Below are 111,687 nucleotides of genomic sequence, written 5' to 3' on the forward strand. Positions count from 1 at the left end.
CCCCCCTTCATTATTGCTCTCTCCTGTGCACACTTTACTTTCTCTTTTTTTTTGGGCCATACAGAACATGAAAACATATACAGAATGACATAATACAGACATTAAAAGACAAGACAGCTCAAGGAAAGAACTACATCACTTTCATTGTTTTAAAGGCACATGTAGCCTACATATCAATGCATACACACAAACTTCTAGGTCAAATAGTGGAGAGTGTTGTGCCGTGAGGTGTTGCTTTATCTGTTTTTTGAAACAGGTTTGCCTGTTATTTGAGCAATATAAGATGGAACGAAGTTCCATGCAATAATGGCTCATATAATAGTATGCTTTCTTGAATTTGTTCTGGATTGGGGACTGTGAAAAGACCCTTGTGACATGGTGGGGTAAGTGTGTGTGTCAAATCAAATCAAGTGTCAGAGCTATGTGTCAGTTGACTATGCAAAACAATTTGGGATTTTCAACACATTAATGTTTCTTATAAAAAAATAAGTGATGCAGTTAGTCTCTCCTAGCTCATGCCGAGCTGCCGCACACAAGCCTAAGATCACCATGCCAATGCCAAGGCTCGGCTGGGGGGTGTAAAGCTCGCCGACATTGGAATCTTGAGCAGTGGAAACACGTTCTCTGGAGTGATGAATCACCTTCACCAACTGGCAGTCCGACGGACAAATCTGGGTTGTCGGATGCCAGGAGAAAGCTACCTGCCCGAATGCATAGAGCCAACTGTAAAGTTTGGTGGATGAGGGATAATGTCTGGGGCTTTTTTCATGGTTAAGTTAGGCCCCTTAGTTCCAGTGAAGGGAATCTAACGCGACAGCATACAATGACCTTCTAGACGATTCGGTGCTTCCAACTTTGTGGCAACAGTTTGGGGAAGGCCGTTTCCTGTGTCAGCAAGACAATGCCCCATGCACAAGTCCGGTCCAAATAGAAATGGTTTGTCGAGATCAGTTGGAAGAACTTCACCAGCCTGCACAGAGCCCTGACCTCACCCCATCGAACACCTTTGGGATGAATTGGGATGTAGACTATGAGCTAGGCCTAATCGCCCAACATCAGTGCCCGACCTCACTAATGCTCTTGTGGCTGAATGGATGCAATCCCTGCAGCAATGTTCACAATCTAGTAGAAAGCCTTCCCGAAGAGTGGAGGCTGTTATAGCAGCAAAGGGGGACCAACTTATATTAATGCCCATGATATGATTTGGAATAAAATGTTGGACGAGCAGGTGTCCACATAGTTTTGGTCATGTAGTGAATGGATCATCAATATACAGTAAACTGGACCTGTGTAGTGATTATTTGTTCAGAATAATAATAGATTTTCATATAGCATAAACTACATGAATCTGACCAAAGGCCAAGGTGTGTCAGGCTTCTTCCCAGAGAATATTATAGCTTTAATAAATAATAATACCTTCTGTTTCTGTCATAGTGGGGTTTAAACCAGGCTACAGTACTGGAGCATGAATACCTTGTGTTCTGTCATAGTGTGGTTAACCAGGCTACCGTACTGGAGATGACTACCTTCTGTTTCTGTCATAGTGTGGTTTAACCAGGCTACAGTACTGGAGCATGAATACCTTGTGTTTCTGTCATAGTGGGTTTAACCAGGCTACAGTACTGGAGAATGAATACCTTGTGTTTCTGTCAAGTGGGGTTCAACCAGGCTACAGTACTGGAGCATGAATACCTTCTGTTCTGTCATAGTGGGGTTTAACCAGGCTACAGTACTGGAGCATGATACCTTCTGTTTCTGTCATAGTGGGGTTTAACCAGCTACAGTACTGGAGAATGAATACCTTGTGTTTCTGTCATAGTGTGGTTTAACCAGGCTACAGTACTGGAGAATGAATACCTTCTGTTTCTGTCATAGTGGGGTTTAACCAGGCTACAGTACTGAGAATGAATACCTTCTGTTTCTGTCATAGTGGGGTTTAACCAGGCTACAGTACTGGAGCATGAATACCTCATGTTTCTGTCATAGTGTGGTTTAACCAGGCTACAGTACTGGAGAATGAATACCTTGTGTTTCTGTCATAGTGGCGTTTAACAGGCTACAGTAATGGAGCATAAATACCTTCTGTTTCTGTCATAGTGTGGTTTAACCAGGCTACAGTAATGGAGCATAAAACCTCATGTTTCTGTCATAGTGTGGTTTAACCAGCTACAGTACTGGAGCATGAATACCTGTGTGTTCTGTCATAGGGGTTTAACCAGGCTACAGTACTGGAGGCATAAATACCTTCTGTTCTGTCATAGTGGGGTTTAACCAGGCTACAGTAATGGAGCATAAATACCTTCTGTTTCTGTCATAGTGGGGTTTAACCAGGCTACAGCACTGGAGCATGAATACTTGTTTTCTGTCATAGTGGGGTTAACCAGGCTACAGTACTGGAGCAGAATACCTTGTGTTTCTGTCATAGTGGGGTTTAACCAGGCTACAGTACTGGAGCAAGAATATCTTGTGTTTCTGTCATAGTGGGGTTTAACCAGGCTACAGTACTGGAGCATGAATACCTTGTGTTTCTGTCTAGTGGGGTTTAACCAGGCTACAGTACTGGAGCATAAATACCTTTGTTTCTGTCATAGTGGGGTTTAACCAGGCTACAGTACTGGAGAATGATACCTTCTGTTTCTGTCATAGTGTGGTTTAACCAGGCTACAGTACTGGAGCATGAATACCTTATGTTTCTGTCATGTGGGGTTCAACCAGGCTACAGTACTGGAGATGAATACCTTCTGTTTCTGTCATAGTGTGGTTTAACCAGGCTACAGTACTGGAGAATGAATACCTTGTTTCTGTATAGTGTGGTTTAACCAGGCTACAGTACTGGAGATGAATACCTTGTGTTTCTGTCATAGTGTGGTTTAACCAGGCTACAGTAACTGGAGAATGAATACCTTGTGTTTCTGTCATAGTGTGGTTTAACCAGGCTACAGTACTGGAGAATGAATACCTTGTGTTTCTGTCATAGTGTGGTTTAACCAGGCTACAGTACTGGAGAATGAATACCTTGTGTTTCTGTCATAGTGGGGTTTAACCAGGCATAAGTACTGGAGAATAATACCTTGTGTTTCTGTCATAGTGGGGTTTAACAGGCTAACAGACTGGAGAATGAATACCTTCTGTTTCTGTCATAGTGTGGTTTAACCAGGTACAGTATGGAGCATGAATACCTTGTGTTTCTGTCATAGTGTGGTTTAACCAGGCTACAGTACTGGAGAATGAATACCTTGTGTTTCTGTCATAGTGTGGTTTAACCAGGCTACAGTACTGGAGCATGAATACCTTGTTTCTGTCATAGTGGGGTTTAACCAGGCTACAGTACTGGAGCATGAATACCTTGTGTTTCTGTCATAGGGGTTTAACCAGGCTACAGTATGAGCATGAATACCTTGTGTTTCTGTCATAGTGGCGTTTAACCAGGCTACAGTACTGGAGCATGAATACCTTGTGTTTCTGTCATAGTGGTTTAACCAGGCTACAGTACTGGAGAATGAATACCTTGTGTTTCTGTCATAGTGGGGTTTAACCAGGCTACAGTACTGGAGAATGAATACCTTGTGTTTCTGTCATATGGGGTTTAACCAGGCTACAAGTAATGGAGCATGAATACCTTGTTTCTGTCATAGTGGGGTTTAACCAGGCTACAGTACTGGAGCATGAATACTTGTGTTTCTGTCATAGTGGGGTTAACCAGGCTACAGTACTGAGAATGAATACCTTCTGTTTCTGTCATAGTGTGGTTTAACCAGGCTACGGTACTGGAGCAGAATACCTCATGTTTCTGTCATGTGTGGTTTAACCAGGCTACGGTACTGGAGCATGAAATACTCATGTTTCTGTCATAGTTGGTTTAAACCAGGCTACAGTACGGAGCAATACCTCATGTTTCTGTCATAGTGTGGTTTAACCAGGCTACAGTACTGGAGCATGAATACCTTGTTTTCTGTCATAGTTGGGTTTAACCAGGCTACAGTACTGGAGCATGAATACCTCATGTTTTCTGTCATGTGGGGTTAACCAGGCACAGTACTGGAGCATAATACTTCTGTTTCTGTATAGTGGGTAACCAGGCTACAGTACTGGAGCATAAATACCTTGTGTTTCTGTCATAGTGTGGTTTAACCAGGCTACAGTACTGGAGCATAATAATACCTTGTTTCTGTCATAGTGTGGTTTAACCAGGCTACAGTATGGAGCATGAATACCTTGTGTTTCTGTCATAGTGGGGGTTAACCAGGTACAGTACTGGAGCATGAATACCTGTGTTTTCTGTCATAGTGGCGTTTAACCAGGCTACAGTACTGGAGAATGAATACCTTGTGTTTCTGTCATAGTGGGGTTAACCAGGCTACAGTACTGGAGCATGCATACCTTCTGTTTCTGTCATAGTGGGGTTAACCAGGCTACAGTAATGGAGAATGAATACCTTGTATTTCTGTCATAGTGGGGTTAACCAGGCTACGGTACTGGAGCATGAATACTCTCTGTTTCTGTCATAGTGTGGTTTACCAGGCTACAGTACTGGAGATGATACCTTGTGTTTCTGTCATAGTGGGGTTAACCAGGCTACAGTACTGGAGCATGAATACCTTGTGTTTCTGTCATAGTGTGGTTTAACCAGGCACGTACTGGAGAATGAATACCTTGTGTTTTGTCAAGTGGGGTTCAACCAGGCTACAGTACTGGAGCATGAATACCTTCTGTTTCTGTCATAGTGGGGTTTAACCAGGCTACAGTACGGAGCATGAATACCTTCTGTTTCGTCATAGTGGGGTTTAACCAGGCTACAGTACTGGAGAATGAATACCTTGTGTTTCTGTCATGGTGGTTTAACACAGGCTACAGTACTGGAGAATGAATACCTTCTGTTTCTGTCAAGTGGGGTTTAACCAGGCTACAGTACTGGAGAATGAATACCTTTGTTTCTGTCTAGTGGGGTTTAACCAGGCTACAGTACTGGAGCATGAATACCTCATGTTTCTTCATAGTGTGGTTTAACAGGCTACAGTACTGGAGAATGAATACTGTGTTTCTGTCATAGTGGCGTTTAACCAGGCTACAGTAATGGAGATAAATACCTTCTGTTTCTGTCATAGGTGGTTAACCAGGCTACGTAATGGAGCATAAATACCTCATGTCTGTCATAGTGGTGGTTTAACCAGGTAAGTACGGAGCATGAATACCTTGTGTTTCTGTCATGTGGGGTTTAACCAGGCTACCAGTACTGGAGCATAAATACCTTCTGTTTCTGTCATAGTGGGGTTAACCAGGCTACAGTAATGGAGCATAAAACCTTTGTTTCTGTCATAGTGGGGTTTAACCAGGCTACAGCACTGGAGCATGAATACCTTGTGTTTCTGTCATAGTGGGGTTTACCAGGCTACAGTACTGGAGCATGAATACCTTGTTGTTCTGTATAGTGGGGTTTAACCAGGCTACAGTACTGGAGCATGATATCTTTTGTCTGTCATAGTGGGGTTAACCAGGCTACAGTACTGGAGCATGAAATACCTTGTGTTTCGTCATAGTGGGGTTTAACCAGGCTACAGTACTGGAGCAAAATACCTTCTGTTTCTGTCATAGTGGGGTTTAACCAGGCTACAGTACTGGAGAATGAATACCTTCTGTTTCTGTCATAGTGTGGTTTAACCAGGCTACAGTACTGGAGCATGAATACCTTCTGTTTCTGTCATAGTGGGGTTCAACCAGGCTACAGTACTGGAGAATGAATACCTTCTGTTTCTGTCTAGTGTGGTTTAACCAGGCTACAGTACTGGAGAATGAATACCTTGTGTTTCTGTCATAGTGTGGTTTAACCAGGCTACAGTACTGGAGAATGAATACCTTGTGTTTCTGTCATAGTTGTGGTTTAACCAGGCACAGTACTGGAGAATGAATACCTTGTGTTCTGTCATAGTGTGGTTTAACCAGGCTACAGTACTGGAGAATGAATACCTTGTGTTTCTTGTCATAGTGTGGTTTAACCAGGCTACAGTACTGGAGAATGAATACCTGTGTGTTCTGTCATAGTGGGTTTAACCAGGCTACATACTGGAGAATGAATACCTTGTGTTTCTGTCATAGTGGGGTTTAACCAGGCTACAGTACTGGAGAATGAATACCTTCGTTTTCTGTCATAGTGTGGTTTAACCAGGCTACAGTACTGGAGCATGAATACCTTGTGTTTCTGTCATGTGTGGTTTAACCAGGTACAGTACTGGAGAATGAATACCTTGTGTTTCTGTCATAGTGTGGTTTAACCAGGCTACAGTACTGGAGCATGAATACCTTGTGTTTCTGTCATAGTGGGTTTAACCAGGCTACAGTACTGGAGCATGAATACCTTGTGTTTCTGTCATAGTGGGGTTTAACCAGGCTACAGTACTGGAGCATGAATAATTGTGTTTCTGTCATAGTGGCGTTAACCAGGCTACAGTACTGGAGCATGAATACCTGTGTTTCTGTCATAGTGGGTTTAACCAGGCTACAGTACTGGAGAATGAATAACTTGTGTTTCTGTCATAGTGGGGTTTAACCAGGCTACAGTACTGGAGAATGAATACCTTGTGTTTTGTCATAGTGGGGTTTAACCAGGCTACAGTAATGGGATGAATACCTTGTGTTCTGTCATAGTGGGGTTTAACCAGGCTACAGTACTGGAGCATGAATACCTTGTGTTTCTGTCATAGTGGGGTTTAACCAGGCTACAGTACTGGAGAATGAATACCTTCTGTTTCTGTCATAGTGTGGGTAACCAGGCTACGGTACGGAGCATGAATACCTCATGTTTCTGTATAGTGTGGTTTAATCCACAGTATCGGAGCATGAATACCTCATGTTTCGTGTCATAGTGTGGTTAACCAGGCTCAGTACTGGAGCATGAATACCCTCGTTTCTGTCATAGTGTGGTTTAACCGGCTACAGTACTGGAGATGAATACCTTGTGTTTCTGTCCTAGTGGGGTTTAACCAGGCTACAGTACTGGAGCATGAATACTCATGTTTCTGTCATAGTGGGGTTTAAACCAGGCTACAGTACTGGAGCATAAATACCTTCTGTTTCTGTCATAGTGTGGTTTAACCAGGCTACAGTACTGGAGCATGCATACTTGTGTTTCTGTCATAGTGGGGTTTAACCAGGCTACAGTACTGGAGCATGAATACCTTGTGTTTCTGTCATAGTGGCGTTTAACCAGGCTACAGTACTGGAGAATGAATACCTTGTGTTTCTGTCATAGTGGGGTTTAACCAGGCTACAGTACTGGAGCATGCATACCTTCTGTTCGTCATAGTGGGGTTTAACCAGGCTACAGTAATGGAGAATGAATACCTTGTGTTTCTGTCATAGTGGGGTTCAACAGGCTACGGTACTGAGCATGAATACCTTCTGTTTTCTGCATAGTGTGGTTTAACCAGGCTACAGTACTGGAGATGAATACCTTGTGTTTCTGTCATAGTGGGGTTTAACCAGGCTACAGTACTGGAGCATGAATACCTTGTGTTTCTGTCATAGTGTGGTTTAACCAGGCTACAGTACTGGAGAATGAATACCTTGTGTTTCTGTCATAGTGTGGTTAACAGGCTACAGTACTGGAGCATGAATACCTTGTGTTTCTGTCATAGTGGGTTTAACCAGCTACAGTAATGGAGCATTAAATACCTTCTGTTTCTGTCATAGTGTGGTTAACCAGGCTACAGAAATGGAGCATAAATACCTCAGTTTCTGTATAGTGTGGTTAACCAGGCTACAGTACTGGAGCATGAATACCTTGTGTTTCTGTCATAGTGGGGTTTAAACCAGGCTACAGTACTGGAGCATAATACCTTCTGTTTCTGTCATAGTGGGTTTAACAGGCTACAGTAATGGAGATAAATACCTTCTGTTTCTGTCATAGTGGGGTTTAACCAGGCTACAGACTGGAGCATGATACCTTGTGTTTCTGTCATAGTGGGGTTTAACCGGCTACAGTACTGGAGCATGAATACCTTGTGTTCTCATATGGGGTTTAACCAGGCTACAGTACTGGAGCATGAATATCTTGTGTTTCTGTCATAGTGGGGTTTAACCAGGCTACAGTACTGAGCATGAATACCTTGTGTTCTGTCATAGTGGGGTTTAACCAGCTACAGTACTGAGCATGTAAATACCTTCTTGTTCTGTCATAGTGGGGTTTAACCAGGCTACAGTACTGGAGAATGAATACCTTCTGTTTCTGTCATAGTGTGGTTTAACCCGGCTACAGTACTGGAGCATGAATACCTTTGTTTCTGTCATAGTGGGGTCAACCAGGCTACATACTGGAGAATGAATACCTTCTGTTTCTGTCATAGTGTGGTTTAAACCATGCTTCAGTACTGGAGATGAATACCTTGTGTTTCTGTCATAGTGTGGTTTAACCAGCTACAGTACTGGAGAATGAATACCTTGTGTTTCTGTCATAGTGTGGTTTAACCAGGCTACAGTACTGGAGAATGAATACTTGTGTTTCTGTCATAGTGTGGTTTAACCAGGCTACAGTACTGGAGAATGAATACCTTGTGTTTCTGTCAAGTGTGGTTTAACCAGGCTACAGTACTGGAGAATGAACCTTGTGTTTTCTGTCATAGTGGGTTTAACCAGGCTACAGTACTGGAGAATGAATCCTTGTGTTCTGTCATAGGGGGGTTTAACCAGGCTACAGTAATGAGAAGAATACCTTCTGTTTCTGTCATAGTGTGGTTTAACCAGGCTACAGTACTGGAGCATGAATACCTTGTGTTTCTGTCATAGTGTGGTTTAACCAGGCTACAGTACTGGAGAATGAATACCGTGTTTCTGTCATAGTGTGGTTTAACCAGGTACAGTACTGGAGCATGAATACCTTGTGTTTCTGTCATAGTGGGGTTTAACCAGGCTACAGTATGGAGCATGAATACCTTGTGTTTCTGTCATAGTGGGGTTTAACCAGGCTACAGTACTGGAGCATGAATACTTGTGTTTCTGTATAGTGGCGTTTAACCAGGCTACAGTACTGGAGCATGAATACCTTGTGTTTCTGTCATAGTGGCGTTTAACCAGGCTACAGTACTGGAGAATGAATACCTTCTGTTTCTGTCATAGTGGGGTTTAACCAGGTACAGTACTGGAGCATAAATACCTTTGTTTCTGTCATAGTGGGGTTTAACCAGGCTACAGTAATGGAGCATAAATACCTTCTGTTTCTGTCATAGTGGGTTTTAACCAGGCTACAGCACTGAGCATGAATACCTTGTGTTTCTGTCATAGTGGGGTTTAACCAGGCTACAGTACTGGAGCATGGTACCTTGTTTCGTCATAGTGGGGTTTAACCAGGCTACGTACTGGAGCATGAATATCTTGTGTTTCTGTCATAGTGGGGTTTAACCAGGCTACAGTACTGGAGCTGAATACCTTGTGTTTTCTGTCATAGTGGGGTTAACCAGGCTACAGTACTGGAGCATAAATACCTTCTGTTTCTGTCATAGTGGGGTTTAACCAGGCTACAGTACTGGAGAATGAATACCTTTGTTTCTGTCATAGTGTGGTTTAACCAGGCTACAGTACTGGAGATGAATACCTCTGTTTCTGTCATAGTGGGTTAACCAGGCTACAGTACTGGAGAATGAATACCTTCGTTTCTGTCATAGTGTGGTTTACAACGGCTACAGTACTGGAGAATGAATACCTTGTGTTTCTGTCATAGTGGTGTGTAACCAGGCTCAGTATGGAGAATGAATACCTTGTGTTTCTGTCATAGTGTGGTTTAACCAGGCTACAGTACTGGAGGATGAATACCTTGTGTTTTCTGTCATAGTGTGGTTTAACCAGGCTACAGTACTGGAGAATGAATACCTTGTGTTCTGTCATAGTGTGGTTAACCAGGCTACAGTACTGGAGAATGAATACCTGTGTTTCTGTCATAGTGGGGTTTAAACAGGCTACAGTACTGGAGAATGAATACCTTGTGTTTCTGTCATAGGTGGTTTAACCAGGCTACAGTACTGGAGAATGAATACCTTGTTTTCTGTCATAGTGGGTTTAACCAGGCTACAGTACTGGAGCATGAATACCTTGTGTTTCTGTCATAGTGTGGTTTAACCAGGCTACAGTACTGGAGAATGAATACCTTGTGTTTCTGTCATAGTGTGGTTTAACCAGGCTACAGTACTGGAGCAGAATACCTTGTGTTTCTGTCATAGTGGGTTTAACCAGGCTCAGTACTGGAGCATGAATACCTTGTGTTTCTGTCATAGTGGGGTTTAACCAGGCTACAGTACTGGAGCATGAATACCTTGTGTTCTGTCATAGTGGCGTTTAACCAGGCACAGTACTGAGCATGAATACCTTGTGTTTCTGTCATAGTGGGTTAACCAGGCTACAGTACTGGAGAATGAATACCTGTGTTCTGTCATAGTGGGGTTTAACCAGGCTACAGTACTGGAGACATGAATACCTTGTGTTTTCTGTCATAGTGGGGTTTAACCAGGCTACAGTAATGGAGCATGAATACCTGTGTTTCTGTCATATGTGGGTTTAACCAGGCTACGTACTGGAGCATGAATACCTTGTGTTTCTGTCATAGTGGGTTTTAACCAGGCTACAGTACTGGAGAATGAATACCTTCGTTTTGTCATAGTGGTTTAACCAGGCTACGTACGGAGATGAATACCTCATGTTTCTGTCATAGTGTGGTTTTACCAGGCTACGTACTGGAGCATGAATACCTCATGTTTCTGTCATAGTGTGGTTTAACCAGGCTACAGTACTGGAGATGAATACCTCATGTTTCTGTCATAGTGGGGTTAACCAGGCACAGTACTGGAGCATGAATACCTTTGTTTCTGTCATAGTGGGTTTAACCAGGCTACAGTACTGGAGCATGAATACCTCAGTTTCTGTCATAGTGGGGTTTAACCAGGCTACAGTACTGGAGCTAAATACCTTCTGTTTCTGTCATAGTGTGGTTTAACCAGGCTACAGTACTGGAGCATGATACCTTGTGTTTCTGTCATATGGGGTTTAACCAGGCTACAGTACTGGAGCTGAATACCTTGTGTTTCTGTCATAGTGGCGTTAACCAGGCTACAGTACTGGAGAATGAATACCTTGTGTTTCTGTCATAGTGGGGTTTAACCAGGCTACAGTACGGGAGCATGCATACCTTCTGTTTCTGTCATAGTGGGTTTAACCAGGCTACAGTAATGGAGAATGAATACCTTGTGTTTCTGTCATAGTGGGTTCAACCAGGCTACGGTACTGGAGCATGAATACCTTCGTTTCTGTCATAGTGTGGTTTAAAACAGCTACAGTTATGGAGCATGAATACCTTGTGTTTCTGTCATAGTGGGGTTTACCAGGTACAGTAACTGGAGCATGAATACCTTGTGTTTCTGTCATAGTGTGGTTTAACCAGCTACAGTACTGGAGAATGAATCCTGTGTGTTTCTGTCATAGTGTGGTTTAACCAGGCTACAGTACTGGGAGCATGAATACCTTGGTGTTCTGTCATAGTGGCGTTTAACCAGGCTACAGTAATGGAGCATAAATACCTTCTGTTTCTGTCAAGTGTGGTTTAACCAGGCTACAGTAATGGAGCATAAATACCATGTTTCTGTCATAGTGTGGTTTAACCAGGCTACAGTACTGGAGCATGAATACCTTGTGTTTCTGTCATAGTGGGGTTTAACCAGGCTACAGTACTGGAGCATAAATACTTCTGTTTCTGTCATAGTGGGGTTTAACCAGGCTACAGTAATGGAGCATAAATACCTTCTGTTTCTGTCATAGTGGGGTTTAACCAGGCTACAGCACTGAGAGAATACTTTGTTTCTGTCATAGTGGGTTTAACCAGCTACAGTACTGGAGCATGAATACCTTGTGTTTCTGTCAAGTTGGGTTTACAGGCTACAGTACTGGAGCATGAATATCTTGTGTTTCTGTCATAGTGGGTTTAACCAGGCTACAGTACTGGAGCATGAATACCTTGTGTTTCTGTCATAGTGGGGTTTAACCAGGCTACAGTACTGGAGCATAAATACCTTCTGTTTCTGTCATAGTGGGGTTTAACCAGGCTACAGTACTGGAGAATGAATACCTTCGTTTCTGTCATAGTGTGGTTTAACCACGGTACAGTACTGGAGCATGAATACTTCTGTTTCTGTCATAGTGGGGTTCAACCAGGCTACAGTACTGAGAATGAATACCTTCTGTTTCTGTCATAGTGTGGTTTAACAGGCTACAGTACTGGAGATGAATACCTTGTGTTTCTGTCATAGTGTGGTTTAACCAGGCTACAGTACTGGAGAATGAAACCTTGTGTTTCTGTCATAGTGTGGTTTAACAGGCTACAGTACTGGAGAATGAATACCTGTGTGTCTGTCATAGTGTGGTTTAACAGGCTACAGTACTGGAGAATGAATACCTTGTGTTTCTGTCATAGTGTGGTTTAACCAGGCTACAGTACTGGAGAATGAATACCTTGTGTTTCTGTCATAGGGTTTAACCAGGCTACAGTACTGGAGAATGAATACCTTGTGTTTCTGTCATAGTGGGGTTTAACCAGGCTACAGTAATGGAGAATGATACCTTCTGTTTCTGTCATAGTGTGGTTTAACCAGGCTACAGTACTGGAGCATGAATACCTTGTGTTTCTGTCATAGTGTGGTTTAACCAGGCTACAGTAGGAGAATGAATACCTTGTGTTTCTGTCATAGTGGGGTTAACCAGGCTACAGTACTGGAGCATGAATACCTTGTGTTTCTGTCATAGTGGGGTTTAACCAGGCTACAGTACTGGAGCATGAATACCTTGTGTTTCTGTCATAGTGGGGGTTTAACCAGGCTACAGTACTGGAGCATGAATACTTGTGTTTCTGTCATAGTGGCGTTTAACCAGGCTCAGTACTGGAGCCATGAATACCTTGTGTTTCTGTCATAGTGGCGTTTAACCAGGTACAGTACTGGATAATGAATACCTTGTGTTTTGCATATGTGGGTTTAACCAGGCTACAGTACTGGAGAATGAATACCTTGTGTTTCGTCATAGTGGGGTTTAACCAGGCTACAGTAATGGAGCATGAATACCTTGTGTTCTGTCATAGTGGGTTTAACAGGCTACAGTACTGGAGCATGAATACCTTGTGTTTCTGTCATAGTGGGGTTTAACCAGGCTACAGTACTGGAGAATGAATACCTTCTGTTTCTGTATAGTGTGGTTAACCAGGCTACGTACTGGAGCATGAATACCTCATGTTTCTGTCATAGTGTGGTTAACCAGGCTACGGTATGGAGCATGAATACCTCATGTTTCTGTCATAGTGTGGTTTAACCAGGCTACAGTACTGGAGCATGAATACCTCATGTTTCTGTCATAGTGGTGGTTTAACAGGTACAGTACTGGAGCATGAATACCTTGTGTTTCTGTCATAGTGGGGTTTAACCAGGCTACAGTACTGGAGCATGAATACCTATGTTTCTGTCATAGTGGGGTTTAACCAGGCTACAGTACTGGAGCATAAATACCTTCTGTTTCTGTCATAGTGTGGTTTAACCAGGCTACAGTACTGGAGCAAAATACCTTGTGTTTCTGTCATAGTGTGGTTTAACCAGGCTACAGTACTGGAGCATAAATACCTTCTGTTTCTGTCATAGTGGTTTAACCAGGCTACAGTAATGGAGCATGAATACCTTGTGTTTCTGTCATAGTGGGGTTAACCAGGCTACAGTACTGGAGCTGAATACCTTGTGTTTCTGTCATAGTGGCGTTTACCAGGCTACGTACTGGAGAATGAATACCTTGTGTTTCTGTCTAGTGGGGTTTACCAGGTACAGTACTGGAGCATGAATACCTTCTGTTTCTGTCATAGTGGGGTTTAACCAGGCTACAGTATGGAGAATGAATACCTTGTGTTTCTGTCATAGTGGGGTCAACCAGGCACGGTACTGGAGCATGAATACCTCTGTTTCTGTCATAGTGGGTTTAACCAGGCTACAGTACTGGAGCATGAATACCTTGTTTTCTGTCATAGTGGGTTTTAACCAGGTACAGTACTGGAGCATGAATACCTTGTGTTTCTGTCATAGGTGGTTTAACCAGGCTACAGTACTGGAGAATGAATACCTTGTGTTTCTGTCATAGTGTGGTTTAACCAGGCTACAGTAACTGGAGCATGAATACCTTGTGTTTCTGTCATAGTGGCGTTTAACCAGGCTACAGTAATGGAGCATAAATACCTTCTGTTTCTGTCATAGTGGGGTTTAACCAGGCTACAGTAATGGAGCATAAATACCTTCTGTTTATGTCATAGTGGGGTTTAACCAGGCTACAGTACTGGAGCATGAATACCTTGTGTTTCTGTCATAGTGGGGTTTAACAGGCTACAGTAACTGAGGCATGAATACCTTGTGTTTCTGTCATAGTGGGGTTTAACCAGGCTACAGTACGGAGCATGAATCTTGTGTTTCTGTCATAGTGGGGTTTAACCAGGCTACAGTACTGGAGCATGAATACCTTGTGTTTCTGGTCATAGTTGGGTTTAACCAGGCTACAGTACTGGAGCATAGAATACCTTCTGTTTCTGTCATAGTGGGGTTTAACCAGGCTACAGTACGTAGCATGTTAAACCCCACGTGGTGATGATTTCATGCATAGGTATTTCAGCTACAGTAATGTAGCCTGGTTAAACCCCACTATGACAGAAACACAAGATATTCATGCTCAGTACTGTAGCTGGTTAAACCCACTAGGACAGAAAACACAGAGGTATTAATGCTCCCAGTACGTAGCCTGGTAAACCCAATATGAAAGAAACACAAGGTTATCATGCTCCCGTACTGTAGCCTGGGTTAAACCCACTATGACATAAACAGAAGGTATTTATGCTCCATTACTGTAGACCTGGTTAAACCCCACTATGACAGGCAACCGAAGGTATTTATGCCCATTACTGTAGCCTGGTTTAAACGCCACTATGACAGAAACAAGGTATCCATGCTCCAGTATTAGCTGGATTAACACACTATGAAAGAAACACAAGGTATCATTTCCAGTATGATAGCCTGGGTTAAAACCACACTTATGAGAAACACAAGTATTCATGCTCCAGTACTGTAGCCTGGTTAAACCCCACTATGACAGAAACAAAAGGTATTCATGATACAGTACTGTAGCCTGGTTTAAACCACACTATGACAGAAAACAGAAGGTATTATGCTCCAAGTACCGTATAGCTGGTGACCCCACTATTGAAGAAACACAAGGGTATTAATTCTCCCATTTACTGTAGCCTGGTAAACCCCACTAGGACAGAAAAAGAAGGTATTCAGCTCAGTACTGTAGCCTGGTTAAACCCCACTATGACCGAAAACACAAGGTATTCATTATCAGTACTGTAGCCTTGGCTTTAAACGCCACTATGACAGAAACACAAGGTATTCATGCTCAGTACGTTAGCACTGGTTAAACCCCACTATGACAGAAAACACAGGTATTCGTGTCCAGTACTGTAGCCTGGTTAAACACACTATGACAGAAAAGAAGGTATTTATGCTCCAGTACTGTAGACTGGTTAAAAAACACTATGACAGAAACACAAGGTATTTCATGCTACAGACGGTAGCCTGGTTAAACCACACTAGACAGAAACAGAAGGTATTTATGCCCAGTACTGTAGCCGGTTAAACCCCACTAGACAGACACGAGGTATTCATGCTCCAGTACTTAGCATGGTTAAACCCCACTATGACAGGAAACACAAGGTATTCATGCTCCAGTATGTTAAGCCTGGTTAAACAACTATGACAGAAACCGAGGTATTCATGCTCCAGTACTGTAGACTGGTAAGCCACACTATGACAGAAACATGAGGTATTTCATGCTCCAGTACCTGCATGGTAAACCACACTATGACAGAAACAGAGGATTCAAGCTCCAGTACAGTAGCCTGGTAAACCACACTATGACAGAAAAGAATGGTATTCATTCTCCAGTACTGTAGCTGGTTAAACCCCACTATGACGATAAACACAAGGTATTCAGCTCCAGTACTGTAGCCTGGTTAAAACCCATCTCCCACTGACCCTTATTCACCCTCTGTCAAGTATAGCATCTCCATCGCTGACCCTTATTCACCCTCTGTCAGTATCATCTCCCATCGCTGACCCTTATTCACCTCTGTCATCAGTATAGCATCTCCATCGCTGACCCTTTTCACCCTCTGTCAGTATAGCATCTCCCAACGCTGACCCTTATTCACCCTCTGTCAGTATAGCATCTCCCACGCTGACCCTTATTCACTCCTCTGTCAGTATAGCATCTCCCAACGCTGACCCTTATCACCCTCTGTCATTATAGCATCTCCAACGCTGACCCTTATTCACCCTCTGTCAGTATAGCATCTCCCAACGCTGACCCTTATTCACCCTCTGTCAGTATAGCATCTCCCACGCTGACCCTTATTCACCCTCTGTCAGTATAGCATCTCCCAACACTGACCCTTATTCCCCCTCTGTCAGTATAGCATCTCCCACGCTGACCCTTATTCACCCTCTGTCAGTATAGCATCTCCCAACGCTGACCCTTATTCACCCTCTGTCAGTATAGCATCTCCATCGCTGACCCTTATTCACCCTCGTGTCAGTATAGCATCTCCCACCTGACCTTATTCACCCTCTGTCAGTATAGCATCTCCCAACGCTGACCCTTATTCACCCTCTGTCCAGTATAGCATCTCCAACGCTGACCCTTATTCACCTCTGTCAGTCTGTCAGTATAGCATCTCCCAACGCTGACCCTTATTCACCCTCTGTCAGTATAGCATCTCCCACGCTGACCCTTATTCACCCTCTGTCAGTATAGCATCTCCCCAACGCTGCCCTTATTCACCCTCTGTCAGTATAGCATCGCTCACCTGACCGCTTATTCACCTCTGTCAGTATAAGCATCTCCCAACGCTGACCCTTATTCACCTCTGTCAGTATAGCATCTCCCAACGCTGACCCTTATTCACCCTCTGTCAGTTATAGCATCTCCCAACGCTGACCCTTATTCACCCTCTGTCAGTATATCATCTCCCAACAGCTGACCCTTATTCACCTCTGTCAGTATAGCATCTCCCATCGCTGACCCTTATTCACCCTCTGTCAGTATAGCATCTCCCACGCTGACCCTTATTCACCCTCTGTCAGTATAGCATCTCCCATCGCTGACCCTTATTCACCCTCTGTCAGTATAGCATCTCCCAACGCTGACCCTTATTCACCCTCTGTCAGTATAGCATCTCCCATCGCTGACCCTTATTCAACCCTCTGTCAGTATAGCATCTCCCACGCTGACCCTTATTCACCTCTGTCAGTATAGCATCTCCCAACGCTGACCCTTATTCACCCTCTGTCAGTATAGCATCTCCCAATCGCTGACCCTTATTCACCCTCTGTCAGTATAGGCATCTCCCATCGCTGACCCTTATTCACCCTCTGTCAGTATAGCATCTCCCAACACTGACCCTTATTCACCCTCTGTCAGTATAGCATCTCCATCGCTGACCCTTATTCACCCTCTGTCAGTATAGCATCTCCCAATCGCTGACCCTTATTCACCCTCTGTCAGTATAGCATCTCCCAACGCTGACCCTTATTCACCCTCTGTCAGTATAGCATCTCCCAACAGCTGACCCTTATTCACCCTCGGTCAGTCTGTCAGTATAGCATCTCCCAACGCTGACCCTTATTACCCTCTGTCAGTATAGCATCTCCCATCGCTGACCCTTATTCACCCTCTGTCAGTATAGCATCTCCCAACGCTGACCCTTATTCACCCTCTGTCAGTATAGCATCTTCCCAACGCTGACCCTTATTCACCCTCTGTCAGTATAGCATCTCCCAACGACTGACCCTTATTCACCCTCTGTCAGTATAGCATCTCCCAACGCTGACCCTTATTCACCCTCTGTCAGTATAGCATCTCCCATCGCTGACCCTTATTCACCCTCTGTCAGTATAGCATCTCCCAACACTGACCCTTATTCACCCTCTGTCAGTATAGCATCTCCCAACGCTGACCCTTATTCACCCTCTGTCAGTATAGCATCTCCCATCGCTGACCCTTATTCACCCTCTGTCAGTATAGCATCTCCCATCGCTGACCTTATTCACCCTCTGTCAGTATAGCATCTCCCACGCTGACCCTTATTCACCCTCTGTCAGTATAGCATCTCCCAACGCTGACCCTTATTCACCCTCTGTCAGTTCAGTATAGCATCTCCCAATCACTGACCGCTTATTCACCCTCTGTCAGTATAGCATCTCCCAGCGCTGACCCTTATTCACCCTCTGTCAGTATAGCATCTCCCATCGCTGACCCTTATTCACCCTCTGTCAGTATAGCATCTCCCAACGCTGACCCTTATTCACCCTCTGTCAGTATAGCATCTCCCATCGCTGACCCTTATTCACCCTCTGTCAGTATAGCATCTCCAACAGCTGACCCTTATTCACCCTCTGTCAGTATAGCATCTCCCAATCAGCTGACCCTTATTCACCCTCTGTTCAGTATAGCATCTCCCAACAGCTGACCCTTATTCACCCTCTGTCAGTATAGCATCTCCCATCGCTGACCCTTATTCACCCTCTGTCAGTATAGCATCTCCCAACGCTGACCCTTATTCACCCTCTGTCAGTATAGCATCTCCCATCGCTGACCCTTATTCACCCTCTGTCAGTCTGTCAGTATAGCATCTCCCAATCGCTGACCCTTATTCACCCTCTGTCAGTATAGCATCTCCAACGCTGACCCTTATTCACCCTCTGTCAGTATGACCCTTATTCACCCTCTGTCAGTATAGCATCTCCCATCGCTGACCCTTATTCACCCTCTGTCAGTATAGCATCATCCCATCGCTGACCCTTATTCACCCTCTGTCAGTATAGCATCTCCCAACGCTGACCCTTATTCACCCTCTGTCAGTATAGCATCTCCCATCGCTGACCCTTATTCACCCTCTGTCAGTATAGCATCTCCCATCGCTGACCCTTATTCACCCTCTGTCAGTATAGCATCTCCCAACACTGACCCTTATTCACCCTCTGTCAGTATAGCATCTCCCAACACTGACCCTTATTCACCCTCTGTCAGTATAGCATCTCCCATCGCTGACCCTTATTCACCCTCTGTCAGTATAGCATCTCCCAACGCTGACCCTTATTCACCCTCTGTCAGTATAGCATCTCCCATCGCTGACCCTTATTCACCCTCTGTCAGTATAGCATCTCCCATCGCTGACCCTTATTCACCCTCTGTCAGTATAGCATCTCCCAACGCTGACCCTTATTCACCCTCTGTCAGTATAGCATCTCCCAACGCTGACCCTTATTCACCCTCTGTCAGTATAGCATCTCCCAACAGCTGACCCTTATTCACCCTCTGTCAGTATAGCATCTCCCAATCGCTGACCCTTATTCACCCTCTGTCAGTATAGCATCTCCCACGCTGACCCTTATTCACCCTCTGTCAGTATAGCATCTCCCATCGCTGACCCTTATTCACCCTCTGTCAGTATAGCATCTCCCAACGCTGACCCTTATTCACCCTCTGTCAGTATAGCATCTCCCAATCGCTGACCCTTATTCACCCTCTGTCAGTATAGCATCTCCCAACGCTGACCCTTATTCACCCTCTGTCAGTATAGCATCTCCCATCGCTGACCCTTATTCACCCTCTGTCAGTATAGCATCTCCACGCTGACCCTTATTCACCCTCTGTCAGTATAGCATCTCCCATCGCTGACCCTTATTCACCCTCTGTCAGTATAGCATCTCCCAACGCTGACCCTTATTCACCCTCTGTCAGTATAGCATCTCCCAATCGCTGACCCTTATTCACCCTCTGTCAGTATAGCATCTCCCATCGCTGACCCTTATTCACCCTCTGTCAGTATAGCATCTCCCATCGCTGACCCTTATTCACCCTCTGTCAGTATAGCATCTCCCATCGCTGACCCTTATTCACCCTCTGTCAGTATAGCATCTCCCATCGCTGACCCTTATTCACCCTCTGTCAGTATAGCATCTCCCATCGCTGACCCTTATTCACCCTCTGTCGTATAGCATCTCCCATCGCTGACCCTTATTCACCCTCTGTCAGTATAGCATCTCCCATCGCTGACCCTTATTCACCCTCTGTCAGTATAGCATCTCCCATCAGCTGACCCTTATTCACCCTCTGTCAGTCTGTCAGTATAGCATCTCCCATCGCTGACCCTTATTCACCCTCTGTCAGTATAGCATCTCCCATCAGCTGACCCTTATTCACCCTCTGTCAGTCTGTCAGTATAGCATCTCCCATCGCTGACCCTTATTCACCCTCTGTCAGTATAGCATCTCCCAACGCTGACCCTTATTCACCCTCTGTCAGTATAGCATCTCCCAACGCTGACCCTTATTCACCCTCTGTCAGTATAGCATCTCCCACGCTGACCCTTATTCACCCTCTGTCAGTATAGCATCTCCCAACGCTGACCCTTATTCACCCTCTGTCAGTATAGCATCTCCCAACGCTGACCCTTATTCACCCTCTGTCAGTATAGCATCTCCCAACGCTGACCCTTATTCACCCTCTGTCAGTATAGCATCTCCCAACGCTGACCCTTATTCACCCTCTGTCAGTATAGCATCTCCCATCGCTGACCCTTATTCACCCTCTGTCAGTATAGCATCTCCCAACGCTGACCCTTATTCACCCTCTGTCAGTATAGCATCTCCCAACGCTGACCCTTATTCACCCTCTGTCAGTATAGCATCTCCCAACGCTGACCCTTATTCACCCTCTGTCAGTCTGTCAGTATAGCATCTCCCAACACTGACCCTTATTCACCCTCTGTCAGTATAGCATCTCCCATCGCTGACCCTTATTCACCCTCTGTCAGTATAACATCTCCCAACGCTGACCCTTATTCACCCTCTGTCAGTATAGCATCTCCCATCGCTGACCCTTATTCACCCTCTGTCAGTATAGCATCTCCCAACACTGACCCTTATTCACCCTCTGTCAGTATAGCATCTCCCAACGCTGACCCTTATTCACCCTCTGTCAGTCTGTCAGTATAGCATCTCCCATCGCTGACCCTTATTCACCCTCTGTCAGTATAGCATCTCCCAACACTGACCCTTATTCACCCTTCTGTCAGTATAGCATCTCCCAACGCTGACCCTTATTCACCCTCTGTCAGTCTGTCATCTCCCATCGCTGACCCTTATTCACCCTCTGTCAGTATAGCATCTCCCAATCGCTGACCCTTATTCACCCTCTGTCAGTCTGTCAGTATAGCATCTCCCATCGCTGACCCCTTATTCACCCTCTGTCAGTCTGTCATCTCCCATCGCTGACCCTTATTCACCCTCTGTCAGTATAGCATCTCCCATCGCTGACCCTTATTCACCCTCTGTCAGTATAGCATCTCCCATCGCTGACCCTTATTCACCCTCTGTCAGTCTGTCATCTCCCATCGCTGACCCTTATTCACCCTCTGTCAGTATAGCATCTCCCATCGCTGACCCTTATTCACCCTCTGTCAGTATAGCATCTCCCAACACTGACCCTTATTCACCCTCTGTCAGTCTGTCAGTATAGCATCTCCCAACGCTGACCCTTATTCACCCTCTGTCAGTCTGTCAGTATAGCATCTCCCAACGCTGACCCTTATTCACCCTCTGTCAGTATAGCATCTCCCAACGCTGACCCTTATTCACCCTCTGTCAGTCTGTCAGTATAGCATCTCCCAACGCTGACCCTTATTCACCCTCTGTCAGTATAGCATCTCCCAACGCTGACCCTTATTCACCCTCTGTCAGTATAGCATCTCCCATCGCTGACCCTTATTCACCCTCTGTCAGTATAGCATCTCCCAACACTGACCCTTATTCACCCTCTGTCAGTATAGCATCTCCCATCGCTGACCCTTATTCACCCTCTGTCAGTATAGCATCTCCCATCGCTGACCCTTATTCACCCTCTGTCAGTCTGTCAGTATAGCATCTCCCAACGCTGACCCTTATTCACCCTCTGTCAGTATAGCATCTCCCAACGCTGACCCTTATTCACCCTCTGTCAGTATAGCATCTCCCAACGCTGACCCTTATTCACCCTCTGTCAGTATAGCATCTCCCATCGCTGACCCTTATTCACCCTCTGACAGTATAGCATCTCCCAACGCTGACCCTTATTCACCCTCTGTCAGTATAGCATCTCTCAACGCTGACCCTTATTCACCCTCTGTCAGTATAACATCTCCCATCGCTGACCCTTATTCACCCTCTGTCAGTATAGCATCTCCCATCGCTGACCCTTATTCACCCTCTGTCAGTATAGCATCTCCCATCGCTGACCCTTATTCACCCTCTGTCATTATAGCATCTCCCATCGCTGACCCTTATTCACCCTCTGTCAGTATAGCATCTCCCAACGCTGACCCTTATTCACCCTCTGTCAGTATAGCATCTCCCATCGCTGACCCTTATTCACCCTCTGTCATTATAGCATCTCCCATCGCTGACCCTTATTCACCCTCTGTCAGTATAGCATCTCCCAACGCTGACCCTTATTCACCCTCTGTCAGTATAGCATCTCCCAACACTGACCCTTATTCACCCTCTGTCAGTATAGCATCTCCCATCGCTGACCCTTATTCACCCTCTGTCAGTATAGCATCTCCCAACGCTGACCCTTATTCACCCTCTGTCAGTATAGCATCTCCCAACGCTGACCCTTATTCACCCTCTGTCAGTATAGCATCTCCCATCGCTGACCCTTATTCACCCTCTGTCAGTATAGCATCTCCCATCGCTGACCCTTATTCACCCTCTGTCAGTCTGTCATCTCCCATCGCTGACCCTTATTCACCCTCTGTCAGTATAGCATCTCCCATCGCTGACCCTTATTCACCCTCTGTCAGTATAGCATCTCCCATCGCTGACCCTTATTCACCCTCTGTCAGTATAGCATCTCCCATCGCTGACCCTTATTCACCCTCTGTCAGTATAGCATCTCCCATCGCTGACCCTTATTCACCCTCTGTCAGTATAGCATCTCCCATCGCTGACCCTTATTCACCCTCTGTCAGTATAGCATCTCCCATCGCTGACCCTTATTCACCCTCTGTCAGTATAGCATCTCCCATCGCTGACCCTTATTCACCCTCTGTCAGTATAGCATCTCCCAACGCTGACCCTTATTCACCCTCTGTCAGTATAGCATCTCTCAACGCTGACCCTTATTCACCCTCTGTCAGTATAGCATCTCCCAACGCTGACCCTTATTCACCCTCTGTCAGTATAGCATCTCCCAACACTGACCCTTATTCACCCTCTGTCAGTATAGCATCTCCCAACGCTGACCCTTATTCACCCTCTGTCAGTATAGCATCTCCCAACGCTGACCCTTATTCACCCTCTGTCAGTATAGCATCTCCCAACGCTGACCCTTATTCACCCTCTGTCAGTATAGCATCTCCCATCGCTGACCCTTATTCACCCTCTGTCAGTCTGTCAGTATAGCATCTCCCATCGCTGACCCTTATTCACCCTCTGTCAGTATAGCATCTCCCAACGCTGACCCTTATTCACCCTCTGTCAGTATAGCATCTCTCAACGCTGACCCCTTATAGCATCCACGCCCTCTGTCAGTATAGCATCTCCCAACACTGACCCTTATTCACCCTCTGTCAGTATAGCATCTCCCAACACTGACCCTTATTCACCCTCTGTCAGTATAGCATCTCCCAACGCTGACCCTTATTCACCCTCTGTCAGTATAGCATCTCCCAACGCTGACCCTTATTCACCCTCTGTCAGTATAGCATCTCCCAACGCTGAACCTTATTCACCCTCTGTCAGTATAGCATCTCCCAACACTGACCCTTATTCACCCTCTGTCAGTCTGTCAGTATAGCATCTCCCAACGCTGACCCTTATTCACCCTCTGTCAGTATAGCATCTACTAACGCTGAACCTTATTCACCCTCTGTCAGTCTGTCAGTATAGCATCTCCCAACGCTGACCCTTATTCACCCTCTGTCAGTATAGCATCTCCCAACGCTGACCCTTATTCACCCTCTGTCAGTATAGCATCTCCCAACGCTGACCCTTATTCACCCTCTGTCAGTCTGTCAGTATAGCATCTCCCAACGCTGAACCTTATTCACCCTCTGTCAGTCTGTCAGTATAGCATCTCCCAACGCTGAACCTTATTCACCCTCTGTCAGTCTGTCAGTATAGCATCTCCCAACGCTGAACCTGGTGTAGTTATGCATTATCCTCTATGTTGATATAAAAACATGTTTTTCTTACAAAAGATTGATTCCCTTTTCAAGTAAATTTCCTTTAGGACTTAAGCCCCTAGATGAGTGATGCAAAGACTAATGGATCCCTTATGAAGCTTTATGACCTCTGTCTCCTCTATGCTCCCAGGTGCCCCCATTCTGTAGCAGAGGAGCGAGCAGCACGATGAGACGCCAGTAACCGCCCGCCGTAGCATGGCCGCGTCACGTTCCTCGCGCGTCACAAGGTCATCGGTCGGGCTCAATGGATTGGACGAGAACTTATGTGGCCGAACCCTCAGGAATCGTAGTATCGCCCAGCCGGAGGAGGGTCAGGGGTCACCCCTCCCCGGCAGCAGGGCCCCACGCTCTCCCAAGAAGAGACAGGATAACCAGGCCGGGGCCTCAGAGAAGCCTGGGGTTCACCAGGGAAAGGTAGCCCACCACAAGGCCGCCTCAGTGGACGGGGAGACATGTGCAAGCCCCAGGAAGAGGGTCCTGTCCTGCTCAGAGAGAGAGGGGGTTGGGGGTTCGGAGAAGGCTGAGAACTGTGAAGGGAGGGGGAAGGAGACGTCGGGTGCTGTGGGGAGGGATGCTTCGCCGCTCCTCAAACGGGCCAAACGGTGCTTCCGCTCTGGGGAGTCGCATGGATCCAAGGATGACCTCCCGTCTGCGCCCGTCATCCCCGCCTCCCCCTGCGCCCCCTTAACGACTGTCAAGGAGAACAGTGAAGGGGGTGACGTGCTCAGAAGAAACTCCACCGCAGCCTCCCCTTCCTCTTCTTCACCTGACCTCAACAAGGAGGAAGGAGAGGAGGATGACGTCGGCGGCCATATTGAGAGCGACGGCCATGCTCAGCAGCCCCTGAACTCCAACTCCCATAAGTCCAGTACCGGGCTGGGGCAGACCAGCAGTGGCCCTGATGCTCAGACAAACTCCCTGTGTCTCAGCGCTGCCTCCAACACCACCTGTCCAGGTCCCAGTCCAGCACTGCTGAACGGCAGCCAGAGGGGGGCGCCCTGCCCCTCGCCCCCAGACCCCATAGTGCCTTGTAGAAACTCTGATCCTGGGCAGGAGGAGGGGGGTAAAGACTCGGATCATGGGCAGGAGGAGGAAGGTAAAGACTCTGATCCTGGGCAGGAGGTAGAGTGTAAAGACTCGGATCATGGGCAGGAGGAGGAAGGTAAAGACTCTGACCCTGGGCAGGAGGAAGGTAAAGACTCTGATCCTGGGCAGGAGGAAGGTAAAGACTCTGATCCTGGGCAGGAGGAAGGTAAAGACTCTGATCCTGGGCAGGAGGAGGAGGGTAAAGACTCTGATCCTGGGCAGGAGGAAGGTAAAGACTCTGATCCTGGGCAGGAGGTAGAGTGTAAAGACTCTGATCCTGGGCAGGAGGAGGAGGGTAAAGACTCTGATCCTGGGCAGGAGGAGGAGGGTAAAGACTCTGATCCTGGGCAGGAGGAGGAGGGTAAAGACTCTGATCCTGGTCAGGAGGAAGGTAAAGACTCTGATCCTGGTCAGGAGGAAGGTAAAGACTCTGATCCTGGGCAGGAGGAAGGTAAAGACTCTGATCCTGGGCAGGAGGTAGAGTGTAAAGACTCTGATCCTGGGCAGGAGGAGGAGGGTAAAGACTCTGATCCTGGGCAGGAGGAGGAGGGTAAAGACTCTGATCCTGGGCAGGAGGAGGAGGGTAAAGACTCTGATCCTGGGCAGGAGGAAGGGTGTAAAGACTCTGATCCTGGGCAGGAGGAAGGTAAAGACTCTGATCCTGGGCAGGAGGAAGGTAAAGACTCTGATCCTGGGCAGGAGGTAGAGTGTAAAGGCTCTGATCCTGGGCAGGAGGAGGGTAAAGACTCTGATCCTGGGCAGGAGGAAGGGGGTAAAGACTCTGATCCTGGGCAGGAGGAGGAAGGTAAAGACTCTGATCCTGGGCAGGAGGAAGGTAAAGACTCTGATCCTGGGCAGGAGGAAGGGTGTAAAGACTCTGATCCTGGGCAGGAGGAAGGTAAAGACTCTGATCCTGGGCAGGAGGAAGGGTGTAAAGACTCTGATCCTGGGCAGGAGGAAGGGTGTAAAGACTCTGATCCTGGGCAGGAGGAAGGTAAAGACTCTGATCCTGGGCAGGAGGAGGAAGGCAAAGACTCTGATCCTGGGCAGGAGGAAGGTAAAGACTCTGATCCTGGGCAGGAGGAAGGGTGTAAAGACTCTGATCCTGGGCAGGAGGAAGGTAAAGACTCTGATCCTGGGCAGGAGGAGGAAGGTAAAGACTCTGATCCTGGGCAGGAGGTAGAGTGTAAAGACTCTGATCCTGGGCAGGAGGAAGGGTGTAAAGACTCTGATCCTGGGCAGGAGGTAGAGTGTAAAGGCTCTGATCCTGGGCAGGAGGAGGGGTGTAAAGACTCTGATCCTGGGCAGGAGGAGGGGTGTAAAGACTCTGATCCTGGGCAGGAGGAGGGGTGTAAAGATTCTGATCCTGGGCAGGAGGAAGGTAAAGACTCTGATCCTGGGCAGGAGGAAGGTAAAGACTCTGATCCTGGGCAGGAGGAGGAAGGTAAAGACTCTGATCCTGGGCAGGAGGAAGGTAAATACTCTGATCCTGGGCAGGAGGTAGAGTGTAAAGACTCTGATCCTGGGCAGGAGGAGGAAGGTAAAGACTCTGATCCTGGGCAGGAGGAAGAGTGTAAAAACTCTGATCCTGGGCAGGAGGAGGAAGGTAAAGAATCTGATCCTGGGCAGGAGGAGGAGGGTAAAGACTCTGATCCTGAGCAGGAGGAGGAAGGTAAAGACTCTGATACTGGGCAGGAGGAGGAAGGTAAAGACTCTGACCCTGGGCAGGAGGAGGAGGGTAAATACTTTGATCCTGGGCAGGAGGAGGAAGGTAAAGACTCTGATCCTGGGCAGGAGGAGGGTAAAGACTCAGGGGAGGGTCCTGCTCCTCTTTTGGCCTCCTTTGAGGAGGACTCCTCTACTCCCCACCTGTCTGTCAGAGAGGAGGAGGTGGATGTAGTGGGGGACTCAGTGTGTCGGGAGGAGGTGGTGACAGCAACCGAGGAGGAGGAGGAGGAGAGTTGCGGCGGGGGAATTAACGGATGGTCGTTCACGCCGCTGGTGGTGCAGAACACTGTTGCCACCAGCATCATCATCAACAACAACATCAGAAACGTAAACAACATCAACAACGTAAACAACAACAATAACTCCACCATGCCACTGCTAGTTCCCCCAACACCCTCAGACCCACCCTGCACCCCCTCTATCTCCGGCACCTCGCCCCCCTCCTTCACAGAGCCCCACGAACACAGGTACACCCTGAGGACTTTGCCCCGTAGGGCGGCCTGCGGCGGAGGCAAGGCTGTGGCCCCCTGCTCCTCTCCCAGGAACCCGCTGAAGGAGGGGGTGGAGGCGGAGAGAGAGCTGGTCGCTACTCCTACCCTCTCCTCAGGCTCCAGTATCCAGTCCAGGGAGTGGTCTCTCCTGTCTCCCCCGTCTGTCCCCATGGAGCAGGGGAACAGTGGGGCCAGAAGGGACAGGGTAGGGTGGGACAATAGGGGCCATGGGGAGCTCTGTGAGACCAGGGGAGGTCTAGACAGTAAGGAGGTGCCAGGAGGAGGAAGTCAACAGGAGGATGAGGAGGAGGACCCAGACGTGTATTACTTTGAGTCAGACCACCTGACCCTCAAACATAACAAAGAGTACGTAGTGGGAGTTTATGGGATTATATATATATACAGTCATGGCCAAACGTTTTGAGAATGACACAAATATTAATTTCCACAAAGTTTGCTGCTTCAGTGTCTTTAGATATTTTTGTCAGATGTTACTATGGAATACTGAAGTATAATTACAAGCATTTCATACGTGTCAAAGGCTTTTATTGACAATTACATGAAGTTGATGCAAAGAGTCAATATTTGCAGTGTTGACCCTTCTTTTTCAAGACCTCTGCAATCCGCCCTGGCATGCTGTCAATTAACTTCTGGGCCACATCCTGACTGATGGCAGCCCATTCTTGCATAATCAATGCTTGGACTTTGTCAGAATTTGTGGGGTTTTGTTTGTCCACCCGCCTCTTGAGGATTGACCACAAGTTCTCAATGGGATTAAGGTCTGGGGTTTCCTGGCCATGGACCCGATGTCGATGTTTTGTTCCCCGAGCCACTTAGTTATCACTTTTGCCTTATGGCAAGATGCTCCATCATGCTGGAAAAGGCATTGTTCGTCACCAAACTGTTCCTGGATGGTTGGGAGAAGTTGCTCTCGGAGGATGTGTTGGTACCATTCTTTATCCCTTGGCTGAGAAGCAACCCCACACATGAATGGTCTCAGGATGCTTTACTGTTGGCATGACACAGGACTGATGGTAGCGCTCACCTTGTCTTCTCCGGACAAGCTTTTTTCCAGATGCCCCAAACAATCGGAAAGGGGATTCATCAGAGAAAAGGACTTTACCCCAGTCCTCAGCAGTCCAATCCCTGTACCTTTTGCAGAATATCAGTCTGTCCCTGATGTTTTTCCTGGAGAGGAGTGGCTTCTTCGCTACCCTTCTTGACACCAGGCCATCCTTCTTCGCCTCACTGCCATCCTTCTTCGCCTCACTGTGCATACAGATGCACTCACACCTGTCTGCTGCCATTCCTGAGCAAGCTCTGTACTGGTGGTGCCCCGATCCCGCAGCTGAATCAACTTTAGGAGACGGTCCTGGCGCTTGCTGGACTTTCTTGGGCGCCCTGAAGCCTTCTTCACAACAATTGAACCGCTCTCCTTGAAGTTCTTGATGATCCGATAAATGGTTGATTTAGGTGCAATCTTACTGGCAGCAATATCCTTGCCTGTGAAGCCCTTTTTGTGCAAAGCAATGATGACGGCACGTGTTTTCTTGCAGGTAACCCTGGTTGACAGAGGAAGAACAATGATTCCAAGCACCACCCTCCTTTTGAAGCTTCCAGTCTGTTATTCGAACTCAATCAGCATGACAGAGTGATCTCCAGCCTTGTCCTCGTCAACACTCACACCTGTGTTAACGAGAGAATCACTGACATGATGTCAGCTGGTCCTTTTGTGGCAGGGCTGAAATGCAGTGGAAATGTTTTTTGGGGATTCAGTTCATTTGCATGGCAAAGAGGGACTGCAATAAATTGCAATTCATCTGATCACTCTTCATAACATTCTGGAGTATATGCAAATTGACATTATACAAACTGAGGCAGCAGACTTTGTGGCCACAACTGTGTATATATATATATATACATTACATACACACACAAACTGAGTGTACAAAACATTAGGTCCCCACCCCCTTCCCACCCCCTTTTGCCCTCAGAGTGGGAGAGAGGAGGAGGAGGGAGTGGGAGAGGAGGAGGAGGGAGTGGGAGAGAGGAGGAGGAGGGAGTGGGAGAGAGGAGGAGGAGGGAGTGGGAGAGAGGAGGAGGAGGGAGAGAGGAGGAGGAGGAGGTGTGGGAGAGAGGAGGAGGAGGGAGTGGGAGAGAGGAGGAGGAGGGAGTGGGAGAGGAGGAGGAGGAGGAGGGAGTGGGAGAGAGGAGGAGGAGGGAGAGAGGAGGAGGAGGGAGAGAGGAGGAGGAGGAGGGAGTGGGAGAGAGGAGGAGGAGGGAGAGAGAGGAGGAGGAGGGAGAGAGGAGGAGGAGGGAGTGGGAGAGGAGGAGGAGGAGGGAGAGAGGAGGAGAGAATGGGAGGAAGAGAGTGGGAGGGAGTGGAGGCGGGAGTGGGAGTGAGAGAGGCGGGAGGGAGTGTTTCCTGTTTTAGGGGACAGACACAGCCTACCTCTGATCTGTTTCCTGTTTACATACATGCTGCTGTCTGTTTCTCCCATAGTGTGGATCCCTCCTAAATGGCACCCTATTCCCTATGATATAGGTGCTGGAAGTTCCCTGATGCATGTTGTCCTCTCTCCCCCCTTCCACCAGTTACCAGAGGTTACTCCATACTGTAGGTGTGTTGGAGGCCCAGAGAACTCAGAGTATACTGGACCTGGAGCGTCTGGCCAGACAGCAGAGAGAAGCTCTCCGAGACCCCGTCAGCTTTGTGGAGCAGCTGCAGAAACAGGTACTGTACTTTACACCATATGTTACAGCCTGTTATAACAGGTATATGTAGCATTATAACTCTAACCCTGCAGAATCAGGTAGTATACTGTATGAGCGCTGTAGTAATAATACTAGTAACCCTCACCTGCAGAAACAGGTACTGTATAATAACAATTATAACAGGTATATAATACATATAACAGGTATATAATATGGTTATAACGGGTATATAATACATATAACAGGTATATAATATGGTTATAACAGGTATATAATACATATAACAGGTATATAATATGGTTATAACGGGTATATAATACATAACAGGTATATAATATGGTTATAACGGGTATATAATACATATAACAGGTATATAATATGGTTATAACGGGTATATAATACATATAACAGGTATATAATATGGTTATAACGGGTATTTAATACATATAACAGGTATATAATATGGTTATAACGGGTATATAATACATATAACATGTATATACTATGGTTATAACGGGTATATAATACATATAACAGGTATATAATATGGTTTATAACGGGTATATAATACATATAACAGGTATATAATATGGTTATAACGGGTATATAATACATATAACAGGTATATAATATGGTTATAACGGGTATTTAATACATATAACAGGTATATAATATGGTTATAACGGGTATATAATACATATAACATGTATATACTATGGTTATAACGGGTATATAATACATATAACAGGTATATAATATGGTTATAACGGGTATATAATACATATAACAGGTATATAATATGGTTATAACGGGTATATAATACATATAACAGGTATATAATATGGTTATAACGGGTATATAATACATATAACAGGTATATAATATGGTTATAACGGGTATATAATACATATAACAGGTATGTAATATGGTTATAACGGGTATATAATACATATAACAGGTATATAATATGGTTATAACGGGTATATAATACATATAACAGGTATATAATATGGTTATAATGGGTATATAATACATATAACAGGTATATATTATGGTTATAACGGGTATATAATACATATAACAGGTATATAATGCGGTTATGACAATGCGGTTATTACGGGTATATAATGAGGTTATGACAATGCGGTTATTACGGGTATATAATGCGGTTATGACAATGCGGTTATTACGGGTATATAATGCGGTTACGACGGGTATATAATGCGGTTATGACGGGTATATAATGCGGTTATGACAATGCGGTTATTACGGGTATATAATGAGGTTATGACAATGCGGTTATTACGGGTATATAATGCGGTTACGACGGGTATATAATGCGGTTATGACGAGTATATTATGAGGTTATGACAATGCGGTTATTACGGGTATATAATGCGGTTATGACGGGTATATAATGCGGTTATGACAGGTATGACGGGTATATAATGCGGTTATTACGGGTATATAATGCGGTTATGACGGGTATATGATGCGGTTATGACGGGTATATAATGCGGTTACGACGGGTATATGATGCGGTTATGACAGGTATATAATGCGGCTTTGACGGGTATATGATGTGGTTATGACGGGTATATGATGCGGTTATGACGGGTATATAATGCGGTTATGACGGGTATATAATGCGGTTATGACAGGTATGACGGGTATATAATGAGGTTGTGATGGGTATATAATGCGGTTATGACGGGTATATAATGCGGGTATGACGGGTATATAATGCGGTTATGACGGGTATATGATGCGGTTATGACAGGTATATGATGCGGTTATGATGGGTATATAATGCGGTTATGACGGGTATATAATGCGGTTATGACTGGTATATGATGCGGTTATGACGGGTATATGATGCGGTTATGACGGGTATATAATGCGGTTATGACGGGTATATAATGCGGTTATGACTAGTATATGATGCGGTTATGACGGGTATATAATGCGGTTATGACTGGTATATGATGCGGTTGTGACGGGTATATAATGCGGTTATGACGGGTATATAATGCGGGTATGCCGGGTATATAATGCGGGTATGACGGGTATATAATGCGGTTATGACGGGTATGACGGGTATATAATGCGGTTGTGACGGGTATATAATGCGGTTATGACGGGTATATAATGCGGGTATGCCGGGTATATAATGCGGGTATGACGGGTATATAATGCGGTTGTGACGGGTATATAATGCGGTTATGACGGGTATATAATGCGGTTATGACAGGTATGACGGGTATATAATGCGGTTATTACGGGTATATAATGCGGTTATGACGGGTATATGATGCGGTTATGACGGGTATATAATGCGGTTACGACGGGTATATGATGCGGTTATGACAGGTATATAATGCGGCTTTGACGGGTATATGATGTGGTTATGACGGGTATATGATGCGGTTATGACGGGTATATAATGCGGTTATGACGGGTATATAATGCGGTTATGACAGGTATGACGGGTATATAATGAGGTTGTGATGGGTATATAATGCGGTTATGACGGGTATATAATGCGGGTATGACGGGTATATAATGCGGTTATGACGGGTATATGATGCGGTTATGACAGGTATATGATGCGGTTATGATGGGTATATAATGCGGTTATGACGGGTATATAATGCGGTTATGACGGGTATATAATGCGGTTATGACTGGTATATGATGCGGTTATGACGGGTATATAATGCGGTTATGACGGGTATATAATGCGGTTATGACTAGTATATGATGCGGTTATGACGGGTATATAATGCGGTTATGACTGGTATATGATGCGGTTGTGACGGGTATATAATGCGGTTATGACGGGTATATAATGCGGGTATGCCGGGTATATAATGCGGGTATGACGGGTATATAATGCGGTTATGACGGGTATGACGGGTATATAATGCGGTTGTGACGGGTATATAATGCGGTTATGACGGGTATATAATGCGGGTATGCCGGGTATATAATGCGGGTATGACGGGTATATAATGCGGTTGTGACGGGTATATAATGCGGTTATGACGGGTATATAATGCGGTTATGACGGGTATATAATGCGGTTATGACGGGTATATAATGCGGGTATGACGGGTATATAATGCGGGTATGACGGGTATATAATGCGGTTATGACGGGTATATAATGCGGTTGTGACGGGTATATAATGCGGTTATGACGGGTATATAATGCGGTTATGACGGGTATATAATGCGGTTATGATGGGTATATAATGCGGGTATGCCGGGTATATAATGCGGGTATGACGGGTATATAATGCGGTTGTGACGGGTATATAATGCGGTTATGACGGGTATGACGGGTATATAATGCGGTTATGATGGGTATGGCGGGTATATAATGCGGTTATGACAGGTATGACGGGTATATAATGCGGGTATGACGGGTATATAATGCGGCTGTGACGGGTATATGATGCGGTTATGACGGGTATATAATGCGGTTATGACGGGTATATAATGCGTTTATGACGGGTATATAATGCGGCTGTGACGGGTATATGATGCGGTTATGACGGGTATATGATGCGGTTATGACGGGTATATAATGCGGGTATGACGGGTATATAATGCGGCTGTGACGGGTATATGATGCGGTTATGACGGGTATATGATGCGGTTATGACGGGTATATGATGCGGTTATGACGGGTATATAATGCGTTTATGACGGGTATGACGGGTATATAATGCGGTTTTGACGGGTATATAATGCGGTTATGACGGGTATATAATGCGGTTATGACGGGTATATCATGCGGTTATGACGGGTATATGATGCGGTTATGACGGGTATATAATGCGGTTATGACGGGTATATAATGCAGTTATGACGGGTATATAATGCGGTTGTGACGGGTATATAATACGGTTACGACGGGTATATAATGCGTTTACGACGGGTATATAATGCGGGTATGACGGGTATATAATGCGGTTATGATGGGTATGGCGGGTATATAATGCGGTTATGACAGGTATGACGGGTATATAATGCGGGTATGACGGGTATATAATGCGGCTGTGACGGGTATATGATGCGGTTATGACGGGTATATAATGCGTTTATGACGGGTATATAATGCGGCTGTGACGGGTATATGATGCGGTTATGACGGGTATATGATGCGGTTATGACGGGTATATAATGCGGGTATGACGGGTATATAATGCGGCTGTGACGGGTATATGATGCGGTTATGACGGGTATATGATGCGGTTGACGGGTATATGATGCGGTTATGACGGGTATATAATGCGTTTATGACGGGTATGACGGGTATATAATGCGGTTTTGACGGGTATATAATGCGGTTATGACGCGTATATAATGCGGTTATGACGGGTATATCATGCGGTTATGACGGGTATATGATGCGGTTATGACGGGTATATAATGCGGTTATGACGGGTATATAATGCAGTTATGACGGGTATATAATGCGGTTGTGACGGGTATATAATACGGTTACGACGGGTATATAATGCGTTTACGACGGGTATATAATGCGGGTATGACGGGTATATAATGCGGCTGTGACGGGTATATGATGCGGTTATGACGGGTATATGATGCGGTTATGACGGGTATATGATGCGGTTATGACCGGTATATAATGCGTTTATGACGGGTATATAATGCGGGTATGACGGGTATATAATGCGGCTGTGACGGGTATATGATGCGGTTATGACGGGTATATGATGAGGTTATGACGGGTATATGATGCGGTTATGACGGGTATATAATGCGGTTATGACGGGTATATAATGCAGTTATGACGGGTATATCATGCGGTTATGACGGGTATATGATGCGGTTATGACGGGTATATAATGCGGTTATGACGGGTATATAATGCAGTTATGACGGGTATATAATGCGGTTGTGACGGGTATATAATACGGTTACGACGGGTATATAATGCGTTTACGACGGGTATATAATGCGGGTATGACGGGTATATAATGCGGCTGTGACGGGTATATGATGCGGTTATGACGGGTATATGATGCGGTTATGACGGGTATATGATGCGGTTATGACGGGTATATAATGCGGTTATGACGGGTATATAATGCAGTTATGACGGGTATATAATGCGGTTGTGACGGGTATATAATACGGTTACGACGGGTATATAATGCGTTTACGACGGGTATATAATGCGGGTATGACGGGTATATAATGCGGTTATGATGGGTATGGCGGGTATATAATGCGGTTATGACAGGTATGACGGGTATATAATGCGGGTATGACGGGTATATAATGCGGCTGTGACGGGTATATGATGCGGTTATGACGGGTATATAATGCGGTTATGACGGGTATATAATGCGTTTATGACGGGTATATAATGCGACTGTGACGGGTATATGATGCGGTTATGACGGGTATATGATGCGGTTATGACGGGTATATAATGCGGGTATGACGGGTATATAATGCGGCTGTGACGGGTATATGATGCGGTTATGACGGGTATATGATGCGGTTATGACGGTATATGATGCGGTTATGACGGGTATATAATGCGTTTATGACGGGTATGACGGGTATATAATGCGGTTTTGACGGGTATATAATGCGGTTATGACGCGTATATAATGCGGTTATGACGGGTATATCATGCGGTTATGACGGGTATATGATGCGGTTATGACGGGTATATAATGCGGTTATGACGGGTATATAATGCAGTTATGACGGGTATATAATGCGGTTGTGACGGGTATATAATACGGTTACGACGGGTATATAATGCGTTTACGACGGGTATATAATGCGGGTATGACGGGTATATAATGCGGCTGTGACGGGTATATGATGCGGTTATGACGGGTATATGATGCGGTTATGACGGGTATATGATGCGGTTATGACCGGTATATAATGCGGTTATGACGGGTATATAATGCGGGTATGACGGGTATATAATGCGGCTGTGACGGGTATATGATGCGGTTATGACGGGTATATGATGCGGTTATGACGGGTATATGATGCGGTTATGACGGGTATATAATGCGGTTATGACGGGTATATAATGCGGTTATGACGGGTATATCATGCGGTTATGACGGGTATATGATGCGGTTATGACGGGTATATAATGCGGTTATGACGGGTATATAATGCAGTTATGACGGGTATATAATGCGGTTGTGACGGGTATATAATACGGTTACGACGGGTATATAATGCGTTTACGACGGGTATATAATGCGGGTATGACGGGTATATAATGCGGCTGTGACGGGTATATGATGCGGTTATGACGGGTATATGATGCGGTTATGACGGGTATATGATGCGGTTATGACCGGTATATAATGCGTTTATGACGGGTATATAATGCGGGTATGACGGGTATATAATGCGGCTGTGACGGGTATATGATGCGGTTATGACGGGTATATGATGAGGTTATGACGGGTATATGATGCGGTTATGACGGGTATATAATGCGGTTATGACGGGTATATAATGCAGTTATGACGGGTATATAATGCGGTTACGACGGGTGTATAATGCGGTTACGACGGGTATATAATGCGGTTACGACGGGTATATAATGCGGTTATGACGGGTATATAATGCAGTTATGACGGGTATATAATGCGGTTACGACGGGTGTATAATGCGGTTACGACGGGTGTATAATGCGGTTACGACGGGTATATAATGCGGTTACGACGGGTATATAATGCGGTTACGACGGGTATATAATGCGGTTATGACGGGTATATAATGCGGTTATGACGGGTATATAATGCAGTTATGACGGGTATATAATGCGGTTACGACGGGTGTATAATGCGGTTACGACGGGTATATAATGCGGTTACGACGGGTGTATAATGCGGTTACGACGGGTATATAATGCGGTTATGACGGGTATTTAATGTCATAACCTCATTGTTTCCTGGGGCTAAACAGGAAACAAAACTACAAATAAAAATACACACTAATATACCGCTACGTTTAGATTACAATTTAGCCAGTGAGCAGAGCAACCCACAGCTAGTGCATTCGTCTTAAGATAGCCAGGCGAGATGATCACATATCATAGTCGCAGCCCAACCGCGTATCACATGCATAATACAATACAATAGACTACCACTTTAAACTATGCCACTTTATGTTTATATACCCCACAATACTCATCTCATATGTATATACTGTACTCGATACCATCTACTGCATCTTGCCTATGCCGTTCTGTACCATCACTCATTCATATATCTTTATGTACATATTCTTTATCCCTTTACACTTGTGTGTATAAGGTAGTAGTTGTGGAATTGTTAGGTTAGATTACTCGTTGGTTATTACTGCATTGTCGGAACTAGAAGCACAAGCATTTCGCTACACTCGCATTAACATCTGCTAACCATGTGTATGTGACAAATAAAATGTGATTTGATTTGAACAAAATACATAAACATTTCTGTGTCTCTCTTCAATACAATGCTTTATTGGCATGAATGGTGGTTGTCATTGACTTCCTGACTGATGTCGTGAGATGTTGCTTCAATATATCCACATAATTTTCCATCCTCATGATGCCATCTATTATGTGAAGTGCACCAGTCCCTCCTGCAGCAAAGCACCCTCACAACATGATGCTGCCACCCCTTTGCTTCACGGTTGGGATGGTGTTCTTCGGCTTGCAAGCCTCCCCCTTTTTCCTCCAAACATAACAATGGTCATTATGGCAAAACAGTTCTATTTTTCTTTCATCAGACTAGAGGACATTTCTCCAAAAAGTACGATCTTTGTCCCCATGTGCAGTTGCAAACCGTAGTCTGGCTTTTTTATGGCGGTTTTAGAGCAGAGGCTTCTTCCTTGCTGAGCGGCCTTTCAGGTTATGTCAATATAGGACTCGTTTTACTGTGGATTTAGATACTTTTGTACCTGTTTCCTCCAGCATCTTCACAAGGTCCTTTGCTGTTGTTCTGGGATTGATTTGCACTTTTCGCACCAAAGTACGTTCACCTCTAGGAGACAGAACGTGTTTCCTTCCTGAGTGGTATGACGGCTGCGTGGTCCCATGGTGTTTATACTTGCGTATTATTGTTTGTACAGATGAGTGGCGTTTGGAAATTGCTCTGATGTTGAGGTCCTTGCTACAGATGGTGGTGGGGGGGGCAGAAGGGGCATAGGCCTGATGTTGAGGTCCTTGCTACAGATGGTGGTGGGGGGCAGGGGCATAGGCCTGATGTTGAGGTCCTTGCTACAGATGGTGGTGGGGGGGCAGAGAGGGGCATAGGACTGATCTGGGGGGCCTATACAGGGTGTGGCCGGGGTTTGTTTGAGGGGGTCCTCTTGGTGTGGATCCTCCTAGTGCAGGTCCTCCAGGAAGTTGTCTCGCTGGTCTGGGAGGGGCGTCTCGCTGGTCTGGGAGGGGCGTCACGCTGGTCTGGGAGGGGCGTCTCGCTGGTCTGGGAGGGGCGTCTCGCTGGTCTGGGAGGGGCGTCTCTCTGGTCTGGGCTGGGCGTCTCGCTGGTCTGGGCTGGGTGTCTCGCTGGTCTGGGCCGAGTGTCTCGCTGGTCTGGGCTGGGCATCTCGCTGGTCTGGGCTGGGCATCTCGCTGGTCTGGGAGGGGCGTCTCGCTGGTCTGGGCTGGGCGTCTCGCTGGTCTGGGCTGGGCGTCTCGCTGGTCTGGGAGGGGCGTCTCGCTGGTCTGGGAGTGGCGTCTCGCTGGTCTGGGAGGGGCGTCTCGCTGGTCTGGGAGGGGCGTCTCGCTGGTCTGGGAGGGGCGTCTCGCTGGTCTGGGCTGGGCGTCTCGCTGGTCTGGGAGGGGCGTCTCGCTGGTCTGGGAGGGGTGTCTCGCTGGCCTGGGAGGGGTGTCTCGCTGGTCTGGGAGGGGTGTCTCGCTGGTCTGGGAGGGGCGTCTCGGCTGTCTCGCTGGTCTGGGAGGGGCGTCTCGCTGGTCTGGGAGGGGCGTCTCGCTGGTCTGGGCTGGGTGTCTCGCTGGTCTGGGAGGGGCGTCTCGCTGGTCTGGGAGGGGCGTCTCGCTGGTCTGGGAGGGGCGTCTCGCTGGTCTGGGAGGGGCGTCTCGCTGGTCTGGGAGGGGCGTCTCGCTGGTCTGGGCTGGGTGTCTCGCTGGTCTGGGAGGGGTGTCTCGCTGGTCTGGGAGGGGCGTCTCGCTGGTCTGGGAGGGGCGTCTCGCTGGTCTGGGAGGGGCGTCTCGCTGGTCTGGGCCGAGTGTCTCTCTGGTCTGGGAGGGGCATCTCTCTGGTCTGGGAGGGGCGTCTCGCTGGTCTGGGAGGGGCGTCTCGTTGGTCTGGTGAGGGGCGTCTCGCTGGTCTGGGCTGGGCGTCTCGCTGGTCTGGGAGGGGCGTCTCGCTGGTCTGGGAGGGGCGTCTCGCTGGTCTGGGCTGGGCGTCTCGCTGGTCTGGGAGGGGCGTCTCGCTGGTCTGGGAGGGGCGTCTCGCTGGTCTGGGAGGGGTGTCTTTCTGGTCTGGGAGGGGTGTGCAAATAGTTAAAGTACAAAAGGGAAAATAAATAAACATAAATATCTCTCTCCAATAAAAAAATAAAAGTCTCTATCCAAAAATCTTACATTGGTCTAAACGACATCTAATCACAAGGTTTTCCCCCACTTCCTATTTTCCGCATCAAGAGGCTGTTGCTCCAGGTGGTTCAACATGGCAGCTCTCAGCTGCTCGTCTTGGCTGTAAACCTTGACGTGATCTGACAAAGTAGAACGTTAGGCCAAAGGCTACATTCGAGGAACCTAGTTCACATGTTTCCTGCCCGTACATGGATCCTGGTGATCTTTGTCTAATTCTACAAGGCCCACTTCCTGTTGACCTCTGATCTCTAACCTCAGGTGGAGTTGGACCTGCCGCGGCCCCAGAGAGTGGTTCAGCTGCCAGACATCTCGTGGGACCAGTACACCTCAGGACTGGGTGACTTCGAGAGGGAGTTCTGTGACAAGAAACGCACAACCAGCAGGCTCAAACTCATATTCGATAAGGGTGAGTTGACCAGGAGGCTCAAACTCATATTCGATAAGGGTGAGTTGACCAGGAGGCTCAAACTCATATTCGATAAGGGTGAGTTGACCAGGAGGCTCAAACTCATATTCGATAAGGGTGAGTTGACCTGGAGGCTCAAACTCATATTCGATAAGGGTGAGTTGACCAGGAGGCTCAAACTCGTATTCGATAAGGGTGAGTTGACCAGGAGGCTCAAACTCATATTCGATAAGGGTGAGTTGACCAGGAGGCTCAAACTCATATTCGATAAGGGTGAGTTGACCAGGAGGCTCAAACTCATATTCGATAAGGGTGAGTTGACCTGGAGGCTCAAACTCATATTCGATAAGGGTGAGTTGACCAGGAGGCTCAAACTCGTATTCGATAAGGGTGAGTTGACCAGGAGGCTCAAACTCATATTCGATAAGGGTGAGTTGACCAGGAGGCTCAAACTCATATTCGATAAGGGTGAGTTGACCAGGAGGCTCAAACTCGTATTCGATAAGGGTGAGTTGACCAGGAGGCTCAAACTCGTATTCGATAAGGGTGAGTTGACCAGGAGGCTCAAACTCGTATTCGATAAGGGTGAGTTGACCAGGAGGCTCAAACTCATATTCGATAAGGGTGAGTTGACCAGGAGGCTCAAACTCATATTCGATAAGGGTGAGTTGACCAGGAGGCTCAAACTCATATTCGATAAGGGTGAGTTGACCAGGAGGCTCAAACTCGTATTCGATAAGGGTGAGTTGACCAGGAGGCTCAAACTCATATTCGATAAGGGTGAGTTGACCAGGAGGCTCAAACTCGTATTCGATAAGGGTGAGTTGACCAGGAGGCTCAAACTCGTATTCGATAAGGGTGAGTTGACCAGGAGGCTCAAACTCATATTCGATAAGGGTGAGTTGACCAGGAGGCTCAAACTCGTATTCGATAAGGGTGAGTTGACCAGGAGGCTCAAACTCATATTCGATAAGGGTGAGTTGACCAGGAGGCTCAAACTCATATTCGATAAGGGTGAGTTGACCAGGAGGCTCAAACTCATATTCGATAAGGGTGAGTTGACCAGGAGGCTCAAACTCATATTAGATAAGGGTGAGTTGACCAGGAGGCTCAAACTCATATTCGATAAGGGTGAGTCGACCAGGAGGCTCAAACTCATATTCGATAAGGGTGAGTTGACCAGGAGGCTCAAACTCATATTCGATAAGGGTGAGTTGACCATGAGGCTCAAACTCATATTCGATAAGGGTGAGTCGACCAGGAGGCTCAAACTCATATTCGATAAGGGTGAGTCGACCAGGAGGCTCAAACTCGTATTCGATAAGGGTGAGTCGACCATGAGGCTCAAACTCGTATTCGATAAGGGTGAGTTGACCAGGAGGCTCAAACTCGTATTCGATAAGGGTGAGTCGACCAGGAGGCTCAAACTCGTATTCGATAAGGGTGAGTCGACCAGGAGGCTCAAACTCGTATTCGATAAGGGTGAGTTGACCAGGAGGCTCAAACTCGTATTCGATAAGGGTGAGTTGACCAGGAGGCTCAAACTCGTATTCGATAAGGGTGAGTTGACCAGGAGGCTCAAACTCGTATTCGATAAGGGTGAGTTGACCAGGAGGCTCAAACTCATATTCGATAAGGGTGAGTCGACCAGGAGGCTCAAACTCGTATTCGATAAGGGTGAGTCGACCAGGAGGCTCAAACTCGTATTCGATAAGGGTGAGTTGACCAGGAGGCTCAAACTCGTATTCGATAAGGGTGAGTTGACCAGGAGGCTCAAACTCGTATTCGATAAGGGTGAGTTGACCAGGAGGCTCAAACTCGTATTCGATAAGGGTGAGTTGACCAGGAGGCTCAAACTCGTATTCGATAAGGGTGAGTTGACCAGGAGGCTCAAACTCATATTCGATAAGGGTGAGTTGACCAGGAGGCTCAAACTCATATTCGATAAGGGTGAGTTGACCAGGAGGCTCAAACTCATATTCGATAAGGGTGAGTTGACCAGGAGGCTCAAACTCATATTCGATAAGGGTGAGTTGACCAGGAGGCTCAAACTCATATTCGATAAGGGTGAGTTGACCAGGAGGCTCAAACTCATATTCCATAAGGGTGAGTTGACCAGGAGGCTCAAACTCATATTCGATAAGGGTGAGTTGACCAGGAGGCTCAAACTCATATTCGATAAGGGTGAGTTGACCAGGAGGCTCAAACTCATATTCGATAAGGGTGAGTTGACCAGGAGGCTCAAACTCGTATTCGATAAGGGTGAGTTGACCAGGAGGCTCAAACTCGTTTTCGATAAGGGTGAGTTGACCAGGAGGCTCAAACTCGTATTCGATAAGGGTGAGTTGACCAGGAGGCTCAAACTCTCTCACTTATATTATATATATTATCCTATAGTTAGGTTACCAGTCGGACCAAAAAGCCCTCTGGATCCCAAGAAGGAGGAGGAGGGTGAACCGTCAACCCTGTACTCTGCTCTGCCCTCTAGTGACGCTCCTGAGAACAGCAGCAACTCACAGGTACATCCCACTGTTAACCCACAGGCTATACCCAAAGCCATGTAATTTAGGGCACAGCTGCAGCTTGATGTGTTTGTTATGTAGCCAGCTAGGCCACAACTGCCTCCTTTCTCTACTAATTGCTTTCAAAGATCTCACAAATGACCATGTTATTGTCCATTTAACAGCCCCTTGTCACACCTCACCATCCCATTCCTCTACCCATACTAGAGGATATGAGATGGTATCTATGGAAACAACCCACCTCTCTTCTCCTGGTGCTCTACTGGTGTGTGTGTGTGTGTGTGTGTGTGTGTGTGTGTGTGTGTGTGTGTGTGTGTGTGTGTGTGTGTGTGTGTGTGTGTGTGTGTGTGTGTGTGGAAAGCAGTCAGTTTAATTGATTGTGTAGATTCTCCTGAACAAATATCATGTCTGCGTCCCAGATGGCAGTCTATTCCCCTACTATCTACATAGTCTATTCCCCTACTATCTACATAGCCTATTCCCCTACTACCTACATAGTCTATTCCCCTACTACCTACATAGTCTATTCCCCTACTATCTACATAGTCTATTCCCCTACTACCTACATAGTCTATTCCCCTACTATCTACATAGTCTATTCCCCTACTATCTACATAGTCTATTCCCCTACTATCTACATAGTCTATTCCCCTACTATCTACATAGTCTATTCCCCTACTACCTACATAGTCTATTCCCCTACTACCTACATAGTCTATTCCCCTACTATCTACACAGTCTATTCCCCTACTATCTACATAGTCTATTCCCCTACTACCTACATAGCCTATCCCCCTACTACCTACATAGTCTATTCCCCTACTACCTACATAGTCTATTCCCCTACTACCTACATAGTCTATTCCCCTACTATCTACATAGTCTATTCCCCTACTATCTACATAGTCTATTCCCCTACTATCTACATAGTCTATTCCCCTACTATCTACATAGTCAATTCCCCTACTACCTACATAGTCTATTCCCCTACTATCTACATAGTCTATTCCCCTACTACCTACATAGTCTATTCCCCTACTACCTACATAGTCTATTCCCCTACTATCTACACAGTCTATTCCCCTACTATCTACATAGTCTATTCCCCTACTACCTACATAGTCTATTCCCCTACTATCTACACAGTCTATTCCCCTACTATCTACATAGTCTATTCCCCTACTACCTACATAGCCTATCCCCCTACTACCTACATAGTCTATTCCCCTACTACCTACATAGTCTATTCCCCTACTATCTACATAGTCTATTCCCCTACTACCTACATAGTCTATTCCCCTACTATCTACATAGTCTATTCCCCTACTATCTACATAGTCTATTCCCCTACTATCTACATAGTCTATTCCCCTACTATCTACATAGTCTATTCCCCTACTATCTACATAGTCTATTCCCCTACTATCTACATAGTCTATTCCCCTACTATCTACATAGTCTATTCCCCATAGAGGCCTTAGTCGAAAGGAGTCCACTATATGGAATAGGGTTCCATTTGTCCCTGGTCAAAAGGAGTCCACTATATGGAATAGGGTTCCATTTGTCCCTGGTCGAAAGGAGTCCACTATATGGAATAGGGATCCATTTGTCCCTGGTCGAAAGGAGTCCACTATATGGAATAGGGTTCCATTTGTCCCTGGTCAAAAGGAGTCCACTATATGGAATAGGGATCCATTTGTCCCTGGTCAAAAGGAGTCCACTATATGGAATAGGGATCCATTTGTCCCTGGTCAAAATGAGTCCACTATATGGAATAGGGATCCATTTGTCCCTGGTCAAAAGGAGTCCACTATATGGAATAGGGATCCATTTGTCCCTGGTCAAAAGGAGTCCACTATATGGAATAGGGTTCCATTTGTTCCTGGTCGAAAGGAGTCCAATATATGGAATAGGGTTCCATTTGTCCCTGGTCAAAAGGAGTCCACTATATGGAATAGGGTTCCATTTGTCCCTGGTCAAAAGGAGTCCACTATATGGAATAGGGTTCCATTTGTCCCTGGTCAAAAGGAGTCCACTATATGGAATAGGGATCCATTTGTCCCTGGTCGAAAGGAGTCCACTATATGGAATAGGGTTCCATTTGTCCCTGGTCAAAAGGAGTCCACTATATGGAATAGGGATCCATTTGTCCCTGGTCGAAAGGAGTCCACTATATGGAATAGGGATCCATTTGTCCCTGGTCGAAAAGAGTCCACTATATGGAATAGGGATCCATTTGTCCCTGGTCGAAAAGAGTCCACTATATGGAATAGGGATCCATTTGTCCCTGGTCAAAAGGAGTCCACTATATGGAATAGGGATCCATTTGTCCCTGGTCAAAAGGAGTCCACTATATGGAATAGGGATCCATTTGTCCCTGGTGAAAAGGAGTCCACTATATGGAATAGGGTTCCATTTGTCCCTGGTCAAAAGGAGTCCACTATATGGAATAGGGATCCATTTGTCCCTGGTCAAAAGGAGTCCACTATATGGAATAGGGATCCATTTGTCCCTGGTCAAAAGGAGTCCACTATATGGAATAGGGTTCCATTTGTCCCTGGTCAAAAGGAGTCCACTATATGGAATAGGGTTCCATTTGTCCCTGGTCAAAAGGAGTCCACTATATGGAATAGGGTTCCATTTGTCCCTGGTCAAAAGGAGTCCACTATATGGAATAGGGTTCCATTTGTCCCTGGTCAAAAGGAGTCCACTATATATGGAATAGGGATCCATTTGTCCCTGGTCAAAAGGAGTCCACTATATGGAATAGGGTTCCATTTGTCCCTGGTCAAAAGGAGTCCACTATATGGAATAGGGATCCATTTGTCCCTGGTCAAAAGGAGTCCACTATATGGAATAGGGATCCATTTGTCCCTGGTCAAAAGGAGTCCACTATATGGAATAGGGTTCCATTTGTCCCTGGTCAAAAGGAGTCCACTATATATGGAATAGGGTTCCATTTGTCCCTGGTCAAAAGGAGTCCACTATATGGAATAGGGATCCATTTGTCCCTGGTCAAAAGGAGTCCACTATATGGAATAGGGATCCATTTGTCCCTGGTCAAAAGGAGTCCACTATATGGAATAGGGTTCCATTTGTCCCTGGTCGAAAGGAGTCCACTATATGGAATAGGGTTCCATTTGTCCCTGGTCAAAAGGAGTCCACTATATGGAATAGGGTTCCATTTGTCCCTGGTCAAAAGGAGTCCACTATATGGAATAGGGTTCCATTTGTCCCTGGTCAAAAGGAGTCCACTATATGGAATAGGGTTCCATTTGTCCCTGGTCAAAAGGAGTCCACTATATGGAATAGGGATCCATTTGTCCCTGGTCAAAAGGAGTCCACTATATGGAATAGGGATCCATTTGTCCCTGGTCAAAAGGAGTCCACTATATGGAATAGGGTTCCATTTGTCCCTGGTCAAAAGGAGTCCACTATATATGGAATAGGGATCCATTTGTCCCTGGTCAAAAGGAGTCCACTATATGGAATAGGGTTCCATTTGTCCCTGGTCGAAAGGAGTCCACTATATGGAATAGGGATCCATTTGTCCCTGGTCAAAAGGAGTCCACTATATGGAATAGGGTTCCATTTGTCCCTGGTCAAAAGGAGTCCACTATATATGGAATAGGGATCCATTTGTCCCTGGTCAAAAGGAGTCCACTATATGGAATAGGGATCCATTTGTCCCTGGTCAAAAGGAGTCCACTATATGGAATAGGGTTCCATTTGTCCCTGGTCAAAAGGAGTCCACTATATGGAATAGGGTTCCATTTGTCCCTGGTCAAAAGGAGTCCACTATATGGAATAGGGATCCATTTGTCCCTGGTCAAAAGGAGTCCACTATATGGAATAGGGTTCCATTTGTCCCTGGTCAAAAGGAGTCCACTATATATGGAATAGGGATCCATTTGTCCCTGGTCAAAAGGAGTCCACTATATATGGAATAGGGATCCATTTGTCCCTGGTCAAAAGGAGTCCACTATATGGAATAGGGTTCCATTTGTCCCTGGTCAAAAGGAGTCCACTATATGGAATAGGGTTCCATTTGTCCCTGGTCGAAAGGAGTCCACTATATGGAATAGGGATCCATTTGTCCCTGGTCAAAAGGAGTCCACTATATGGAATAGGGATCCATTTGTCCATGGTCAAAAGGAGTCCACTATATGGAATAGGGATCCATTTGTCCCTGGTCGAAAGGAGTCCACTATATGGAATAGGGTTCCATTTGTCCCTGGTCAAAAGGAGTCCACTATATGGAATAGGGTTCCATTTGTCCCTGGTCGAAAGGAGTCCACTATATGGAATAGGGTTCCATTTGTCCCTGGTCAAAAGGAGTCCACTATATGGAATAGGGTTCCATTTGTCCCTGGTCAAAAGGAGTCCACTATATGGAATAGGGTTCCATTTGTCCCTGGTCAAAAGGAGTCCACTATATGGAATAGGGTTCCATTTGTCCCTGGTCAAAAGGAGTCCACTATATGGAATAGGGTTCCATTTGTCCCTGGTCAAAAGGAGTCCACTATATGGAATAGGGTTCCATTTGTCCCTGGTCAAAAGGAGTCCACTATATATGGAATAGGGTTCCATTTGTCCCTGGTCAAAAGGAGTCCACTATATGGAATAGGGATCCATTTGTCCCTGGTCAAAAGGAGTCCACTATATGGAATAGGGTTCCATTTGTCCCTGGTCAAAAGGAGTCCACTATATGGAATAGGGATCCATTTGTCCCTGGTCAAAAGGAGTCCACTATATGGAATAGGGATCCATTTGTCCCTGGTCGAAAGGAGTCCACTATATGGAATAGGGTTCCATTTGTCCCTGGTCGAAAGGAGTCCACTATATGGAATAGGGTTCCATTTGTCCCTGGTCAAAAGGAGTCCACTATATGGAATAGGGTTCCATTTGTCCCTGGTCAAAAGGAGTCCACTATATGGAATAGGGTTCCATTTGTCCCTGGTCGAAAGGAGTCCACTATATGGAATAGGGATCCATTTGTCCCTGGTCGAAAGGAGTCCACTATATGGAATAGGGATCAATTTGTCCCTGGTCAAAAGGAGTCCACTATATGGAATAGGGATCCATTTGTCCCTGGTCAAAAGGAGTCCACTATATGGAATAGGGTTCCATTTGTCCCTGGTCAAAAGGAGTCCACTATATGGAATAGGGTTCCATTTGTCCCTGGTCAAAAGGAGTCCACTATATGGAATAGGGTTCCATTTGTCCCTGGTCAAAAGGAGTCCACTATATATGGAATAGGGATCCATTTGTCCCTGGTCAAAAGGAGTCCACTATATGGAATAGGGTTCCATTTGTCCCTGGTCAAAAGGAGTCCACTATATATGGAATAGGGTTCCATTTGTCCCTGGTCAAAAGGAGTCCACTATATGGAATAGGGTTCCATTTGTCCCTGGTCAAAAGGAGTCCACTATATGGAATAGGGATCCATTTGTCCCTGGTCAAAAGGAGTCCACTATATGGAATAGGGATCAATTTGTCCCTGGTCAAAAGGAGTCCACTATATGGAATAGGGTTCCATTTGTCCCTGGTCAAAAGGAGTCCACTATATGGAATAGGGTTCCATTTGTCCCTGGTCAAAATGAGTCCACTATATATGGAATAGGGTTCCATTTGTCCCTGGTCAAAAGGAGTCCACTATATGGAATAGGGATCCATTTGTCCCTGGTCAAAAGGAGTCCACTATATGGAATAGGGATCAATTTGTCCCTGGTCAAAAGGAGTCCACTATATGGAATAGGGATCCATTTGTCCCTGGTCAAAAGGAGTCCACTATATGGAATAGGGTTCCATTTGTCCCTGGTCAAAAGGAGTCCACTATATATGGAATAGGGTTCCATTTGTCCCTGGTCAAAAGGAGTCCACTATATGGAATAGGGTTCCATTTGTCCCTGGTCAAAAGGAGTCCACTATATGGAATAGGGATCCATTTGTCCCTGGTCAAAAGGAGTCCACTATATGGAATAGGGATCAATTTGTCCCTGGTCAAAAGGAGTCCACTATATGGAATAGGGTTCCATTTGTCCCTGGTCAAAAGGAGTCCACTATATGGAATAGGGTTCCATTTGTCCCTGGTCAAAATGAGTCCACTATATATGGAATAGGGTTCCATTTGTCCCTGGTCAAAAGGAGTCCACTATATGGAATAGGGATCCATTTGTCCCTGGTCAAAAGGAGTCCACTATATGGAATAGGGATCAATTTGTCCCTGGTCAAAAGGAGTCCACTATATGGAATAGGGATCCATTTGTCCCTGGTCAAAAGGAGTCCACTATATGGAATAGGGTTCCATTTGTCCCTGGTCAAAAGGAGTCCACTATATGGAATAGGGTTCCATTTGTCCCTGGTCGAAAAGAGTCCACTATATGGAATAGGGATCCATTTGTCCCTGGTCAAAAGGAGTCCACTATATGGAATAGGGTTCCATTTGTCCCTGGTCAAAAGGAGTCCACTATATGCAATAGGGTTCCATTTGTCCCTGGTCGAAAAGAGTCCACTATATGGAATAGGGATCCATTTGTCCCTGGTCAAAAGGAGTCCACTATATGGAATAGGGTTCCATTTGTCCCTGGTCAAAAGGAGTCCACTATATGGAATAGGGTTCCATTTGTCCCTGGTCGAAAAGAGTCCACTATATGGAATAGGGATCCATTTGTCCCTGGTCAAAAGGAGTCCACTATATGGAATAGGGTTCCATTTGTCCCTGGTCAAAAGGAGTCCACTATATGCAATAGGGTTCCATTTGTCCCTGGTCAAAAGGAGTCCACTATATGGAATAGGGTTCCATTTGTCCCTGGTCAAAAGGAGTCCACTATATGCAATAGGGTTCCATTTGTCCCTGGTCAAAAGGAGTCCACTATATGGAATAGGGTTCCATTTGGGGTGCAGGCCCATTACGTCTTTAATTTATTCATCGTTTTGTGTTCTTCTCTCCTTTTTTCTTTTGTAAACATATCTACACTCCCATCTTCATTACTCTCTCTCTCTCGTATCACTTTTCTTTTGGCAACAGGTCACACATCTTGCTGCTGTGATGTCACACTGTGGTATTTCACCCAGTAGATATGGGAGTTTATCAAAATTGGGTTTGTTTTTGAATTCGTTGTGGATCTGTGTAATCTGAGGGAAATAGTGTCTCTAATATGGTCATACATTGGGCAGGAGGTTAGGAAGTGCAGCTCAGTTTCCACCTCATTTTGTGGGCAGTGTGCTCATAGCCTGTCTTCTCTTGAGAGCCAGGTCTGCCTACGGTGGCCTTTCTCAATAGCAAGGCTATGCTCACTGAGTCTGTACATAGTCAAAGCTTTCCTTAAGTTTGGGTCAGTCACAGTGGTCAGGTATTCTGCCACTGTGTACTCTCTGTTTAGGGCCAAATAGCATTCTAGTTTGCTCAGTTTTGTTGTTAATTCTTTCCAATGTGTTAAGTAATTATCTTTTTGTTTTCTCATGATTTGGTTGGGTCTAATTGTGCTGTTGTCCTGGGGCTCTGTGGGGTGTGTTTGTGTTTGTGAACAGAGCCCTAGGACCAGCTTGCTTAGGGGACTCTCCTCCAGGTTCATCTCTCTGTAGGTGATGGCTTTGTTATGGAAGCTTTGGGAATCGCTTCCTTTTAGGTGGTTGTAGAATTTAACGGCTATATTCTGTATTTTGATAATTAGTGGGTATCGGCCTAATTCTGCTCTGCATGCATTATTTGGTGTTTTACGTTGTACACAGAGGATATTTTTGCAGAATCCTGCATGCAGAGTCTCAAATTGGTGTTTGTTCCATTTTGTGAATTCTTGGTTGGTGAGCGGACCCCAGACCTCACAACCATAAAGGGCAATGGGTTCTGTAACTGATTCAAGTGTTTTTAGACAGATCGTAATTGGCATGTCAAATTTTATGTTCCTTTTGATGGCATAGAAGGCCCTTCTTGCCTTGTCTCTCAGATCGTTCACAGCTTTGTGGAAGTTACCTGTGGCGCTGATGTTTAGGCCAAGGTATGTATAGTTTTTTTGTGTGCTCTAGGGCAACGGTGTCTAGATGGAATTTTGTATTTGTTGTCCTGGCAACTGGACCTTTTTTGGAACACCATTATTTTTGTCTTACTGAGATTTACTGTCAGTAAGGTCTCACAGTTAACAGTGCATGTCAAAGCAAAAACCAAGCCATGAGGTCGAAGGACTTGTCTGTTGAGCTCCGAGACAGGATTGTGTTGAGGCACAGATCTGGGGAAGGGTACCAAAAAATGTCTGCAGCATTGAAGGTCCCCAAGAACACAGTGGCCTCCATCATTCTTAAATGGAAGAAGTTTGGAACCACCAAGACTTCCTAGAGCTGGCCGCCCGGACAAACTGAGCAATCGGGGGAGAAGGGCCTTTGACAGGGGGTTGACAAAGAAGCCGATGGTCACCCTGAAGGAGCTCCAGAGTTCCTCTGTGGAGATAGGGGAACCTTCCAGAAGGACAACCATCTCTGCAGCAGTCCACCAATCAGGCCTTTATGGTAGAGTGGCCAGATGGAAGCCACTCTTCTGTAAAAGGCACATGACAGCCCGCTTGGAGTTTGCCGAAAGGCACCTAAAGGACTCTCAGACCATGAGAAAAATATTCTCTGGTCTAATGAAACCAAGATTGAACTCTTTGGCCTGAATGCCAAACGTCACGTCTGGAGGAAACCTGGCACCATCCCTACGGTGAAGCATGGTGGTGGCAGCATCATGCTGTGGGGATGTTTTTCAGTGGCAGGGACTGGGAGATTAGTCAGGATCGAGGGAAAGATGAACGGAGCAAAGTACATAAAGATCCTTGATGAAAACCTGCTCCAGAGCGCTCAGGACCTCAGACTTGGGTGAAGGTTCACCTTCCAACAGGACAACGACCCTAAGCACACAGCCAAGACAATGCAGGAGTGGCTTCGGGACAAGTCTCTGAATGTCCTTGAGTGGCCTAGCCAGAGCCCGGACTTGAACCTGATCAAACATCTCTGAAGAGACCTGAAAATAGCTGTGCAGCAATGCTCCCCATCCAACCTGACAGAGCTTGAGAGGATCTGCAGAGAAGAATGGGAGAAACTCCCCAAATACTGTTTTTGCTTTGTCATTATGGGGTATTGTGTGTAGATTGATGAAGGCAAAGAGACATTTTAGAATAAGGCCATAACGTAACAAAATGTGGAAAAAGTCAAAGGGGTCTGAATACTTTCCGAACGCACCTGTAGTCAGTAAAACATTCCTCATTTAAAGTAGCAGAGTCAGAGCTAGTAAGAAAATACACTCGCTAGATGTGACTAAATAGACAGAAAGCATTAGGTGCGGACTATTTGATTTGAGGGTTTATCACTAATCTTGGAAAAACCACGGCACTCTTGAAATCTACGTTTATATGTGTCATATGCACATAATAAAGAAAAGTGTCACACGGTGAAATGTTAAACTTGCAATCTCTCATAACTTTTGATAATAAAAGTATAAAAGTATTCAGTAAAAAAATATATATATTCGTAGTATACACTGAGTATATCAAACATTAGGACTCCCCTCTTTTGCCCTCAGAACAGCCCCAATTTGTCAGGGCATGGACTCTACAAGGTGTTGAAAGCGTTCCACAGGGATGCTGGCCCATGTTGACTCCAATGCTTCCTACAGTTGTGTCGAGTTGACTGGATGTCCTTTGGGTGGTGGATCATTCTTGATACACACAGGAAACTGTTGAGCGTGAAAAACCCAGCAGCGTTGCAGTTCTTGACACACTCAAACCGGTGCGCCTGGCACAATCCATATCTCAATTGTCTGAAGGGTAATAATCCTTCTTTAACCCGTCTCCTCCCGTTCATCTACACCGATTTGAAGTGGATTTAACAAGAGACATCAATAAGGGATCATAGATTTCACCTGGATTCACCTGGTCAGTCTGTGTCATGGAAAGAGCAGGTGTTCCTAATGTTTTGTCCACTCAGTGTATAGACATGTTCAACTGCTGCACAATATTAGGTGTCCTTCCGCGGTCTTAAACATGTCTCTCTGTGTGCAGATGATCCGAGGGCGGCTGTGTCACCAGAGTAAACCTGACACCTTCAACCAGCTGTGGACCGTGGAGGAACAGGTACTGACGGGACATTTTGTATTTTACAAATAATTAATAAATACATTTCGACTCATTTAAAACTCCTAGTTGTCTCAGCCAAGAGTGTAGAACAATACCATACAGATCTGAGATCTCCTCTCTTTAAAGTGCCTTCTTTTGTTGTTATTAGTGAACATCCTAAATGGGCCGTTTTTTAAATGAGTCGTTCCTGAATGAGTCGTTCCTAAATGAGTCGTTCCTAAATGAGTCGTTCCTAAATGAGTCGTTCCTAAATGAGTCGTTCCTAAATGAGTCGTTCCTAAATGAGTCTCGTTCCTAAATGAGTCGTTCCTGAATGAGTCGTTCCTAAATTAGTCTCGTTCCTAAATGAGTCGTTCCTAAATGAGTCGTTCCTGAATGAGTCGTTCCTAAATGAGTCGTTCCTAAATGAGTCGTTCCTAAATGAGTCGTTCCTAAATGAGTCGTGTTCCTAAATGAGTCGTGTTCCTAAATGAGTCGTGTTCCTAAATGAGTCGTGTTCCTAAATGAGTCGTTCCTAAATGAGTCGTTCCTAAATGAGTCGTTCCTAAATGAGTCGTTCCTAAATGAGTCGTTCCTGAATCGGTCGTTCCTAAATGGGCCGTTCCTAAATGAGTTGTTCCTAAATGAGTCTCGTTCCTAAATGAGTCGTTCCTGAATGAGTTGTTTCTGTGTAGAATATTATTAGTGAACATCCTAAATGAGTCGTTCCTAAATGAGTCGTTCCTAAATGAGTCGTTCCTGAATGAGTTGTTTCTGTGTAGAATATTATTAGTGAACATCCTAAATGAGTCGTTCCTAAATGAGTCGTTCCTAAATGAGTCGTTCCTGAATGAGTTGTTTCTGTGTAGAATATTATTAGTGAACATCCTAAATGAGTCGTTCCTAAATGAGTCGTTCCTAAATGAGTCGTTCCTAAATGAGTCGTTCCTAAATGAGTCGTTCCTGAATGAGTCGTTCCTGAATGAGTCGTTCCTAAATGAGTCGTTCCTAAATGAGTCGTTCCTAAATGAGTCGTTCCTGAATGAGTCGTTCCTAAATGAGTCGTTCCTGAATGAGTTGTTTCTGTGTAGAATATTAATAGTGAACATCCTAAATGAGTCGTTCCTAAATGAGTCGTTCCTAAATGAGTCGTTCCTAAATGAGTTGTTTCTGTGTAGAATATTATTAGTGAACATCCTAAATGAGTCGTTCCTAAATGAGTCGTTCCTGAATGAGTCGTTCCTAAATGAGTCGTTCCTAAATGAGTCGTTCCTGAATGAGTTGTTTCTGTGTAGAATATTATTAGTGAACATCCTAAATGAGTCGTTCCTAAATGAGTCGTTCCTGAATGAGTTGTTTCTGTGTAGAATATTATTAGTGAACATCCTAAATGAGTCGTTCCTAAATGAGTTGTTCCTAAATGAGTCGTTCCTAAATGAGTCGTTCCTAAATGAGTTGTTCCTAAATGAGTCGTTCCTAAATGAGTCGTTCCTAAATGAGTTGTTTCTGTGTAGAATATTATTAGTGAACATCCTAAATGAGTCGTTCCTAAATGAGTCGTTCCTAAATGAGTCGTTACTAAATGAGTCGTTCCTGAATGAGTCGTTCCTAAATGAGTCGTTCCTAAATGAGTCGTTCCTAAATGAGTCGTTCCTAAATGAGTTGTTTCTGTGTAGAATATTATTAGTGAACATCCTAAATGAGTCGTTCCTAAATGAGTCGTTCCTAAATGAGTCGTTACTAAATGAGTCGTTCCTGAATGAGTCGTTCCTAAATGAGTCGTTCCTAAATGAATTGTTTCTGTGTAGAAAAAGTTGGAGCATCTGCTGCTGAAGTTCTCTCCTGAGGAGGTGGAGTCTAAACGCTGGCAGAAGATAGCTGACGCCCTGGGCAACAGGACCGCTAAACAGGTCACACACGCGTGCACACACACACACACACACACCTACACCTACACCCACACACACACACAACAATGTATTATCTTTATAGCTAAACGTTTGTTCTCTGTGTGTGCAGGTGGCCAGCCGCGTTCAGAAGTACTTCATCAAACTGACTAAAGCAGGAATCTCTGTTCCTGGGAGGACCCCCAACATGTGCATCTACAGCAAGAAGGTATCTACATATCCTCTCCTCTCCCCAGACGATGCATCATGTTGTTGTAGGGGGGGGAGCAGAGTAGAGGACCCTGGGTAGCCAAGGGAGGTGATAGGTGGGAACGAGGAGAGTAGAGGACCCTGGGTAGCCAAGGGAGGTGATAGGTGGGAACGAGGAGAGTAGAGGACCCTGGGTAGCCAAGGGAGGTGATAGGTGGGAACGGGGAGAGTAGAATAGAGGACCCTGGGTAGCCAAGGGAGGTGATAGGTGGGAACGAGGAGAGTAGAGGACCCTGGGTAGCCAAGGGAGGTGATAGGTGGGAACGAGGAGAGTAGAGGACCCTGGGTAGCCAAGGGAGGGGATAGGTGGAAACGAGGAGAGTAGAATAGAGGACCCTGGGTAGCTAAGGGAGGGGATAGGTGGAAACGAGGAGAGTAGAATAGAGGACCCTGGGTAGCTAAGGGAGGGGGATAGGTGGGAACGGGGAGAGTAGAATAGAGGACCCTGGGTAGCCAAGGGAGGGGATAGGTGGGAACGGGGAGAGTAGAATAGAGGACCCTGGGTAGCTAAGGGAGGGGGATAGGTGGGAACGGGGAGAGTAGAATAGAGGACCCTGGGTAGCCAAGGGAGGGGGATAGGTGGGAACGAGGAGAGTAGAATAGAGGACCCTGGGTAGCTAAGGGAGGGGGATAGGTGGGAACGGGGAGAGTAGAATAGAGGACCCTGGGTAGCCAAGGGAGGTGATAGGTGGGAACGAGGAGAGTAGAATAGAGGACTCTGGGTAGCCATGGGAGGGGGATAGGTGGGAACGAGGAGAGTAGAATAGAGGACCCTGGGTAGCCAAGGGAGGGGGATAGGTGGGAACGAGGAGAGTAGAATAGAGGACCCTGGGTAGCCAAGGGAGGGGGATAGGTGGGAACGAGGAGAGTAGAATAGAGGACCCTGGGTAGCCAAGGGAGGGGATAGGTGGGAACGGGGAGAGTAGAATAGAGGACCCTGGGTAGCCAAGGGAGGTGATAGGTGGGAACAAGGAGAGAAGAATAGAGGACCCTGGGTAGCCAAGGGAGGTGATAGGTGGGAACGAGGAGAGTAGAATAGAGGACCCTGGGTAGCCAAGGGAGGGGGATAGGTGGGAACGGGGAGAGTAGAGGACCCTGGGTAGCCAAGGGAGGTGATAGGTGGGAACGAGGAGAGTAGAATAGAGGACCCTGGGTAGCCAAGGGAGGTGATAGGTGGGAACGAGGAGAGTAGAATAGAGGACCCTGGGTAGCCAAGGAAGGTGATAGGTGGGAACGAGGAGAGTAGAATAGAGGACCCTGGGTAGCCAAGGGAGGTGATAGGTGGGAACGAGGAGAGTAGAATAGAGGACCCTGGGTAGCCAAGGAAGGTGATAGGTGGGAACGAGAAGAGTAGAATAGAGGACCCTGGGTAGCGAAGGGAGGGGATAGGTGGGAACGAGGAGAGTAGAATAGAGGACCCTGGGTAGCCAAGGGAGGGGATAGGTGGGAACGAGGAGAGTAGAATAGAGGACCCTGGGTAGCCAAGGGAGGTGATAGGTGGGAACGAGGAGAGTAGAGGACCCTGGGTAGCCAAGGGAGGGGATAGGTGGAAACGGGGAGAGTAGAATAGAGGACCCTGGGTAGCTAAGGGAGGGGGATAGGTGGGAACGGGGAGAGTAGAATAGAGGACCCTGGGTAGCTAAGGGAGGGGGATAGGTGGGAACGGGGAGAGTAGAATAGAGGACCCTGGGTAGCCAAGGGAGGTGATAGGTGGGAACGAGGAGAGTAGAATAGAGGACCCTGGGTAGCCAAGGGAGGGGGATAGGTGGGAACGAGGAGAGTAGAATAGAGGACCCTGGGTAGCCAAGGGAGGTGATAGGTGGGAACGAGGAGAGTAGAATAGAGGACTCTGGGTAGCCATGGGAGGGGGATAGGTGGGAACGAGGAGAGTAGAATAGAGGACCCTGGGTAGCCAAGGGAGGGGGATAGGTGGGAACGAGGAGAGTAGAATAGAGGACCCTGGGTAGCCAAGGGAGGGGATAGGTGGGAACGGGGAGAGTAGAATAGAGGACCCTGGGTAGCCAAGGGAGGTGATAGGTGGGAACAAGGAGAGAAGAATAGAGGACCCTGGGTAGCCAAGGGAGGTGATAGGTGGGAACGAGGAGAGTAGAGGACTCTGGGTAGCCAAGGAAGGTGATAGGTGGGAACGAGGAGAGTAGAATAGAGGACCCTGGGTAGCCAAGGGAGGGGGATAGGTGGGAACGAGGAGAGTAGAATAGAGGACCCTGGGTAGCCAAGGAAGGTGATAGGTGGGAACGAGGAGAGTAGAATAGAGGACCCTGGGTAGCCAAGGGAGGGGATAGGTGGGAACGAGGAGAGTAGAATAGAGGACCCTGGGTAGCCAAGGGAGGTGATAGGTGGGAACGAGGAGAGTAGAGGACCCTGGGTAGCCAAGGGAGGTGATAGGTGGGAACGAGGAGAGTAGAGGACCCTGGGTAGCCAAGGGAGGGGATAGGTGGAAACGAGGAGAGTAGAATAGAGGACCCTGGGTAGCTAAGGGAGGGGGATAGGTGGGAACGGGGAGAGTAGAATAGAGGACCCTGGGTAGCTAAGGGAGGGGGATAGGTGGGAACGGGGAGAGTAGAATAGAGGACCCTGGGTAGCCAAGGGAGGGGGATAGGTGGGAACGAGGAGAGTAGAATAGAGGACCCTGGGTAGCTAAGGGAGGGGGATAGGTGGGAACGGGGAGAGTAGAATAGAGGACCCTGGGTAGCCAAGGGAGGTGATAGGTGGGAACGAGGAGAGTAGAATAGAGGACTCTGGGTAGCCATGGGAGGGGGATAGGTGGGAACGAGGAGAGTAGAATAGAGGACCCTGGGTAGCCAAGGGAGGGGGATAGGTGGGAACGAGGAGAGTAGAATAGAGGACCCTGGGTAGCCAAGGGAGGGGATAGGTGGGAACGGGGAGAGTAGAATAGAGGACCCTGGGTAGCCAAGGGAGGTGATAGGTGGGAACAAGGAGAGAAGAATAGAGGACCCTGGGTAGCCAAGGGAGGTGATAGGTGGGAACGAGGAGAGTAGAATAGAGGACCCTGGGTAGCCAAGGGAGGGGGATAGGTGGGAACGGGGAGAGTAGAGGACCCTGGGTAGCCAAGGGAGGTGATAGGTGGGAACGAGGAGAGTAGAATAGAGGACCCTGGGTAGCCAAGGGAGGTGATAGGTGGGAACGAGGAGAGTAGAATAGAGGACCCTGGGTAGCCAAGGAAGGTGATAGGTGGGAACGAGGAGAGTAGAATAGAGGACCCTGGGTAGCCAAGGGAGGTGATAGGTGGGAACGAGGAGAGTAGAATAGAGGACCCTGGGTAGCCAAGGAAGGTGATAGGTGGGAACGAGAAGAGTAGAATAGAGGACCCTGGGTAGCGAAGGGAGGGGATAGGTGGGAACGAGGAGAGTAGAATAGAGGACCCTGGGTAGCCAAGGGAGGGGATAGGTGGGAACGAGGAGAGTAGAATAGAGGACCCTGGGTAGCCAAGGGAGGTGATAGGTGGGAACGAGGAGAGTAGAGGACCCTGGGTAGCCAAGGGAGGGGATAGGTGGAAACGGGGAGAGTAGAATAGAGGACCCTGGGTAGCTAAGGGAGGGGGATAGGTGGGAACGGGGAGAGTAGAATAGAGGACCCTGGGTAGCTAAGGGAGGGGGATAGGTGGGAACGGGGAGAGTAGAATAGAGGACCCTGGGTAGCCAAGGGAGGTGATAGGTGGGAACGAGGAGAGTAGAATAGAGGACCCTGGGTAGCCAAGGGAGGGGGATAGGTGGGAACGAGGAGAGTAGAATAGAGGACCCTGGGTAGCCAAGGGAGGTGATAGGTGGGAACGAGGAGAGTAGAATAGAGGACTCTGGGTAGCCATGGGAGGGGGATAGGTGGGAACGAGGAGAGTAGAATAGAGGACCCTGGGTAGCCAAGGGAGGGGGATAGGTGGGAACGAGGAGAGTAGAATAGAGGACCCTGGGTAGCCAAGGGAGGGGATAGGTGGGAACGGGGAGAGTAGAATAGAGGACCCTGGGTAGCCAAGGGAGGTGATAGGTGGGAACAAGGAGAGAAGAATAGAGGACCCTGGGTAGCCAAGGGAGGTGATAGGTGGGAACGAGGAGAGTAGAGGACTCTGGGTAGCCAAGGAAGGTGATAGGTGGGAACGAGGAGAGTAGAATAGAGGACCCTGGGTAGCCAAGGGAGGGGGATAGGTGGGAACGAGGAGAGTAGAATAGAGGACCCTGGGTAGCCAAGGAAGGTGATAGGTGGGAACGAGGAGAGTAGAATAGAGGACCCTGGGTAGCCAAGGGAGGGGATAGGTGGGAACGAGGAGAGTAGAATAGAGGACCCTGGGTAGCCAAGGGAGGGGATAGGTGGGAACGAGGAGAGTAGAATAGAGGACCCTGGGTAGCCAAGGGAGGGGATAGGTGGGAACGAGGAGAGTAGAATAGAGGACCCTGGGTAGCCAAGGGAGGGGATAGGTGGGAACGAGGAGAGTAGAGGACTCTGGGTAGCCAAGGAAGGTGATAGGTGGGAACGAGGAGAGTAGAATAGAGGACCCTGGGTAGCCAAGGGAGGGGGATAGGTGGGAACGGGGAGAGTAGAGGACCCTGGGTAGCCAAGGGAGGTGATAGGTGGGAACGAGGAGAGTAGAATAGAGGACCCTGGGTAGCCAAGGGAGGTGATAGGTGGGAACGAGGAGAGTAGAATAGAGGACCCTGGGTAGCCAAGGAAGGTGATAGGTGGGAACGAGGAGAGTAGAATAGAGGACCCTGGGTAGCTAAGGGAGGTGATAGGTGGGAACGAGGAGAGTAGAATAGAGGACCCTGGGTAGCTAAGGGAGGGGGATAGGTGGGAACGAGGAGAGTAGAATAGAGGACCCTGGGTAGCCAAGGAAGGTGATAGGTGGGAACGAGGAGAGTAGAATAGAGGACCCTGGGTAGCCAAGGGAGGTGATAGGTGGGAACGAGGAGAGTAGAATAGAGGACCCTGGGTAGCCAAGGAAGGTGATAGGTGGGAACGAGGAGAGTAGAATAGAGGACCCTGGGTAGCGAAGGGAGGGGATAGGTGGGAACGAGGAGAGTAGAATAGAGGACCCTGGGTAGCCAAGGGAGGGGATAGGTGGGAACGAGGAGAGTAGAATAGAGGACCCTTGGTAGCCAAGGGAGGTGATAGGTGGGAACGAGGAGAGTAGAATAGAGGACCCTGGGTAGCCAAGGGAGGGGGATAGGTGGGAACGAGGAGAGTAGAGGACCCTGGGTAGCCAAGGGAGGTGATAGGTGGGAACGAGGAGAGTAGAGGACCCTGGGTAGCCAAGGGAGGGGATAGGTGGGAACGAGGAGAGTAGAATAGAGGACCCTGGGTAGCCAAGGGAGGGGGATAGGTGGGAACGGGGAGAGTAGAGGACCCTGGGTAGCCAAGGGAGGTGATAGGTGGGAACGAGGAGAGTAGAATAGAGGACCCTGGGTAGCCAAGGGAGGTGATAGGTGGGAACGAGGAGAGTAGAATAGAGGACCCTGGGTAGCCAAGGAAGGTGATAGGTGGGAATGAGGAGAGTAGAATAGAGGACCCTGGGTAGCCAAGGAAGGTGATAGGTGGGAACGAGGAGAGTAGAATAGAGGACCCTGGGTAGCGAAGGGAGGGGATAGGTGGGAACGAGGAGAGTAGAATAGAGGACCCTGGGTAGCCAAGGGAGGGGATAGGTGGGAACGGGGAGAGAAGAATAGAGGACCCTGGGTAGCCAAGGGAGGTGATAGGTGGGAACGAGGAGAGTAGAATAGAGGACCCTGGGTAGCCAAGGAAGGTGATAGGTGGGAACGAGGAGAGTAGAGGACCCTGGGTAGCCAAGGGAGGTGATAGGTGGGAACGAGGAGAGTAGAATAGAGGACCCTGGGTAGCCAAGGGAGGTGATAGGTGGGAACGGGGAGAGTAGAATAGAGGACCCTGGGTAGCCAAGGGAGGGGGATAGGTGGGAACGGGGAGAGTAGAATAGAGGACCCTGGGTAGCCAAGGGAGGTGATAGGTGGGAACGAGGAGAGTAGAATAGAGGACCCTGGGTAGCCAAGGGAGGTGATAGGTGGGAACGAGGAGAGTAGAATAGAGGACCCTGGGTAGCGAAGGGAGGGGATAGGTGGGAACGAGGAGAGTAGAATAGAGGACCCTGGGTAGCCAAGGGAGGGGATAGGTGGGAACGAGGAGAGTAGAATAGAGGACCCTGGGTAGCCAAGGGAGGGGGATAGGTGGGAACGGGGAGAGTAGAATAGAGGACCCTGGGTAGCCAAGGGAGGGGGATAGGTGGGAACGAGGAGAGTAGAATAGAGGACCCTGGGTAGCCAAGGGAGGTGATAGGTGGGAACGAGGAGAGAAGAATAGAGGACCCTGGGTAGCCAAGGGAGGGGGATAGGTGGGAACGGGGAGAGTAGAATAGAGGACCCTGGGTAGCCAAGGGAGGTGATAGGTGGGAACGAGGAGAGAAGAATAGAGGACCCTGGGTAGCCAAGGGAGGTGATAGGTGGGAACGAGGAGAGTAGAATAGAGGACCCTGGGTAGCCAAGGAAGGTGATAGGTGGGAACGAGGAGAGTAGAGGACCCTGGGTAGCCAAGGGAGGTGATAGGTGGGAACGAGGAGAGTAAAGGACCCTGGGTAGCGAAGGGAGGGGTCGATACAGACACAATACATTGCAGGATTTCAAGATACAGTTGTCCACAGCAGCAACATTCAGGATATGAAAACTCACAAATAATTACAGATGACGGCGAGTCTATAGCTCAGCCTCTCAGTAGGGTTTCTACTGCAGCTAAAACTAAAACAGCATGACTAGGGATCACCCCTTTTCCAGCTGTGTACACAGCCTAACGTTCCCCTTTACTGGGACTGAAGAGAGTCTACCAGGACAGGTTAAATCAGCTGCCCGTACGTACAGAACACCCCGAACTGCAATGGAGGACAATGTCAAATGGTGCTCAACCCTGAGCTGAGAGAAAAGGACCTTCGCTTCCTCAAACGCGCCCGCACTTATTAACCACTTTGTTAATTAGACAACGATTTCAGTTAATTGCATTCATTAGTTTTAAAATGACCATATTTAGTCATGTCCACTTTACTTTAAAAGACAGAGTTTACATGGATTACAACTACTACTCGGGGAGAGGGAAAACATGGTCGAACTACACGTTAATGATCTAACTCACCGCACCTGGTTTTAACCGGAGCAACCAACTCGCTAGCAAACTATTAAAGTCAGGGACATCTAAACTGGTACATGGACTAGTCCACTTTTATCCCAATATATAAATACACTGCTCAAAAAAATAAAGGAAACACTAAAATAACACATCCTAGATCTGAATGAATGAAATATTCTTATTAAATACTTTTTTCTTTACATAGTTGAATGTGCTGACAACAAAATCACACAAAAAGTATCAATGGAAATCAAATTTATCAACCCATGGAGGTCTGGATTTGGAGTCACACTCAAAATTAAAGTGGAAAACCACACTACATGCTGATCCAACTTTGATGTAATGTCCTTAAAACAAGTCAAAATGAGGCTCAGTAGTGTGTGTGGCCTCCTAGTGCCTGTATGACCTCCCTACAACGCCTGGGCATGCTCCTGATGAGGTGGCGGCTGGTCTCCTGAGGGATCTCCTCCCAGACCTGGACTAAAGCATCCGCCAACTCCTGGACAGTCTGTGGTGCAACGTGGCGTTGGTGGATGGAGAGAGACATGATGTCCCAGATGTGCTCAATTGGATTCAGGTCTGGGGAACGGGCGGGCCAGTCCATAGCATCAATGCCTTCCTCTTGCAGGAACTGCTGACACACTCCAGCCACATCAGGTCTAGCATTGTCTTGCATTAGGAGGAACCCAGGGCCAACCGCACCAGCATATGGTCTCACAAGGGGTCTGAGGATCTCATCTCGGTACCTAAGGGCAGTCAGGCTACCTCTGGCGAGCACATGGAGGGCAGTGCGGCCCCCCGAAGAAATGCCACCCCACACCATGACTGACCCACCGCCAAACCGGTCATGCTGGAGGATGTTGCAGGCAGCAGAACGTTCTCCACGGCGTCTCCAGACTCTGTCACGTCTGTCACATGTGCTCATGTGCTCAGTGTGAACCTGCTTTCATCTGTGAAGAGCACAGGGCTACAGTGGCGAATTTGCCAATCTTGGTGTTCTCTGGCAAATGCCAAACGTCCTGCACGGTGTTGGGCTGTAAGCACAACCCCCACCTGTGGACGTCGGGCCCTCATACCACCCTCATGGAGTCTGTTTCTGACTGTTTGAGCAGACACATGCACATTTGTGGCCTGCTGGAGGTCATTTTGCAGGGCTCTGGCAGTGCTCCTCCTGCTCCTCCTTGCACAAAGGCGGAGGTAGCGGTCCTGCTGCTGGGTTGTTGCCCTCCTACGGCCTCCTCCACGTCTCCTGATGTACTGGCCTGTCTCCTGGTAGCGCCTCCATGCTCTGGACACTACGCTGACAGACACAGCAAACCTTCTTGCCACAGCTCGCATTGATGTGCCATGCTGGATGAGCTGCACTACCTGAGCCACTTGTGTGGGTTGTAGACTCCGTCTCATGCTACCACTAGAGTGAGAGCACCGCCAGCATTCAAAAGTGACCAAAACATCAGCCAGGAAGCATAGGAACTGAGAAGTGGTCTGTGGTCACCACCTGATTGACTTGGAGTTACATTGTGTTGTTTAAGTGTTCCCTTTATTTTTTTGAGCAGTGTATATACCTTGAAGCATTGTCGATAATAAGTTCATGAAATACATTTTAAACATGGCGGTGAGGCCAGCCTCATCACAGAGAGGTTTGAAGACCCCTGTGACATCAGTCCCCCCCCCCCCTCTCTGGTTGGTGTCTGGGGTGGGATTCACAGCAAGTATGTTTAGTTCAATAACTAAGTAAAACAGGAACAAGAAGCAATATGATGATGATGATGGTGGTGATGATGATGATGGTGGTGATGATGGTGATGGTGATGATGATGGTGGTGATGATGATGATGATGGTGGTGATGGTGATGGTGATGATGATGATGGTGGTGATGCTGATGATGATGATGATGATGGTGGTGATGATGGTGATGATGATGATGGTGGTGATGATGATGATGATGGTGATGATGGTGATGATGATGGTGGTGATGGTGATGATGGTGGTGATGATGATGATGATGGTGGTGGTGGTGATGGTGTTGATGATGATGGTGATGGTGATGATGATGGTGGTGGTGGTGATGATGGTGATGGTGATGATGATGGTGGTGATGATGGTGGTGGTGATGATGATGATGATGATGATGATGGTGATGCTGATGATGATGATGATGGTGGTGGTGGTGATGATGGTGATGATGATGATGATGGTGGTGATGATGATGATGATGATGATGATGGTGATGATGTTGATGGTGGTGATGATGATGATGATGATGATGATGATGATGGTGATGATGATGATGGTGATGATGATGGTGGTGGTGGTGATGATGGTGATGATGATGGTGGTGATGATGATGATGATGGTGGTGATGGTGATGGTGATGATGATGATGGTGGTGATGCTGATGATGATGATGATGATGGTGGTGATGATGGTGATGATGATGATGGTGGTGATGATGATGATGATGGTGATGATGGTGGTGATGATGATGATGATGATGATGATGATGGTGGTGGTGGTGATGGTGTTGATGATGATGGTGATGATGATGATGTTGATGTTTTATGATGATGATGCTTTTGTTGATGATGATGGTGATGAGGATGGTGTTGTTGATGGTGATGATGATGATGGTGTTGATGATGATGATGTTGATGATGTTGATGATGATGATGATGGTGATGATGTTGATGATGATGATGAGGATGTTGTTGATGATGATGATGATGGTGTTGATGATTATTTATTTTTATATTTATTTCACCTTTATTAACCAGGTAGGCCAGTTCAGAACAAGTTCTCATTTACAACTGCGACCTGGCCAAGAATAAAGCAAAGCAGTGTAACACAAACAACAACACAGAGTTACACATGGAATAAACAAAACATAGTCAATAATACAGTAGAAAAAGTCTATATACAATGAGTGCAAATGAGGTGAGATAAGGGAGGTAAGGCAATAAATAGGCCATGGTGGTGAAGTAATTACAATATACCAATTAAACACTGGAGTGATAGATGTGCAGAAGATGAATGTGCAAGTAGAGATACTGGGGTGCAAAGGAGCAAGATAAATAAATACAGTATGGGGAGGTAGTTGTTTGGGCTAAATTATAGATGGGCTATTTACAGGTGCAGTGATCTGTGAGCTGCTCTGATAGCTGGTGCTTAAAGCTAGTGAGGGAGATATGAGTCTCCAGCTTCAGTGATTTTTGCAGTTCGTTCCAGTCATTGGCAGCAGAGAACTGGAAGGAAAGGCGGCCAAAGGAAGAATTGGCTTTGGGGATGACCAGTGAAATATACCTGCTGGAGTGTGTGCTACGGGTGGGTGTTGCTATGGTGACCAGTGAGCTGAGATAAGGTGGGGCTTTACCTTGCAGAGACTTATAGATGACCTGGAGCCAGTGGGTTTGGCGACGGATATGTAGCGAGGGCCAGCCAACGAGAGCATACAGGTCGCAGTGGTGGGTAGTATATTGGGCTTTGGTGACAAAACGGATGGCACTGTGATAGACTGCATCCAAGTTGCTGAGTAGAGTGTTGGAGGCTATTTTGCAAATGACATCGCCGAAGTCAAGGATCGGTAGGATAGTCAGTTTTACGAGGGTATGTTTGGCAGCATGAGTGAAGGATGCTTTGTTGTGAAATAGGAAGCCGATTCTAGATTTAATTTTGGATTGGAGATGCTTAATATGAGTCTGGAAGGAGAGTTTACAGTCTAACCAGACACCTAGGTATTTGTAGTTGTCCACATATTCTAAATCAGAACCGTCCAGAGTAGTGATGTTAGTCGGGTGGGCGGGTGCGGGCAGCGATCGTTTGAAGAGCATGCATTTAGTTTTACTTGCATTTAAGAGCAATTGGAGGCCACGGAAGGAGAGTTGTATGGCATTGAAGCTCGTTTGGAGGTTAGTTAACACAGTGTCCAAAGAAGGGCCAGAGGTATCCAGAATGGTGTCGTCTGCGTAGAGGTGGATCAGAGAATCACCATCAGCAAGAGCGACATCATTGATATATACAGAGAAAAGGGTCGGCCCGAGAATTGAACCCTGTGGCACCCCCATAGAGACTGCCAGAGGTCCGGACAACAGGCCCTCCGATTTGACACACTGAACTCTATCTGAGAAGTAGTTGGTGAACCAGGCGAGGCAATCATTTGAGAAACCAAGGCTGTTGAGTCTGCCGATAAGAATGTGGTGATTGACAGAGTCGAAAGCCTTGGCCAGGTCGATGAATACAGCTGCACAGTATTGTCTCTTATCGATGCCGGTTATGATATCATTTAGGACCTTGAGCGTGGCTGAGGTGCACCCATGACCAGCTCGGAAACCAGATTCCATAGTGGAGACGGTACGGTGGGATTCGAAATGGTCGGTAATAGAGGTCGACCGATTATGATTTTTCAATACCAATACCGATTATTGGAGGACAAAAAAGCCGCTACCGATTAATCGGCCGATTAATTTTTATTTTATTTGTAATAATGACAATTACAACAATACTGAATGAACACTTATTTTAACTTAATATAATACATCAATAAAATCAATTTAGCCTCAAATAAATAACGAAACATGTTCAATTTGGTTTAAATAATGCAAAAACAAAGTGTTGGAGAAGAAAGTAAAAGTGCAATATGTGCCATGTAAGAAAGCTAACGTTTAAGTTCCTTGCTCAGAACATGAGAACATATGAAAGCTGGTCGTTCCTTTTAACATGAGTCTTCAATATTCCCAGTTTTTAAGAAGATTTAGGTTGTAGTCATTATAGGAATTATAGGACTATTTCTCTCTATACCATTTGTATTTCATATACCTTTGACTATTGGATGTTCTTATAGGCACTTTAGTATTGCCAGTGTAACAGTATAGCTTCCGTCCCTCTCCTCGCTCCTACCTGGGCTCGAACCAGGAACACATCGACAACAGCCACCCTCGAAGCAGCGTTACCCATGCAGAGCAAGGGGAACAACTACTCCACGTTTGAAACGCTATTAGCGCGCACCCCGCTAACTAGCTAGCCATTTCACATCGGTTACACCAGCCTAATCTCGGGAGTTGAAAGGCTTGAAGTCATAAACAGCAGAGCTGCTGGCAAAACGCACGAAAGTGCTGTTTGAATGAATGCTTACGAGCCTGCTGGTGCCCACCATCGCTCAGTCAGACTGTGCTATCAAATCATAGACTTAATTATAACATAATAACACACAGAAATACGAGCCTTAGGTCATTAATATGGTCGAATCCAGATAACACACAGAAATACGAGCCTTAGGTCATTAATATGGTCGAATCCAGATAACACACAGAAATACGAGCCTTAGGTCATTAATATGGTCGAATCCAGATAACACACAGAAATACGAGCCTTAGGTCATTAATATGGTCGAATCCAGATAACACACAGAAATACGAGCCGTAGGTCATTAATATGGTAGAATCCAGATAACACACAGAAATACGAGCCTTAGGTCATTAATATGGTCGAATCCAGATAACACACAGAAATACGAGCCTTAGGTCATTAATATGGTCGAATCCAGATAACACACAGAAATACGAGCCTTAGGTCATTAATATGGTAGAATCCAGATAACACACAGAAATACGAGCCTTAGGTCATTAATATGGTCGAATCCAGATAACACACAGAAATACGAGCCTTAGGTCATTAATATGGTAGAATCCAGATAACACACAGAAATACGAGCCTTAGGTCATTAATATGGTCGAATCCAGATAACACACAGAAATACGAGCCTTAGGTCATTAATATGGTCGAATCCACATAACACACAGAAATACGAGCCTTAGGTCATTAATATGGTCGAATCCAGAAACTATCATCTCGAAAACAAAACGTTTATTCTTTCAGTGAAATACGGAACCGTTCCGTATTTTATCTAACGGGTGGCATCCATAAGTCTAAATATTCCTGTTACATTGCACAACCTTCAATGTTATGTCATAATTACGTAAAATTCTGGCAAATTAGTTCGCAAAGAGCCAGGCAGCCCAAACTGTTGCATATACCCTGACTCTGCGTGCAATGAACGCAAGAGAAGTGACACAATTTCACCTGGTTAATATTGCCTGCTAACCTGGATTTCTTTTAGCTAAATATGCAGGTTTAAAAATATATACTTCTGTGTGTTGATTTTAAGAAAGGCATTGATGTTTATGGTTAGGTACACGTTGGAGCTACGATACGCACCGCATCGATTATATGCAACGCAGGACACGCTAGATAAACTAGTAATATCATCAACCATGTGTCGTTATCACTAGTGATTATGATTGATTGTTTTTTATAAGATAAGTTTAATGCTAGCTAGCAACTTACCTTGGCTTCTTACTGCATTCGCGTAACAGGCGGGCTCCTCGTGAGGCAGGTGGTTAGAGCGTTGGACTAGTTAACCGTAAGGTTGCAAGATTGAATCTCCGAGCAGACAAGGTAAAAATCTGTCGTTCTGCCCCTGAACAAGGCAGTTAACCCGCTGTTCCTAGGCCGTCATTGTAAATAAGAATGTGTTCTTAACTGACTTGCCTAGTTAAATAAAGGATAAATAAAGTTTTTTTTTTTATCGGCAAAATCGGCGTCCAAAATTACCGATTTCCGATTGTTATGAAAACTTGAAATCGGCCATTCCGATTAATCGGTCGACCTCTAGTCGGTAATCTGTTTGTTAACTTGGCTTTCGAAGACGTTAGAAAGGCAGGGTAGGATAGATAAAGGTCTGTAGCAGTTTGGGTCTAGAGTGTCTCCCCCTTTGAAGAGGGGGATGATCGCGGCGGCTTTCCAATCTTTGGGAATCTCAGACGATACGAAAGAGAGGTTGAACAGGCTAGTAAATAGGTAATGATGTTGTTGTTGTCTGTAGGTGTCCAATAAGAGGCAGCACCACCTGAACAAGCACCTGTACCAACCGTCTACCTTCCTGACGTCATATGAGCCTCCTGTCTATATGGATGAAGAGGATGAGAGAGCGGCCTACTATAGCGCCCTGCAGGACCCCGATGGAGACGACACGGTACGACACACTGACCACACGGTACCACACACTGACCACACGGTACCACACACTGACCACACGGTACGACACACTGACCACACGGTACCACACACTGACCACGCTCCCTCCCTCCCTCTCTTTCTCACTCTCTCTCCCTCTCATCTGTCTTTCTCTCGCTCCCTCCCTCCCTCTCTTTCTCACTCTCGCTCCCTCTCATCTGTCTCTCTCCCTCCCTCCCTCTCATCTGTCTCTCTCTCGCTCCCTCTCATCTGTCTCTCTCCCTCCCTCCCTCTCATCTGTCTCTCTCCCTCCCTCCCTCTCATCTGTCTCTCCCTCCCTCCCTCTCATCTGTCTCTCTCTCGCTCCCTCTCATCTGTCTCTCTCCCTCCCTCCCTCTCATCTGTCTCTCTCTCGCTCCCTCTCATCTGTCACTCTCTCTCTCTTTCTCGCTCCCTCCCTCCCTCTCAATATGCTAGTACTGACATTTCCCTCCCTCCCTCTCTCTCTCCCTCTCATCTGTCCCTCCCTCCCTCTCTCTCCCTCTCGTCTGTCTCGCTCCCTCCCTCCCTCTCTAGATGCTAGTACTGACATTTCCCTCTCCCCCTCTCTCTCTCTCTCTGATGTGTGCAACCTTTAAGAAACGACTAGCCGCTGTTCTCTGCTGAGAGACACACATACAGAGACATGTGCTGTCAAAGTGCGTCAGCAGCAAACTCAGATGTACACCCCGTCATTCAGTGAAGCAGGGTTAACACTGGAACCGTTAATCATTTTGACTGCTCATGAATTTCATTGTTTTATTACTCTGCCATTTTTTAAAGTAATGCCCCCCTTCGTCCTTGACTAGTCCTAAATCAGTCTATATAACACACGGTCTGAATCAGTCTATATAACACATGGTCTAAATCAGTCTGTATAACACACTGTCTAAATCAGTCTATATAACACACTGTCTAAATCAGTCTATATAACACACTGTCTACATCAGTCTATATAACACACTGTCTAAATCAGTCTATATAACACTGTCTAAATCAGTCTATATAACACACTGTCTAAATCAGTCTGTATAACACACTGTCTAAATCAGTCTATATAACACACTGTCTAAATCAGTCTATATAACACACTGTCTAAATCAGTCTATATAACACTGTCTAAATCAGTCTATATAACACACTGTCTAAATCAGTCTATATAACACACTGTCTAAATCAGTCTATATAACACTGTCTAAATCAGTCTATATAACACACTGTCTAAATCAGTCTGTATAACACACTGTCTAAATCAGTCTATATAACACACTGTCTAAATCAGTCTATATGACACACTGTCTAAATCAGTCTATATGACACACTGTCTAAATCAGTCTATATAACACACTGTCTAAATCAGTCTATATAACACACTGTCTAAATCAGTCTATATAACACACTGTCTAAATCAGTCTATATAACACACTGTCTAAATCAGTCTATATAACACACTGTCTAAATCAGTCTATATAACACACTGTCTAAATCAGTCTATATAACACACTGTCTAAATCAGTCTATATAACACACTGTCTAAATCAGTCTATATGACACACTGTCTAAATCAGTCTATATAACACACTGTCTAAATCAGTCTATATAACACACTGTCTAAATCAGTCTGTATAACACACTGTCTAAATCAGTCTGTATAACACACTGTCTAAATCAGTCTATATAACACATGGTCTAAATCAGTCTATATAACACACTGTCTAAATCAGTCTATATAACACACTAAATCAGTCTATATAACACACTGTCTGAATCAGTCTGTATAACACACTGTCTGAATCAGTCTGTATAACACACTGTCTGAATCAGTCTGTATAACACACTGTCTAAATCAGTCTATATAACACACTGTCTAAATCAGTCTATATAACACACTGTCTAAATCAGTCTATATAACACACTGTCTAAATCAGTCTATATAACACACTGTCTAAATCAGTCTATATAACACACTGTCTAAATCAGTCTATATAACACACTGTCTAAATCAGTCTATATAACACACTGTCTAAATCAGTCTGTATAACACACTGTCTAAATCAGTCTGTATAACACACTGTCTAAATCAGTCTGTATAACACACTGTCTAAATCAGTCTGTATAACACACTGTCTAAATCAGTCTGTATAACACACTGTCTAAATCAGTCTATATAACACACTGTCTAAATCAGTCTATATAACACACTGTCTAAATCAGTCTATATAACACACTGTCTAAATCAGTCTATATAACACTGTCTAAATCAGTCTATATAACACACTGTCTACATCAGTCTATATAACACACTGTCTAAATCAGTCTGTATAACACACTGTCTAAATCAGTCTGTATAACACACTGTCTAAATCAGTCTGTATAACACACTGTCTAAATCAGTCTATATAACACACTGTCTAAATCAGTCTATATAACACACTGTCTAAATCAGTCTATATAACACACTGTCTAAATCAGTCTATATAACACTGTCTAAATCAGTCTATATAACACACTGTCTACATCAGTCTATATAACACACTGCTGTTATAATCTTAATATCACAAACAGGATTGCTCCGTTCTTTCTCTCGACAGTGGAAGGTGCCGTGCCCAGTTGATAATCACCCCAATAATCATCTCAAAACTGAACCGAACCTAAACCGAACCTAAACCGAACCTAAACTGAACCTAAACTAAACTGAACCTAAACTAAACTGAACCTAAACTAAACTGAACCTAAACTAAACTGAACCTAAACTAAACTGAACCTAAACTAAACTGAAACTAAACTAAACTGAACCTAAACTGAACCTAAACTGAAACTAAACTAAACTGAACCGAACCTAAACTGAACCTAAACTGAACCTAAATTGAACCTAAACTAAACTGAAACTAAACTAAACTGAACCTAAACTGAAACTGAAACTAAACTAAACTAAACTGAACCTAAACTGAAACTGAAACTGAAACTAAACTAAACTAAACTAAACTGAACCGAACCTAAACTGAACCGAACCTAAACTGAACCAAAACTGAAACGAACCTAAACTGAAACTAAACTGAACCTAAACTGAACCTAAACTGAAACTAAACTGAAACTAAACTAAACTGAACCTAAACTAAACTGAAACTAAACTGAAACTAAACTAAACTGAAACTAAACTAAACTGAACCTAAACTGAAACTAAACTAAACTGAACCTAAACTAAACTGAAACTAAACTGAAACTAAACTAAACTGAAACTAAACTAAACTGAACCTAAACTGAAACTGAAACTAAACTAAACTAAACTGAACCTAAACTGAAACTGAAACTGAAACTAAACTAAACTAAACTGAACCTAAACTGAAACTAAACTAAACTGAAACTAAACTAAACTGAACCTAAACTGAAACTAAACTAAACTGAAACTAAACTATACTGAAACTAAACTGAACCTAAACCGAACCTAAACTGAACCGAACTGAAACTAAACTGAACCTAAACTAAAACTAAACTGAACCTAAACTAAAACTAAACTGAAACTAAACTGAACCAAAACTGAAACTAAACTGAAACTAAACTGAACCAAAACTGAAACTAAACTGAACCTAAACTGAACCAAAACTGAAACGAACCTAAACTGAAACTAAACTGAACCAAAACTGAAACTAAACTGAACCGAACCTAAACTGAACCTAAACTGAACCGAACCTAAACTGAACCAAAACTGAAACTAAACTGAACCTAAACTGAAACTAAACTATACCAAAACATGTAACAACAGATGAAGTAATGACGGTAGAAAGGGGGAGAATGGGGGAGTTGATGAGGAGGGGAAGTGAACAATACATCATTATATAATCACTGATTGTGAATGAAGAACAGGGTCATTCCATTGTACTGATCCATTGTCATTTTAATCTCTACATGGTATGTATCCTCTATCAGTCCACCAACTCCAAGCAGTCTTATCAGTCTACTCTGGCCTGCTTAGAGTACACAGTGGGAGCGTGTGGAATTTACAATGGCAGGAAGACCAAGAGGAATGGATGCACATGCTGAATGAAAACAACTCAGATGGATGAAAGGAATCATCTCTGATCATTCTTCTGATTCTGAGCCTCAGCCTGAACCTCAGAGGCCTATGACCCTACGCCGCCGAGGCCTATGACCCTACGCCGCCGAGGCCTATGACCCTACGCCGCCGAGGCCTATGACCCTACGCCGCCGAGGCCTAAGAACCGCCGCCGCCGAGGTCTATGACCCTACGCCACCGAGGCATATGACCCGCCGCCGCCGAGGCCTAAGAACCGCCACCGCCGAGGCCTATGACCCTACGCCGCCGAGGCCTAAGAACCGCCGCCGCCGAGGCCCATGACCCTACGCCACCGAGGCCTATGACCCGCCGCCGCCGAGGCCTATGACCCTACGCCGCCGAGGCCTATGACCCTACGCCGCCGAGGCCTAAGAACCGCCGCCGCCGAGGCCTATGACCCTACGCCGCCGAGGCCTATGACCCTACGCCGCCGAGGCCTATGACCCTACGCCGCCGAGGCCTAAGAACCGCCGCCGCCGAGGCCTATGACCCTACGCCGAGGCCTATGACCCTACGCCGCCGAGGCCTATGACCCTACGCCGCCGAGGCCTATGACCCTACGCCGCCGAGGCCTAAGAACCACCGCCGCCGAGGCCTATGACCCTACGCCCCCGAGGCCTAAGAACCGCCGCTGCCGAGGCCTATGACCCTACGCCCCCGAGGCCTAAGAACCGCCGCCGCCGAGGACTATGACCCTACGCCCCCGAGGCCTATGACCCTACGCCGCCGAGGCCTAAGAACCGCCGCCGCCGAGGCCTAAGAACCGCCGCCGCCGAGGCCTATGACCCTACGCCGCCGAGGCCTATGACCCTACGCCGCCGAGGCCTATGACCCTACGCCGCCGAGGCCTAAGAACCGCCGCCGCCGAGGCCTATGACCCTACGCCGCCGAGGCCTATGACCCTACGCCGCCGAGGCCTATGACCCTACGCCGCCGAGGACTATGACCCTACGCCGCCGAGGCCTATGACCCTACGCCGCCGAGGCCTAAGAACCGCCGCCGCCGAGGCCTATGACCCTACGCCACCAAGGCCTATGACCCGCCGCCGCCGAGGCCTATGACCCTACGCCGCCGAGGCCTATGACCCTACGCCGCCGAGGCCTAAGAACCGCCGCCGCCGAGGCCTATGACCCTACGCCGCCGAGGACTATGACCCTACGCCCCCGAGGCCTATGACCCTACGCCGCCGAGGCCTAAGAACCGCCGCCGCCGAGGCCTATGACCCTACGCCACCGAGGCCTATGACCCTACGCCGCCGAGGCCTAAGAACCGCCGCCGCCGAGGCCTAAGAACCGCCGCCGCCGAGGACTATGACCCTACTCCGCCGAGGACTATGACCCTACGCCGCCGAGGCCTATGAACCTACGCCGCCGAGGACTATGACCCTACGCCGCCGAGGACTATGACCCTACGCCGCCGAGGACTATGACCCTACGCCGCCGAGGACTATGACCCTACGCCGCCGAGGACTATGAACCTACGCCGCCGAGGCCTAAGGGCAAAAAAGCCAGAACGGTGCGCATTGAGCACTACCAAATGAAACGGTGAGACAGAAGAGAGGAAGGGATGGCAGTGCCCGGGATCAGATACTGGGGCTGAGACGCACAAGGAGCAAGGGGACACTGTCTGTTGATGAGTTGGAAGCATTCATTTCAATCCTGTATGTCCGTGGAGTATTCGGTGTAAAGAGAGTGTGTAAGAGAGCTTCTGGTCAGACATGTACGGGACACCTTTCTCCATGTTACCTCCGTTTTAACATGTACGGGACACCTTTCTCCATGTTACCTCCGTTTTAACATGTACGGGACACCTTTCTCCATGTTACCTCCGTTTTAACATGTACGGGACACCTTTCTCCATGTTACCTCCGTTTTAACATGTACGGGACACCTTTCTCCATGTTACCTCCGTTTTAACATGTACGGGACACCTTTCTCCATGTTACCTCCGTTTTAACATGTACGGGACACCTTTCTCCATGTTAACTCCGTTTTAACATGTACGGGACACCTTTCTCCATGTTACCTCCGTTTTAACATGTACGGGACACCTTTCTCCATGTTACCTCCGTTTTAACATGTACGGGACACCTTTCTCCATGTTACCTCCGTTTTAACACGTACGGGACACCTTTCTCCATGTTACCTCCGTTTTAACACGTACGGGACACCTTTCTCCATGTTACCTCCGTTTTAACATGTACGGGACACCTTTCTCCACGTTACCTCCGTTTTAACATGTACGGGACACCTTTCTCCATGTTACCTCCGTTTTAACATGTACGGGACACCTTTCTCCATGTTACCTCCGTTTTAACATGTACGGGACACCTTTCTCCACGTTACCTCCGTTTTAACATGTACGGGACACCTTTCTCCATGTTACCTCCGTTTTGACATGTACGGGACACCTTTCTCCATGTTACCTCCGTTTTAACATGTACGGGACACCTTTCTCCATGTTACCTCCGTTTTAACATGTACGGGACACCTTTCTCCATCTGTTACCTCCGTTTTAACATGTACGGGACACCTTTCTCCATGTTACCTCCGTTTTAACATGTACGGGACACCTTTCTCCATGTTACCTCCGTTTTAACATGTACGGGACACCTTTCTCCATGTTACCTCCGTTTTGACATGTACGGGACACCTTTCTCCATCTGTTACCTCCGTTTTGACATGTACGGGACACCTTTCTCCATCTGTTACCTCCGTTTCGACATGTACGGGACACCTTTCTCCATCTGTTACCTCCGTTTTAACATGTACGGGACACCTTTCTCCATCTGTTACCTCCGTTTTAACATGTACGGGACACCTTTCTCCATGTTACCTCCGTTTTAACATGTACGGGACACCTTTCTCCATGTTACCTCCGTTTTAACATGTACGGGACACCTTTCTCCATGTTACCTCCGTTTTAACATGTACGGGACACCTTTCTCCATGTGTTACCTCCGTTTTAACATGTACGGGACACCTTTCTCCATGTGTTACCTCCGTTTTAACATGTACGGGACACCTTTCTCCATGTTACCTCCGTTTTAACATGTACGGGACACCTTTCTCCATGTTACCTCCGTTTTAACATGTACGGGACACCTTTCTCCATGTTACCTCCGTTTTAACATGTACGGGACACCTTTCTCCATGTTACCTCCGTTTTAACACGTACGGGACACCTTTCTCCATGTGTTACCTCCGTTTTAACACGTACGGGACACCTTTCTCCATGTTACCTCCGTTTTAACATGTACGGGACACCTTTCTCCATCTGTTACCTCCGTTTTGACATGTACGGGACACCTTTCTCCATCTGTTACCTCCGTTTTGACATGTACGGGACACCTTTCTCCATCTGTTACCTCCGTTTCGACATGTACGGGACACCTTTCTCCATCTGTTACCTCCGTTTTAACATGTACGGGACACCTTTCTCCATCTGTTACCTCCGTTTTAACATGTACGGGACACCTTTCTCCATCTGTTACCTCCGTTTTAACATGTACGGGACACCTTTCTCCATGTTACCTCCGTTTTAACATGTACGGGACACCTTTCTCCATGTTACCTCCGTTTTAACATGTACGGGACACCTTTCTCCATGTTACCTCCGTTTTAACATGTACGGGACACCTTTCTCCATGTTACCTCCGTTTTAACATGTACGGGACACCTTTCTCCATGTTACCTCCGTTTTGACATGTACGGGACACCTTTCTCCATGTGTTACCTCCGTTTTAACATGTACGGGACACCTTTCTCCATGTTACCTCCGTTTTAACATGTACGGGACACCTTTCTCCATGTTACCTCCGTTTTAACATGTACGGGACACCTTTCTCCATGTTACCTCCGTTTTAACATGTACGGGACACCTTTCTCCATGTTACCTCCGTTTTAACATGTACGGGACACCTTTCTCCATGTGTTACCTCCGTTTTAACATGTACGGGACACCTTTCTCCATGTTACCTCCGTTTTAACATGTACGGGACACCTTTCTCCATGTTACCTCCGTTTTAACATGTATGGGACACCTTTCTCCATGTTACCTCCATTTTAACATGTACGGGACACCTTTCTCCATGTTACCTCCATTTTAACATGTACGGGACACCTTTCTCCATGTTACCTCCGTTTTAACATGTACGGGACACCTTTCTCCATGTTACCTCCGTTTTAACATGTACGGGACACCTTTCTCCATGTTACCTCCGTTTTAACATGTACGGGACACCTTTCTCCATGTTACCTCCGTTTTAACACGTACGGGACACCTTTCTCCATGTTACCTCCGTTTTAACATGTACGGGACACCTTTCTCCATGTGTTACCTCCGTTTTAACATGTACGGGACACCTTTCTCCATGTTACCTCCGTTTTAACATGTACGGGACACCTTTCTCCATGTTACCTCCGTTTTAACATGTACGGGACACCTTTCTCCATGTTACCTCCGTTTTAACATGTACGGGACACCTTTCTCCATGTTACCTCCGTTTTAACATGTATGGGACACCTTTCTCCATGTTACCTCCATTTTAACATGTACGGGACACCTTTCTCCATGTTATCTGATGTATAAATAATTGTCTATTTTTTTTTTTACTGCTGTCATATCGACGCCTCCATTCATTAATATGCCATTTATTTATTTAGTGCTGATTTTCACTATCAAGCACACTGGGCGCCTATGATGATGTTTTCATCATGTGACCGGGTCTTGTTGACCGCGCCTCTTGGTGACCGCGCCTCTTGGTGACCGCGCCTCTTGGTGACCGCGCCTCTTGGTGACCGCGCCTCTTGGTGACCGGGTTTTGTTGACCGCGCCTCTTGGTGACCGCGCCTCTTGGTGACCGCGCCTCTTGGTGACCGCTCCTCTTGTTGACCGCGCCTCTTGGTGACCGGGTTTTGTTGACCGCGCCTCTTGTTGACCGCGCCTCTTGGTGACCGCGCCTCTTGTTGACCGCGCCTCTTGGTGACCGGGTCTTGTTGACCGCGCCTCTTGGTGACCGCGCCTCTTGGTGACCGCGCCTCTTGTTGACCGCGCCTCTTGGTGACCGCGCCTCTTGGTGACCGCGCCTCTTGGTGACCGCGCCTCTTGGTGACCGCGCCTCTTGGTGGGTAATTATTAAAATGGTGTCGTTATAAAAGAACGCTGTTACCGTGTTCCAACACATACGTGTAACAAAGACACGCCATCAATAACATGTATTGAACACTTGAATGGTTTTATTGTTTTGTGTTCCATCGTTTTTACATGTTGCCTACGGTAACATAACGTCATAAATGCTATTGAAAAAGACTGACAATGAGTAGTCTAATACCACCTAAGACCTTCATAAAACACAACCTAATTATTAGTTTTATCGAAAGCATATGTCACATGTATTTACTAGAATGTTAGAATTGATTTATTTCACCTTTATTTAACCAGGTAGGCCAGTTGAGAAGTCTGACGAGGCCCTGTCTGTATGTATTAGACTGTTGCAGTCAGAATGACAGCTGGTTATCTTGGAGGGGGGGTCTGACGAGGCCCTGTCTGTATGTATTAGACTGTTGCAGTCAGAATGACAGCTGGTTATCTTGGAGGGGGGGTCTGACGAGGCCCTGTCTGTATTTATTAGACTGTTGCAGTCAGAATGACAGCTGGTTATCTTGGAGGGGGGGTCTGACGAGGCCCTGTCTGTATGTATTAGACTGTTGCAGTCAGAATGACAGCTGGTTATCTTGGAGGGGGGGTCTGACGAGGCCCTGTCTGTATTTATTAGACTGTTGCAGTCAGAATGACAGCTGGTTATCTTGGAGGGGGGGTCTGACGAGGCCCTGTCTGTATGTATTAGACTGTTGCAGTCAGAATGACAGCTGGTTATCTTGGAGGGGGGGTCTGACGAGGCCCTGTCTGTATGTATTAGACTGTTGCAGTCAGAATGACAGCTGGTTATCTTGGAGGGGGGGTCTGACGAGGCCCTGTCTGTATTTATTAGACTGTTGCAGTCAGAATGACAGCTGGTTATCTTGGAGGGGGGGTCTGACGAGGCCCTGTCTGTATGTATTAGACTGTTGCAGTCAGAATGACAGCTGGTTATCTTGGAGGGGGGGTCTGACGAGGCCCTGTCTGTATTTATTAGACTGTTGCAGTCAGAATGACAGCTGGTTATCTTGGAGGGGGGGTCTGACGAGGCCCTGTCTGTATTTATTAGACTGTTGCAGTCAGAATGACAGCTGGTTATCTTGGAGGGGGGGTCTGACGAGGCCCTGTCTGTATGTATTAGACTGTTGCAGTCAGAATGACAGCTGGTTATCTTGGAGGGGGGGTCTGACGAGGCCCTGTCTGTATTTATTAGACTGTTGCAGTCAGAATGACAGCTGGTTATCTTGGAGGGGGGGTCTGACGAGGCCCTGTCTGTATTTATTAGACTGTTGCAGTCAGAATGACAGCTGGTTATCTTGGAGGGGGGGTCTGACGAGGCCCTGTCTGTATTTATTAGACTGTTGCAGTCAGAATGACAGCTGGTTATCTTGGAGGGGGGGTCTGACGAGGCCCTGTCTGTATTTATTAGACTGTTAGAATGACAGCTGGTTATCTTGGAGGGGGGGTCTGACGAGGCCCTGTCTGTATTTATTAGACTGTTAGAATGACAGCTGGTTATCTTGGAGGGGGGGTCTGACGAGGCCCTGTCTGTATTTATTAGACTGTTGCAGTCAGAATGACAGCTGGTTATCTTGGAGGGGGGGTCTGACGAGGCCCTGTCTGTATTTATTAGACTGTTGCAGTCAGAATGACAGCTGGTTATCTTGGAGGGGGGGTCTGACGAGGCCCTGTCTGTATTTATTAGACTGTTAGAATGACAGCTGGTTATCTTGGAGGGGGGGTCTGACGAGGCCCTGTCTGTATTTATTAGACTGTTAGAATGACAGCTGGTTATCTTGGAGGGGGGGTCTGACGAGGCCCTGTCTGTATTTATTAGACTGTTAGAATGACAGCTGGTTATCTTGGAGGGGGGGTCTGACGAGGCCCTGTCTGTATTTATTAGACTGTTGCAGTTAGAATGACAGCTGGTTATCTTGGAGGGGGGGTCTGACGAGGCCCTGTCTGTATTTATTAGACTGTTAGAATGACAGCTGGTTATCTTGGAGGGGGGGTCTGACGAGGCCCTGTCTGTATTTATTAGACTGTTGCAGTCAGAATGACAGCTGGTTATCTTGGAGGGGGGGGGTCTGACGAGGCCCTGTCTGTATTTATTAGACTGTTAGAATGACAGCTGGTTATCTTGGAGGGGGGGTCTGACGAGGCCCTGTCTGTATTTATTAGACTGTTAGAATGACAGCTGGTTATCTTGGAGGGGGGGTCTAACGAGGCCCTGTCTGTATTTATTAGACTGTTAGAATGACAGCTGGTTATCTTGGAGGGGGGGGGTCTGACGAGGCCCTGTCTGTATTTATTAGACTGTTAGAATGACAGCTGGTTATCTTGGAGGGGGGGTCTGACGAGGCCCTGTCTGTATTTATTAGACTGTTAGAATGACAGCTGGTTATCTTGGAGGGGGGGTCTAACGAGGCCCTGTCTGTATTTATTAGACTGTTAGAATGACAGCTGGTTATCTTGGAGGGGGGGTCTGACGAGGCCCTGTCTGTATTTATTAGACTGTTAGAATGACAGCTGGTTATCTTGGAGGGGGGGTCTGACGAGGCCCTGTCTGTATTTATTAGACTGTTAGAATGACAGCTGGTTATCTTGGAGGGGGGGTCTGACGAGGCCCTGTCTGTATTTATTAGACTGTTAGAATGACAGCTGGTTATCTTGGAGGGGGGGTCTGACGAGGCCCTGTCTGTATTTATTAGACTGTTAGAATGACAGCTGGTTATCTTGGAGGGGGGGTCTGACGAGGCCCTGTCTGTATTTATTAGACTGTTAGAATGACAGCTGGTTATCTTGGAGGGGGGGTCTGACGAGGCCCTGTCTGTATTTATTAGACTGTTAGAATGACAGCTGGTTATCTTGGAGGGGGGGGGGTCTGACGAGGCCCTGTCTGTATTTATTAGACTGTTAGAATGACAGCTGGTTATCTTGGAGGGGGGGTCTGACGAGGCCCTGTCTGTATTTATTAGACTGTTAGAATGACAGCTGGTTATCTTGGAGGGGGGGTCTGACGAGGCCCTGTCTGTATTTATTAGACTGTTGCAGTCAGAATGACAGCTGGTTATCTTGGAGGGGGGGTCTGACGAGGCCCTGTCTGTATTTATTAGACTGTTAGAATGACAGCTGGTTATCTTGGAGGGGGGGTCTGACGAGGCCCTGTCTGTATTTATTAGACTGTTAGAATGACAGCTGGTTATCTTGGAGGGGGGGTCTGACGAGGCCCTGTCTGTATTTATTAGACTGTTAGAATGACAGCTGGTTATCTTGGAGGGGGGGTCTGACGAGGCCCTGTCTGTATTTATTAGACTGTTGCAGTCAGAATGACAGCTGGTTATCTTGGAGGGGGGGTCTGACGAGGCCCTGTCTGTATTTATTAGACTGTCAGAATGACAGCTGGTTATCTTGGAGGGGGGGTCTGACGAGGCCCTGTCTGTATTTATTAGACTGTTAGAATGACAGCTGGTTATCTTGGAGGGGGGGTCTGACGAGGCCCTGTCTGTATTTATTAGACTGTTAGAATGACAGCTGGTTATCTTGGAGGGGGGGGGGTCTGACGAGGCCCTGTCTGTATTTATTAGACTGTTAGAATGACAGCTGGTTATCTTGGAGGGGGGGTCTGACGAGGCCCTGTCTGTATTTATTAGACTGTTAGAATGACAGCTGGTTATCTTGGAGGGGGGGTCTGACGAGGCCCTGTCTGTATTTATTAGACTGTTAGAATGACAGCTGGTTATCTTGGAGGGGGGGTCTGACGAGGCCCTGTCTGTATTTATTAGACTGTTAGAATGACAGCTGGTTATCTTGGAGGGGGGGTCTAACGAGGCCCTGTCTGTATTTATTAGACTGTTAGAATGACAGCTGGTTATCTTGGAGGGGGGGGTCTGACGAGGCCCTGTCTGTATTTATTAGACTGTTAGAATGACAGCTGGTTATCTTGGAGGGGGGGTCTGACGAGGCCCTGTCTGTATTTATTAGACTGTTAGAATGACAGCTGGTTATCTTGGAGGGGGGGTCTGACGAGGCCCTGTCTGTATTTATTAGACTGTTAGAATGACAGCTGGTTATCTTGGAGGGGGGGTCTGACGAGGCCCTGTCTGTATTTATTAGACTGTTAGAATGACAGCTGGTTATCTTGGAGGGGGGGTCTGACGAGGCCCTGTCTGTATTTATTAGACTGTTGCAGTCAGAATGACAGCTGGTTATCTTGGAGGGGGGGTCTGACGAGGCCCTGTCTGTATTTATTAGACTGTTAGAATGACAGCTGGTTATCTTGGAGGGGGGGTCTGACGAGGCCCTGTCTGTATTTATTAGACTGTTAGAATGACAGCTGGTTATCTTGGAGGGGGGGTCTGACGAGGCCCTGTCTGTATTTATTAGACTGTTAGAATGACAGCTGGTTATCTTGGAGGGGGGGTCTGACGAGGCCCTGTCTGTATTTATTAGACTGTTGCAGTCAGAATGACAGCTGGTTATCTTGGAGGGGGGGTCTGACGAGGCCCTGTCTGTATTTATTAGACTGTTAGAATGACAGCTGGTTATCTTGGAGGGGGGGTCTAACGAGGCCCTGTCTGTATTTATTAGACTGTCAGAATGACAGCTGGTTATCTTGGAGGGGGGGTCTGACGAGGCCCTGTCTGTATTTATTAGACTGTTAGAATGACAGCTGGTTATCTTGGAGGGGGGGTCTGACGAGGCCCTGTCTGTATTTATTAGACTGTTAGAATGACAGCTGGTTATCTTGGAGGGGGGGGGTCTGACGAGGCCCTGTCTGTATTTATTAGACTGTTAGAATGACAGCTGGTTATCTTGGAGGGGGGGTCTGACGAGGCCCTGTCTGTATTTATTAGACTGTTAGAATGACAGCTGGTTATCTTGGAGGGGGGGTCTGACGAGGCCCTGTCTGTATTTATTAGACTGTTAGAATGACAGCTGGTTATCTTGGAGGGGGGGGGTCTGACGAGGCCCTGTCTGTATTTATTAGACTGTTAGAATGACAGCTGGTTATCTTGGAGGGGGGGGGTCTGACGAGGCCCTGTCTGTATTTATTAGACTGTTAGAATGACAGCTGGTTATCTTGGAGGGGGGGGGTCTGACGAGGCCCTGTCTGTATTTATTAGACTGTTAGAATGACAGCTGGTTATCTTGGAGGGGGGGGTCTGACGAGGCCCTGTCTGTATTTATTAGACTGTTAGAATGACAGCTGGTTATCTTGGAGGGGGGGTCTAACGAGGCCCTGTCTGTATTTATTAGACTGTTAGAATGACAGCTGGTTATCTTGGAGGGGGGGTCTGACGAGGCCCTGTCTGTATTTATTAGACTGTTAGAATGACAGCTGGTTATCTTGGAGGGGGGGTCTGACGAGGCCCTGTCTGTATTTATTAGACTGTTAGAATGACAGCTGGTTATCTTGGAGGGGGGGGGTCTGACGAGGCCCTGTCTGTATTTATTAGACTGTTAGAATGACAGCTGGTTATCTTGGAGGGGGGGGGGGGTCTGACGAGGCCCTGTCTGTATTTATTAGACTGTTAGAATGACAGCTGGTTATCTTGGAGGGGGGGGTCTGACGAGGCCCTGTCTGTATTTATTAGACTGTTAGAATGACAGCTGGTTATCTTGGAGGGGGGGTCTAACGAGGCCCTGTCTGTATTTATTAGACTGTTAGAATGACAGCTGGTTATCTTGGAGGGGGGGTCTGACGAGGCCCTGTCTGTATTTATTAGACTGTTAGAATGACAGCTGGTTATCTTGGAGGGGGGGTCTGACGAGGCCCTGTCTGTATTTATTAGACTGTTGCAGTTAGAATGACAGCTGGTTATCTTGGAGGGGGGGTCTGACGAGGCCCTGTCTGTATTTATTAGACTGTTAGAATGACAGCTGGTTATCTTGGAGGGGGGGTCTGACGAGGTCCTGTCTGTATTTATTAGACTGTTGCAGTCAGAATGACAGCTGGTTATCTTGGAGGGGGGTCTAACGAGGCCCTGTCTGTATTTATTAGACTGTTAGAATGACAGCTGGTTATCTTGGAGGGGGGGTCTGACGAGGCCCTGTCTGTATTTATTAGACTGTTAGAATGACAGCTGGTTATCTTGGAGGGGGGGTCTGACGAGGCCCTGTCTGTATTTATTAGACTGTCAGAATGACAGCTGGTTATCTTGGAGGGGGGGTCTGACGAGGCCCTGTCTGTATTTATTAGACTGTTAGAATGACAGCTGGTTATCTTGGAGGGGGGGTCTAACGAGGCCCTGTCTGTATTTATTAGACTGTTAGAATGACAGCTGGTTATCTTGGAGGGGGGGTCTAACGAGGCCCTGTCTGTATTTATTAGACTGTTAGAATGACAGCTGGTTATCTTGGAGGGGGGGTCTGACGAGGCCCTGTCTGTATTTATTAGACTGTTAGAATGACAGCTGGTTATCTTGGAGGGGGGGTCTGACGAGGCCCTGTCTGTATTTATTAGACTGTTAGAATGACAGCTGGTTATCTTGGAGGGGGGGTCTGACGAGGCCCTGTCTGTATTTATTAGACTGTTAGAATGACAGCTGGTTATCTTGGAGGGGGGGTCTGACGAGGCCCTGTCTGTATTTATTAGACTGTTAGAATGACAGCTGGTTATCTTGGAGGGGGGGTCTGACGAGGCCCTGTCTGTATGTATTAGACTGTTGCAGTCAGAATGACAGCTGGTTATCTTGGAGGGGGGGTCTGACGAGGCCCTGTCTGTATTTATTAGACTGTTAGAATGACAGCTGGTTATCTTGGAGGGGGGGGTCTGACGAGGCCCTGTCTGTATTTATTAGACTGTTAGAATGACAGCTGGTTATCTTGGAGGGGGGTCTGACGAGGCCCTGTCTGTATTTATTAGACTGTCAGAATGACAGCTGGTTATCTTGGAGGGGGGTCTGACGAGGCCCTGTCTGTATTTATTAGACTGTCAGAATGACAGCTGGTTATCTTGGAGGGGGGGGGTCTGACGAGGCCCTGTCTGTATTTATTAGACTGTTAGAATGACAGCTGGTTATCTTGGAGGGGGGGTCTGACGAGGCCCTGTCTGTATTTATTAGACTGTTAGAATGACAGCTGGTTATCTTGGAGGGGGGGTCTGACGAGGCCCTGTCTGTATTTATTAGACTGTTAGAATGACAGCTGGTTATCTTGGAGGGGGGGTCTGACGAGGCCCTGTCTGTATTTATTAGACTGTTAGAATGACAGCTGGTTATCTTGGAGGGGGGGTCTGACGAGGCCCTGTCTGTATTTATTAGACTGTTAGAATGACAGCTGGTTATCTTGGAGGGGGGGTCTGACGAGGCCCTGTCTGTATTTATTAGACTGTTAGAATGACAGCTGGTTATCTTGGAGGGGGGGTCTGACGAGGCCCTGTCTGTATTTATTAGACTGTTAGAATGACAGCTGGTTATCTTGGAGGGGGGGGTCTGACGAGGCCCTGTCTGTATTTATTAGACTGTTAGAATGACAGCTGGTTATCTTGGAGGGGGGTCTGACGAGGCCCTGTCTGTATTTATTAGACTGTCAGAATGACAGCTGGTTATCTTGGAGGGGGGTCTGACGAGGCCCTGTCTGTATTTATTAGACTGTCAGAATGACAGCTGGTTATCTTGGAGGACGGGTCTGACTTTCTAATGGTAGGAATGTCACTACAAGGAGTCAGTCTTTATCGGTTACAGGGTCTTCATGCTCCTTACAAACCTCACTGTACATGTTAGTCTGTGATACTTTGTGTGTGTGTGTGTGTGTGTGTGTGTGTGTGTGTGTGTGTGTGTGTGTGTGTGTGTGTGTGTGTGTGTGTGTGTGTGTGTGTTCTTCCAGGATGAGGAGGGTGTACCTGAGGAGTTGAGACACCTGCCGGAGTACAAGGAGCTTCTGGAGCTGAAGAGGATGAAGAAACACAAACTGCAGGAGATCCAGGCTGAGAGTAGCATGGCCCTGCACCATGGATACAAGGTACACACATCACCATGGATACAAGGTACACACATCACCATGGATACAAGGTACACACATCACCGTGGATACAAGGTACACACATCACCATGGATACAAGGTACACACATCACCATGGATACAAGGTACACACATCACCGTGGATACTAGGTACACACATCACCGTGGATACTAGGTACACACATCACCGTGGATACTAGGTACACACATCACCGTGGATACAAGGTGCACACATCACCATGGATACTAGGTACACACATCACCGTGGATACTAGGTACACATCATCATCATGGATACAAGGTACACACATCACCATGGATACAAGGTGCACACATCACCATGGATACTAGGTACACACATCACCATGAATACAAGGTGTGACAGCTGGTTATACTAGGTACACACATCACCATGGATACAAGGTACACACATCACCATGGATACAAGGTGCACACATCACCATGGATACTAGGTACACACATCACCATAGATACAAGGTGTGACAGCTGGTTATACAAGGCACACACACCACCATGGATACAAGGTACACACATCACCATGGATACAAGGTACACACATCACCATGGATACTAGGTACACACATTACCATAGATACAAGGTGTGACAGCTGGTTATACAAGGCACACACACCACCATGGATACAAGGTACACACATCACCATGGATACTAGGTACACACATCACCATGGATACTAGGTACACACATCACCATGGATACAAGGTACACACATCACCATGGATACTAGGTACACACACCACCATGGATACAAGGTACACACATCACCATGGATACAAGGTACACACATCACCATGGATACTAGGTACACACACCACCATGGATACAAGGTACACACATCACCATGGATACAAGGTACACACATCACCATGGATACTAGGTACACACATCACCATGTGATACCACACTGTGTGGTAGCTAGTTAACTCTCCTCAGTGTAATGTGTGTGGTAGCTAGTTAACTCTCCTCAGTGTAATGTGTATGGTAGCTAGTTAACTCTCCTTAGTGTAATGTGTGTGGTAGCTAGTTAACTCTCCTTAGTGTAATGTGTGTGGTAGCTAGTTAACTCTCCTTAGTGTAATGTGTGTGGTAGCTAGTTAACTCTCCTTAGTGTAATGTGTGTGGTAGCTAGTTAACTCTCCTCAGTGTAATGTGTGTGGTAGCTAGTTAACTCTCCTTAGTGTAATGTGTGTGGTAGCTAGTTAACTCTCCTCAGTGTAATGTGTGTGGTAGCTAGCTAACTCTCCTCAGTGTAATGTGTGTGGTAGCTAGTTAACTCTCCTTAGTGTAATGTGTGTGGTAGCTAGTTAACTCTCCTCAGTGTAATGTGTGTGGTAGCTAGTTAACTCTCCTCAGTGTAATGTGTATGGTAGCTAGTTAACTCTCCTCAGTGTAATGTGTGTGGTAGCTAGTTAACTCTCCTCAGTGTAATGTGTATGGTAGCTAGTTAACTCTCCTCAGTGTAATGTGTATGGTAGCTAGTTAACTCTCCTCAGTGTAATGTGTATGGTAGCTAGCTAACTCTCTCCAGAGTGTAATGTGGTTTGACATGAGTATTTTTGTAAATCATCTGAGACTAGCTAATGTTTCTCTCTGCAGTGTGACGTGTGTGGCATGCAGCCTATCCAGGGGTTGCGGTGGCATTGTCAGGACTGTCCCTCAGACAAAGCCGTGGACTTCTGTTCCAACTGCTCCGACTGGTGAGTCCTGTCCTGGCTGGGGCTCTGTTCATCAGGCTAATGGTTTTAAATGGACTTCAACAGGAAGGTTTAACTCCATTTATATACCCTGCCTGCATCTTAATAGTTGTGTTCCAGGTGCAGTAGACAACTTCAGTTTCATCGATGCGTGTGTCAATGTATTGGCCGGGCGCTGTTCAGTATGCTTGAAACGTGTTAAAACTTTTTGGAAACACACGTAAAAATAGATTGTGTGGGACATACAATAATACCAGTTTACACCAGTAAAAATACCGCTAAGATGCAGGAAGAGTTTATTTTCAAATGTTGAGTTAGTTCATTGATGCATGTGCAAACAAAACCCCCTTTTGTTTCCAGTTGTCGTAATTGACACGTCTGAACCTTGTTCCTCCAGCCTGACAATACTTTCCCAAAGGGGGGGGGGTCAAAATCAAAACAATTATTTTGATTTTTACGAATTATCTTTGAAAGACAGGGTCCTGAAAAAGGGACGTTTATTTTTTTGCTGAGTTTGTGTTTGAGGGTGTTGTCCTACTGGAAGACCCACAACCTTCAAACAGAGACACTGTTTTTGGACAGAGAATGATTAAGAAGAGTCGCTGAACTGAATCACATTCATTATTTATGACAAGACAGACAACAGCAGTTGGTGGAGGGCACCCCTCAAACGTTGGACGAATCAGAGCTGTTTGCTGCTGAAGAGTGGGACAAATTACCAGAAAAAAAGTACAGCAAGCTCATTGCTACACGAATAATTTGTCTGCAGTTCCCTTGACCAAGTACTAGCTCTGCGGTGACGCTACATTTGTCCGTGCCATTTTGTCTGAAGTTTACCATTTTAATTTATTAAAAATAGAGGTAACAAAAATAAAATGGGTTCTGCAATGTCTAAAAACCTCTAGCAAGGTGTTGTGACCAACTTACAGTTGAAGAAATAGGGAATTATTGAAGAGAAGTACAATGGTGTCAATATATTTGGCCACAACTGTATAAAGTGTATGTGGAATCCTTTTTGCCACAATCTATTAACCTGTGTTTCCCCGGTGTTTACCCGGTGTTTACCCGGTGTTTACCCGGTGTTTACCTCCTCCAGCCTGTACAAGACAGAGAGCCACGCGCCCAGCCACCATCTGGAGCCTGTCCATCACCATGAGACCTTCCTAGACAGAGACTACTGCCTGGCTCAGACCCCTGGATATAACTACCTGGACCCCAACTACTACCCTGCTAACAGATGACAGCATGGCCCCTAATCTCAGCCCTGGGGCCACAGCGACAGACTCCTAGCCTCCTGGTCCAGCACCTGGGGACACAGCTACAGACCCCTAGCCTCCTGGTCCAGCCCTGGGGCCACAGCTACAGACACCTAGCCTCCTGGTCCAGCCCTGGGGCCACAGCTACAGACCCCTAGCCTCCTGGTCCAGCCCTGGGGCCACAGCTACAGACACCTAGCCTCCTGGTCCAGCCCTGGGGCCACAGCTACAGACCCCTAGCCTCCTGGTCCAGCCCTGGGGCCACAGCTACAGACTCCTAGCCTCCTGGTCCAGCCCTGGGGCCACAGCTACAGACTCCTAGCCTCCTGGTCCAGCCCTGGGGCCACAGCTACAGACCCCTAGCCTCCTGGTCCAGCCCTGGGGCCACAGCTACAGACTCCTAGCCTCCTGGTCCAGCCCTGGGGCCACAGCTACAGACTCCTAGCCTCCTGGTCCAGCCCTGGGGCCACAGCTACAGACCCCTAGCCTCCTGGTCCAGCACCTGGGCCATAGCTACAGACTCCTAGCCTCCTGGTCCAGCCCTGGGGCCACAGCGACAGACTCCTAGCCTCCTGGTCCAGCACCTGGGCCATAGCTACAGACTCCTAGCCTATGGGTCCAGCCCTGGGGCCACAGCTACAGACTCCTAGCCTCCTGGTCCAGCCCTGGGGCCACAGCTACAGACACCTAGCCTCCTGGTCCAGCACCTGGGCCATAGCTACAGACTCCTAGCCTCCTGGTCCAGCCCTGGGGCCACAGCTACAGACTCCTAGCCTCCTGGTCCAGCCCTGGGGCCACAGCTACAGACCCCTAGCATTCTGGTCTAGCCCTGGGGCCACAGCTACAGACTCCTAGCCTCCTGGTCCAGCCCTGGGGCCACAGCTACAGACTCCTAGCCTCCTGGTCCAGCACTGGGGCCACAGCTACAGACCCCTAGCCTCCTGGTCCAGCCCTGGGGCCACAGTTTCAGCTACACTCCACTTAGCCTCAGCCAGCCAGCCCCAGGCTGAGCTCAGCCTACAGAAGCCTCCAACCGGCAGGCCACACTGTGAATGGCTCCAGACCTGGAGAACCTAGACAGCTCTCAGTCCAGCTACCCTGCTCACCTCATCCCACTAGCCCATCAGGAAGGCAGGCATGGGGTCTCTGACTGCAGGCTGTGGTGGGGAGGGGGGGGGTTACCATAACGACCAAACAAAGGAACATAATGGAAGTATAAAAAACACTATTTAAAATAGAATTTAAAAAAACTGAAAAAGGCACCCCGACATTCCTGAGTGCCGATACAGAAGAGGCTCCTCCCTCTCCTCCTCCCTCTTCTCTCCTCCTCCCTCTTCTCTCCTCCTCCCTCCTCTCCTCCTCCCTTCTCTCCTCTCCTCCCTCCTCTTCTTCTTCTCCTCCTCCCTCCTCTTCCCCTGCTCTCCTCTCCTCCTTCTCCTGCTCTCCTCCCTTCTCTCCTCTTCCTACTCTCTTCCCAAATCATCAAAGTTTGATGATGATGAGTTGGTTATTTGAATCGGCTGTGTAGCGCTCGGGCAGAAACCCAAAACGTACACCCGGTAGGGGAGGAGGTAGGAACGAAGGAGAACCCCTAGTGTCTAGAAGGGATACAGCTTTTATCAAAATGTAGTTTTCGTAGCAGGTTGGAAGAATTAACGTAGCAGGCAGGGAGAATTAAGTTAAATTACTTTGTACTTCAATTTGACAAGCTGTATCCCATCTAGACATGACTGTAGATTTGGTTGTGCTTGATGAGTAGACACCATTTTGTATGGATTTAGTTTTTTTGTCGTCCCCCCTCCCTCTATGCTTCAATATCTGTGTATAACGAACGGTATGTTCTTAAATCATGTTAAACTGTTAGAGGAGATCAGTGGAAATAAAAATGTGAAAATATAATTTTTACTCCTGGAGAATCCTGCAGCATTCTTTGGTTTTGTTATGGTCGCCTCAGTAAATGATAATATATAATAATATATTGATATTACTATATATTGATAGTAAATGATAATATATTAGAAGTAGGCAGAGTCGTTTGTGACAAAACAAAGAAATGTTGGATTTATTAATTGATTCTATATATCAGAGAATCTTTATTCCCGAGTTGACATTTGTTTACCATTATTAGACAAGTAATTATGTTAAGGTCACGGTCTCTTACAAATTAGCCCTGAGTTAAAGATTCACACGTCAAATATGAAATATAAAACCACTATTATTCTACAAAACAAACAGATTACTCAGTAAAGACGGTGTTAGCCACCAGGGGGCGCTGTTGTATTGGCTTTGACTGGTGGGCATGTCGGGGCGACATAGGACAATATTTATATATTTTGGAGTTATTTATAAAAGATACATTTTGTTTTAGCAAAGCATCTTATCTACTACCATCTCTGAGGCATGATTTATAGTGCCATTGGCATCTTATCTACTACCATCTCTGAGGCATGATTTATAGTGCCATTGGCATCTTATCTACTACCATCTCTGAGGCATGATTTATAGTGTCATGGCATCTTATCTACTACCATCTCTGAGGCATGATTTATAGTGCCATTGGCATCTTATCTACTACCATCTCTGAGGCATGATTTATAGTGCCATGGCATCTTATCTACTACCATCTCTGAGGCATGATTTATAGTGCCATTGGCATCTTATCTACTACCATCTCTGAGGCATGATTTATAGTGCCATGGCATCTTATCTACTACCATCTCTGAGGCATGATTTATAGTGCCATGGCATCTTATCTACTACCATCTCTGAGGCATGATTTATAGTGCCATTGGCATCTTATCTACTACCATCTCTGAGGCATGATTTATAGTGCCATTGGCATCTTATCTACTACCATCTCTGAGGCATGATTTATAGTGCCATGGCATCTTATCTACTACCATCTCTGAGGCATGATTTATAGTGCCATGGCATCTTATCTACTACCATCTCTGAGGCATGATTTATAGTGCCATTGGCATCTTATCTACTACCATCTCTGAGGCATGATTTATAGTGTCATGGCATCTTATCTACTACCATCTCTGAGGCATGATTTATAGTGCCATTGGCATCTTATCTACTACCATCTCTGAGGCATGATTTATAGTGTCATGGCATCTTATCTACTACCATCTCTGAGGCATGATTTATAGTGCCATGGCATCTTATCTACTACCATCTCTGAGGCATGATTTATAGTGCCATTGGCATCTTATCTACTACCATCTCTGAGGCATGATTTATAGTGCCATGGCATCTTATCTACTACCATCTCCGAGGCATGATTTATAGTGTCATGGCATCTTATCTACTACCATCTCTGAGGCATGATTTATAGTGCCATTGGCATCTTATCTACTACCATCTCTGAGGCATGATTTATAGTGCCATTGGCATCTTATCTACTACCATCTCTGAGGCATGATTTATAGTGCCATGGCATCTTATCTACTACCATCTCTGAGGCATGATTTATAGTGCCATTGGCATCTTATCTACTACCATCTCCGAGGCATGATTTATAGTGCCATGGCATCTTATCTACTACCATCTCTGAGGCATGATTTATAGTGCCATTGGCATCTTATCTACTACCATCTCTGAGGCATGATTTATAGTGCCATTGGCATCTTATCTACTACCATCTCTGAGGCATGATTTATAGTGCCATGGCATCTTATCTACTACCATCTCTGAGGCATGATTTATAGTGCCATTGGCATCTTATCTACTACCATCTCTGAGGCATGATTTATAGTGCCATTGGCATCTTATCTACTACCATCTCTGAGGCATGATTTATAGTGCCATGGCATCTTATCTACTACCATCTCTGAGGCATGATTTATAGTGCCATTGGCATCTTATCTACTACCATCTCCGAGGCATGATTTATAGTGCCATTGGCATCTTATCTACTACCATCTCTGAGGCATGATTTATAGTGCCATTGGCATCTTATCTACTACCATCTCTGAGGCATGATTTATAGTGCCATGGCATCTTATCTACTACCATCTCTGAGGCATGATTTATAGTGCCATGGCATCTTATCTACTACCATCTCTGAGGCATGATTTATAGTGCCATTGGCATCTTATCTACTACCATCTCTGAGGCAAGATTTATAGTGCCATGGCATCCACCATATTTGTTCAAGTAGAGTAGATGGAACACAGTGGGGGTGGTGTACCTAATAAACCGGCCAGTGAGTGTATACAATGGGATGGTGTACCTAATAAACTGGCCAGTGAGTGTATACAATGGGATGGTGTACCTAATAAACGGGCCAGTGAGTGTATACAATGGGATGGTGTACCTAATAAACTGGCCAGTGAGTGTATACAATGGGATGGTGTACCTAATAAACGGGCCAGTGAGTGTACACCATGGGATGGTGTACCTAATAAACTGGTCAGTGAGTGTATACAATGGGATGGTGTACCTAATAAACTGGCCAGTGAGTGTATACAATGGGATGGTGTACCTAATAAACTGGCCAGTGAGTGTATACAATGGGATGGTGTACCTAATAAACGGGCCAGTGAGTGTATACAATGGGATGGTGTACCTAATAAACTGGCCAGTGAGTGTATACAATGGGATGGTGTACCTAATAAACGGGCCAGTGAGTGTATACAATAGGATGGTGTACCTAATAAACTGGCCAGTGAGTGTACACCATGGGATGGTGTACCTAATAAACTGGTCAGTGAGTGTATACAATGGGATGGTGTACCTAATAAACTGGCCAGTGAGTGTATACAATGGGATGGTGTACCTAATAAACGGGCCAGTGAGTGTACACAATGGGATGGTGTACCTAATAAACTGGCCAGTGAGTGTATATAATCTGTAGAATATTCCAAATTCTGCACAAATAAGTCAGGAGTCCAGGTTTAGCAAAGGAACTGCCTTTATTAAACGTTAAGTATTGACTCAACAAGCGCTTAGAGCTGTGACATTGTCTCTTATGACAAGAAGCCTGCAACCAGCTATATAGAATAAAATGCAATAGTCTGTTATTAGTTTTTTGTTATATATATTTATATATTCAGTACGCTTCAAAAGTTTGGACACACCTACTAATTCAAGGGTTTTCCTTTATTTTTTATTATTTTCCACATTGTAGAATAATAATGAAGACTTAAAAACTATGAAATAACACATATGGAAACATGTAATAACCATAAAAGTGTTAAACAAATGTATTTAACCTTTTATTTAAGTAGGCAAGTCAGTTAAAAACAAATTCTTATTTACAACGACGGCCAAATCCCCTTCCCTAACCCGAATGATGCTGAGACAATTGTGCGCCGCCCTATGGGACTCCCGATCACGGCCGGGTTGTGATACAGCCCGGGATCGCACCAGGGTATGTAGTGAAGCCTCTATCACTGAGATGCAGTGCCTTAGAGCTCTGCGCCAGATTCTTCAAAGGAGCCACCGTTCTCTCAAACAGCTTCACCTGGAATGCTTTTCCAACAGTCTTGAAGGAGTTCCCACATATGCTGAGCACTTTTCCTTCACTTATTTTTTTAATTTTTATATCACCTTTATTTAACCAGGTAGGCCAGTTGAGAACAAGTTCTCATTTACAACTGTGACCTGGCCAAGATAAAGCAAAGCATTGTGACAAAAACAACAACACAGAGTTACACATGGGATAAGCAATCGTACAGTCAATAACACAATAGAAAATATGTATACAGTGTGTGCAAATGAAGTAAGGAGGTAAGGCAATAAATAGGCCATAGTGGCGAAATAAATACAATTTAGCAATTAACACTGGAGTGATAGATGTGCAGATGAGGATGTGCAAGTAGAAATACTGGTGTGCAAAGAGCAGGAAAAAGAAAATATGGGGATGAGGTAGGTAGTTGGTTGGATGGGCTATTTACAGATGGGCTGTGTACAGCTGCAGCGATCGGTAAGCTGCTCTGACAGCCGATGCTTGAAGTTAGTGAGGGAGATATAAGTCTCCAACTTCAGTAAATTTTTTGCAATTCGTTCCAGACATTGGCAGCAGAGAACTGGAAGGAAAGGCGGCCAAAGCAGGTGTTGGCTTTAGGGATGACCAGTGAAATATACCTGCTGGAGCACGTGCTATGGGTGGGTGTTTTTATGGTGACCAGTGAGCTGAGATAAGGCGGAGCTGTACCTAGCAAAGACTTATAGATGACCTGGAGCCAGTGGGTTTGGTGACGAATATGAAGCGAGGGCCAGCCAACGAGAGCATATAGGTCGCAGTGGTGGGTAGTATATGGGGCTTTGGTGACAAAACGGATGGCACTGTGATAGACTGCATCCAATTTGTTGAGTAGAGTGTTGGAGGCTATTTAGTAAATTACATCGCCGAAGTAAAGGATTGGCAGGATAGTCAGTTTTACGAGGGTATGTTTGGCAGCATGAGTGAAGGAGGCTTTGTTGCGATATAGGAAGCCGATTCTAGATTTAATTTTGGATTGGAGATGCTTAATGTGAGTCTGGAAGGAGAGTTTACAGTCTAACCAGACACCTAGGTATTTGTAATTGTCCACATATTCTAAATCAGCGATCGTTTGAAGAGCATGCATTTAGTTTTACTAGCGTTTAAGAGCAGTTGGAGGCCACGAAAGGAGTGTTGTATGGCATTGAAACTCATTTGGAGGTTAATTAACATAGTGTCCAAAAATGGGTCAGAAGTATATAGAATGGTGTTGTCTACGTGGAGGTGGATCAGAGAAGCAGCAAGAGCGACATCATTGATATATACAGAGAAAAGAGTTGGCCCGAGAATTGAACCCTGTGGCACCCCCATAGAGACTGCCAGAGGTCCGGACAACAGACCCTCCGATTTGACACACTGAACTCTATCAGAGAAGTAGTTGGTGAACCAAGCGAGGCAATCATTTGAGAAACCAAGGCTGTTGAGTCTGCCGATAAGAATACGATGATTGACAGATTTGAAAGCCTTGCCCAGGTCGATGAAGACAGCTGCGCAGTACTGTCCTTTTATCGATGGCGGTTATGATATCATTTAGGACCTTGAGCGTGGCTGAGGTGCACCCGTGACCAACTCTGCGGCCCGACTCATCCCAAACCATCTCAATTGGGCCATTTTCCTGTTGAAAAACAAAGGATGGCGTATCGCTGCAGAATGCTGTGGTAGACATGCTGGTTAAGTGTGCCTTGAATTCTAAATAAATCACAGACAGTGTCACCAACAAAGCACCATCACACCTCCTCCATGCTTCACGGTGGGAACACACATGCAGAGATCATCCGTTCACCTACTCTGCGTCTCACAAAGACACAGAGGTTGGAAGCAAAAATCTCACATTTACTCATCAGACCAAAGGACAGATTTCTATCGGTCTAATGTCCATTGCTCTTGTTTCTTGGCCAAAGCAAGTCTCTTCTTCTTATTGGTGTCCTTTGGTAGTGGTTTCTTTGCTGTAATTCGACCATGAAGGCCTGATTCATGCTGTCTCTAGTTAACTCTAATGAACTTATCCTCTGCAGCAGAGGTAACTCTGGGTCGTCCTTTACCTTTTGGCGGTCCTCATGAGCCAGTTTCATCATAGCGCTTGACGGTTTTTGCAACTGCACTTGAAGAAACGTTCAAAGTTCTTGAAATTTTCCTCATTGACTGACCTTCATGTCTTAAAGTAATGCTGGACTGTCGTTTCTCTTTGCTTATTTGAGCTGTTCTTGCCCTAATATGGACTTGGTCTTTTACCAAATAGGGCTATCTTCTGTATATCACCCCTACCTTGTCACAACACAACTGATTGGCTCAAACGCATTAAGAAGGAAAGAAATTCTACAAATGAACTTTTAACAACACACACCTGTTAATTGAAATGCATTCCAGGTGACTACCTCATGAAGCTGGTTGAGAGAATGCCAAGAGTGTGCAAAGTTGTCATCAAGGCAAAGTGTGGCAACTTTTAAGAAGCTCAAATATAAAATATATTTTGATTTGTTTAACACTTTTTTGGTTACTACATGATTCCATATGTGTTATTTCATAGTTTTAATGTCTTCACTATTATTCTACAATGTAGAAAATAGTCAAAATAAAAAAGAATCCTTGAATGAGTAGGTGTGTCCAAACTTTTGACTGGTACTGTATAGCACGTAAAAGGCAATAAGCTTGATGTGTAATCCGTGCATGCTACAATAGAATGCCTACTATACGTGAGAGCATCACACGCACACACACATTGGCATGAATCCACGCTCAGTACACACACACACACATTGGCATGAATCCACGCTCAGTACACACACACACACACACACATTGGCATGAATCCACGCTCAGGACACACACACACACATTGGCATGCATGCACGCACAGTGCACACACACAGACAAACACACCTCTGCCCACTAGACATCTGACATTTGCTTTCCAGCTAAGTGGGCAGAGAACTCTCTCTCCATGCCTCAGGGACAACAAGGCTAAGTGGGCAGAGAACTCTCTCTCTATGCCTCAGGGACAACAAGGCTAAGTGGGCAGAGAACTCTCTCTCTATGCCTCAGGGACAACAAGGCTAAGTGGGCAGAGAACTCTCTCTCTATGCCTCAGGGACAACACGGCTAAGTGGGCAGAGAACTCTCTCTCTATGCCTCAGGGACAACACGGCTAAGTGGGCAGAGAACTCTCTTCACATGCCTCAGGGACAACAAGGCTAAGTGGGCAGAGAACTCTCTCTCTATGCCTCAGGGACAACAAGGCTAAGTGGGCAGAGAACTCTCTCTCTATGCCTCAGGGACAACAAGGCTAAGTGGGCAGAGAACTCTCTCTCTATGCCTCAGGGACAACAAGGCTAAGTGGGCAGAGAACTCTCTCTCTATGCCTCAGGGACAACACGGCTAAGTGGGCAGAGAACTCTCTTCACATGCCTCAGGGACAACAAGGCTAAGTGGGCAGAGAACTCTCTCTCTATGCCTCAGGGACAACACGGCTAAGTGGGCAGAGAACTCTCTTCACATGCCTCAGGGACAACAAGGCTAAGTGGGCAGAGAGCTCTCTTCACATGCCTCAGGGACAACAAGGCTAAGTGGGCAGAGAGCTCTCTTCACATGCCTCAGGGACAACAAGGCTAAGTGGGCAGAGAGCTCTCTTCACATGCCTCAGGGACAACAAGGCTAAGTGGGCAGAGAACTCTCTCTCTATGCCTCAGGGACAACAAGGCTAAGTGGGCAGAGAACTCTCTCTCCATGCCTCAGGGACAACAAGGCTAAGTGGGCAGAGAACTCTCTTCACATGCCTCAGGGACAACAAGGCTAAGTGGGCAGAGAACTCTCTCTCTATGCCTCAGGGACAACAAGGCTAAGTGGGCAGAGAACTCTCTCTCTATGCCTCAGGGACAACAAGGCTAAGTGGACAGAGAACTCTCTCTCTATGCCTCAGGGACAACAAGGCTAAGGGGGCAGAGAACTCTCTTCACATGCCTCAGGGACAACAAGGCTAAGTGGGCAGAGAACTCTCTCTCTATGCCTCAGGGACAACAAGGCTAAGTGGGCAGAGAACTCTCTCTATGCCTCAGGGACAACACGGCTAAGTGGGCAGAGAACTCTCTCTCTCTATGCCTCAGGGACAACAAGGCTAAGTGGGCAGAGAACTCTCTCTCTATGCCTCAGGGACAACAAGGCTAAGTGGGCAGAGAACTCTCTCTCTATGCCTCAGGGACAACAAGGCTAAGTGGGCAGAGAACTCTCTTCACATGCCTCAGGGACAACAAGGCTAAGTGGGCAGAGAACTCTCTCTCTATGCCTCAGGGACAACAAGGCTAAGGGGGCAGAGAACTCTCTCTCTATGCCTCAGGGACAACAAGGCTAAGTGGGCAGAGAACTCTCTTCACATGCCTCAGGGACAACAAGGCTAAGTGGGCAGAGAACTCTCTCTCTAAGCCTCAGGGACAACAAGGCTAAGTGGGCAGAGAACTCTCTCTCTATGCCTCAGGGACAACAAGGCTAAGTGGGCAGAGAACTCTCTCTCTCTATGCCTCAGGGACAACAAGGCTAAGTGGGCAGAGAACTCTCTTCACATGCCTCAGGGACAACAAGGCTAAGTGGGCAGAGAACTCTCTCTCTATGCCTCAGGGACAACAAGGCTAAGTGGGCAGAGAACTCTCTTCACATGCCTCAGGGACAACAAGGCTAAGTGGGCAGAGAACTCTCTCTCTATGCCTCAGGGACAACAAGGCTAAGTGGGCAGAGAACTCTCTCTCTATGCCTCAGGGACAACAAGGCTAAGTGGGCAGAGAACTCTCTCTCTATGCCTCAGGGACAACAATGCTAAGTGGGCAGAGAACTCTCTCTCTATGCCTCAGGGACAACAAGGCTAAGTGGGCAGAGAACTCTCTCTCTATGCCTCAGGGACAACAAGGCTAAGTGGGCAGAGAACTCTCTCTCCATGCCTCAGGGACAACAAGGCTAAGTGGGCAGAGCACTCTCTCTCCATGCCTCAGGGACAACAAGGCTAAGTGGGCAGAGAACTCTCTCTCCATGCCTCAGGGACCCGAAGTCCCGACACTTCATTACTCTAAAAGTCTAAGCCTTTTAAAAAATATATATTGTATTTGGCCTTTGCTGCTGTATCCCATAGAAACTCATTGAATAACACATTCAGAAATGGCTAACAGACAAAACATACGTCAAAAAGAACGTTTTAAAGTGTCTAGGATAGAGGAAAGTTCAGGAAATATTTTAGTTTTTTTGGGACACACATTTAACCCCTTTTTTTGTGGGGGTCACTATAACCCCATACTTGTTTTTTTTTTAAAGTGGTACCAGTTACCTTCAGTCCTCTGACACTTATGGGGGTCATAGAGCAAGATGGAGAACACCATCCGATTCATGAGATTCTCTCTCACACACACACACACACACACACACACACACACACACACACACACACACACACACACACACACACACACACACACACACACACACAGGCAGCGTTACACTATGTGTTTTCAACAGATTGGGACAGACTGCAGCGATATTATACTGAAACTAATGTTACCACTATCTGTAGTAAAGTTGTAGTTAATGCTAAGTTAAAGCCTCTTTAGTGTCCAAGCAGTGGTTTAGTGGAGGATAAACGCAGTTTACACACCTTTTTAATTACATTTTTTTTTGCAAGCGTAATATAATATAATAATATTTATCACGGGAAAATGCTTTGAAAATATAAGGAGCGTCGTTACTTTATTCAGCACGAAATGCCATCAGCGTTTACGAATCTATTTCTTTATTTTTACCACTACAGCTACAAATTACAAATACAAGAGTTGTTCCCACTGCAGCATAGATTTACGATGCATTTCCAAGACATGCATTTGAGTGATTTCTCTTTCTAAATGTGTGTGTGTGAGGGTGTGTGTGTGTGTGAGAGAGTGTGTGTGTGTGTGTCTGAGAGTGTAAAAGTGTGAGAGTCTTGTGGCCGGGTCTCTTCAGAGTAGCAGAGTTGGCAAGGAGGGGCAGGCATCCCATATGGCACCCTATTCCCTATATAGTGCACTACTTTCGACCAGAGCCCTATGCCCTATATAGTGCACTACTATAGACCAGAGCCCTATTCCCTGTATAGTGCACTACTTTAGACCAGAGCCCTATTCCCTATATAGTGCACTACTTTAGACCAGAGCCCTATTCCCTATATAGTGCACTACTATAGACCAGAGCCCTATTCCCTATATAGTGCACTACTATAGACCAGAGCCCTATGCCCTATATAGTGCACTACTATCGACCAGAGCCTTATTCCCTATATAGTGCACTACTATAGACCAGAGCCCTATTCCCTATATAGTGCACTACTATAGACCAGAGCCCTATTCCCTATATAGTGCACTACTTTAGACCAGAGCCCTATGCCCTTTATAGTGCACTACTTTAGACCAGAGCCCTATTCCCTATATAGTGCACTACTTTAGACCAGAGCCCTATTACCTATATAGTGCACTACTGTAGACCAGAGCCCTATTCCCTATATAGTACACTACTATAGACCAGAGCCCTATTCCCTATATAGTGCACTACTTTAGACCAGAGCCCTATTCCCTATATAGTGCACTACTTTAGACCAGAGCCCTATTCCCTATATAGTGCACTACTTTAGACCAGAGCCCTATTCCCTATATAGTGCACTACTTTTTGCCCATATGGCTCTGGAAGAAGGTAGTGCACTATGCAGGGAATAGGTGCCCATTTGGGATGCATCTGAGGAGGAGAGTAGTTAGACCTCTGGGGCGGTGGTAGTAGTTAGACCTCCGGGGCGGTGGTAGTAGTTAGACCCCTGGGGCGGTGGTAGTAGTTAGACCCCTGGGGCGGTGGTAGTAGTTAGACCTCCGGGGCGGTGGTAGTAGTTAGACCTCCGGGGCGGTGGTAGTAGTTAGACCTCCGGGGCGGTGGTAGTAGTTAGACCTCCGGGGCGGTGGTAGTAGTTAGACCTCCGGGGCGGTGGTAGTAGTTAGACCTCCGGGGCGGTGGTAGTAGTTAGACCTCCGGGGCGGTGGTAGTAGTTAGACCTCCGGGGCGGGGGGGTGGTAGTAGTTAGACCCCTGGGGCGGTGGTAGTAGTTAGACCCCTGGGGCGGTGGTAGTAGTTAGACCTCTGGGGCGGTGGTAGTAGTTAGACCTCCGGGGCGGTGGTAGTAGTTAGACCTCCGGGGCGGTGGTAGTAGTTAGACCTCCGGGGCGGTGGTAGTAGTTAGACCTCCGGGGCGGTGGTAGTAGTTAGACCTCCGGGGCGGTGGTAGTAGTTAGACCTCCGGGGCGGTGGTAGTAGTTAGACCTCCGGGGCGGTGGTAGTAGTTAGACCTCCGGGGTGGTGGTAGTAGTTAGACCTCTGGGGCGGTGGTAGTAGTTAGACCTCTGGGGCGGTGGTAGTAGTTAGACCTCCGGGGCGGTGGTAGTAGTTAGACCTCTGGGGCGGTGGTAGTAGTTAGACCTCCGGGGCGGTGGTAGTAGTTAGACCTCGGGGGGGTGGTAGTAGTTAGACCTCCGGGGCGGTGGTAGTAGTTAGACCTCCGGGGCGGTGGTAGTAGTTAGACCTCCGGGGCGGGGGGGTGGTAGTAGTTAGACCTCCGGGGCGGGGGTAGTAGTTAGACCTCCGGGGCGGTGGTAGTAGTTAGACCTCCGGGGCGGTGGTAGTAGTTAGACCTCCGGGGCGGTGGTAGTAGTTAGACCTCCGGGGCGGTGGTAGTAGTTAGACCTCCGGGGCGGTGGTAGTAGTTAGACCTCCGGGGCGGTGGTAGTAGTTAGACCTCCGGGGCGGTGGTAGTAGTTAGACCTCCGGGGCGGTGGTAGTAGTTAGACCTCCGGGGCGGTGGTAGTAGTTAGACCTCCGGGGCGGTGGTAGTAGTTAGACCTCCGGGGCGGTGGTAGTAGTTAGACTTCCGGGGCGGTGGTAGTAGTTAGACCTCCGGGGCGGTGGTAGTAGTTAGACCTCCGGGGCGGTGGGGTGGTAGTAGTTAGACCTCCGGGGCGGGGGGGTGGTAGTAGTTAGACCTCCGGGGCGGGGCGGTAGTAGTAGTTAGACCTCCGGGGCGGTGGTAGTAGTTAGACCTCCGGGGCGGTGGTAGTAGTTAGACCTCTGGGGTGGGGCGATGGTAGTAGTTAGACCTCCGGGGCGGTGGTAGTAGTTACACCTCCGGGGCGGTGGTAGTAGTTAGACCCCTGGGGCGGTGGTAGTAGTTAGACCTCCGGGGCGGTGGTAGTAGTTAGACCTCCGGGGCGGTGGTAGTAGTTAGACCTCCGGGGCGGTGGTAGTAGTTAGACCTCTGGGGTGGTGGTAGTAGTTAGACCTCCGGGGCGGTGGTAGTAGTTAGACCCCTGGGGCGGTGGTAGTAGTTAGACCTCCGGGGCGGTGGTAGTAGTTAGACCTCCGGGGCGGGGGGGTGGTAGTAGTTAGACCTCTGGGGCGGTGGTAGTAGTTAGACCTCGGGGCGGTGGTAGTAGTTAGACCTCCGGGGCGGTGGTAGTAGTTAGACCTCCGGGGCGGTGGTAGTAGTTAGACCTCCGGGGCGGTGGTAGTAGTTAGACCTCCGGGGCGGTGGTAGTAGTTAGACCTCCGGGGCGGTGGTAGTAGTTAGACCTCCGGGGCGGTGGTAGTAGTTAGACCTCTGGGGCGGTGGTAGTAGTTAGACCTCCGGGGCGGTGGTAGTAGTTAGACCCCTGGGGCGGTGGTAGTAGTTAGACCTCTGGGGCGGTGGTAGTAGTTAGACCTCCGGGGCGGTGGTAGTAGTTAGACCTCGGGGCGGTGGTAGTAGTTAGACCTCTGGGGCGGTGGTAGTAGTTAGACCCCTGGGCGGTGGTAGTAGTTAGACCTCTGGGGCGATGGTAGTGATGATGTAGAGATGGGCGGGTTCCTCTAGCAGGAGTCCATGGCCTGACAGATCTGAGCAAACACCTCTTCAGGAGTTCTCTCTGCATCAATCTGGGGGGAAAACACATGAAACAAACAAAGATTATGCTTCAATGCAATGCACCTTGTAACCTCTTGAATGATAGGACAACATTCGGATTTCCGCCTAAACAGAACCTAAAGTAATTATTTTTCATGAGATGGTCATAAACAATAACTAGTAGTGTTTCATAGTTCTAGAAAGGTCTGGAACTCACCTTCCGGTCAAAATAGTTATATTCACTTTTTAGGACACAAGCTCAAGTACATAGTACAAATATGAATATAAAAAATCTGATTTATGTTCCTATTCAATAAAAGTGGGACAATAGGGCTTGAAATGACTTACTATAAGATTTGACATTTCTTATAACTGTAAAATAAACATGATGCTACCTAGTGACTGTACACTATTGGTGCTATTTCATATTAAATGCTAACAGATAATTTTTTCATGTTGAGAGCTCTATATCCGACTAAGGATGACTGTGTCTCGCCGATGTGAGCAAAACATTTAAACGGGTTAACAATCACAAGGCCAGAATACCAGGTTCTCAAAAGCATACACAAACCAGCTGGCAATTGTCTTCATTCATCTCTCCTTGTCCCAGTCTGTCATCCCAACATGTTTCAAGCTGACCACCATTGTCCCTGTTCCCAAGGTAACCTAGCTACTGTAAATTACTATCGCCCCGTAGCATCACATCTGTAATTATGAAGTGTTTTGAAAGGCTGGTCATGACACACATCAACACAATCCCAGACCCCCTGGACCCATTCCAATTCGCATGCTGCCTCAACAGATCCACAGATGAAGCAAACTCAATTGCACTCCACACTGCCCTCTCCCACCTGGACAACGGGGAACATAACTATGTGAGCATGCTGGTCATAGACTACAGCTCAGCGTTCAACATCATAGTGCCTTCAAAGCTCATCAACAAGCTCGGGACCCTGCGACTGAACCTCTCTCTCTGCAACTGGATCCTGGACTTCCTGATGGGCCGCCCCCAGGTGGTGAGGGTAGGTAGCAACACATCTGCCACGCTGATCCTCAACACTGGAGCTCCCCAGGGGTGCGTGCTCAGTCCCCTCCTGTACTCCCTGTTCACCCACGACTGCGTGGCCAGGCACAACTCCAACACCATCATTAAGTTGACGACACAACGGTGGTAGGCCTGATCACCGACATGCTGGTTAAGTGTGCCTTGAATTCAAAATAAATCACAGACAGTGTCACCAGCAAACCACCCCCACAACATCACACCTCCTCCTCCATGCTTCATGGTGGGAACCACACATGCGGAGATCATCCGTTCACCTACTCTGAGTCTCGTAAAGACACAGCGGTTGGAACCAAAAATCTCAAATTTTGACTAAGGACAGATTTCCACCGGTCTGTCTATTTTACTGCTGCTGTTTAATTATTTGTTACTTTTATTTTCTATTTTCTATTTTTTACTTTTCAATTTTTTTACTGAACACTTATTTTTAAAGCATTGTTGGCATTGTAAGTAAGCATTTCACTGTCAGATCTACAGCTGTTGTGTTCGGCGGTATGTGACACATACGATTTAATTTGATTTGATTTGCTCGTGTTTCTTGGCCCAAGCAAGTCTCTTCTTCTTATTGGTGTCCTTTAGTAATGGTTTCTTTACAGTAATTCAACCATGAAGGCCTGATTCACGCAGTCTCCTCTGAACAGTGGATGTTGAGATGTGTCTGTTACTTGAACTCTGTGAAGCATTTATTTGGGCTGCAATTTCTGAGGCTGGTAACTTTAATGAACTTATCCTCTGCAGCAGAGGTAACTCTGGGTCTTCCTTTCCTGTGGCGGTCCTCATGAGAGCCAGTTTCATCCTAGCGCTTGATGGTTTTTGCGACTGCAAAGTTCTTGAAATTTTCCTCATTGACTGACCTTCATGTCTTAAAGTAATGATGGACTGTCATTTCTCTTTGCTTATTTGAGCTGTTCTTCCCAGAATATGGACTTGGTCTTTTACCAAATAGGGCTATCTTCTGTATACCACCCCTACCTTGTCACAACATAACTGATTCCACAAATTAACTTTTAAGAAGGCACATGGCAGACGTGTTGTTGCCTACTCTTACCACCTGGGGGCGGCCCGTCAGGAAGTCCAGGATCCAGTTGCAGAGGGAGGTGTTTAGTCCCAGAGTCTTTAGCTTAGTGATGAGCTTCGTGGGCACTATGGTGTTGAACACTGAGCTGTAGTCAATGAACAGCATTCTCACATAGGTGTTCCTTTTGTCCAGGTGAGAAAGGGCGGTGTGGAGTGAGATTTAGATTGCGTCATCTGTGGATCTGTTGGGGCGGTATGCAAATTGGAGTGGGTCTAGGGTGTCCGGGAGGATGCTGTTGATGTGAGCCCTGACCAGCCTTTCAAAGCACTTCATGGCTACTGATGTGAGTGCCATGGGGCGGTAATCATTTAGGCAGGTTACCTTCGCTACCTTGGGCACAGGGACTATGGTGGTCTGCTTGAAACATGTAGGTATTACAGACTCGGTCAAGGAGAGGTTGAAAATGTCAGTGAAGACACTTGACAGTTGATCAAGTTGGCATGCTTTGAGTACACGTGCTGGTAATCCGTCTGGCCCAGCGGCTTTGTGAATGTTGACCTGTTTAAAGGTTTTGTTCACATCGGCCACCGAGAGCGTTATCACATAGTCATCCACAACAGCTGGTGCTCTCGTGCATGCTTCAGTGTTGCTTGCCTCGAAGTGAGCATAAAAGGCATTTAGCTCATCTGGTAGGCTCGTGTCACTGGGCAGCTCACGTCTGGGTTTCCCTTTGTAGTCCGTAATAGTTTTCAAGCCCTGCCACATCCGACGAGCATCAGAGCCGGTGTAGTAGGATTCAATCTTAATCCTGTATTGACGCTTTGCTTGTTTGATAGTTCGTCTGAGGGGATAGCGGGATTTCTTATACGCGTCCGGATTAGTCTCCCACTCCTTGAAAGTGGCAGCTCTAGCCTTTAGCTCGATGCAGATGTTGCCTGTAATCTATGGCTTCTAGTTGGGGTATGTACGTACAGTCACTGTGGGGACGACGTCATCGATGCACTTATTGATGAAGCTGATGACTGAGGTGGTGTATTCCTCAATGCCATTGGATGAATCCCGGAACATATTCCAGTCTGTGCTAACAAAACAGTCCTGTAGTGTAGCATCCGCGTCATCTGACCACTTCCATATTGAGCAAGTCACTGGTACTTCCTGCTTTAGTTTTTGCTTGTAAGCAGGAATCAGAAGGATAGAATTGTGGTCAGATTTGCCAAATGGAGGGTGAGGGAGAGCTTTGTACGCATCTCTGTGTGTGGAGTAAAGGTCTAGGATTTTTTTCACCGCTAGTTGCACATGTGGCATGCTGGTGAAAATTTTGTAAAATTGATTTAGGTTTGCTTGCATTAAATTCCCTGGCCACTAGGAGCGCCGCTTCTGGGTGAGCATTTTATTCTTTGCCTATGTTGGTGTAGAAGCTCGGTAGCCGTGCAGCTATAAAATGTGCTTCTACACCTACTGTTTGGGGTTTTAGGGTGGGTTCCTGTACAGCACTTTGTGACATCAGCTGATGTAAGACGGGCTTTATAAATACATTTGATTGATTGATTATGGCCTTATAGAGTTGGTTGAGAGTGCCAGCTTCGCTTTGTGGTGGTAAATAGACGGCTACAAATAATACAGATGGGAACTCTCTTGATAGTGTGGTCTACAGCTTATCATAAGGTACTCTACCTCAGGTGAGCAATACTTCGAGACTTCTTTAATATTAGACATCGCGCACCAGCTGTTATTGACAAAAAGACACACACCCCCACCCCTCGTCTTACCAGAGGTAGCGTCTTTGTCCTGCCGGTGCAATTTAAAATCTCGCCAGCTCTATATTGTCCGTTTCTTCATTCAGCCACGACTCGGTGAATCATAAGATATTACAGTTCTTAATGTCTCATTACTGGCTCGCCTCCGACTTCTCAGAAGAATCCTCGATCTGCGGCCTCTTTTCCGGCGTCTTTTCTTCACGCTAAAGGCGTGGATCTGGGCCTGTTCCAGTGAAAGCAGGATATCCTTCTCGTCGGACTCGTTAAAGGAACATTTTTCTTCCAGTCCGCGGTTAGTAATCGCTGTTCTGATGTCCAGAAGTTATTTTCAGTCGAAAGAGACAATAGCAGCAACATTATGTACACAATAAGTAAAAAAATAAGTTACACAAAATGCAAAAAGAATTACAACATTTAATGTAAAATGTCTGCCATGTTCTACGGCGCCATCTTCTTGGGTATGACGCTACAAGCTTGGCACACCTGTATTTGGGGAGTTTCTCCCATTCTTCTCTGCAGATCCTCTGCAGATCCTCTCAGGTTGGATGGGGAGCATCGCTGCACAGCTATTTTCAGGTCTCTCCAGAGATGTTTGATCGTGTTCAAGTTCGGGCTCTGGCTGGTCCACTCAAGGACATTCAGAGACTTGTCTAGAAGCCACTCCCGCATTTTCTTGGCTGTGTGCTTAGGGTCGTTGTCCTGTTGGAAGGTGAACCTTCGCCCCAGTCTGAGGTCCTGAGCGCTCTGGAGCAGGTTTTCATCAAGGATCTCTCTGTACTTTGTTCTGTTCATCTTTCCCTCCATCCTGACTAGTCTCCCAGTCCCTGCCGCTGAAAAACATCCCCACAGCATGATGCTGCCACCACCATGCTTCACCGTAGGGATGGTGCAAGGTTTCCTCCAGACGTGACGCTTGGCATTTAGGCCAAAGAGTTGAATCTTGGTTTCATCAGACCAGAGTATCTTGTTTCTCATGGTCTGAGAGTCTTTAGGTGCCTTTTGGCAAACCTCAAGCAGGCTGTCATGTGTCTTTTACTGAGGAGTGGCTTCCGTCTGGTCACGTTTTGCGATACCTCCTTTCTCCGGAAGTGTACATTCGTTCACTACCTCACACCACTTCCTCACCCACTACCTCACACCACTTCCTCACCCACTACCTCACACCACTTCCTCACCCACTACCTCACACCACTTCCTCACCCACTACCTCACACCACTTCCTCACCCACTACCTCACACCACTTCCTCACCCACTACCTCACCCACTACCTCACACCACTTCCTCACCCACTACCTCACACCACTTCCTCACCCACTACCTCACCCACTACCTCACACCACTTCCTCACCCACTACCTCACCCACTACCTCACACCACTTCCTCACCCACTACCTCACCCACTACCTCACACCACTTCCTCACCCACTACCTCACCCACTACCTCACACCACTTCCTCACCCACTACCTCACCCACTACCTCACACCACTTCCTCACCCACTACCTCACCCACTACCTCACACCACTTCCTCACCCACTACCTCACACCACTTCCTCACACCACTTCCTCACCCACTACCTCACTCCACTTCCTCACCCACTTCCTCACCCACTACCTCACACCACATCCTCACACCACTTCCTCACCCACTACCTCACCCACTACCTCACACCACTTCCTCACCCACTACCTCACACCACTTCCTCACCCACTTCCTCACCCACTACCTCACACCACTTCCTCACCCACTACCTCACACCACTTCCTCACCCACTACCTCACACCACTTCCTCACCCACTACCTCACACCACTTCCTCACCCACTTCCTCACACCACATCCTCACACCACTACCTCACCCACTTCCTCACCCACTACCTCACCCACTACCTCACACTACTTCCTCACCCACTACCTCACACCATTTCCTCACCCACGTCCTCTACCACTACCTCACACCACTTCCTCATACCACTTCCTCACCCACTACCTCACACCACTTCCTCACCCACTACCTCACACCACTTCCTCACCCACTACCTCACACCACTCCCTCACCCACTTCCTCACACCACATCCTCACACCACTACCTCACCCACTACCTCACACCACTTCCTCACCCACTACCTCACACCACTTCCTCACCCACTACCTCACACCACTTCCTCACACCACTTCCTCACCCACTACCTCACACCACATCCTCACACCACTTCCTCACCCACTACCTCACACCACTTCCTCACACCACTTCCTCACCCACTACCTCACTCCACTTCCTCACCCACTTCCTCACCCACTACCTCACACCACATCCTCACACCACTTCCTCACCCACTACCTCACCCACTACCTCACACCACTTCCTCCCCACCTCACACCACTCCTCACCCACTACCTCACACCACGTCCTCACCAACTTACCTCACACCACATCCCTCACACAGCTTACCTCACAACCACATTCCTCATCACCTAGACCAGGCAAACTATAACTCACCCAATACCTTCACACTACTTCTCACCCACTACCTCACACCATTCCCGTCACCCACGTGCCTCACAATTGAACCACTTACCGCTATGCTACGAACCTTACCCTCATACCACTTCCTCACCCACTAACCTCACACGCACTTCCTCACCCACTAACTCACACCACTTCCTCACCAACCACTTACCTCACAAACCACTACGCTCACACCCTATCTCACACCACTTCCTCATCCCACATACCTCACACCACTTACCTCACCACACTACCTCACACCACTTCCTCACACCACTTCCTCACCCACTACCTCACCCACATACCTCACACCACTTCCTCACCCACTACCTCACACCACTTCCTCACACGCACGTCCTCACACCACTACCTCACTCCACTTCCTCACCCACTTCATCACCACTACCTCACACCACTATACCTCGCACCACTTCCTCACCACTACCTCAGCCCACTACCTCACCCACTTTTCCTCACCACTACCTCACTCACTTCCTCACCCACGACCTCACACCACTTCCTCACCCCTACCTCACACCACTTACCGCACACCCACTTACCTCACACCACATTCCTCACAAAAACTACACACTGTAGACTGGCCTGTGGACTGTATACAACACTGTAGACTGTCCTATAGACTGGCCTGTAGACTGTAATACAACACAATAGACTGGCCTGTATACTGTAATCAACACAGTAGACTGGCCTGTAGACTGTAATACAACACAGTAGACTGGCCTGTAGACTGTAATACAAACATGTAGACTGGCCTGTAGACTGTAATACAACACTGTAGACTGGCCTGTAGACTGTATAACAACTGTAGACTGGCCTGTGACTGTAATACAACACAGTAGACTGGCCTGTAGACACAACACTGTAGACTGGCCTGTAGACTGGCCTTAGCCTACAATAGAACACAGTAGTCTGTATACAACACATTAGACTGGCCGGGAGACTGACTGAATACAACACAGTAAACTGTAGACTGCAATACAACACTGCAGACTGGCCTGTAGACTGTAATACAACACTGTAGACTGGCCTGTAGACTGGCCTGTAGACTGTAAATACAACACTGTATGACTGGCCTGTAGACTGTAATACAACACTGTAGACTGGCCTGTAGACTGTAATAACACACTGTAACTGGCCTGTAACTGTAATACAACACAGTAGACTGGCCTGTAGACTGTATACAACACAGTAGACTGGCCTGTAGACTGTATATCAACACTGTAGACTGGCCTGTAGACTGTAATACAACACTGCGAGACTGGCCTGTAGCCTGTAATACAAACACGGTGTAACTGGCCTGTAGACTGGCCTGTAGAACTGTAATCAACACATAGACTGGCCTGTAGACTGTAATACAACACAGTGTGACTGGCCTGTAGACTGTAATACAA

At 46.9% G+C, this 111,687-nt stretch overlaps 1 protein-coding gene across 1 annotated transcript; it reads left to right on the top strand.

The window, feature by feature from the left end:
- Window positions 1–24,465: 24,465 nt before the first annotated feature.
- LOC120020742 (nestin-like) lies at window positions 24,466–90,904 on the top strand. Its single transcript, XM_038964478.1, has 11 exons — window positions 24,466–28,002; window positions 30,232–30,370; window positions 40,234–40,381; window positions 42,779–42,900; window positions 52,935–53,006; window positions 54,797–54,898; window positions 55,008–55,103; window positions 69,178–69,327; window positions 86,392–86,526; window positions 88,163–88,263; window positions 89,357–90,904. The coding sequence occupies exons 1-11, from the start codon at window positions 24,527–24,529 to the stop codon at window positions 89,499–89,501; spliced, it is 4,686 nt and encodes a 1,561-aa protein (XP_038820406.1). The 5' UTR covers window positions 24,466–24,526; the 3' UTR covers window positions 89,502–90,904.
- Window positions 90,905–111,687: the final 20,783 nt, after the last annotated feature.

This window comes from Salvelinus namaycush, chromosome 25 (genome assembly GCF_016432855.1).
Source record: "Salvelinus namaycush isolate Seneca chromosome 25, SaNama_1.0, whole genome shotgun sequence".
NCBI lineage: Eukaryota > Metazoa > Chordata > Actinopteri > Salmoniformes > Salmonidae > Salvelinus > Salvelinus namaycush.

Coding starts and splice junctions, on each gene's coding strand:
- LOC120020742 (XM_038964478.1), top strand. CDS start 24,527: ATGGCCGCGTCACGTTCCTCGCGCGTCACAAGGTCATCGGTCGGGCTC. Junction 30,371..40,233: donor TGGAGCAGCTGCAGAAACAG/GTACTGTACTTT, acceptor CTCTAACCTCAG/GTGGAGTTGGACCTGCCGCG. Junction 40,382..42,778: donor CAAACTCATATTCGATAAGG/GTGAGTTGACCA, acceptor ATTATCCTATAG/TTAGGTTACCAGTCGGACCA.